Genomic DNA, 121,896 nt, shown 5'->3' on the forward strand with positions numbered 1-121,896 from the left:
AATCTGATTGAGCGTGAGCTACTTTATGCAAAAGAACAAGCAAAAAATCTGTAGCAACTTTGCGAAAGGTGTTAAGCTGGTAAAGACATATCCCAAAAGACTAGCAGCCTGAACTGTAGAGAAAGTTGGTTCTATATCATTTTGGTTAGTGGGAGCTACAGACTCCACCTTTCTGATTTTTAGCTGTTTTAAAATCTAGAAGGTCTATCACTTAAAATCCTAGTGAAATACAAAGAATGTTGTGCTTTATTGTAATTAGAATGAAAAAAGTTCAACGTGTTTCAATGCTTGAGGAAGGTTCAGTAAAGACAAATGCAGCACCAATCAGTTTTTTTGGCTAACATAAAGGCAGAAACAAAGGCAGAAAATCTACATTTGACCAAAGTTCTGACAAGATGATATTTTTGAGAATTACAAATTAATTAACATACGTGATGAGAATGGATTGATTTTCTCTGTCTGAAAAAAGAGAGGAAAGGATTACTGAAAGGCTCACTCTTTTTGACCCTCACTCAACTGACGATGTGATTTTCATTGAAAATAAATGACCTGTCAGCATGTACTGGTAGGCATTGTCAGAGATGGAGAAGATGTGAGGAGGAGCTTCACTCCTCTTCTTGCCCCTGTAGGCAACAACCACCTCTTGGTTGTAGACTGGCAGCCACTTGTAGGGGTTGACAGTCACACAGAACAGCCCAGAGTAGGTCTGAGATAATTTGAAATGGAACATGAAACATTTCTTTCAATGATCTGAATTAGGATTGGTGTATAAAGGAGTGGAAAGCTAGCTTTTTTGTCACTTACGTAGATCATCCACGCTGCGTAACGCTCTTTGAGGTTAAACAGCACAGCTGGCTCATGGAGGAAGGTGAACATCGCCATGTCTTCAATTTTATCAAACTTTGGCGGGTTCTGAGGATGTACGTCACACTCCTTCACTGTGACAGTCTGAAAAAATCAACGTTTTTGTTAACAGGCTGCTTTCACTGGTGGCAAAAAAATAAGCTGCCTTTAAAGCAGCATCACTTCTGCATACTGACCTTCCCTTTCTCTGTCTGAGCAGTGACTTTATCACCGTCACGACTTACGATGGAAGCCTTAACGTATTCCTCATCGGGGTCAGGAACAAAACACTCCTTCTTCATGTCAAACGGACGGGTCTGGGCCTCCAGACGCTCCCTGTCTGACTTCCTCAGGTACGGGGCGGCTGCCCCAAATTCTTTCATGGCAGCATCACCCATCTTTCACCTGGGCAACTAAACAACAATTTATCTTGATGCATCTTTACTGTTTGCGTGTTGCAGGTAAAGTAATTTTCCCTAACATATTTTATTGTTGTAAATTTTCAAATGTTCTTACCTTTTCAACCACTTCCTGAAATACTGAGATGAAGACGACCCTGAGGGAAGAAAAAAACAAATGGTAAGAGATAAGAGCAGTGAGGTTTCCATATCTAGCTAAGCCTGGACTTTTGTCTTCATACCTTACCTTGAGATAGAATGGTGACCTGTTGGGGGCTTCCCTGTGACTTCTCCTTTTAAATAAAACCCCTTTGCCTAATATGGAGGAGAGCTTTAGGGCCAGGAATGTTATTGTGTCTGTGTTTGGTCAGTGGGTTTAAGACGGGAGGGGGTTAATGAGTGGGAGAGCAGTCCAGAAATCAGCGGGTCAGGGTCTTATCAGAGATGGGGGTCCCCAGTGAAGCCATATTAGGCACTGCATGTATTGCAATGATTATTCATAAGTATCCCCAAGCAGCCAGAGACTAGAACTAAACCTTTAAATAGATACAAGGACTGATTCCCCATGTTTATTCCTTCCGAAAAAACTGTTCTGCGTAGAAACATTTATTTATTGATTTATTTATTTCTCAGACGTTATTATGAAAGGTCAGGATACGTATAAAAATGGTTAATATTTAAGAAATGAAATATAGGAAAGGCTAAATGTGTATTTTTACATTGTTTTTCTACTTATTCTAAGTGCCACTCATAAAAACAATACTCTAAGTAAATAAATAAATGTAAAAAGTGTATGTGATAAATAAAGATTTTTTATAGAAAAGTAAATGTTGGTCTATAGTGAACTGTAAGTAACTCAAAATCATTTAAATTGTAAAAATGAATGTGATTAAACATTTTATTTAGCAAGCTTAATTAAGAAATAAAAAATGAATGTAAAAATAAACATTTTAAGAGTTACAGCAGTAGGAAACAGTTTCATTGTTGACATGTGTTGCTATTAGGACAAATAAGTCTGCACATGTTAATTACCGGTATTGTTTTCGAAACACAAAGGAAGATGTACATTGTTTCTGGGGAAATGCTTCAGTGAAATATCTCATCTATTGGTGTCCATTACTCTCAGGGCTTAAGTGGAGTCCCGGTGCAGCATGAGTCACACATTGTCTTTGGTTATTACAGAGTGGATGAACCTCATTTTAACAACAGCAGTCATCACGTAGTGAGTGAGCAGGTCTAAATAAAGAACATTATTCTGAAAGATTAACCAGACGACTAGAGCGATGCGGCACAGACAAAGGTCTGTCACAGGTGGACATGCTTTGGATTTTCTCAAAGGCAATAAATATGTCAAGCAGTGAGGAGCTGGAGCAACACGATGAGCTCCGGTGTCAAAGCAGGAGCCTGTTTGCATTAACGCAGTGAAGCTAGAAAAGCTAGCCTCTTAGTTACAGGCTTGTTGACATAGCATTGTCTCTCTTCGTGGATAAAGATAACCGTGCAAGATTCCCCTGGAGAACCGCAGAGTGTGTAGAACAGTCAGGATCCAGCTTTTGTCTGCATGTAGGATCAGCTGTTTCTCTGGTGTTGGTCTGAAATGGCTTGGAACTGACAACCGAAGCCTCTTCTGATTCAATTCCAACATTTATGGTAACTTATGCGTCATATCATCATGCATTATTTGGGCGTCACAGCACATCTAACTACTTTGAGCCATATCCGCTGCCCCTTCAAAGGTTAAGAGATAAAAGGAGGGTCAACGGCCGCTGACAAGAGCTGAGATAATTTCCACTGTGACAACTTCGCCAGGCCTGCTCCGACAGCTGGCGCCAGAGTGCCAAATGGAAGCGAGAGATTTCATTCAGTTTGCTAAAGAGCAAACAAAAATAACCCCATCGTCACACATCTGATGTCTACCCTTTACATAAGCACAAATTAATTTAAATCAACATGATTTAAATACTTTTTTATGTCACGACAAACATACACTGTCTTCACTTGTGTCTAATTGGATAAAAATACCACAGGGTGGTGTGAGGAGCAGCTTGATTGTGTTTGTCCCGTTCTGTAAACAGATACCTGATCGTCACAAAAGATATTTGTTAATTTAGGATTTCTCTTATTTGTAAAATGGCAAAGAGTTCTGCCATTTAGATGCTATATTAACTTAGTGGAGGCAATAAAAAAAAGTTTACTTATAAAAATATAAAGTCTTTTCATTGTAAGTTTCTGGTTCAGAAAAATATAAAGCTTTCAGTTCAACTCAAAATGTGTTTTAGCTGCAGATACGCCAAACTGTTCTGTCTTGGGTTCCTCCTTTATCAGTGTGAGCTCTGATATCCTGTTAATCTTACTGATAAGCCCTCTACACACACACACACACTCTGTGCTGTTTGTAGTTCACCACTATGAGCAGAGGTGTAAATATGTCTTCATTAGCGGGTAGATACCTGCTTGTCAGCCAGAGGAGTTTAGGAGAGGACATGTAATAGGAGAAGACACAGGGCTTCCTGTGGTTCACGCTTTAGGACCCTGGGGTCTCCTCTCTCACCTCCTCCCACTTTATATCATTGCAAAATTTCCCACTGAAGCATCAGAGAGTCAGACATGAATAATGGCCAGAAAAGAGGCAGGCAGAATTAGCTTTTTAATCAAATAGGAGTCATCTTTGCTTCTATATGCCTCCATATGTTTGTGCTGAAAATTAAAGTGGAGAAGTTGTGCGTTTGGTTGTTAAAATAACCAAATGACTGTATTATCTCAACCATACTGGCCTAAGGTTAATAAGGCTTAATGTATTGTTTCGTTTCTTCATACTTTGCTGTCCCTGCTGACTTATTTCTGGTACCTGGAAATAGATTTTTTTTTGTACTGAATCCAAGAACTCCTGTCCAGTTCTCCATAGGAGCATGCAGATTTTAACCGTGATCCAGTGACCAGCTGCAAGAGATCATGTGTGAATTTATGGTGGATCTACTCATGAGCACTGGTTTATTGTTGACCTCTGCTCAAGCTTTTGGGCTTTAGTTGACTCTAATTTTAGAGTAGGACATTTGCTTTGTCTCTTAACTATATCTGCTCCACAGCTTTTCAGTTTTTAGTTCAGTTTTTCATTTTGCACTAAATACCGTGTCCCTATTTTTTTCCAATTTAAGTCTATACCTTGCCCTCCTGTTGCATCATCTCCAAACCCGATCATCACTAATAAAAAGCTTACATACACACACCATGTACATGAACGTTTTTATTAAATTTGGGCATTTTAGGACACAACTGAACACAGAGAAAATCAACAACAGAAGCTCAAATATATGCAGACACCCAAACAAATATTAATATCAATTTAAATATGTTGGTTTTGGAGGAGGGACCTGGCTTTTATTATTAATCCAAAAACGTCAAGTATGGTAGTGATGTCATCGTGCTGTGAGTGATAATTTTTATATTTATACTTCAAAATAGACTACATATTTGAGGAATTTCTAGACTATGGACAACCAAGGCTATTTCTGTTCTATTCCAACTTATAATTGTGTAAAAGAAAAACTAATTATCCTAGTCTATATTAAGCAGCTTCATACTGAGAGCTTTGTTTGCCATCCCACATATCAATTTCTTATGTCTAATTAAAAATTTGAAAAGTGCTTTCTCATTTCCCTTCAACACATTGTTCAGGATAAGATTAAAAAACACAAGAATGTGTGGACTGCACTTCTTAATGTGGTTTTATTTGGACTACAGGATGTGAACAGTGACAGTGAAGGGGATCTATAATACACGGCAGGCAGAAATATTTCCACAGACTCCAACGATTCACTCCTCATCAAACCCTTTCTGTTGCAGCCCCCAAATTTGGAGAGAGAGAAAAAGAGAAACAGCCATTTAGTATTCAGCTTAGTGTGGCCTCAGCGCACTGTAAGTGTACATAGCACGTGGAAGTTTTTTGATAAAATTTGGATGCTTCCTACCTTGGGGCCAGAGTCACGGCTCTTGACCCGCAACTTGTTGACTTGAGACTCGGCGATGTCAGCTCTCTCTTCAGCCTCGTCCAGCTCATGCTGCAGCTTTCGGAACTTGGAAAGATGAACGTTAGCCTGTTCCTCCTGGTTGAAAATAAAACAGGGAACAGAAATATTCATTGAAGAATTTACATAAATACTTTGACACATCTTCACACTTACAGCCTCCTCCGCAGATCTTTTGTAAGCTTTGACTTTCAGCTGCAGTTTGTCCACCAGGTCTTGCAGTCGGGCGATATTTTTTCGATCTTCCTCAGTCTGCAGATGGATGAGAGAGGATGTTAATATATCAAACTGCTGCTGAATGACCCTTGAATAGCTTTGTTGGATACTGGATATGGAATTCAGCACACCTGATAGGTCAGCTCCTTGATGCGGCGCTCATATTTACGGACTCCTTTCACAGCTTCGCTGCTTTTCTTCTGCTCCATTTCTACTTCGTTTTCTAGCTCCCGCACCTTAAGAACGTTTTGTGCATATTTTCTTGTATTTTGTTTATTTGCAAATATATTATGTATTTTCAGTACATATGTGCAAAAACAGATGTGCTCACCCTTGACTCGAGCTTCTGGATCTGCTTCTTGCCTCCCTTCATGGCGATCTGTTCAGCTTCATCCAGACGGTGCTGCAGATCTTTGATGGTCTGCTCCATGTTCTTCTTCATGCGCTCCAGGTGAGCGCTGGTGTCCTGCTCTTTCTTCAGCTCCTCTGCCATCATGGCAGCATCAGTGATGGCCTTCTTGGCCTTCTCTTCAGCATTTCTGCATTCCTGCAGTGCATCCTCCACTTCAGATTGAAGCTGGACTGTGTCACCCTCCAGCTTCTTCTTCTGGTTTATCAGGCTGGTGTTCTGCATGATATCAAAATGAGATATTTATGAGGTATTAGTTCATGTAGGAAGTATTGTTGCCTTTGAGATGTAGTCTCACCTGTGAGTGCAGTAGCTGCACCCGCTCACTAACATCCAGCAGCTCTTGCTCAGCAAGTTTGCGGCTTCGTTCGGTTTGCTCTAAAGCGCCCCTCAGTTCCTCCAGCTCTGCCTGAAGCAGGTTGTTGCGTCTTTCAACAATGGCCATGTTCTCTTTAAAATCATCGTTGGCCCGAACCGACTCATCCAGCTGAATTTGGCAATCCTTTACAGAATGGCATTAACCGTGAGCACATACATATATTTTCACAGGATCTCTTGAAAGTGAGTTTCTTCTGTTTTAGTTTACCTTCAGATGTGCATGAACCAACTTGAGTTGTTTCTGGGCCTCAGCCGCCTGCCTGTTGGCTTGGCTAAGCTGGATCTCCATCTCGTTGAGGTCTCCCTCCATCTTCTTTTTCAGACGAAGGGCTTCATTCCTGCTGCGGCACTCGGCCTCAAGAGAACTCTGCAGGGTGTCGATTGTCCTCTGCAGGTTCCTCTTGCACTGCTCCATTTCCTCATCTTTCTCAGCCAGTTTACGCTCCATTTCACTCTTAATCTGGTTAAACTCAAGCTGAACTCTCAGTATCTTGCCTTCCTCGTGTTCAAGGGAACCCTTTGACACAGATGCAGTGTCTGGTTTGAAATTTGACTTTTATTTTAAGCTATGTATTAACCTAAGTTGGTTATAATCTCACCTCTGCTTCCTCCAGCGCAGACTGAATCTCCCCTTTTTCCTGCTCCAGCTGCTTTCGAGCTTTTTCCAGCTCATGAACGGTTTTCCCACCTTCACCAAGTTGCTCAGTGAGGTCAGAAATTTCCTCTGTCAATGAAAGTGCATCCCGTCACTTTTACCTTGCCTCTTTTACATTTGTAAGTTTACATTCAGTGATGTATTACCTTGTAGGTTCTTGTTCTCCCTCTTCATGGTCTCCAGATGTTCAAGAGACTCTTCATAAGAGTTTTTAAGTTTGAAGAGTTCAGTGCTCAATGATCTGGCTTCTTTCTGAGAACTCTCCAACTCACACTGAGATTCTTCATATTTCTGCTTCCACTCTGACAAGACCTGGACATTGAGATTCAAATCAGGATGTAAAATCTCATTTGACACTTTACATTTTCTACTAATACTCTTTTTCTTTGGAAAAAAGCATCATTATGTGAAAATATAATGATCATTGTTTTTTATCCAGAAGTTATTTACAGTTTCATCATGTAGCAGTTAAATATATCCAAGTTAAACAATAATGCAGCAACAATAATGTATCGTATTGCTTGCTATACATTTAACCAGAATGTACTGCTCATACCAAACCCTCCCCATTGCTTTCTGATATGCTTGTTCTTCATAAGAGACCCTTCTATGAATGCACGAAAGTTAGCATTGCTACCAAAGATGGCTATTAAAGTTTTACTATAATGTTAAGTTGTTTCTCTGCCATTAACACATTCAGCAGTGAGTACACAAGTGTGATTGGCAGCTGAGAGTCATGACTTGTTCTAGTTTTATAAGCAATCTGGTTTTCTTATGTATTGGTAAAAAAAATTATCACACACTAAATTATGCCATGTGCTTGTGAGTTTTCTCATGCATGTGGTTATTATTTTTATGTCATGGTGGACCAGACTTGTTTGTGTGTGTTTTAAAGAAAATATCCAACATACTTTGTCAAAATTTCTTTGCTTCTTGTCCAGTGTAGCAGCAACAGCATTAGACCTCTCCACATCCACCATGAGATCTTCAATCTCATTCTGCAGCCTGTGTTTGGTCTTCTCCAGAGAGGAGCATTTAGCATTCACTGCTTCAACAGCCTCCTCAGCCTCCTGCAGACGCTGAGCCAGCTTCTTTCTGGATTATAGAAGAATCCAGGATTGGGATTGGCTGCTTTCAAACTTTGTATAGTCACTTAAATTCAAATGTGCTGTACTCACTTAGCTTCCTCCAGTTCTTCAGTTCTCTGGATGGCATCAGTTTCGTACTTGGTTCTCCACTGAGCCACCTCAGAGTTGGCCTTGGACATGCTGCGCTGAAGTTCAGCCTTGGCTTCCTGCTCCTCCTCGTACTGCTCCCTGAGGAGGTCACAGTCATGACGAGCAGACTGCACCGCATGGGCTAGTGCATTCTTGGCCTGAGGTCAAGATAAATTATATATGGCTTAAACTTTTTTTTGTAAAATAAAACAATATATGATTCATTCTGTATTATCCAGAAATGATTTCACACCTTTATCTCTTCTTCCAGTTGTCGTTTTAGGTCTTCAAGCTGTTGATTGTAGGAATTTTTTCCTCTGGTGAGCTGAGAAATAAGTGACTCTTTCTCCTCCATTTGTCTTGAAAGCTCATCTGTAGATGTCAAAACGTTCACATGTACACCCCTCTTTATAGAAAACCATTAATTTTCTAAGTGGGAAAAAAAGACGAACCATTTTCAGCTTGAAGTTTGGCTTTCTGGGTGGTGAAGTCATTGAGAGATCTTTGGTATTCATCACATTTTGTTCTGTATTCATTCGTTTGATCCTCTAAAGTTCTGCAAGTTTTCTCCAGGATAGTCTGAAAAGAAATTGTGCACATATCACAGTCCTTGCATGGTATTTTTTAGTAGAGGTTGTTGTTGTCTAGAAAGCTATCAGATCACCACACATACCTTGGACTTGACAATCTGCTCCATACTGGACACAACATCATCCAGCTCCAGTTTAAGCTCACTCTTCTCCTTCTCCAGCTTCTGCTTGACTCTCTGCAGGTTGTCGATCTGCTCTCCCAGGTCAGCAACAGTGTCGGCTTGTTTCTTCCTGAGTGTGGCAGTGGTGGCTTCATGGTGCAGGGTGGCCTCTTCGAGGTCTCTGCGGAGTTTCTGAAACTCGGCCTCCCTCTTCTTGTTCATCTCTATCTGGGCCGCTGTGGCTCCTCCAGCCTCCTCCAGTCTCTCACTGATCTCCTCTAACTCTCTTGCCAAGTCTGCTCTCTGCTTCTCCACCTTGGCTCGAGCAGCTCGTTCTGCTTCAAGCTCTTCCTCCAGTTCCTCCACACGGGCCTACCATTGGAGTGGTGTAAATTTTTTGCATCAGTACTTTGTGAACTTGTGTAGAACTTTAATAATGATCATGTAATGTCAAGGTTTTACCTGCAGCTCTTTTAACTTCTTCTGAAGTTGGCTGATTATAGCCAGCTCATCTTCCAGTTTGCTGTTCAGCTGACTGATTTCAAAGTCTTTCCTGCAGGATTTTTTCTTGTTAGTTTTAGGCTACAAAAACATCGACCAATAGTGTTTTGTGACTAAACTCATCACATAATCTTATAGTAGGTGTATACTTTTTCAGGCGCTCCTCCAGCTGTTGCTTATCATTTTCAAGATCCATTATGGACTCCTGGCTCAACTTCAAGTCACCCTCCAGCTTCCTCTTTGCCCTCTCAAGATCCATCCTAATCTTCTTTTCTTGCTCAAGAGATCCTTCAAGCTAAAAACAAAGAAATAACTGTTGTTACTGTTTAGCGTTTTACAATACCACTTAGAATAGTGTCATGTTACTGTATTTCGATTCTATTCAATGTCATCTTACGTCGTCCACTTGCTGCTCCAGCTTCGTCTTGGCCTTGGTCAGAGTGTTGACTTTGTCTTCTTCACTCTGCAGGTCATCCAGGGTTTGTTGATGAGCTTCTTGTAAAGCTTTTTTCTCCTTTGTGAGCTTGGCGATGATTTCGTCCAAAGCAGCCATCTCCTCTGTGAGGTTCTTGACCTTTAGGCCAAAAGGTTTTCAGTGTGAACCAAAGCTATTTGACATATTTTGGTTTAATTTGTTAGTCTTTGTGGTACCTTGTTTTCTGTAGCGTGTTTCTCTTTCTCCACCTTTGCCAGAGTTAGCTCTAAGTCGTCAATGTCTTTCTTTAACTCAGAGCATTCATCCTCCAGCTTTCTCTTCTTTGCAGTCAGTTCAGCATTCATCTCCTCCTCATCCTCCAGTCTTTCTGTCAACTCCTTGATTTTTGCTTCCAGTTGGATTTTATTTTTGATCAGGCCCTCACATCGCTCCTCTGCATCGCAGAGATTATCTTGTTCCTGTTCAAGATGAGTTATTAGTGGGGGAGGGGAGACTCAGCAACATCTTCAGAGAAAATTCTGAAATATTGTTATTCTTACAGTTTGGACTTGGAGCTGCAGGTCATTCTTCTCTTGGAGAAGGGAGACCATTTTCTCCTCCAGCTCTTTTCTGCGAGCTTCAGATTTTGCATAGGCCTCCTTCAGTTTCAGGAATTCTTCCTTCATGTTGGCCATCTCCTTTTCTGCTTCAGCTGATTTCAACAGAGGTTTGATCTTGAAGAACAACTTCATCCAGGGCCAATTCTTGACCCCCATGAAGGCGCGGATGTTCCACTGGATTACCAATAGGGCATCTCTATTGAAAAATATATATATTTTAAAACACTTTTATTGAAAATATGACCACAAGTAACCGTAATATAAAAGAACAATGTAAGTTGTATGAAACAAACCTGCGCTCCACCATCCTCTGATACTCTATGCGAGACAAAAGACCACGAGACCTGGCTTGAATTGCAGTAATGATTTTGGAAAGGCGCTCATCTCTCATCTCCTCGAGTAGACCCAGCAGTCCAGCCTTGAAGAACACCTAAATACAATATTTAGTTTTCAAAAGTTATATTTTATTGCCTGTCCATGTTGTAACTCATATCCTTTGTTCCCTTTTATCTTAGAAAACACAGGCGGTACCTTAGTGTGCCCAAACTTGTACTGGTTGTGATCGATATCAAGAGATCCAAGAAGTTTTTCGGCTCCCTTTCTACTGTCAATGAACTGTCCCTCAGGAATGGCAGCAGGATTTAAGATACGATATCTGGGAAATCATATATTTGTTAGCAGGACCTTGTAGAGTACAACTCCTGGGATGTACTAAGATACCCTTTGGATGTACTGAGGCAATACCTCTGCTTGAAGTCTCCATAGAGGATCCTGTTAGGGAAGCCTTTCCTACAGATCCTGATGCCTTCCAGCACGCCGTTACAGCGCAGCTGGTGCATCACCAGAGGATTCTCCATGGCCCCAGGAGTCTTGGTCTCGTTGGGGATGATGCAGCGCACAAAGTGGGGGTGGGTAGACCTCAGGTTGGTCATCAACTTATTCAAGTTCTCCTATAATGGGGATATGCAAAAATATGTAGAATTTGGATTTTTAAGAAATGAAGAAGTTTGTGGAAATACTTTACCCTATGGAGAGCGGACACAGTCTGAAATGATGATCCTTTCTTCTTCTTTTCTTTTTTACCCTCACTGCCTTCAGATATTGCTTTTATAGAATAGAATAGAATTCAACTTTAATGTCATTGCACTGTCACAAGCACAAAGCAACAAAATGTAGTTTGCATCTATCCAGAAGTGTTATACGGGATATAAATATTTATGAACAGGTGTACAAAGATAAGGTGTATAAACAGAGAAAAATGTGAAATTTGTAGAGTTAGTATTTTACGTTTATGTAAGTATGCTTTGCTTATCCATTTTCTACAAAGCAAAATACTAATGGTAGAATACCTGAATCAGCTCCTGCATAATTTGCAAAGAGAGTAGAAAGCAGTTTGAGTGTTGACTTCTGGTAAAGACCAACAACGGTCTCATTCAGAGGATCCTTGTTCTTCACCAGCCAGTTGTTGATGTTATAATCAACAGTTCCAGCATAGTGGACCAGGGCAAAATGGGCCTCTGGTTTGCCTTTGACAATCCTGGGTTTCTGGAAGTTGTTTGATTTTCCGAGATGATTGTCATAAAGCTTAGCTTTAAATGTAGCATCAGAGGCTTTGGGAAACATGCACTCCTCTTCCAGGATGGACATGATACCCATGGGCTGAAAGGGAAATAAAAGTGGTTTGAAACACAAATAACCTTTTACCATTTCCATGTGTTTGATATTCTGATTCTCACCTTTTCAATCAGATCAATACAGGCCTGCAGATCCATGCCAAAGTCAATGAAAGTCCATTCAATCCCCTCTTTCTTGTATTCTTCCTGCTCCAGCACAAACATGTGGTGGTTGAAAAACTGTTGCAGTTTTTCATTGGTGAAGTTGATGCACAGCTGCTCAAAGGTGTTGAACTAAATAAGAAATTTTTTATTTAGTTTTTCCCTTTTGAGTACTTGTTGATCTGGTCATTATTTGCAAATAAGATGACTTACATCAAAGATCTCAAACCCAGCAATGTCCAGCACTCCAATGAAATACTGGCGAGGCTGCTTTGTCTCCAGTGACTGGTTGATTCTCATGACCATCCAGAGGAACATCTTCTCATAAACAGCTTTGGACAAAGCTCCAATAGCATAGTACACCTGGGAGATGGTCAGCCAGCCACATTTAAAAAAGAAAGGTTAAAGTTTAGTTTAGAGCATACTTACCTTGAAGGAAATAAAATGGAGATATTATAGACAAATTCACAGCTTAAACAATTTTAAGGCTGTTTCTTTTCTTTTACCTGGGCAACATTTTGTCCCTTGGTGACCCACTCATTCCCCACTTTGACCCTTGGGTGACAGAGACCTTTGATGAGGTCAGCAGAGTTCAGGCCCATCAGATATGCAACTTTGTCAGCATCTAAGAGAAACACACAAACAGCAATGGTGAATACACATCAAGTTTGTGCATGTTTACAAATTACAGAGGTTTTTTTCTCACCCTCGGTGCCGTCGGCCTCTGCTTGCTCCTCACGAGGCCTCTGCTTAAACCTCATGTTGCCATAATGCATGATGGCGCCGGTGAGCTTGTACACAGAGTTTTTTTCTTCTTGAGTAAAGCCCAACACATCAAAGGCACTCTGAAGAAGAAAACAGTCACAGCTCAGTCAACCATATTGTCACCCATATAAATGTTTCACATTTCCATTTAATTATGTTTCTTTTTCATAAACTAATGTTTAGATGGAGAAACTTACGTCAGTTGCCATCAGTTCCTCTGCGTCATCTATGGAGGCCACTTGAGTTTCCCCCTGAGAGATGAATGCATAATCGTACGGATTGTTTGTGATCAGCAGCATCTCTGGAGGACAAGAAAGAGCAATATAACATCAGGCAAAAAAACATTACAACATAATTAATTGCTTTTTCTACTGTACTGTGCTAACCCAGGATTTCGGGTTTCTTGTTGGAGAGAATCTGGTAGAAAATGTGATAATCTCGCTCAGCCTTGAGTTGGAAGGTCACGCGAGATTTCTCTAGCAGGTCTTCAGACAACCAGAGAGAAGTCGCAAACATGAGAAAAAAAGAGACCGTCCAAATTTGTGGCTGTAAAACCCAAAGGGTGTTTATACTTACATGTCTCGATATCAGCAGAAGCTAATTTTCCTCTGGTATCAAAGTGAATTCGGATAAATTTACCCTGTAAGGACAAAATAAAAAATTATCAATTTGCAAATTTCCTCCCCGCTTTGTGTTGATATAGAATTTTTCTGTCTTTATACAACGGGAGGAAAGATATTGTCTATTACCTAATTTAAAATAAATTAGGGTTTCAGAACTACAAAACAGTCACTGTGTTGAAAACAAACCTCTTACATGATTGGGACACTAAATAAATAACACAAAAATAATCAAGAATGCAAAGTAGGCACTCACAAATCTGGAGGAGTTGTCATTCCTGATGGTCTTAGCATTTCCAAAGGCCTCCAGAGCAGGATTAGCCTGAATGATTTGATCCTCCAGGGTGCCCTGATCAAACAAACACATTACAATTACTGAAAGATCCACCATGAACCTCTTACTACTTCCAATTCAATCAAGTGATGTTGAACTCAAAAAGATTCATTAAATTTCAAGGTTTGCTTACAGTTGCTACTTCAGGGAGAAATGAAGGGTAGCTTTAGTTTATTCCTTTGCTCATATGACTTTTGCTTTGCCAGAAAAATGACTGAGTTTTTATTATTTTGAAAAGCTCGTCACGTACCTTGTCTTTTGCGTTGGGGTCTTTCTTAACACCTCCAGCTGCAATACTTGCAAAGTACTGGATGACTCTCTTGGTGTTCACAGTCTTTCCTGCACCAGATTCTCCTCTGCAGGAACAGAGTTACACAAGCAAAACAAATCTATTGCTGAATGCACAATAAGATATTGATTTTAGATCATATCAAGATGAAGTGTATTTACATACGTGATCAGAATTGACTGGTTTTCACGGTCTGTCAAAAGGTTTTCAATGAACATTTTCATCAGTGAGGACAACAAACCTAATTGAGAATGCTTTCTCTAGGACATTGATTGCCTTTACCTGTCAGCATGTACTGGTAGGCATTGTCAGAGATGGAGAAGATGTGAGGAGGAGCTTCACTCCTCTTCTTGCCCCTGTAGGCAACAACCACCTCTTGGTTGTAGACTGGCAGCCACTTGTAGGGGTTGACAGTCACACAGAACAGCCCAGAGTAGGTCTGAGAGGTCACAGAAAATCACACTGTGTCACCGTGGCTTGGGTGATAGAATTAAAACTTCCTGAGCCATGCACAATTAAAGTTTATTATTTGTTGCCTACTCACATAGATCATCCACGCTGCGTAGCGCTCTTTGAGGTTAAACAGCACCGCTGGCTCATGGAGGAAGGTCAGCATGGCCATGTCCTCGATCTTGTCAAACTTGGGAGGGTTCTGTTGCAGAACGTCTGCCTCTTTGACAGTAACAGTCTGCCGCAATTAAAGTTCAATACATTAGTCCTTTTACTTGTGTTCATACATTGGCTGGAAAATGAACCATACAGAGTCCCTCCGTTTGGTTTGTCTCCTTTATTGAGATCTTAGGGGATAAAGCAAGACAGTATAGAGCATATTTGTGAAAGGATAGTGATGTATTGTTTTGAAAAAAGAAAATGATTAAATAAATCTGAAAAATGTTCCATGCATTTGTATTGGGCCCCACAAATTTACTTATTTTACCACAATTAAGCTGAAAGTCTTTAGCTCAAGCTCTAATTGTTGAAGTGTTTGCGAACATTGATTTTCAAGACTTACACATAGAAACACTTTGTGATTCTGTTACACATAAACTCACAATAAAACACACACATTTTAAAACTAAAAAATGTATAAACGGGCCACCATTCATCTAAACCATCTTTTACCGCCTCATTCTACTTTCGTAGAGCAAAAAGAGAGAGAATGCCTGATGGCAGCAGAGCGACACTAATTTCAATCTCATTCTCTCTACTGCTCACATTTATTTGAGGACATGACATTTCATATCACTCTCACACACACCAATGAGTAAAAGCTAATGCCTTCTTAACAGCCCCAACTTCACCTCATTCCACTTTGGTCAAATATCTCAGAGAACTCACTGACAGCTGGTTTTATTCACCAGCTGAATCATTTATGGTAGAGAATTATTTAATACTATTTATAAAGGTTATGTATGCCTGATGTACTAAAGCACTCACCTTCCCATTCTGTGTGTCCACAGTGACCTTATCTCCCTCCCGGCTGACGACGGTCGCCTTCACGAACTCCTCCACCGGATCCGGGACGAAGCATTCCTTCTTGATGTCGAACGGACGCGTGGAGGCCTCCATTCGCTCCTTCTCCGACTTCCTCAGGTACTGGGCTGCCGCACCATACACAGACATCTCTGCATCCCCCATGGCTGCAGTACTGTGGACACAAACGAAAGACTGAGGAGTACTTGCTCAGCGGCATGTCTTCCACAATAGATTACACTTCTGTAATCTCGTCACGATTACGTCTTTATAAAGGGGATTTATTGACAATTTAGCGTAGTAATGAGAAAATAATCACATGAGATTTTCTATTAAAATGATGTAATTATCATTATAAGCGTGAGAAAGTATAATTTACCTGTGGGCTCAGCTCAGATGAAAGATGAGATCAAGGCTTTCGGCTGAAAGTGACTGAAACACCTGCAGGAAATGCAAACATTTAAACATCTAGGCATGACTTCCTAAATGTATAAAATGATTTGAAATGATTTTACTTTCATCAGCGTCTTGTTCTATCATTATATATGTAATTGGCTAAAATGCATGTTTTTCACTTCGATGAAATATCAAATGAAAACCAACAGAAAGCCTCAGCAGTGGTTCGTACTTACAGAGGGCAGGTGAAGAGGAAGCATCTGCTGAACCTGCAGGAGAGACAGGGATTAAATATATAACCCCAGATAACCCTCCTTACAAGGCCAAGGGCACCACCCTGACCTGATAGCACCACACACACTTGCACACACTCATCGTTATCATCAGGTGCACACTTCAACACATGCCACAGTGCCCCCACACACAGACATGGACACCCTGTGGTAGTCATCATTGTGACAGAGCTCGGCGAGGCTCTGCAGACGTCTGGCTGCCCTCTTTCCGTTCAGTTCTGCCTTCTGTGTCCAAATAATAGGATTTTTCAGGGAATAGCACCAGAAACCTTCTGCTGCATAGCTCGTCCATGACTCACCGCAGCATTCCATCACTATCTGGGATTCGGCCGCACTTTTCCCTGTCGCCTCTGGTCTAAAATACTCTTTTCAAGTGGGGACCGCTCACGAACAGAAACCAGGTTCCATGGCAGCGGGAGACATGCAGGGTTTAAATTTATGTACATTTCCAGGATATCACTCAAATTTATTTTGTAGATTATTTTGACTCTGTGGTTGATGGGTAACTGTGAGGAGGAGTTTGCAGTTTGCAACAATTAGTTTCAAACCAGGACACCTTCTAGTCTCATCTGACCAGATGGTGGTCAGATGCTTGTTGTGCAAAAATGCTTTTTGGAGTGGCAAACTGAATCTGCACACCAGCCTCTTATTTATTGTGAAATTTGGTGATGGCAGCATCATGATGTGGGGAGGCTTTCTTTCTGCAGGAGTGGAAGAGTTTATCAGAGCAAATGAGAAAATGGATGGAGCTGCACATAAGTACAGAGAAATCCTGGAGAAAGCCTATCAGAGGCTGCCAAAGCATTTGAAACTGGCATTGAAATTCATATTCTAATAGAAATACTGCGACACATAAAGAGATACTTTGTCAGCTGAAGCATCAACCAATCATTTTCCTTTTATTGTACAGCTATGGATTAATTTGTGTTGATCTATCGCATGCAGTTCTAAGTAATTACATTAAAGTTGTGGCTTCAATGTCACAAAATGTGAAAAAAATTACTGTTACTTACTGTTTTGTTCATCTTTAATCCTCCTTACCTCACCTGATAATTGATGGTTTCCCAACACGTTTGAGTGTGTCTTCAACTAACTGTCATGCACAGTGCCTTGCTTAAAAGTAACCTTTCCTCAAACATGACTGTGGAGAGCAATATTTAGACAAGCTTCATTTTAGAGACGTTGCATTAGTCATGGTGTGGCCATAATACTGTCTCTGAAACCCACAGTTCTCAGCGGTGAAATCTGTCAAGTGGAGGAAGAAGCGCTTCAAGGATTAGATTGTCTAAATTTCTAGTGTGTGTGAAGATCCTGCCAGGAGGAAGACAGAACACTTCAGAAACCTCTTATAAAGGCTTCTGGAGGTCAAATGAGCTCTAAACATATCTCTGAAATACTCAGTGGGTGAAGCTATAGACCCTTCTTAGATAGAAGGGTTTTCCTCAAGGTTTCACATTAAAACAAGCTACGTTGAGTAAGATCACTTCTTCTCACTGTTAATAAACACCTCAGGAAGGAGGCTGGCTCTGTGTCCCACAGGTGAATCTGTTTTGTTGAGAAATATATGAATCAGCTCCAGAACTAAAGACACTACATTTTCTGACTGAAGCTGTCAGAAAATTACAGTGAAACATTTCCTGCACTGACATGCGACAGGAAAAAAGCCTCTTTGAGTTCAACAAAGAAAGAGACAGATTACAGTTTTGAAATGCACTCAGCTGTCTGATGAGACTACCCTAACTGAACTAACACAAGAGAAGTGCAGCAAAGTTAATATAGACCTAATTTCATTTTCCACATGTACCGGAGCTCATTTGTTTACCCACGAGCATCGCTGTCATCTGCACTGTGGCTCCAGGAGATGAATTTACAGGATGTCGCTTACTGTCACTTTGGGTTGATTGGCTTTCCAATTACTGCTTGATTTACAGGGTTGGCTGTTGGTGTAAGTTAATGTCTCCCTCTGTAACATGTTCATCATTGCCAGGTTTCAAGCCTGTGGTGGTAGATCATACAGTATGGAGCAGGCAATCCATCAGCAACCACTTTAGTGACAGAATTATAATTACCTACTGAATTTCCCCTACTGGAACCAGGACAGTACAACTAAGACAGATGGACACACCTGAGAGAATAAGGTCAGGGTGATGAAAGTTTAAATTTGTCTGCAGCCAGATTCTGCTTACTAAAACAAAAAGTGTAGCAAGCACTTGCTTTGGACACATTTGGAGATAAATGTTTGGCCTCTGGATGGTGACAACTTCAGGGACATGTTTTGTCTCAAACCACTGGCACGCAATTTGTTTTGTTGCTTTATTTTTTCCAATGTGGAACCCCAAGTAGACAAGCCAGTGGATTAAAGTTATATCTGTCAGGTTGATAAAAAGATCTGGAAAAACAGATGATAGACAAAGGATTTATTATCAACTGCCTTTCAAAGCAATGGCTTATGGTTTGACTGAATCCCGCTGGACCCTGAGCTTGGAAAAAATGTTTTCTAAAATTTCCATTTTGTACAACTTTAATTTTTGAGGTGAAAGGTTTAACAATGGTGTAAGACCTAATGTTGTTTCTCCATGTTTGTTAGGCTTCTGTTTAAAATGATGTCTGTCTCATTTACCAAAATAAATTGGATAGGCATCTCTCCAAAGGTTATAAAACATTGTAAGAGAGTCAGATTGAGAGAAAAACATTTTTTTATTCATTACATTTAATTTAAAATGGCACATTAACTTTTTGTTTGGGATCTTGAGTGACCTGACTGCCCTCTGCTGCAGACCGGATTGGCTGGGTTGGTGCTATGTGCTGGCCACCCTATCAGAGGCATTTTCCATCCGACAGCAGCTGAGGAGATAAAAGTTCATTTTTACCACAGCTGATTGGAGCTGGATGCCATCATGGAGAACAGCAAGCCTCATTTGTGTTTAGCAGCACAACTGTTCGCTCCATATTCTCAGTGTTGGATAGAAATGTTGTTTTCAATTATTTCTGGCCCGCCGTAGTTTTTTTATGTGGCTCTCTAGACTCCAAATGACATCAATAAGATAAAAAGATAAAGATAAAAAACTTTATTGTCATTGTCACAGGAACAATGAAATTTAAAAAGTTAGCATAAAAAGTGGAATGAACACAGTCTGCAGTCAGTAAGAAACATATTTATCTGTCTGTTTCAAAGGGAGGAAGCACAAGGCGCTCAGCATGGTCGCCTATATTCGTCCATTCAGGCTTTTTGCTTGGATGATTAGTAGCACAGCAGAGACAGACGGGCCAGCAGCTGTTTGGACTGTCAGGCTAAGTTTTATGGAGGATTAAAGGTTATATCCGACAGCTGACAGTTTCTCTGCCTGGAGGCCACACAGACAGGCCCCGTTATGGAGCTGCCCAAAGAGAGCCAAAAGCAGAGGTGGGTGCGGAGCGCTTCCTGTTTCATTTTAATTGTATAATCAACCTTTCTCCCCCTGAGAATGTTTTTTTTATTGTTTGTTGTTGTATGTTTTGGTCTTTCTCTGTGTGTTGTTTTTTCTGTGCATAAATTTGTCTCTGGATTTGTATATTAAATAAATTATAAACTATCAACATGTTTACTGATAATTATTCCATTCTTTTCATTTTTTCCTATAGGGAAATCCTTGCTCACCCCGAGTCTGGTACTTTTGGAGGTATAACTCGTCTTTCAAGGGAATGATTGTACCAGTAGTGTTTACTGTTCATCTTTATTTGCAAGATATTTTTAATATGAAATATGTTCTAGTTGTTGTTGTAGAGATTAGATATGACGTAAGGCAAAGGAAATTTAACAAAGACAAAGGGTTGTTTGTGGAAGATCATAGTAAGGTTTGAAGTTTGAAATTAACTGTCTGCAAGCAGATATTTAGAATAAATTGTAATACCGCAGTTTCTCCAGGAGGTGGAAGCACTTTGCCGCAGTTGTCCTGGTAGAAAAGGAAATTTAACAAAACAAACAATTACATTTCCAGACGGAAGACATTAGTAAATTATTAATTGAACATTTTAATTACGTTAATATTAATAGTCCAGCTTATGTAAATTAAATTTGTATGATATGCAGATTTTTTCACATTTATATTCACTACTTTCCCTTGTCTCCCATTTTTAACTACAATGTACTTTAATCTGTAAGATTAGTTTTAATTGGATTTTTAAATTTTTTTTATTTATAATAAAGTCCCTTATAATAACATTTATTGGTGCTAAACCAACAAACTGAATTGAGTTGTAGTCCTACCACGATGCCAGCAGATGTCGACAGCAGGACAGGAACCTGTGATGTGTGTATTGTTCTTAATATTGTTAATAAGAACAATAAGACATTGTTCTTATTAAGAAAACAATCTCTCTTAATAAGAGATTGTTCAGGCTGAGAATGAACAAAAAACTAATAGCTCACCTTAAGTCACATTTACTACCCACCAATAATAATCAAAGTGTTTCAGTGCAAATATATTCTTTCTTAAAAGATATTTCAACATGTTCCATGTTTGATTTGACCACATTTCCATGTCTTTTGGCCTGGCAGTTTCCATGCATGGATGTGGCTCATGATCCGTAACTTAGATGCACAGAGAGATACAGTTAATCCCAATTAATATATGAATGTCCGAAGCAAGGCCATTAAAATTTCACAGTTTTACATTTGAGATTTTTCTGTTGTTGTTCTTATTTACTCAAGTCATCTTAGTCTGATATTAAAATTTTGATCAACCGAAACATTCACGCATGACAGAAAGGATTTAAAAGAAAATTGTAAGGAGAAAAATACTTTTTTCAAAGAACTGGAAGTGACTACAGTCAACCTTCACCTCTTCATTACAAAATTTTGCAGATACGTCCTGTAAGAGAAAAACCTTTTTAGAACAGATTTTACCCAGAAAGATGTCGGCTTCTTGTTATAAACATGACACTGAACATGATCTCAGTGGTTCATACTGGAAAGTATCACTTTTAATTCAAACACAGTTGAGTTACAATAAAAAAAGCTGCAAGAGCACACCGTCTATTTATGCACAATGACCAGCTGCTCAAATGCTCAATGCGTAATGAAAGCAATGGCTTTCATTACAGGACTAAGTTAGCATGCTAACGTCCTCAGCATGCTGTCAGGAAACAAGAGAAGGTAGACATTCAGCACGCAGGAAGCTGCTCCACATCTATTCCTGTCCTGGCAGCCAGAAAACAGAAAGTTATAGTCATCATGGTTCAGCTGAGCCACTGGTTTCTCAGCTGTGATGACAAAGAGACACTTGTTGTAATTAGCAGCAGCACATCGAGGGAAACATGCAGCTCTAAAGTGTTGAATTATGTTTTATTAACAGTGCCTTGCATGTGTGTTCATGTTGTCGCAATACGTCTATAATCTTTATTATAGTCGAATATAGAATGTTATGTGAGAAATTAGAAGAAGAGAAAAGATGCCTGGCTGTTAAAATGAAGAAGCTGAGGAGCAGCTGGGAATAAAGTTGCAACACTTGGGTTTAAGGCTGGACTTTGACTTGGCCATTCTGGCACATTGATATGCTGCCCCAGAAGGTTTAGGGTGATTTTTCTGCTGAGCTGTGTTCAGGTTTTCTCTGAGGACTCACATCCTGCATGTGGCTCAATTCATCTTCACCTTCCCCTGTCAGCATGATGCTGCCACCACCTTACTTTGATGTGCGGGTGACGTAGAATATTTAGTTTACTTCTTCTGACGCACATAAAAGAAATAGTTCAGCCTGATTTGGTCTCAGTGGAGCTAAATGCTCGTTGCATTTAGTGGATGAAATGAGGGAGATGGAGACGAGTGGGGGGGAGAAAGGATGATAACAGTGAATCCTGTGCGTGTGATTGACAGAAACCGACTGCTCCAACAGCTGCGCATTAGAGCGGACACAGTGCAAAGGTTACTGCTATTAATACACATAACCACTGTGCATGTAAATTTCCAACATGGGTTTAATAACTTCTTATCATCACTGCATCGCATTATTTCTCCTTAATTCGACATTGTCAGAAATAAACGTGACACATTCGGGACTCCGGGTGTGTGAACATGTCAGACAGAGAAGATGCTGCGAGTGTTTATGTTCAGAGGGCAAAGGTCAGAGTCAGAGAACAGCGGGACGGCTACAGTTACGATTGAAATAGAAAAGTACTCTGAATCCATAAGAGCAGTATGGCTGCCATGAGAACACAGAGGCGTAAGATCAACGCAAACGGGAGAAACCAGGACAAAAAAAAAAAAGGCCAAACGTTCCCAGGCGTTCAGCTGCAGCTGAGGAAGACCGCGTTCAGTCCCCACGGGTGGGTTGAGTTACATCCGAGTCAGCAGTGGGAGGAAGACCACCGAGGGGCCAGCTTTCACATTTGGAGTCGAAGGAATGCTGGAGGCCCAGTTGTCACTTCATTCACGCCACGCGCACGGACGCAGGTTCGCGGCCAAACGGCCAGAGACGCCCACCGTCACTGCTTCCTGTACGCGACCAGCAGCTCTGGGCTTCCGCAGCCAATTTGGGTCCGAGCTGGAGTTGTGAAACAGAGGCTCGCCTGGAGAAACGGATCCTGGTCATGACTCGCTGTCTCTGTTCGCAACAAAGGTAAATCAAAGCTGTTTGACATGCAGCGCGTAGCAGCGTCAGGTGACGCTTCTGCACGTCGATGTTCCCGCTAAAGCCTTTTATTTTTTGATTTAGTTGGTTTTTTTCCCCCGATTTTTCCTTGACAACAATCTTACGATCTCCTGCATTGTGTGTGTGTGTGTGTGTGTGTGTGTGTGTGTGTGTGTGTGTGTGTGTGTGTGTGTGTGTGTGTGTGTGTGTGTGTGTGTGTAACGCGGTGCGTTTAATATGCTCGATCTAAAATCGGCCATATTTTGACATCGCCTCGGCCCGATCACCGCAGCCCGTGGGGTTTCCCCTGACCCGGAAGCACAACGCGGCCTGTTGAATGTCGCCAATCAGAAAGCGCGGTGACGTAAGCACGTAGGGAATCCCAAACAGTTGACATGGCAACTGAGAGTTACGGTGGACATCGGAGGTGATATGTGGAAATGTTTATTATTATATGTAAAGTCATTTTTATACATGTTTATTATATGTTGTGTTTATTCTGTAAAAAAAAAAAAAGTTAACTAAGAAAAAACATGAAATCACAGCTCTTTTTGTTTTGCTATCACTGCTGCTCCTACATCGTCATCGTGTTTTATTATTCTAAACTCACGTTTGGGATGTTGGGGGGTTTTGCTGGATGGGCCCCCGGGGGTCTGGGGGGGCCACTGCTGTATGGAACAAGACTGCTGCCATCAAACGCTGACTCTCCTGTCTTAGTTTGGTCCTGGACTCAGTTGCTGCTGTTGCTTTCAGATGCTCCTCAACACGGTGCTGGTGGTGCTGACAGACCTGGCTGCCAGCTTGCTCGGTAATAAGCTGTTCAGGCAGCATTTCCACCTGCTGCTCTCGGCTGTCCTGGTGTTCGGCCCCGCGCTGAGCCTCTGGGTTTCCCATCACAGCATCTTTGCCAAGAGAAGTTACTTCCTCTACAGGTAGGATCACTTCCTGTTTAGCCTCCCTCTCCCCTCCAGTTGTAATGTTTTTCTTTTTTATTTTCAGTTTTCTCCATTTGTTGTTCTCAGGGTTTTTATATACAGTATTGTTAAATAGTATTGTCCTAAAATAAGTTATTTTTTTGGCCAAAAGTGATGACTTCTTGGACCATCAGTTGAGGGAGGGGACTATTCTTCTTTGCTGAGCAGATCAAAGTCTTGTGCCATAGGCCCAGACTTTGACTATGCTTGATTGACACAAGAGTAAATGGAAAAAATTGACAAACTTCACATCACAGATGCAGGCCTGAACATGTATATAAAGACTCAATTTGTGTTAAATACTATTTAATCAAGAATTCCCCCATATTGTTACAGTTTTTTGTTCTTTCGCTTATTGTAGCTTTTGTGCATATACAAAATAAAAATGACTTGCCAATATATTTTTACTGAACCTACTAACAAATGACAACCTTAATTGCACTTTTTGTTCAACATAAAGCATGTTTTATATATAAAGCTTGAAATGTTTCTAATTAAATATGCATGTTCCAGGTAAAACCCTCCTACAGACGCCGTCTGCTCCTCCCCTCTGTCCTCCAGGTTGTTCCTGCGCTCTGGTTGGGGCTGGACGTCCGTTTTCGTCGGGCCCTTCATCTTCCTCTTCTCCTACTCCATCCGCGGCTCCGTCCTGCACTCGCTCCGTCACCTCAGCAGGCTCGCCGTGGCTGGAGGGCTCTGGCTTTGTTTCTGTAAACTGCTGGACCTCCTGGAGAACACCACAGGAAGCTGCTATGAACCGCTGCCCGCTGGTCCAGAGGTCACCGGTGGGCAGCCTCTGCTGGTGCTCAAAGAGGGGGAGAGCAAGTCCGAGTGCCTGAAAGCTGGGATGGAGTGGCGAGGTTATGAGGTTTCAGAGGACGTCTTCCTGCTGTGTTTGTGCTGCCTGCTGCTGGCAGAGGAAATGTCAGTGTTTGGTCCATATCTGAGGCTTGGGGGCATCTCGGACGCCCCACTGAGGATCCTCTTTTTGCTCTGTGTTCTCCTTCTTGGACTGTGGATCTTCCTGCTGCTCTGTCTCTTAGCCTACTTCCCCCACTTCCCCACTCAGCTGCTGGGAGGGGCGCTAGGCTGCCTCAGCTGGAGGGGACTGTATCAGGGCTGGTACCGCATGGGGCCCAGCTGGTATTGCCCAGGAAGGCCTGGTGAGGGACTGCTCAACATAAAGACCAGCAGCACCGTGGAGGAAGACTCACTAAACCACAATCACTACAATTAACTGATAGTAGATTCAGCGCTTTGAGCTTAAACATTAAAAGTCTTTGAATCTTCAACAAAACTTTGCCTGGAAAGATTCGACATTTTCTTTCACTCTCTATGAGTAAACCTGTCATTATGTTGCATTAATGGTGTTTCAAACATTTTCCTTATATATGTCGCACAATTTAAAGGGAATATATTGTGCAAATGAAAGGTCACTATTTAGGTCACAAGTGCTTCCAAAAAGAACCAACCAAGTCATGTTTTTGGCAGTAAGTTAATATGATTCGGTGTCCAGAAAATGACACCAAATCATTTTCAATCGGAAGGTTTTGAAAACCTTCCGATTGTTAAGTCACAGTCAATAGGCACCGGGCTGTTACCTACCAAACCAAGAAAACCCACCATGTTTGGCCAGCTCGTTTTACTATTGTACAATGGCTGCTGGAAAAGACAATATTTTGCCATTTGTTTAAGAGGATCTATTTCTGCTTTTCAGGGATGAAAGTTTATACAATTGCACATGTGTTTGCAGCCATTTTCATGTGTGAGTGTAAACATTGTTTGGGGGGGGCATGGTCAACAGCAGCAGCTTATTTGGATTTAAAGTGACAGACCCTAAAACAATTCCGGAAGCAGCTCAAACTAGACAAATCAAACTAAAATCTCAATATTAAAGGATTAATTTGTGCAAAATGTAATGAACATATCTGAACCTGTTTAAGTAAAAGATCTATTACTAAGAAGTAAATAAGTATTAGAAGAGAAAAAAAATGTATGTTTAATGTCAAACAATCAAACATTTTGCATAGTAATTTTACAAAAGAAAGAAGATAATGTTGGTGACGTGACTTCGCGTTTACTTTAGGACCCCATTTAAAAAAAATTACATTTATTAAAACAAAAATTAACCACTATGGTATTTAATAGTTTATTGATAAAACATCTTCAGAAAGACAATATATACAAAATATTATTCAACTAAGCAGCAGAAAATAACGGCTACCATCAGTTCAGCTGGTTCTTCACACAAACCTTACAGCTGCGCCGCCTCTAAAACATCTCAGAGATGCACACCATTCATCCATCCCATTCCATCCGGATGCTGAAAACATTTCCTTGTCTTTCGGCAGCTCCATGCTGCCGCCTTCGTCCCACAATCCAGTTTAAAATTCAGCAAACCAACAGAGAGAGGAACATAAGAGTCCTTAAATAAAAACCCAAACAGAACTGACTTCTTATCTGCATAATGATCCGAGGGACGATATAAAACTGAAAGAAACGTTGAGTTTGGTGAACACTGGAACCTGATGTTTGTTCCTCGATATCATTAATAGCCACACAACATCCTCTGAGTGCCAGTCAGCTCCAGCTCTTCTAGTTCTGCTGAACAGAGACCACCTGATCTTCACAGTATTCGTACTTCTTCATCAACTTCCCGTTTGCTACCAAAAGGCTGACAAATCTGATCCACTCAATGTCTGTTTGCAGTGTCTGCAGAGGAAGAACAGTGACTGAATCTACGATCGGCCTCTCTTTGTAAGACGCAGAGCTCTGGCCGCCGTGTTCTAAGATGTGATTGCTGCGACACATTTTGGACGTATAAAAATGACTTACAAAAAGAACTTGAAGTATTGGTTGATGAAAGAGACATCAGGAGAAGGTTGGGATGGGGGAGTCGACAGAGTCCAACGGTTCCCACCGACAGTTCATCAAAGCGTCATAAAGCTCCTCACTGTGCTGCATAAAGTCCTTGTTCCACAGCTCCACGTCGCATTCAGGGATGGGCTCTGGAATAAATCCCATCAAGATCATCAGGAAAAAATGACCCATGCTGCTTCTCCTCCATAAAGGTTTAATAGACAGGTACTGTTTATGAGTTGAATTGTTTCCTGTAGAAATAATGATTATTCAAAAGCAATCGAGGATTTTTACCTTCTGTGCTGTCATCTTCAGCATCTTCAGCTTGCTCCTGGCCCTGCTGGACACAACGAGTAAGACTATTGTCACCATAAAAGAACAACTAAAACTTTCATCAGAATTGTAAAAATACATCAATACTAATTTAAATACATCAAATCTGCAACCAGAAAAACAGATTGTGCTTTTCTTTATTCTGTTAGCATCACTGAGCTAATGCTATTGCTACCTACAGGTATTGTTGACAGTTAGCTCCAAAACATTTATATAACCATATTGTAGGTTCATCAAATTACAGCCTATGTTTTAACATGTTTATCTGTAAAATAGCTTACAGACAAGTGACTGGCACCAGTTGATCTGTTTCTTTTACCTGTACGGCTCCCGTCATGTCGGTGGACATGGGTGGCATCCCCATAGGAGGCGGGGGCATCATGTGACCTGGTGGGGGGTAACCATAAGCCCCATAGTTATAGTTGTAGCCGCTGTTGTAGCTGCTATTGTAGCCGCTGTTGTATCCACTGGTGTAGCCGTAACCACTGCTGTTGTAGCCACTGTACTGGTCATAGCTCCCCCACTGAGGATAGTAACCGCCCTGACTTCCTGCTGCGTGGCTGCCGTAGTAACCCGACTGTGTCGGGTTGTAGCTACTGTAACTCTGAGTCTGGCCTCCTGGGTAGGTTGTCTTTTGGCTGAAAAACAACAACAAAAATGTAGCTTTGAAATATTGCCAATCTACAACCGGCTGAACTGAATTATTCTGTAAAACTTAAAAATGCTGAAGGCCTTGACCTTAAGCTTTATTAGCACTTTTAAGTTTTAGATCAGGTCAGTTCATCCCTTTGTCAGTATGTAGCACTTATTTCAAGCCAATGAATTGCAGTTTTATCTGTGAACAAACTATTTTCTGGTTTAACTATTAATTAATCAATTCAAGGCAAAATATTAAACCCTAAGATTATCATCTGTTTATAATTAACACCCCAGAGTTTTAGCTACTTTCACAAACCTAAAATACATTTGCAAAATTACAATTCAATGTTTTAATTTGATGGTTTTTTTTAAGTCTGACATAAATTTCCAAAATCAATATTGATATTTTTGTTTTTAAAGGATGCTTTTTTTCTCAACAACTCTTCATTTTGTAAGGCAACACTGTCTAATTAAAACTAGTACATCAAAAACAACAATATTTACAATACAGCCTTTAAAATAAGCAGCAAGCGTTGACACAAAATGAAGAGTCTGGTCAACATCTTAAAAAGTACTGATTGTTTTGCACAGCAATAGCTGCAGTTGATCTGATTCACTTCTGATTCCAACAATCTGCAGGAAGGAATAAAAATAAATAAATCTATACACAAAGACCAAACTGATATCATAGGGTTACTACACGTGTATCACTTAGACGTTTCCTGAGCTCCTGTGCCTGCATTTTAAAATATTGCAAGTTCAAGTTAGGAATCTTGAGGAAATATTTCTACCCAGGACCTGCTTTAAATTTGTAATCTGTGACAACAAGAAACTGGAAATAAAATGAGGAGGCCAAAGGACAGAACGAAAAGGTCAACAAGTAGGAAACAAACAAAAAAACGGAGCTAGACATGATGAGGGTTTAAGGCTGGAGGGACGCAAGGAAAAAATGAAAACGCCTCTATAGTAGATAAATAAATTTCTAACTCCTCCTCTAAACTTGCTTTCTGTTTTGTGCTTGCTTGTTGCGTCGTACCTTTTAGCCACAGCGATGCTGAGCCTCAGGGTTTTCCCCCCCAGCATGGTTCCCTGGCACTCCTCTATCGCCGCCTTCTGTTCGCTCTCGTCACCAAACTTGACGAAGCCGTAGCCTCTGAAAAACCAGACCAAAGTTACGCCTCCTCTGCCCACCAGTTCGTGCCACATACTTGCCATGTATTAGCCACTTATGAGAAACAGAATATAATGGGTATTATTATGGTAGAACTGAAACTTGCTGTTTTACTTTTAACATGAGGTAGCATCACTTGAATTGTGAGTTGCTCTTGCTTAGCCTATATGGGGAAAACAATAGTTTTAGCATAAGACGGCAGGAAAACATTTCTTCAGCCTTTTTCGAAAACAGATGAAGATGCTCTGGTGGTCAACGTCCAAAGCACTGCTATCCGAGTAACCAAGTTTAATAATAAAGCACAAAAAAATGAATTAAATTAAAAACGCACAGAGGGGTTCACGTACTTTGAATAGCCGTACTGGTCGGTGACTACTTTGGCTCCTTTGCAGGAAGGGTACTTCTTAAAGACCTGATGCAGCTGAAAGTCGTCCACTTCAGAGGCCAAGTCTCCCACAAACACTGAGAACTCCGGCCTGAAAGAGCAAAAAGGAAAAGAAAAAGATTCAAATGTCTATTTGTGCACACATACTGGTGTGAGGAAGCATAAAGGACTTAGTGATTTGTTCTAAACAATACGGTCAAGTAGCAAAATGTAGCTTCACGTTTGACAAAACTATGAGAATGTTCTTAGTTTTAGAATAGCAGCTAAATGAATAAGGTGAATGGTCTGAATTACCTAAGGGGAAAAAATTTGAAGTTTAACATTTTTTTCTTATTCAATTAAAACTTTCTATTGTTTATTTGGCTTTTAACAGTCACAGTTAAAGACACACCAAGACAGCAAGCAGGAAACTAAGTAGCTAAACTTAATCTTGATCATCCCCAACAGTTGAACAGACCATGAAAAACCATAATCTTTCTCTGATCAGTAAACGCACCACAACTAACATGGTTAAAATTAGATCTTGTAATCTATGTTTATGATGTCATTAGTGCTACTTTGTTTGTGCCCAGCCAACTTGCGCGACATGTGCAAACACTAAGTTTGGACATTGGGGCTATTTTGGGAACGAGGCTCGTCATAAAACCCTGGGAGAAGCTACTGTAACAACTGTGCTACATCTGAAGAAATGTAGAAGTATTATACAGACAGAAGGTGTGAAAGCAACCTCTAAAAGAAGGTAAAAGTAGGATATACATTTCAGATCTTACCCTGCTTCTGGACGTTTCCCGTATGTGGCATAATTTAGCTTAAACTTCCTGGGCTGCAAGTGTGGGGGGAAAAAAAAAGGAACACAGACATTAAGGCAACCTCAAACACCAAAGACGTGTAGTATAGCACTGATATTGCTGGAAACAAAAAGTGGCGTTATTATTGTTATTTAGGTTTACATACCTCCACCACCCAGACCAGCCTTTAGCCCCTTCCTCAGTTAGTTCCTACCAGAGACTCTATGAACAGGGCAGCCCATAGCTTGGCCGGCCCACTGGGCCAACAGTACTTCAAACCAAGCAGTGCCAAGCAGCTCATTGCTCATAATGTCACACACCACATGAAACCGGCATCTTCGGGATGGGAACATTTGTTGCTTTACATCAACAGGCCTTATTGTCCAGCATTTGTCACATAAAGCCACATAAAACTATTAAAATGGCACAAGTACTAGTGGGTTAAACTGACCAGAAATATTCAAATGTTCTACTTCTATGCAGGTGTGTATTCATAACACAAAGTACTTATGAGGCGGACAGAGCTCCACTGTGTACAATAAAAGAGCTAAGCACTGAAAAGGCCCAAGTCTAATGCTGAGAAAAGGAAGATGGCAAGAAACTGTCAATGTATTGATATCAATAGAGAAACATTTATTTCTGATATGAGAGCTACTGAAAAAAAAAAAAGTGAATATTTTTGCTGCTAAATCAAACAGCTTACCGGGTTTGATCCTGGAACCAGTTTTCCGTTGAGTCTTTGTACGCAGCGGTCGACGCTCGCTTCGTCTGCCAGCTCCACAAAACAGTAACCCGCTGAGCCACTGTGGAAAGACAAAGGAAACAAAATGAAAAAGTGAAGCAAAAGAAAGACAAGTAGATAAAGGAAAAAAAAATACTTATTTTTTTTACAGGGGGATGAAGCAGCTATGGGGAAAGGCGCAACGTTAACTTAATATTCATCCAAAAGGTCTAAAAATGTACAATCTCCTTGAAAATGTAAAGGCTTTAACAACAAAATCATATCTGATCAGTCGTGATCTGTATCTCCTACCCTGTTATCCTGTGAGTGATGATCTTGACTCCCAACGGTGACTCTCCCATACCACTGAAGGCCTGCTTGACAAAGTTCTCATCCATATATGGGTCCAACTAGAAATAAATAAAAGAGTTAACTTATGTTCCTATCAAATAAAAACATAGGACTCAGAATAAGGTCGCGTCACATTTAGAAACAATCTTTACCAAATATTACTAAATAAAAACTTTGCGACTTTCGCTGGCTTGATTATTGTACATGTAAACAATTTGTAATCACTTGCATGATTTAAACATGAAGGCAGAGAAAGTTTGACAAAGTTTTGCAAAACTTCAAATCCCTAGTATAGATAACAATGCACTGGCATGTTTTTAACCAAGGAATAAAAACAATTAACGAATAACGCACAGTTAATAAAGTAAGTCATGAAGACAACAAACAGTAAGTTTGTGTAAAAACAGCAAAGACTACTAAAGTTAGTCAGACTACACTCGTGTCATTTTGTTCATGTGCTGCAACTTCTTTTTACGTGAGCATTTCCGCTTGGATAAAAGACGATACTTCCCTCTACTAATAAACTATTTTCGACCCCTCCAGGGTTATGAGGTCTTTAACGCTGTAGGTCTTGTGAGGTCTAGTCTTGTTAACTGTTAGCTTACATTCCGCTAACGTTTCCTGCGGCATGAAAAAAGCGCTTATCCGCAAGTTAAACATATTCACGCTTTTATTAAACCGAACTTTTAGATCATTTAGGCCACCATTTAGTTCTAGAGAGGAGTTTTGAGCCACACACACTGAGCACTTCGGGGGAGGCATGTCTGTTTTCATGGTTCGTCAAAGCTAACCAAGCTAGCTATATGCGCGGCTAAACTAACGTTGGGAAATGAAACCAGAGATTAGGACTTACGTCACCCATCCACAGGCTGTTTTGCCTGTTAAACATCATTGAAAGTAGTACCGACGTAACACTATAGAAGAAACTGTGGAGCGAAAACTGACAAAGTCCTCGCTGCAGAAATTTGCGACCCACACGTCGATTGACTGTTTCCCTTCACTTCCGTCTTAGCAAAGCGGAGAAGAGCGAAGGCTGCGCGGTGCTTCCGGTAGGAAGTTGTAGAACTACATTTCAAAATAAAGTGAAACTCACAAACGTTTTCTTTTTTTAAGAAAAAACAATCAGAGTAGCTATATGGAAAATAGGTACTTTACAGTACAAACCACAAGGTGAAAAGAGAAATATAAATAATTATATCGTTATATATTATTTTTCTACAATGACTCCCTGACCGCCAGTCACTGAAATATGTTACTTACATTTGGACCCACATCCTTAAAAAAGTGATATTTGTTACGAAATCAAATACGCACAAAAATGAGCCATACCGCAGAAAAAAAAGTCAAGATTTGCGTTGCTGCCTGAGCTAACCACTCAGTCTGAGATCTATTTGATAAGAAAGAGTCAAATATTATGTTGAAGATTACTGTCACAGAAAAATTTTATTGTTACTGACATATTTATGGAACGTTAACAGAGAATGTTTGATGAAATATTAAAATAATCCTGGAAACTCAGAAGGTTATCTAGATTTGAGCAGAAACAGGGGAATGAGGTCAGTTTACTTTAGTAGACTGAATTTGATTAATTGTTGAACGTACAAAATCACAATTTTAAAGCAACCTTTGTTATTGGCAAATAAGAAGGTCCCACCGAGATTTGAACTCGGATCGCTGGATTCAGAGTCCAGAGTGCTAACCATTACACCATGGAACCACACGATAGCAGTGGCATGTGCTCCACGTTAGAGTCAAGGATGCGTTCAAGTACTTCTGATGTGGTGGGAATGTGGCTTAGTTTTACGTTGCTTCATATATTCAAACGTTTCCGCGTCGAAAAGCGGCGACCGTACTGAGGATAAGACTACTAACGAGAAAAATTCAGTAAAGAAGAGTAAGAAATCACACTTTGCTTTTACTTTTCCAGAAAGAGGCACAATTTAAAGAGAAAGTAGTAAAATACAATGCTGAAAAAAATGCAGGATATGTCTGTAAAAGTTATGTGGTTCCCCATTTGTTTTGTTTTATTAGTTTTACAAACAAATGTAAAAAAACAAACAAAAAAAAAAACAACTACATCAATAAAAAAAAAAGCATCACCTTCTGTGCGGTAACATATGAACGTCCTTTAATGCAACACCGACTGACGCGGTAACCATGGCAGCTGCCATTCTCGGGATGGCAATGACATCAATACAGGATGAAATATTCAACAGCGTCCTCTCGGGAGACGTGGAAGACTTACAGCAGGTTCTGGAAAGTTATGACCCTACCGAAGAGCCCGAGGAGACCAATTTGTTTGGAAAAGTGGACGAGATGGGAAGAAATGCCCTTTTGGTCGCTTCCATGCTGGGAAAGAGCAGCGTTGTCCGTGAACTGGTGAAACAAGGCGCCAAGATGGACGAGCAAACCGTCAGAGGTGAGAGGGGATGAACTGAGTGACGCACTGGGGTCTATTATTTCACAATACGCTTCAGTTTAGTGCATAATCAGATACCAAAAACACGGGTGCAAGTTTGAATTCTTATGCAGGATTGACCTTTATACATTTAATATAGTACAGTTAAGCCATCACCTTGTTATGCTGCTGAGTTGTTGTATTTTTAGGGTATACGTCACTGCATCTTGCTGCTTGTTGGGGCCATCTGGACACAGTTAAGACCCTGCTTGAACTAGGCGCCGACTTAAAGGCCAAGACCTTCAGAGAGGAGACGCCTCTGGACCTGGCCAAGAGATACTCCCAGACAGATTGCATTGATCATCTCACACAGAGTGGTGTGTGAGGTCTATCTCAGCAATGTAGATTATAATGAGTGGAAATGACTCTAAATTATGTTTGTCCCTGTCCAGAAAAGGAACTGGATGCTCTCATCGCTGCCGCAAATGAACCTCCTGCAGGTATTGCATTTATGTCCAGATTGTGCTTCAGGTTTACAACTTTTTAATGTATTCTAATTTATTATTTTTAACATCTCTTCTATGTTGGCTGTTTTTTTGTTTTGTTTTTTTTTAACAGGCACAACTGAGACAACAAGTCGCTCGACCCCAAGATCAAAGAGTCGGAAAGGCTCAGCTAAACGCTAATTTTGAGAACATTAATTATAAACACTGAAATATATTGGCATCTATCCTTCAGCGTTCTATACCCACTTGTCCCTGCATAGTCACAGTGGGAGCTCCTGGCTCCAGTGGTCAGAGGGTAAGAGGTGGTGTACACCCTGCACAGGCTGTCAGACCATCACAGAGCATTAGAATTATTAATATAGAAACAAGATTTCTACTAAAATATTTGTTTTGAACACAATTCTAAAACAGAAAAGAAAAATGTGATTACATTTAGAGTGCATTTATCCATATTCAAGTTCGTCCCATGTTGTGACAATTTACCCACAAACCTTGTTGTACTTAAAAATACATATGGTTTCTTTTAAAAGAAAATAATCTGGAAAGTGTAGCAAATGTCTACAAACAGCAAACGTCTCAAGCTGATTCATGTGTGAACATGAATGTTTAAGTCTTGATAAGAGACATTTAACTTACAAAAAAAAAAAATCAGAGTAGACAGTTCATCCTTTCATGCACAGTTTATTGGAAATTCACAGAAGCAAAATGAATTACTCATGGAAACTGTACATACCGTTTACCAAATGAGAAACAGAAAATAGAAAGAAAATCAGACCAAAAACTAGTCTTTTTAAAACCATAGGGTGGTCATTCACACTTTGACTTTTTTATTTTAAATTCAGTAACACATTAAAAGCCTGGATGGTTTTTATATCTAGCTTTCATGCTGCTTAAAGGCAAAATAGTCAGCTCAAGCAGATTTGCAGGGTTTTTCTTTGTCATTTCTGTTAATGTAAAATTTGACCATGTTATTTGAGGGAATAGAAGACACTATTGACAAAGATCAATTTAATTTACTTCAGCAGTAACTAAAGGTTTTTCTACTTTAGTTGATCAAAAACCCCCTTCATGTACTCTGAATCGCTTCTATTTTGGCTTTTGCATTCTTTCAATGTGTAAATCACCCGACTTTAAAGAGAGCAAGTGAAACACTGGCAGAGAGGTAGACACAAACATATGATTTTCCTACAAACCCAGTAGCCATGCGAAGAAAAACTGAAAAAGAGCAGCGCTACTAAATCCCCCAAATCACATTAAAAACGACAGAAGTAGCGAACACCAGAAAATGTCTCCAAGATATCCAACTACAACATGACAGAGTCTGGTTGGCATGACTACTTGGAAAAAGACACAGGTACACGTGGTGCACCTTTGAGAAATCCACGCTCACGGCTACAGACGATACACACGTTGTATTTTTGCGTTGTTCTCTGCAACATTGCAACCTAGTAGCAAAATCCCCAACCTTTAACTATGGCGGCTTGATTGGAGGCTTAAACGTGTGCAGCCTTGAGGAAAGCTGAGCAGCAGTCTACGGCGGTCAGGTATTCTACACACGCATCTGTTTTTCCTTCTACATTTATAAATGTATGGATTTGTAAAAAATGACTTTTTTCATGTCTAAAGTGGTACTCCCAAGCACGTCACAACACAGTGATGTGAAAAAGTGTTAAAGTACACATGCATGAGAGTCTTAAAGGGGTGTATCCAAAGTCACACCCCAAACAGTGTCCATGTCATTTTCACAGCAACTGATGGCGGCGAGCGTTGCTGTCTGCATTGCTAATGTAGCTTACAGCGACAACGTGGTTTTGTCCAAGCAAAGGCACTGAAAACATAAAACTGAAACTCAAGCGTAACAGCTCTGACTTCTCCATGTTTTTATGTTATAGCCAACCCGCCCAGATCATTCCTTACATCTATCTCTATTTGTCAAGTCTTGTCAACCGGTGGCAGAGGAAACCGTTTCAATATTTAATTTCTGACCTAGACGGAGTTTAAGCTACACATTAACACAAAAGCGATCAAAATGAACATGAAAAGATCCTTTAACAAATGCATCTTCTTCAGACACTCGCGTGAGATCTCTGCTGGTATTTTTCAACTGAACACAAAGTCAAAAGTGACTCAGATACGACCGACACAGTTCAGAAAGACAAACAGTAGTCAAAGGAAACAGGGATTCGTCAAGAGCAAAAATCCAAACCAGGCATGCACACTTCAGGGCTTTGAAGCCACATGTAGGCAGAAACGAGGAAGGAATAATGTCTTTTTCCAAGTAGGATTTGGTTTCTCTTACTGAAAAATCTTTCTGACTTTTACAAGTCTATTGCGTGGTTTCCACGGTGGTGTCTAAATCGAGAACCATCAAAACAAACAGTTTGGAGTGGAGAAGTGCTGGGGCTAGGTGAAGGACTATGTCACTTCTTTTGCTAAATGAGTTTTGAATAGATAAGTAAAAAGTACCAATTTCAAACATTTATGGTTGCACAAATTCTGGATATTAAAAGTGTTGAGTTATTAAATTCAACATCAAATCCTTTCTTGTGTTCCCACTGCGACTCCAACAACTTTTGTTAGTTATTTTATAAAAGTTTTGAACCGATTTGCTCAATTATCTGTTAAACATGGAAGCCTCAACACAAATCTGGTCGATCAATTTCTCTCTTGGCCACAATTTGAGTTCTCTGCTCATATTTAACTTATTCTCAATTAACCCATCTTGATGTAATGTTAATAAAAGATAAAGGACTTAAATAAAAAATAAAAGGATTTTTTCACCGTAGTAGCCCGTAGATTTAGTCAAAATCCAGAGTTTCATTAGTTGCTGGGATGGGTTAATGTCTGATGCTCTTTGAAACATTTCTTTCTAAATTAGTTATGCTCTTTTGAAATATGACAAAAAAAATAGTAAAAAAAAAACGACATCCACGATGGTGGAAGCAGATGCTGAGCTCCAGAGTTTCTTCTGCAATGTTCATCTGTGCGCTCCAGAGAATTTCACATTAAAGTCCCCCTGTTCTCCTGTGCAGGTGAAAGGAGGAGACATAGAAGGGTCCACTGTTTTCCCACAGTTCCTTGTGAGCATGCGGTTTCACATGAGATGGATGAATGATGCATGTAGATAGCTACATGCAGGAGTACGAATCAAGAACCATTGTGGTAACTATGCTGGTCACAGTCCTGTTCAGTAGGCCAGGTTGGTGTAGAGAGCAAATCCCTGCCCAGCTTGCAAACGAAAAAAAGAAAAAAATAACATGAACGTTTGATGTTTAATCATCTCTTCTTCATGGAAGCCTCGGCACAACAAGCCAGAGCTGGCAATGGTTCTGTGGTTGTCTTTCAGTTCTTTGAAGGGTCCCAGTATGGAAGTTTGGCCAGTATGTCCTTATGATCCACCTCAACACTGGCCACCAGTCCTCCTTTGTTCAAAGGAGTTCCACTGAAGTCGATGTTCTCCCCCTTCAGAGTGGTCATGTGGCCTCCTGTAAAGAAAATGAATGGTTATTAGACAGATAAGTCTAAATGAATTTCACCAATATCAGAATTAAGAGTTAAAAATGAGTTATATCAGCTAATGGGTTTCTGTTCTCTTTGTCAGTGTTCAAAAATATAAGAAACTGGTTCATTTGTAAATTAATTGTGCGCTAGAACAAATTGGGTTCATAAACCAAACACAGGATATTTGACATTAGGTCAGACTTATGATAGATGCAAAGAAGCTAGATAGCTAGTAAAGGTATATTAGCAGCTAGTTAGCGGTAGCCTCAACCATTTCAGAATGCAATGAAGATGTTCGAGTGTGACTCAAACAAGTCCCGCAAGGAAGGGGAACAAACCATAAGATGTAAAAGATAAATAAAGCCTGTAAAGACAACATTCAAATTAAGACTGACATATTAAAGGCCAACTTGCATTAAAAAAATAATTTTAAGACATTTTAAGGCCTTAATACCCTGGATACATTCCCTACTGGGAAGAAATGTGAAACTAGAGCTTTCAGAGGGTTTAAGCACCTCATCCCTCTCATCTGAAGTCTCTGGTAATCATATAAAGAAGGTATAAAAGTTTGTGGAGAAAAAAATAAATCAACAAATAGCTATGTTTTTACCAAGTGCGTTCAGTAGTGCGGCACCAGCGCAGATGTCCCATTTCTTAATGTAGGTGATGTGGATGTAAACATCTGCTTCATCTATAGGCTCTGTTTGGCCTGAATGCATCTTCAACAGCGATAGCACCTTGTATCCTGTTAGACAAAAAACATAACACTGTGGCTGAAATGCCTGGTAGCCTGTCGATTTAAAGAACCTTCTTAACACAAATGGCTGCTGCTTGCTTAAGGATTATAAAGAAAAATGACAATTCAATAACTCTAATCCAATTATTTGAGAAAGGCAGAAACTGCTTACATTGAGAGGAAAGAGACAAATGCTACTGAATCAACACACTGCACTAAGCAATACGTCATTGAGTTGGTGATAGCGGCTCTCAAAAGTCTACACTACCTGTTTAAATCATTTGTTTTTCAAATTTAAAACTCAGAAAATGTTTTTCTTTATTATTTTAGTTTTTACTGGCCGCACTGGCGACACCTGGAGGATATGCTGCGAAACTGCTGATTTTGTGAAAACAATTGTGCGCCTGACATGATGAATAATTCAAGTATCTATGTCTGCAGTTACATGAGAGCTTTTTAAAGCATGCATAAATGATTCATTAGAAGCCCTGGCAATACTTCAAGACCACATTCAATTGTGAAAGGAGCATGAATTTGGAGACTGAAAAACAGCAGCCTCACCAGTTCCAAATGCACTTCTGAATTTGTTTACATTGCGCAATTCAGGTAAACAGTGGACATTAAAAAATGTCACATAAAACATGCAAGTAGTCAATGACGCCTCCTACTTGCACCATATTAGCTTCCTCTTCTTCTCACAAAAACACAAGTTTCCCAAGGCTTATTTACATCTTTTTGCATATTTAAAAGCGTTTCTGCTGATTCCACCTCTGCACTCAATCTTTGGAATCTCCAAAGAAGATGTGCTTGGATACATGCATACTTTTTTTTTCTAATTCAACTAATGCCACTCTTTAATAGACATTCCACACGAATCTTTGAGCAATAGGCTCCTGGTCATCACAACAGCAGGTAATGTGTTTCATGTTCCTGAAATGCCAACATGAAAAGGACCAAGAATTCTCTGCTCACCTGCGCCACCTGCTGGGATTATTGTTGTGCTGTTTCCAAAGGCAGAATGAAGAAAGTTTTTTACTTCCCCAGAATGTGACCGTGATACGATCACTTTTGGCGAGTTGAGGTTGTAGGACGATCTGTGCTCCATGTTTGTTCCCTGACCAACCATCGCCCAGGCTGAGGAGGCAATGATAGAGACAGAAGCAGGGCAGAGAAAGAGAACAAGTTTATATACTTGCATTTTTTTGTAGCATAAAGACACTTTAGATTACAATAAGGCTTTTTTTTTTTTTTTTTAATAACAAAAACACATCCAAAGTTAGGGATAAAACATCTCTTCACAGATGCCCCAACTTACCAGTAAACCCTGTAAATGGCTGGTGTATGACACCAATGACTGGTTTACCCTCTAAAGCAACACACACCATAGTGGTCACATATTTCACCAATTTCTCTGTGGAAAGATAAAGTTACAGGGTAAAACAGAAAACAGGCATTTGTATCCAGGCTGAGTATCTGTTGCTGTAAAACTGGATGCAACATTAGCATTAAAGATGCAGCACTTGGGATAAATGAGCAAACTACTACAAATAAATAATAATAATACATTTGACACATTCTGTGCCGCTCTAAACACAAATAATTAAATGAATAATTAATTAAATAATAAATAACTGGCTATATTCCTTTCTATACATACTTTTCATAAAATCTCCCATAGTAGTGCTAAACAAAATGCTAAACAATTAGAGTGACAGTGTCGGCTGTTCTCAGAGGCTGAAAAGCAGCTTCAGAGAACCAGTTCTACACAAGCATATTGTTCAACACGGCTGAAAGAAAAAAAGGAGCATATGGGGTCATCGGACGACTCCACTGTTTTCCAAAGTTCAAGCGAAACAAGGGAAGATGAGGTAATAACGTTGGACTTGAATGAAATCACAGAAATAGTGATGCCGACCCACCTGTGTATTCTTGAGTAGCATCCAAAGGATCAATCCACACAGTGATGCTATCAGCAGAAACCTCCCTGCCTTTCTCCAGCTTCAGCATGTCATCAGGTATGTTCCTGCTCCAGGACACCGAATCTGGTTGGCTGTCACTTTCCTCGCTGTACACCTAAATACCAAAACATTCGGGTATGACCGCTTGGATATGGATATTTTCGTCTCAACCGCACACAAAATCAAAGCATAGTTTATGATAATACATTTGCTCACAGTGATTTCAGGAAACGTGTTCTTTATTAGGTTGTACATCTTCCGGTGCGACTGCAGGTCCCCCATAGTCAGAAGCTCTTTAGCTCCCTCTTTTGTTTTCCCCTTTGACTTCTCGTTGAGTGTGTCTTCTTCGCGGACTCTTTTCACCTAGACAGAAAGGAGCTATGTGTTCAGCCAGCAGATACAGCATAAAGGGAGAAATCATAACGGAGATTGGCGTCTAGATGTTGGGTTTAGAAAAAAAAAAAAAAAAGAGAGGCCAGTGGCATCAGTGGGAGCAAGCCAGAGTACCTGGAGAGAACCCACAAGTACACAGGAGAAGTCAGTAACTTTTAAACCATTATCATTAATAATATAATTAATATCAGGGCGATATAAACAGTTATTACAGTCTAGCTCCACTTACATATAAAATGTTTCAACACAGTAGTCCATAGACAATATGAAGAAAAGGTTTGCGTTTACCTCTTTCCCACCCAGTTGTGCAGCCTCCACAGAGACAGCTAACAGGTCTCTCAGGTCCACCTTTTTCCTTTGCCTGGAGACGCAAGACGACAGAAGAAAGGTTCATATCGGAATTTTTTTTTTAATCCTGTTTTAAAAGCAGATGATTGAAAATTTAATATTCTGAAGCAGCAACAAAGACATAATCTTTTTAAAATCAGTCCATCTCTCAGTAGTCAGAAAAAAAAAACTGAAACTATTTAAAAGTACAAAACAAAGTCCACATTCACACTTTCCAGGTGCAGAGACACTGTCAATTAGGGTGTGGCACACGGTCCTGTCTACTGAAGTCTCTTCAGCAACTGCAGCAAGTGTCTGAGGAGCAGGACTGCATTCAGACAGACTAAAGTGACTTTGAAATCTTAATCAACCTGGCTCCAAAACTCTTTAAATTAATCCTCTGATCTTTCACTGTCATATAAAAAACTGAAAATCCTGCACATCTGCTGTATGGTTTTATATCTATCAAGCATCCAGACAGGTTTGATTAAGCCAAAAAACACCAGTTTGATCTGTCGAAATCAGAGACATTAGGTAATACCTCAAAGAGAAAAGAAATGGAGAAGTAGGAAGAAGAAAAATGGAAAAAATCAGGTAGGCTCGAGTAGACAGGACAAAATAACATCCAATGGACTTGCAATAAGAATTGCGTCAGATGATATGACTTTCCTATACAGGAAGAAAAAAAAAATCCAACCTGAAATAGGACAGGTGGTTGGAGAAGACCCCGGCATACAGGTGGTAAATGACACCGACTCCCAGCAGGCAAAACACCGCCACACCGAGCGGTGACAGCCGGATACCCATGGGAGCCATGGTCATAGGAGGTCACTCTGACGGGTTTCAGCTGAATAAACGTGGGAACCAAAGAGAACAGATGTTCTCCGAGTTTATCAGTTACTATAGCTGACGTGGTTGACCAGTGCAAACACCGAGACGAACCGAAGAGCTTCGGCTTCACAGCCTCCGTGTGGCTTTGAGGCAAATTTCTCCGGATGCACACAAAGAAATGTCCCAAACACGACAAGGAGAATTCTTCAAAACAAACCCCAGAGCTCTACCACCAACACAGGGTAATGGATACGAGCCGACTAGCCGTTCAGCATCGTCTGACCCTGGAAAAGCGCCGAGCAACACAAAGTCTCCGTTGGAAACGACATTCCGCCTCTGAAGCACTTAAACCGTCGCCGTCAACTGGCAGAAACAAGCCACGACTTCACTGCTGCCGGAGCGGAAAGAGAACAATCACATCTCTGTTCAACCATCTTTTTTTTTTTTTCCTGAGCTACGGTCACATACTCTGACACTTCCTGTTCCGGGTTGCCGTCGTCATACTAACCGGAAACGTGAGGAAAACTACAAAAAAACTACGAAACTACACAACCCAATGAGACGATACCTGCTAGCGGCGTCCAGGCATGTAATATGTAAAACTTATGAATATAAAAATAAAAACAAAATGGAGGATACATACAGCGCCAATAAATACTATTCACTCTTACCTTTTTTAAAAATATATATTTATCTTTCAAAGAATATATAAAAAAAAAACATATAAAACTGATTTCTCACAAAAAAGACAAATGTAATATAAATTTAATAATGTAAATAAATCAAAACTATTCAACAGAGGTCCAGCCATCTGGTGCTAGAGAAAAGGAGATAATCTTGACTGAGTTTACAGTATTCTTGACTACCCTTACAGCAAATTAGAGAAGAAGGTTACAAAAAGTATAAATCAGGGGATGGCTGCAAAAGAAAACCAACTGCTGGGGAAGGAACATCTCGAGCAGTTCAGCTAAATCCATTGTCAAGAAATGGAATAAGTTAAATATTTTTGATTTAGTTGTCATTATTTTGTAAAAAAAAAAAAAAAAAATCAGTTTCAGATTTGGTGTTCCAGATTTTTTAGAAATTTATTTTGTCAATAAAAAGTTGATTATGATTGGTTTGTAAAAGCATAAACATCCAATGCTATATTCTGATATGCCCTGTATATCTGTACCTCCAATTTTTAGAAAAATTAAATAAAGTCAGGTTGTGATTATTTGCAAGTAAGCTTATATTGTTTCAGAGCAGAGTAACAGACTGCTCACACTGAAAGGTAATTGTGTTAATGATAATATAAGAGTTATTAGGAGCTTCACTTTTAATAAAGTATTTTTGTACTGGAATTTCTCATGTATCTTTAACTCTTTGATCTCAAGAGTCTCTTGTACTTCCACTGTCCCAATTTGGCATTTTGAATGCCATTTTTGTACTTTAAGACTTTCTTACCACAAGGGCTTTACTCTTATCGACAAGGCTGCAAACAGATCACTCTGCAAACTGACACAGACAAGACACATAGTTTTAAATGAAATGTCCTGAAACAGTAACTTTGTCTATAAATTTCATTTTATAAAACAGACTCAGTAAAAGAGAGAAACACCTAATAAGTTTGATGCCGTAAGTTCTGATGCGAGTTGAAATGTTCCATCATAGTTCAGTTTTAGCTTTACACTCTGTCCTTTTGGCATGATATTTTTTCAACCCCGAGTGTTCAGATACAGCCGACGCGTCATTTCTCTCTTAAATTCTCTTGACTTTGATGTCCCCGCGGACCAAATGGACATTGTTCAGTCTTCATGTGTCTCTCTGTGTCCCCATCAATGCTTTTATTTCTGATGTGTAGATCAGAAATTTAGGAAACCATCTCCTCAGATGTTGATTTGTCTTTTTCAACGTCTCACTTCCCTTCTCGTCCTCCATCGGTTGGCCATTTGACAGAAATGTGGTACGGCTTCAGCTCCTCCTCTGACACGGAGTCGGGCGCGTGGCTCATGAGGTCGTGACCCCGGAATGACTTCGGGAAGGCAATGACATCACGAATGCTGGAAGCTCCGACCAAAATAGAGACCAAGCGATCCAAACCTATGGGGGCACGGTAAACGAGTCAGCAAACCGGCTGCAAGTTAGCTAAAAAAGACAAAACTCTGCCTGTAAAAATATACAAAAAATTTTTTTGGCAAACAAAACGCTTTCTGAATTTAAACAGTTTCATAAAAAAAAAAAAGCCTTAGCAGCTGTTCTACGCTTGAATTGATCTCCCAATTTAATAAAAATTTGGACTTCGCAAACATACCTTTACTCTGTGTAATTTCTTTTACATTGAGTCCTCCTGACTTCATATTTTATGAATTTCCCTAAAATGACTTTAACATCTCTTACATAATGGGATATTTGTAACATAACAGTTATGACCATGTAAACTGCTAAAAATTGTAATTTTCACCAGAGAGACACATTTATCAAAGTACATGACAAAATTATTAACCTTTGGGAATTGCCATGTTATGTTGAGGTTATGTCATGACCAACTAAAACATCTAATTACTCTGGTATAACATTTTAGACAAGAAAAAAAAGATTTTTTTCTGTCCTTTAGAGTCATTTTAAAGAAAGCTGAACACTTTTTGATTAATATCCAGATCAGAGGGTCTAAAGTGTCTAATTTTAAGGTAAAATTCAGCTTTTCCCATAATTTCTTTTTACTGATTTTATTGTTTGTGCTGCTCAACTCTTGTCCTGCTTTTAGTGTGTTAAACCAGTTGAAGCCATACGATGTTTCAAATGGCGCCCTCTGGTGGCTCTAATGTTAATCTCCAGGCATGAGCTGAGTTACCCAGAGCGATGCCTCCATGAGGTGGCGCTCCAGAGTCTAGAGCCTCCAGCAGATGGGAAAGGAGACCGGGATCCTCCTGTCAAAGGAAAAGTAAACAATTAGTTATGACATATATGAGCCAATATTAATTTCTCTCTTTATTAAGTAAGGAAAGCTAACCTTCAGGATGTTCTTTAAGACATGAAGCTGCTCTGAGGCTTTATGGATCCGGATAGAACCTCCTCCAATCTCACTGCCATTCAGTACCAGGTCATAATGCTGCCCTCGCACCTACAAAGCACCAAAACTCCACACTGATTATGGCCTGTGCAATATATTATTTTCCACAAGGGCAACTATTTTTGAAAAAAGATATAATCACCTTGTGTGGCTCTGTGAAGAGCAACTCTCTGTCCTCCGGTCGGGGAGCAGTGAACGGATGATGAGCGGACTCCAACTCCTCGGGTTTATCTTCTTTTGGTAAGAAAAGAGGGAAGTCCACCACCCACAGGAAGTTGAAAGCATCCGGGTCGCGAACCGAAAAGCCATGAGCCTCTAGGAGCTGTGCTGCCTTAAGGCGAAGGCTGCCGAGCATCGGGCGCTGACAGCAGGGCGAAAGGGAGTTTCAAAGAGCGTTTTTAGCTGTTCAGTTTGTCTTACAGAAAAGACCGTACCACAGCGTGGAGCGAGCCGGCTGCCAGTAGCAGCAGGTCTCCTGGTCCGGCTTCAGTCTTCCTCAGCAGATCCTCTGTGACGGAGACGGGCATCAGCTTCTTCAGGGTAGACTTTAACATGCCGTCTTCTCTGACCAACACCAGACTCAGCTCCTTTATAGGAAATTATATTTAGAAAAAAAAAAGGCCTAATAGATGATTGACTTTAGATGAGGAAGTTGTTGAGTGGAAGGAATAGCTTCTGGTGTTTATCTTGCTAATGATTTGAACAGGAAATGCAGATTTGGAAAAGGTTTTGGGATCTCAAAGACTATCTAGGACTTAGTAACAATTGAAATGTAAACATTAAAAAGCTTTATTTGATAAAAATGAAAGAAAATATGAGCCTACCTGTCCAAATTGACTCTTGGCTGCTTGCTTCAATTCCTCTAAATCTTTCCCAGTGAAAAGTTTCTTTCAGCAGACACAGAACAACCATAAATAAAAGCAAAATCGGCACAAATGACATATCAGCATACACACATTGATATTATAATAAAACAAGTCTTATTTGAATTACATGTTCTGTAATCTTTTCTTTATTGAATTAAATCCTGAACTGTGTAGCACAGAAGAGCATTTTAATCGTATAAATAATATAAATATTCCTACAGCTCCACTGGGGATACGTATGGCCTGAACCGAGCCTTCTGATTGGCTGAGAGCTGATCTGAGGAATTCAATCTGAGTGGAGGAGAAAACATCACTGATGTCTGTCAGCTGGGGAAGAAAGAAGACAGAGAAAAATACATGAGAATAATATAAACACATTCTTAATTGCCTCCATCTTTCGTCTGGTTAAACACAATTTAGGCTTGATTAAGTCACCTGCGCCCCAGATTTTTGATAAATCCGAAATTCTGTAAATATGCAATCTATTGGTAATCCACGTTAAGGTTCATCTAAGCCACAAGCAATCACCCACCTTCATGCCAAATCTAGTGTCCGGTTTGTCCACGCCGTAGTCTCTCATCGCTTCATCATACGTCATCGCCTGGAAAGGGACCTTTAGAGAGCCTTTCTCTGCTGGCCAGGAATACTGCAGCAAACCCTCCACCAACGATAAAATGCCGGCCTGGTCCACAAAAGACATTTCTATGTCCACCTGGAGCGGTCAGCGAGAAGATCCTATAGGTTAGCCGCTCCTTGTTAAATACTGACATATTTCACGTTTTGTCACATTCAAACAACAAATCTTTGGGTTTATTTTCCTAGGATGGCATATGACACACTAACTCAGTGATGTAGAGTAACTTGTAGAAGTTACATTTGTGTGAGACGTTAAAACGAGCAAACATCTGACACCTTCACAGAACAGGCCGAGCATCCTGCTGCTGCATCCCACCTGAGTGAACTCTGGCTGCCGGTCTGGTTTGGAGCCTTCGTCTCTGTAACATCGAGCCACCTGGAAGTACCTAACCACACCAAACAAAGAGTCGACATTTGTATTTAGGAAGTAGGAAACAATTCAAGCACGATGGGATTTTAACTTCACCCATCTTCCCCATTCTGTATTTTTTTTTTTTACCAGATTTAACAAATACAAAAGACATCTGAAGTAAAGAACAAGCAAACAGATTGTGGCTGAATTATAAATGCACAAAAAATAACAAAGCTGCTCATAAAATAAAGTAGCTCAACAATTTCCTATTGTTGGACATCTTTCAGTGAGCATTTTTCTCTTATCTAGCAAAGCAATGACTGATTATTTAAATGTATAATAAGCTACATGTTAATGAGATTTAAATCAAGCTCGACATTTTCCTGTTACAAAACCTTCATGTTGATAAAATGCCTTTGCAGTCAGATTTTTTTTATTTGTTTTTGTTTTTTTACAAGTAATTACAATTATTTTAAAGCAGAAAAAGCATTTACTCAGACCTCCTGTTCTTGATTGATGATTTAAGCTCGATTACATCCGCTGTGTTAGAACAGGGATAAGCTGAAAGCGTATGAACAAACATCAAAGTCAGGGAACAACAATATTCAATTCTCCTTCCATCTGTGATTTTGGTTAAAGTTCTGCTAAATGTTGCACTGCTGCAAATAAAAAGTTTGAGAGCGGGGAGGTTTCCTTCCACATTAAAGGAACAGTGAGCTGGTCACTCACCGGTCCACTCCAGCCACCATCAGCAGCTGCTTAAACTGCTGCGGACTCTGAGGCAGAGAGTAAAACAGGCCCGGCTCCCTGGAGGGAACGATGAACTCTTTGGCGCCCTGAAACAAAAACGCGAGATTCTCATCAGACACGTTTAGATGTTGAGTTTCAAAAAGTGACACACACTTTTGCCACAATAACATTTCAAGCTTTTCTAAATGATTTGTTTTAAAGAAAAATATGCAGTCCAGTTGAACTTTTATAACATTTTGCCAGCAACAAAAATGTCAGTGTATTTAGAGGGATTTTCTGAGCTACTCCAACACAAAGTGTTGTAATTCACTAACAGTGAATTAGTAGGAAAATGATACGATAAGGACCTTCTTACCCCGGGTGTTCTTTTGAATAAAGTAGGTGTTTCAACATCCACAAAACCTACATAAAGGAGAGGGGAAAAAACAATAAAACTACACAGAATTGAGGTCAAATTTGAAAGAGAATAACTAAACAGAAACAAGTGAACTTCACTGTCCGTACCGTGCACATTACAGAGATACTCTCTCATCTTCATCACCAGCTGAGATCTCAGTCTGAGATTCTTCTGCATCTGCGACGACCTCAAGTCCAGGTAGCGGTGCCGCATCCGCAACGACTCAGACTTCTGCACCACCCGACAGACATTTTCAAAAGTCACTCTAGTTTTATGAATAAAAGCTTACTCATTGGTTGAACGAGACACTTACTTTGACAGAGTCTTTTATCTCAAAAGGCAGCTTCTGGCACGTGTTGAAGACTTCCACATTTTCCGCCAGCACCTCTACGTCTCCTGTTGGCATCGCCTGGCGTAAAGGCAACGAGATGAGAAGTCAGGCCCATCTAGAGAAAAATGGCTGCTTTGATGCAGGTTTGCAGGACATATCTGAAAAAACATCTCATGGTCTAACTGTGCTGCTTATGAGCGCTGATTTCCTAAACTTCTTCTGCTTAGGGATTTGTGTGAAACTCACTCTTAGTGCAAACACTCCTGCAGCCATTTGATACATTTGATCGATCTGTTTTTAATGTTTATCTGGAAATCACAGTAAAACAGCGGTGACAGCCAAAGGTGACATCATTCGAGGACTTAAATATTTTTCTTCCTCTCAATCAACTCTCAGCAAAAAATACATAAAAAGTGGTGTAAAGTACATATTTATTCAAAAACATATATTTTTAAAGAATACTCAATTTCCCCATAAAAAATCTTACAAAAAATTAATTTAACAAACAATATAACTTGATAACACGCTCAAACCTTGTTCTCCTGCCCGTCTGGTCTTCTTCTGACTGTTCCTGTAACTTTGATGACTGACTCAACAGAGAGATCACACAGCGCTGCTTTGACGCTGATGGCAGACTAAAATGGGAAAAATAAAATAAAATCTTACGTTTAGGGTGGGGCTTCTAATCATACATTTTCTGTATTATTTGTTTTTCCAGTGACATCAGCAACTTTTGACAGCTGAATTGAATTTCTTACGTCTTCCTGGGGGATTAGAAGTTGAGTCAAACCACTGAAATCTCGCAGGATGACAAACAGATCTTGTCTGTGGTAAGCAGGGAGAAATTATTACATTTTCTTCAAACACTTGATCAGTGAAATTGTCTAAAATAATTGTGTTAGAATAGAAGAACATTATTTATTGTCACTTGAGAAGTTTAATAACGGTTTCTAATTTTAGTTTTGATAGAATTTGTTGACATATAATATTTGGTCTATTTCTGATGTTTGATTTTTTTTGTTACTCTGTTCAGGTAGACATGAAGTGGAGAAAAAAGCAACCAAAAAAAGCGAGGAACACATCAGAATCATGCCCTCACGCCCAAATCTGATCAACATTTTACCACCAAAAGAAAAATGAACAAAAATGTTTCATTGTTTTATTGCTAAAGAAAAGATTAGAGCTTTCTTTATACTTTCACTTCACAATAATGCACCACTTTGTTCTGGAGTACCATATAAAGATCACACAAAAAATGAACTAACGTTAAGGCTGAAAAGGTTAAACAGTAAGAAAACGAAGAGCTGCTGATAGAGAATAAAACCTGAGATATTGGACCCATCCACACAGAGTGACCTTTTCTCCTACATGATGTGACCTCAGCTCTCCACAAGTGTGAGTCCTGAACGACAGGGTGCTGGGACCTGGCGACACGACAGTAAACAAGTTTCAGGCATTACCGTAAATCGACTCAGTCAACACTGTCATTAATGAAGTACCTGTGGAGGCAGAGGGAGGCACGTGGAGTCTGTTGGAGCTGCTCAGCTGTCTGGCCGGTGCTCTACACACCAGGTGTCTTCCACCTGACGCCCGGTGAGCCCACACAGCGCGAGCTCCGAGTCCCGTCAGGACCCTCTGAAGCAGAAACCTGCATTTTGCTGCCATTTCTGACCAACCCAGGGACCTCAAACCATACGGTCACCTGTCAAACTATGGGGATCACTGGCGTCCCGTCGGAGTGTCCGTCTGTTTAAAGCAGGCTGCAAATGTCTTACCCGTTTGCAGACATGCTAACATCACGTGAATAAACGTGACATGAAGAAACGCTGCGCTGCCGCGGACACTTTTCTCTCCTACCCCTAGTTCCGCGTTTCACTCGTCTTCTCTACTCATGTGGACGGGTTTATCTTATCCCAGTCGGTACAGTCCATTCATGTAAGAATGAGGCTTACGTGAACGGAGGTGACGTCACGACGCAAGACTGAACGACTCAATCGACGAAACATTCGATTGAAGTAAAAAAATAATAATAATAATTAAAAAATGTTATGTGTTTATTTATTTATTCATTAAAACGGTTAAATTCTTTATTTTTATTCATTTATTTTAATTTTTTTACTTGATTCAAGAGGTTTGGCATTATTATAAGCGATTCCATAGGGGCATACATATAATATGACACTTGGCCACATATAATGTGACACTTGGCCACCTTTGAAAACTGTAGAAAAAACTGGGAGTTGATGTTACAGATACAGTAATTTACCACAAGTGAGTGCTATGATTAAGTATCATCATACCTACAGTCAGAAAAGTATTTTTTAGAACAACTGGAATTGTGACAAATAAAGTTGGATGAAAATCTTTCTTTTTCTATATTAGAAAAATAAACATTGGTAGAACATGAAATAAAATATAGGGAAAATCTTGACAACAGTAGGTATTATTACATGTATTTAGTTTTGAGTGGTATATTTTTTAAAGAAATGGCAGAAAGTAAAAAAAAAAAGTGAAACTGTAAGGTACAGCAAAATAAACAACAAAAAGCATTGAAGTCAGTTTTTTAAGTGTACCGATGAGGGCGCTGACGTGTCATATCTGAAACTTTTGTCGAAGAAGAAGAAGAAGAAGAAGAGGGCGCTGCCAGAGTTTTTTGTTTGTTGTCTTTTTTTCCTGCAGTCACCTGATCCAGTTTGCAGATCGAGCTGCAGATCGAGCTGCAGGTGAGCCGACATGATGATGAGAGCCATCAGAGTCAGTGAGTTTGGAGCCCCGTCGGTCCTCAGGCTGTGCTCCGACGTCCCTGTCCCTCCACCGGGACACAGACAGGTGAGACACCACGCTCTGAAGGCGAGTCGGGTCAAAGTTCACCCGGCCAGGTGGCCGGACGTCTGGCCGTGGAGGAGCTGCAAAGAGGCTCTTTGTTTTGTTTCTCTGGGTTTTTTTTTTTTTCGTGCAAACGCAAGTCTAACCTCACCGATATTTTTGTGAAACATCCTTTCAGCAGTTTGTCTTTCCTGCTGTGATTAATGATTGATAAGTAATAAACGTAACTAGGTTCACGTCTCTTGGAGGATGGGGTCAAAGTGCAAAACTGAAACAAAATTGTCATCGTCCACTTGTTTGCATCCCGAAGAAAAGTGGGATGATGCCAATATTTCAAAATCAGGCAAGCTATCATACTACATTTCACGATGCTTGTTTAGATTTTCTTGGCAATAGTTTGGATAATCTGACAAATTTCCCATCATGACTTTGCTCAAATCATAATTTATTATCCCGATCTTTGTGAAAACACACAATTAAGTTTCATATTCATTCACACCCCCGGCAGATTAAAGGTTACAGTCTTTTACTATGAATCTGAATTTGTGGAGGAGCTAAAGATTAGGGTCATGGCAAGGAGACCCTCCCCCATCAGATATTCAGAGCTCATCCAAACCATGAATCATCAGTAGAAAGATGCTGGAAGCTGGTCAGTAATCATAAGGAGGGTTTGACTGACGCAATGCCAATAAAGATTTTTTCATTGATTATAAGGGGAAAGTGTGAATCATTTTTGTCATTTCTTCAAATCAATTGTAATTAGACAAACACATGTTTGTTTCCACAATCAATTTGCAGTTGCTTTTTCTTTTTATAGAAGCCTCTCTCATTTTCTATCAGAAACTTCTTGGTTGAATACAAATAACTTTAAATACATCTAGACTTTAACATTAAAGAAAAATGTGTGTAATAGATTTGGGCGGGGGGCGGGAAACAAAAACTTGTATTAATTCCAACTTATTTAGGATCTTTGTGATGCAGGTACTGATCCGTGTCCGTGCCTGTGGAGTGAACCCCGTGGAAACGTACATCCGATCCGGGTCTCACGCCCGGAAGCCCACTCTGCCGTACACACCGGGCTCAGATGTAGCCGGGGTGGTGGACGCAGTCGGAGAGGGAGTCACTGCAGTAAAGGTGGGTCACAGTAAAACACACACTCCTCACAGCACACACAATTAAAGTCATGGAAAATGTAGGATATCCTGCTATACAGCCTGTTCTTTCTTAGAAACCCTAATCTTTTCTTACATTTTCTCTGGGAAAAAATATTTAACAACAGCGTTAGCCTTGTTTTACACTAAACGTGTCAATGATTTGTTTTCTAGATGGAAAAAAAAAAGTTAGCACTTTACATTAATAGATCATTTTACACCCTTAAACATATCCTGTTTCTTCGCTGACAGCGGTCATCTGTTAGACCTTTACCAAATCGGCCCCAGAGATGGTCCACACACATCACGCGATTGTGTTTTCCAGGCAGGCGATCGCGTCTTCACCACCGCCGCTCAGTCCGGAGGTTACGCGGAGTATGCTGTAGCAGCGGACGACTGTGTCCACAAGCTGCCTGATGCGCTGGAGTTCACACAGGGAGCAGCCATAGGCATTCCTTATTTCACCGCCTACAGAGCCCTAGTTCACAAGTAAGACCGTCACAGGAGAGGAATTACTCAGAGTTTAAACCAAAGGTCTGCACATGGTACAGTTATAAACCATCATACAGGGGGACAGAAACTATGAAAGACTTTCCAGAAAACTGTGGAAAACATGGATTATGAAAGCATCTTTAATACTTGTCTCTTTGGGCTCATTTGGCTATGTTCTGTGGAACTGTTTTTGCAGAACCATTTGTTCTTTACATAATGTTGCAAAAAAAGAATAATTCAGATCATAACTTTAAAAAAGAAAGAAAGTGAGATTTCGGGCTACAGCCGTCTGAAAAAGAAGCCAGAAAAACTGAGTTTGGCAAACAGACTGGTACAGCTGTTTCTGCACATGGAGTAACACTTCCCTCTGGTGGAAAGTATCTTTGCAGCATCATTCTGAAACGTCCACCTGCAGAAACTTTCAACATCTTTTCAATTCAGTTTAATTAGATAAGAGCACCAATGCACAACAGATAAACCACAATTCAATCACACATACATCCTGTTCCTAATTTGATTTACTACAACAACCAAAAAGAAAATGATCTAAAATTAGTTAGCCGCACCAATAAAAACTAATGTCATAGAAGTTAATTCAGTAATAAGAGTTGCATGAAAAAATAATATCACATTTGTAGTTTCATCCAACCTTGGGAACATTTTGCAGCACAACATGATGATTTGATGAGAAGGTTAGCTTTAGTTTTTGGTGTTTTGTTGTGTGCTGCAGAGCTCACGCCAAAGCTGGAGAGACGGTCCTCATCCACGGAGCCAGTGGAGGGGTGAGAGCAGCTCCAGGTTTTCGGTGTGAATGCAACTGCGGCTGTCAGTGAGGGCTGTTTGGTTCTGTGACAGAGCTCAAGAAGGTCCAAGAATGCCTGAGACAGACAGAAAGACAACTCAGATTCTGAACTAAGAAGCATCACATCATGTTGCAAAAGTTGTTCATACGGTGAAAAACGAAGCAAAAAAGTATAACTATTATCAGATCAGTAATTTGCTTTGTACCATGTAACAATTTCCATTTTTAAATTTTTAATTGTCAGGAAGGATTACGACAAAATCTAAAAGAAATTTGTCTGCATCTGGGTCAGTTGCCTGTGCCGCATGAATCCTTTTTGAGTTGTGGTCGGGGATCGCACAAAGTCAGTCCAAATGGACCCGGGCCACACTGTAGGTTTTGGGGGGGTTTTCTTCGTTTGAGAAGTGGAATAAATATTACTTGCCCTTATATTAGCCAGCTGTATTTCCTTCCAAGCTTTCAAGAAAAAGAAACCGTCTTCCTGATGTGTTTATTTATTTACTTTTGTGATCAATTAAAAAGAAGCAAAGCAAAACTTACTTTTAGCTTTTGTGCCCATAATCTGCTGACTTCAGCTGTTTGTTCCTATTGTTAACTTTAAGTCAGCATATCACGAAGCATGACCACGGAAACAAACGTGTTTGCGTGTTTCTATTTTTGCTGTTGCCATGCAGGTTGTAATGCGACACTATAATAATGTTTCTAATGCATCCAACAGGTGGGTGTGGCAGCGTGCCAGCTGTCCCGCGCTCTGGGCCTCAGGGTGCTGGGGACGGCGGGGACAGCAGAAGGGATGAAGTTGGCCCTCGGCAACGGCGCGCACTGTGCCTTTAATCATCGAGAGAAGGGATACACAGACAGAATCATGGTACCGACATGAAGCAACGCCGACAGGAACTACTTCCTTGTCTCTTCTGGTTTTGCTTGTTTTGTCCTCACTCCGATTTTTCAGATCATTGAATGTTGTAGTTTCACAAGAGACAGCTGCGGAGACATCGTGTCCCGCTGCTCCGTGTCCTGCTCATTGAGGCCCGATGGACGGTTTTTCAATGTGAAGATTTTGCTGAAGGTTATGCCGCAGCATCTAAATCTAAATCTTCCACAGAGTCAAAATGCAACATTTCTTTTTAGTCGTCTGGGGTTCTCGCTCATTTAAGGCCGTTTTTTCCCTCCGTGTGCTTCTTGATCGTCAATCATTCAAACGTTACTCATAGAGACTTTTCAATCACTTAATTGTATCACAAATAGTTTTACTGTGAAATTTATTAAACAAGCAGGAACATATTTGTGACCTGGGTGAGCTAGCGATGGGTTGTCGATTAATTCTGGTCAGGCAAAGGTTCTCCACTCTTCCATGCATTAGTGGGTAGTGGTCCTTAATGTTCTTACATGTTTTTTTTATTAATTATCATTTACTTCTTGTTAAGTGATATTGTCATTTTTACAGGTCAGGCAATAAGTGGGCCAATAAAATGAATCAAACAAGTGTTTAATTAAAGTTAATTCATAATTTAATAAAAAGATAAATAATATTTTCATACAGAGCGAAGTTGGTTTGTATTTTTTTTTCGTCTTAAGAAATTAAATAATAACTTGAACATTTTTATTTGCTCAGGTTGTTTTTTCCAGATATAAAAATTAGTTTGATGATCTGAACCACCTAAGTGTGGCAAAAAATAATAAAAAAAAAAGTGTTTGAAGGGTCAAATACTTATTTTTCATCTTTCCTGCACTACAAGTGTAACAGAAACATTGGATTGGGTGTTTTGCGCTCCAGGAGGCCACAGACGGTCGAGGCGTGGATGTGATAGTGGAGATGCTTTCCAACGTCAACCTCGGCAAAGACCTCCAGCTGCTGGCGTACGGAGGACGAGTCACGGTCTGTACGACGTCAGTCTTCTTCGTCGGTGTTAAAAAAAAAAAAAAGGTCATTCTCCGATTGCTCTAAATGTGGCCAACTTTACTTTGTGTGTGAGAGTGAGAGTGGCTCTGCTCTTTCTCTCTCCTGGAGGTTGTCGGTTCGAGAGGCTCCATAGAGATCAACCCCAGAGACACCATGGCCAAAGAGAGCAGCATCATAGGAGTGGCCCTTTTCTCCTCCACACCGGTACACAACAACGTCCTTAACTAAAAGCTCCCACCCGCTGTGGCCGCATCTAACAGGCTGCACTTCTCTTAACAACACTGTGTGCTCAGATCAGTAATGCTTCCTCTGTCCGCCGTCAGGAGGAGAAGAGGGAGTGTGCAGCGCTGCTGTTTGCGGGGATGGAGGCCGGCTGGCTGCGGCCGGTCGTCGGCCCCCAGTACCCGCTGGAGAAGGCTGCCCAGGCTCACCATGACATCATCGAGTGCCCCGGGGCATCTGGGAAAATTGTTCTGACGATGTAACATGTTGGACATTGAGTGAGGGGTCGATATTGGAGTTAATTTGGTTAATTAGGATTATAACCGTTCGCAACTAGAGACAATACAACTACATCAGACTAGTAGAAAAAAAACAGTTTTAAAATGGAAATGTGTGTTTAATACAGGCTTAATGGTCAATATAACAAACAAGCCTCATCAAAATTCGTCTTCTACTTTATTGAATGTGACTGTATGTGATTGCAACCTGCCAAAACGTAAAAAAAAATCAAGAAGTTTGAACACCTACAAGACACTGTCCATTTTTATTTCAACTTAAATTACATTTGATTGAGACTTTGATTATTCAAGCTATTTTATCTCGGTTGAAAGCCGTTTTATACACTGTAACTAACAAGTTAATGATAAATTAGACTAATAAGACAAACAGGCTTTCTGCAGATTTGTTCTGAACTTGTCACACACGACTGACGCTCAAATACAAGTCAGCATTCGGTGCAACGTTCAAGACTGAGTCAGACAGGACACCTGTGTTTCTCAGGTGACACGAAGCTCTACTGAGCATGCTCAGACAGTGACCAGGTAACCCAAGATCAACACACCGAACATGGTTAGGAGTTTTAATTCAGCTGTCGTGGAGCAGGATGGGAACGCGGCACGGCGAGCGGTCATCAGCAGGGAGGGAATCTTTGGGTTTTGATTAAAAAGGTAAGGATCTGCAAAAATAACCCAAACACTAATCTTTATTGGCTTTAGTAATGGAGTAGATGGCTCACACACACACACAAACCCCTCTCCCCCTATTTTTTTATATTTATATGTCGTATATAAGAGCAGAAACCGCTTGAGCTTTTTTTTTTTTTAGATATAGTGTTCTTCTTAGTTAAAAAACTGAAATGTTTCATGTTTTTTGGCTGAATTGTTAATGTTGTCACTGAGATCATGTCTGTGTCTCTTTAAATCTGACAACTTGTCGCTAAACTAAACCTAATCAACAAAAACTGTTTTCAGGCTTTCAGAAAGCCTGCTGTGAGCAAAACCTGAACGTTGCATTTGCTTCTAATAAACATGACATAAACGTAAAGATTATTAACTGAGGAGGTTCCAGAACTTGTCTTATTGTTGGAAATTTTAATTCTTGTTTGTAAAGTGGAAAATAACTAATCAGCTAAATAAAATTTGTTTTTATTTGATGAAAGATAGGAAATAAAATACTTCTTGGCTGAGATATGTCATCTAGGTCACCAAAGACCAGTAATTTTTCAATCTGATTTCAAATGTGAATTCACTTCCTGTTTGAGATTTGCTGAAAAAGAAAAGAAGACAAAAAGAACAAAAACAGACAATTCTGCCTCCTGTGAGCTTTTGAAGTGCTTTCAGGCAACATGAAGACAGGAAGTTGATTTTTAGATGCCCCAAAAACCCACAAGACTGAGAGACGCATACAAAGGTCTACATTACAGGAAATGACAAAAATAAAATAACATTTTTAAAAAGTGGCAAAGCTGCAGAACAGCCACCGAGCTCAGCCCAAACCGGCCGTAGATTGCCCACAAATACAAATCCAACCACATATTTGCATACAACTAAACCCCAAATTATTCATATCCTTAGCACATTTCTGAAGATTACTTTCATTCAAACTAAGAAGTTTGTTTCTGATAGTAAAAGATAAGATAAAACAATATGAAAAGATCCATACATTCTGAAAGAAAATAGATCCTGGGTTTATTAACATTTTATAAAATGAAATAAAATAAAAGTTCCTTTCATAATTACTCCTTTCTCAATAACCAATGGGAAAATCTTTAGGCCCACTACAGCAAGCAAACTCTTCTTGCAATTGCTGACCAGCATTTTGCACATTTTCACAGTTTTTTTTAAAGATTTCAACTTTGAAGATGAGCTCTAGTCATTTGAAGCTGGAAGGCCTCCTGGACGTCACCCGAATCTTTTAACTCCTTCCACAGGTTCGAGCAGATTCAGGTTCGGACTCTGGCTCAGAAACTTTGACCGAGGTTTGCTTCAAACACATTAGTCAAATAAACGATTACTCTACAACCTGCTGCTGGAAGGGGTCTGTAGAAATTCGGGCTTAACTTTAAAAGAAGAAAAAAATGGGGTTGTGTGCAGAGGCCAAAAAAGATGATAACTATAACGTTCTTTTAATAAATAAATGCGTCACGAACGTTGCGAGAAAAATCTGGAACATAATCGCCCGATGTATGATTTTCTCTTGTTTCCCTTTTTGAAACTCTTGTCATGTTTTGGCAGCATGCTCTGGATCATCATCATGCTGAGACCAGGCGTCATCCTGTCAGCCTGTGTTTTTGCTCATTCCCAGCTAAATCTTCAACGTGTCCCCTCAACATGTGGTATTTATCATTTTCACAGCTCCTTATACAGTAATCCTACATGTGCACATCATGGTCAGAGCTTTGCATTACAGAGTGCTTTTTATGACCCCCATCTGATGCACGTAAATATATTTTGGACCTATTTTTACCAATTAGACATAATTAACAACAGTTTCTTCCCTCCACCCACCATATTAGAAAATTATAGAGCTCGTAAACAGTTTTCTGAGTTTCTTTGGTATTTCCTCTACATGTGCAGCTGAGGTGCTGACATGCAGATGTGGGCCCAGTCCGCTTTTCAGTTTAATCACCTAATTGTTTGTTTACACTTCCTTGACAGAAATGGGCAGCAGATGAGAATAATAATATGATGGGGCCATTTATTCTTTCAGTAAACTGAGGTAAAACTTGAACTATTTTCTAACTTGATTTTGCATGTTCCTATGATGACTCTTTTTGCAGGAATCTGGATAAACACATTTGAAAATGTTTCTCTAGTCTTCCAGATAAAAAATAAAGAAGATGCGAACACGGGGTCGATGTAAACGTCAACCATCACAAATATTTTGTTTAATTAAAATTCAATTAAATCTGATTCACTTTAGTTCAGCTTCGATTCAAAACCTCTTCATTTGTCCTTAAAGGGAAATTAGATGTCATGACTCATGTCATCCAAGCACCTTTAAATAAGTTGTTAAGGATAGGAGGTAACGCTAGGTAGCAGTCAGTCTCGGGTCAACGTTAAATAGGCCTCTGACTGAAGACTGTTGCTGTCTTTTTGTCATAACAGCACAAAATCCAGGCACCAGAGATGATATCTCACCGTTACATGTCTTTATTGACACTATCTGTTGCAGGCAAGCACTGCTGATCCACGTCGTTTGCTTTGGCTGCTCCTCTTTAAGTCCCTGCTTGGCTGTACGATCAGAAAGTCGGGCAAAGAGACTTTGGAGTCGGGGATGTGTCCCTTAAGCATTGTGTTTGACGGAAGACATGCTTTACATTTTCTCTTTCTCTCTCTGCTCTTCAGTCCATGAAGCCTCCTTGTTTACTCCTCAGGTATCTCAGGTAATATTTGAGCTTCGAGGTTGTAGTCAGCTGCTCCCAGGTTGTAAAAACAGTGCAAATGTTCCCACACTGTTATGCATTACAACTACTGTCTGAAAGGGGGGGGGGAAGGTGATTGTAAAAGGTTCTTCCAGTTGCACAGCATTCAAAACAAAAGAGGGAATAATTATTCAAACCTGCAATGCCTCAACCAAGAAGAAAAAATAAATAAAATTAAGAAAAAAGAACAAATCAGAACTGACGCAGCAGAGCTACTCCAACATGCTGCTGTCATCAGTGCTTCTAGAAAATGAAAATAAATAGACTACAAGTTTTTAACCATTTAGAAGCTCCTTTTGTGATTTTGATCTGGAACATCCAACTGTGTTCAAGTTGTAAACATCTGCATGTATAAGTTCATGTGAAGTTTGAGGATTTGGTCAAATGCAATCTTTATGATTCCACTTGTACCACAGGCATCAAAGCTAACACCATGTTTGGCAGCTGGACATCATGATGTTCCTGTTCCTAATTTTGGTGAAATTGCTCAATTTTTGTTTCCTCTGGTCATAAAGCATTAAATTCAGAAAGCATTTCACCTGGACACACCAACATACTGAGTTTTGAAGTGTGTGTTTTTTTCTCAGTGTATGTTGAGGTGAAACTTCATCGCTGTTCATGGTCATGTTCTCGGTTTTTGATCAATGTGATCCTTGGTGGTTGCTAGATTTTCTTTTTTGTTCAAAATGTATGAATTTTGCTTAAAAGTTAAATTTTGACCAAAAACCAACCAATCTGAATGAAGACCGATCATATTTTAGTCAAAATGATGCCATGATTTTCAACTTGCTCAATAATATTTAATATTAAATGGGCTTATGTCCATATTGGAGACTGAATGTATGCTTTTAAAAATGTGTGGATGAGAAAATTTTTTTTGTTAATTTAAAATTCAAAACATTAACAAAACAAAAAGTATATTAAATAATCTGTTTTATACTCATTCCATTCACTATGAAATCTATGCCAAACAGTGAATCTGCTAACCTCTGACTGACTCTGAGTCAGTAAAGCTGTTCAGGTTTTTATCTGAGGATCAAATACATTTCTTGTGGTGCAAAGATGTTGCTCTGCCATAAAGAAAGCCATCTTTTTTTTTTTCCTGTGGTTGTTCTGATGGCCGATTCCGGTAAGAGTCTGTACTCCAGCCTAACACAAACTTGTTTCATGACAGACGGCTCGAGGGAAATACAGCCCGATGGCAGAAACCCGATAGGCCTCACGCTGCCTCAGTGTTTGGCCGTCAACCATCACTCAGCATCTTGTTTGTCTGCCTAGCAACAAAACAGAAACCTTCTCAGACCATGCGCTCCTGCTTGGATGTTTAAATGCTGGATTTGAATATTCAAATCTTAGTTAGAAATGCATGCACAACTGCAGTGTCACACACAAAACTTAAGGCTACATCATCTTCCAAAGTTTAAGCAAATACTTTGTTGGTTTTAATCCGCTTTCGTCATTGGGTTTATTTTCAAGATATTCTGCTCTCTTACTTGTGCAAAGACGTCATTTTCGGGTTCTCATGATGTGCTTTCAGATTAAACACGATGGCGACAATAACCAAGCTGCATCGGGTGACAGCCACGTGGAAGAGATGCTGCCTCATCATCATGTCGCATCTTCTGTAGCACACCATGACCTGTGAGAACTCGGTTTGCTCGGTGACTGTATTCACAGCAACAGGTCGTGAAGTTCTGCTGAAAACAAAGCAGATTTCTGAATTTGTGTCCAGGTGTTTTGCTGATGTTCCTGCTGCCAGCCATCGAAGCCCAGCGTGTTCCAGTGTGTCCCGTTTCCTGTGCGGTCTGCTCTGAGGACGCAGTCATCTGTCAAAGGCTTGCCAACATCATTCGTACGACTCACGTCGTTTCTTTCGCAAGTGTCCTCCTGTTTCAGAGAAGTGTGTGTCTGCTACCGCTGTGTGTGTGTGTGTGTGTGTGTGTTATTGAGCAGATGCTGCAGACTCGACCCAGGCTCTGCTGCTAACTGAGGGCTCCATCTCTGCGGTCCAGCCGGCCTCGCTGTCTGACCTCAGGAACATCACAGTTATAGGTCAGTACAAAACGCGGATGGGTTGGATGCACAGACATCAGCTTGCAAAAACAGTCATACTCTTGGAGCATGTTTCTTTTACATTTTGTCTCACTGCAATCACAAACTTCAACGTGGAGGGGTTTTACAGAAGCCAAGTAGTGCATAATTATGAAGTGAAGGGAGAAATCATACCTGGTTTGAGATTTTCTTCATTAATAAACAACAGAAAAATGTGGAGGCTTATTGTTGTCGTTTCACTGGAAAAAAAAAAATTCAGATAGAAATATGTTGACAATAGCGATGAAAAGTCCCACCAGCAAAACGTAAGTTATGACTTTAACCTGTGCACCATTTCCCATGCTGACTCACAGATCTGGCAGAATTACGCTTTGGGGAGAAGAGAAGAGCCAGAGGACTTGAAACTTGGAAGATGTTCTTGTGTCCAGCAGGAAGCTGGCACTTAGCATACAACCAAAATCTATTCTTACATTGGAGTGATTCAATCAAAATCCAGATCTTACTCTAACTGAGAATCTGTGCTCATCAAGCCTGACTGAATTTCATTTATATTACAAAGAAGTATAGAAATGACTACTTTCTCTATTTAGTGTTGATCTGTGACACTCAATACTTATGCAGCTCATGCAGCTGAATGCTACACATTATATTTGTGTACATCAGTAATGCCAGATGCGTAAACCTTCACATCCACAGGTCTGAGTAGCAACCACATCTCGGAGCTTAGTGAAAACGCCTTCAGAAATCTGCCTCTCCTCCACACTTTGCTGTTGGACCACAACCTCCTGACCAGCCAGGCTCTGCAGGGTGGAGCGCTGATCAATCTCAGCCAGCTGGAAGTTCTTGCCCTGGGCCACAATCACATCGACATGGTGCGTGTCTTCACGAGGCAAATCAACTATGTTGTTTCATGGCGACTGGAAGCGAAGGCCGCCTTCTCGTTGGCTATAATGACACATTGCAGAGCTAAATCATCAAAGCAGTAATGTGCTCCTCTTGCTGGTGTGCAGATCCAGGCTGGCTGGTTTGCAGGCACAAAGGCTCTGCTCAGCCTGAAGCTGGAGGGAAACCTGGTCACCAGGCTGAACCCTGGATCCTTTCCTCTGAACGACTTCAGGAGTCTGGAGACTCTGGATCTTTCGGATAATTTGATAGATTTTCTAGACAGAAACAGGTAATGTGATTTTTATTGTATTAAAATTGAACCAAGGCTATATCATCTCATATGTCCGACATGTTGTGCTTTCAGCTTCAGAGGCCTGGTTAGCTTGAGGAGCCTGGATCTCTCCAGAAACCGTCTGCGTTCAGCTCCTCCTGAGGCTTTCTCCTATCTTGTGTGGCTGTCGAACCTCAACCTGGACCTAAATTCATGGAACTGCACATGCGAGCTGCTGGAGCTGGCTGCTGTCCTGACGAGCTTCGTTCAGGAGCCGGACAAGGTGCGCTTGTGCGATGTCACCATGTGAACTCATTACCTGCAACAGCAAAGACAGACCACAGGCTTCTTGAAAACCAGCATCTGTACTTCCCGTCGTCCTCAGGCGCTGTATAACGGCCGTCGGATGATGTGTGTGAGTGCAGACAACCCGGCTGTGACCACGGTGCTGGAGCTGACCGAGGCCAACTGCGTGCCGTCCAATCAGAACATCACAGTGCAGATTGAGGCGAGAGGCAGCGTGGCGCCTCAGCAGTACGCCCGAGACCTGGCCATAGCTGCAGTCATCTGCTTCCTAGGTCAGAATATTAATAGGTTCAGCTGGTTCCCCCATTGGTTCTCAGACTGTGGTAAATTGTGGCTGTAAACTTTCATTGTTTCCTGTTGTGTTTCTCTGCAGGTGGAGTCGCTTTGACCCTGCTTGCAGTCCTGATTTGTTACCACGTCTCTCAACGGAAGAAGAAGAAGAAAGAAAGCCAAAGACCGAAGGAGGAAGAGGACAAAGGCAGAACAACTGCTAACCATGTAAATCAACTCAGAGATCAGGAGAGGATGAGGGATTTTTTCTTGCAAGCCAACAGCAGTCAACAATGGAGCAAGGAGTCCATGATGCTGAATGAAAGGATGGATCACCACAGAGATACATTTAAGTCCAGAGCTGAAGAAAATGGCAGCAACGTCCATTGCCCTCATTGCAACACTAATGGGAAAATGCCGAACCAAATGAGAAAGGGTAAGTGGGTAAACGGAGGACCTGAGGCTGAAGATGTCCAGGAGAGAAGGAAATTAAGAATGATGGTGGAAGAGGAGAGAAGGAGAGGAATTATTCAACAACAAGATTACACCTGGAATGTCTCTAACAAGGTTCCTCCCCACATTGCCGACTCACCTTTTCATCTGCTGAGAGAAACGCCAGACAATCTTCCACCCTACAAGGCTGACGGTGACATGGGGAACCACAGGACTGATGATGAATCGAAGAGCAGACGTTATGAGGCTTCACACTGCAGGAACTGCCACCGGACCTCCAGACCTCCAGAGGAGAATATGACACACAGGATGCCTCACTCCAACCAAATGGACATCTATGATTTCAATGGCAAGGAAAGGAGGGAGCCGTTTAGACAGATGAACATAGGACTAAAAAGAGAGACAAAAAACGTAAAGTTTGATCTGACAAGTTCAAGAACTAATCGAGACAAGGAAAGTCTGGAGGAGGAGGAGGCAAATTCCAGAGGCAACGAGAAAAACAGCGAAAGGAGACACAAAGTCCAGTCCAGCCATTTGATGAAGGTCAAATTGAACTTAAATCCCTTGAGAAAAAGCAAAGTCCATCCGAAGAAGAAAAATGAGCACGGCCACACCAAGAGCACAAGTTCCAAGAGGAGTAAAGAGAAAAGACGGCATGGAAAAGGTGAAGGGGAGGAAGGAGAAAAGAAATCTGGTAAGAGAGCTAAGAGTAGCAGAGAGAAGAAGAGAAAGTCCTCCAAAATGGAGAAGGCAGACAAAGGAGAGCAAAAAAGCAGCACATCTAAAAGAGATAAAAGTGCAGAAGGTGACCAGGAAAAGAACCAAAACTTCTCCCAACCGCCTGACGGCACCACTGTCTCTGCACAAAACCATCAGACTCTGCAGTACCAGAGTGATGGGCTGGCATTGAGTGGGGCTCAGCTGGCTTTCCAGCATCCCTTCTCCTTCAGTCCAGCTGACAGGAATCGTACTACCAACCTTTCCTTGCTAAACTCAACTGGCTCACAGCTAACTGGAAGCTCCCTTTCTCTTCAAGCAGGGAAGGCTTTGCTTAACACCATGTCCTCAGGATCCAATCCACTGCTCACCGGTGGCCTGGTTAATCCCACTGCTCCCGGCGTAACACTCAGTGGGCTTAGCATAGCTCCAGGTGGTGCCCCAGAAAGCTTCGCCAGACAACCTGCAGTGTCGACCAGGTCCTCAAATCCTGCTCTTCTAGCCAAGATGATACAAGCCAATCCTTTACAAGCAGGTGGAAACCCCCCGGCTCCATTTCTTACCTCAACATCTGATGGTCCTGTCCTGAGTTTAGCAAACCCAGCTAATAATCCAGCTGCTTTGGGTTACAGCCAGATGCAGGTTGACAGTTCTGCATTTGTAGCAGCACCGAAGCTTGATCCAACTCACAGTCAAGACATTCAGACCGGAAAGGGACCGATTCAATCGACCACTGAGTCACAAGCCCCCTCCACTCAAGACGACCTCCCCAAACAGGATCAAGATGAGACTTCAGGGGATACCTCAGAAACTAGAGTGGAGAAAATGTCTGTCAATATGCCACCTGAGGGTGTGGCTCAAACTGAAGGACCTCAGGCAGGAGGATCAGGAGAAAGTCTGAAGGCAGACAGTATGTCTGTAATGGATCAATCAGCTCCGAGTCTGTCCATACCAGGTGAATCCTCCACAGCTGCTGGAGGGGCGGCTCTCTTGCAGCAGGAGTACCTGTCAGAAGAAGGAGGCTCCTCACCGAGGAGGAAGCTGAGGCTGGTTCTTCCAGAAAAAACATCAAACCGGCCGCCTACAGCTCTAGAGAGAAAAATCCGCTAGCAGCTCAGATCGTTGCTTCCTTTCTAAATTCAGGTGTGTAAAGATCTGAGTAAACAACAGTGAATGGAGGAAGTGCAGTTGATATTGATAAACTGTCCAAAAATATCCAATTGGTTTTGGTGGGGGAAGAGAAACCAAACCTGTGTGGTTAATATTTTCGCCTTACTGGCACTTGTAGAGAAGGTTTGAGATCCTAAAGGGCATGTGCTAAAACGCAGGAAATGTTGGCCTTTGAGTGGAAGGGATAAGACGGAAACGGTTACGGATGGTTGGCTGGTGCGACTCGTCCAGAGCTGCAGCTGTTGTGTGATCTACCTGCAGGGATGGGGCACGTCCAAAAGCAGCTCCAGCTGTTTCTCATCACTTGTTTCTTCAAAATGTCGACAATCGGCAACCTTTGCATGAAAGAAGAGGTTACAATTGTATGTTGATGATTCACGTTTTATTAGTTGTGTTTATGTCTTTATGTTTTCAGTACTCTCTCTCTACATGTATTGTCCGCCTTCTTGAATATTTAAGAGTAGTTTTATCATTGTTATTGCTGTATCCAGTTCAATAAATCATTGTTTTATAACCTGTCTCTACATTAAAGGAATTTTTTTTGAGTCACAAAGCTCTCGGTGTACAGGCGCAGTAAGGTTATGCACAAATACCCAGCTGCAGTTGGATGAAGGTATTGCCAACGGTTCAGCGATAAACAACATGAAACAATGTTTTGAAGTAATGACTGCACATCAGTGCAGCATCGACTTTATTCTCAAACACATTATTAGAATCTAAAAATAAGAAAATCTTCATGGTTGATGCCCAGAGTCCTTTCATCCGCCAAAATAAAACGCATGAATACAAAGAGATACAGAGCAACAGAGAGATGCCTATTTCCATTATCCTCAACACAAAAACAAACCTCAGTTTGATAAAAAAAAAAAAAAAAAAATAGAACATGAAAACACAGCCAACCCGGCAATAGTTACAGTTTTTTTTTTTTTTTAAATAGTCTCTGAGCACAGAGAAATAGAGATGATAAAAGAGACCATGCAAACCAGTCAGCCACTGCGCGGTCTTTTTAACACCTCACACACTCACACTTGCTTGGATCCAAATCCGTATTATCAACAGACATATGCCAGGAGGAGAAGCTGGCTTCGTACAAAGGAGTACTTCTTTTATCAACAGGAAATGTTTAACATTTTATCATTTCAGGGACTAAAATATTTCAGATTTCTTCAAGAGGACAACAAAAGTTATTTCATCTTTGACATTTATTCACATTTAAGAGCCTGGATAAACAAGCAAAGAAATCTTTAAGGGGTTCTTCCGTTTATCTTTAATAAAGCAACATAAACTGGGGTTTTAATCAATGTCTTCCCTTTTCAGTCACCCAAACCTGTGGGAGTTCGGTCAGTCATCATTTAAGCTAAGAGTCGGAGGAGGGGAACACAACTGGAGTAATATTTGGTTTATATCGTCACGTTTTTAATGCTGTGCTCTTTTGGCTTTGACTGCAAAGAAAACACAGCGACTTTCAGCTCAAAGAAAAACAAAAACAACAAAGGCTGGTTTTAAATTTTTCCATTTAACCAATTATTTTACAGCAATTTACACATGATTTACTACAGAACCTCCTGGAGCTGATTATAATCACCGTCCTCAGTAGAAACAAGAAACTGGGTGTGAAAAACTTCTGCGAAGACAGAAAATATTCAAATGTTGGGGTATGTACACCAGTCCGCACGGTTCACTGCACAGGATCTGCCCACCTCTTTTCATTCGCTCTTGTTTTCAGCAGAAATGGGAACAATTACGCAGTGAGTGATACAGCCATCAACAGATGCTTGTGCCACGTTGTAAACACTGCTATACTTTAAAGAGATAGTAGTAATATATACAAACTCATTCGGTTTTCTTCTGGTTGGGGTTTTGCTTTTCTCTTAAGTGCTGAATTCAAGGTTTAGTTCACACTGCGAGTCCATTTGTGTTTGGATATTTGATTGGGCGTTAGGTGAGATCCAGGCCCAACTCAGGGCTGGAGTTCCCGTTGTGGCAGTAGAAGGGTCCATATTTGGTGCCTTTTGTCCCGAGATTAGCTCAGATACAAAGGTTTGTCTCTCTGAAGACTTCTGGAGGAAAACAAAGAGATCAATCATCAGCTAAGAGTCATCTTTCTACCGATAAGGGCTTGCTGGTCTTTTTAAAACTTGAAAATAAGCTTTAGAAATGAATAAACAAAAACTAATCAAACAATTTTGACAAAACTTTCTTTTCAGAACTTTCTTTCTTTCAATTGCCTCCATAAAAGGTCAACATCGGTGAAAATGACAGAAGGGTAAAAACTTTTTCTGCCTATCTGAAGTAAAGAAGTTGGTTTCACTATGAGAGGAAAATGTGACAAAGAGAAGTGTAAACATTGAACAAATGAAGCATGTGGGGTTCTGCTACCTCAAAAACATGAGAAACAGATTAACACAACAGGTCTCTGAGGAGTCAGAAGAAAACTGTAACCATTCTCAAACAACATATAACAAGCCAAAATCTCATTTTTTGCAGATCGTACTCTTGAAATCAGTCAAATTTCGCCCAAGCAGGGGCGTAGCTAGATGGTGGGGTGTGGGTGCCCACTAAAGTTTGCTTTGATTCCCTTTTTTCAGTTGTACATCCATTTTCCCTTTTGCCTCATTAGCTTCAATAAGTATTATTGGCATTATAGTTGAAAATATTTTAAATGAAATTTGGACATTGTAAAAGTTCAGGTTTGAAATGTGCAGTATGCCAATGAGCCTGTGACAAGAGGTAAAATTAAACTTACACAAATCTATATAAAAGATAGAAAGAGGCCTTTTAATGCTATTAAAACTGAGTACATTTTAATATGCTAGACATAGTTTCATACTTGAGACTCTCTGAGGATGAAGGGATGCTAACCCACGCTAAACTGCAGTGTTGATACCAACCCGTTGCCATGGTATTCAGTGCTCCAGTCCAAGGAAGGGTGGTGGTTCGGTGTGTGACGGCCCAGCTGGTGGTAGTCCACTGATGGAGACATCACTGCTCCACTGTTCAGCATTGCTCCACCCATTGACTGGTAGTCAGACTGGAGGGAAGGATGGTAGCCCTGGAATGAAACAGCAAAACAAAACAGGTTGTTTACTTTACTGTGTATAAGTAAACATATGCCCCCACGCAGGAATAAAATGGGAAACAAATTAAAGTACATAGCATAAATATGCAAAAGTATTCACAGTTTTTGCACATTTTATGACGTTAGAATGGCAAATGTCAACATATTTCAAAAGGGATATAATAGTAAAGTGGAAGGGATATAGTTCATAAATGCAACTATGAAAGGATTGGTGTTCATTTGTATTCAGTCCATGTGAATTACCAAATCTTTCCAGTTCCAGCTGTTAAATTATTGGGTATGAATCTTCCAGCTTTGCACATCTGGAAACATATTTTTTTTCCTCATAATTGTGAAAAACTCAAATTAAGATTCAAGCTTTGCAACCGAATGTTCCACAGAATGGTTGTAATATTAAAACTGAGGATGAATTACACACATGGACACTATTTGCAAAGGGGACTTCTAAAGGCAATTTGTTTTCACCAGATTTTATTTAGTTGCATCAGAGTCAACAGAGCTAAACGCAAATGCATGCAATGCTTTTCAGATTTTTTTTTTTTCTGCGTCATTGAGCAGGTGTTCATCATCTTCTGAAGCCTGAATTAGCTCATAGATAGCTGAAGTTTTATATCATCGGTTCTTAAAAAGAGGCTTCCAGACGAACAGGGATGTAGACGCTCGCAACGTAAGCAAAGTGAAAAGAAGTCAAATCAATCACCGGTTCATCAGCGGCAATTACTGAGGATGGAGCATCTTCCATGTGAAGGAGGTGGGCGGAGTAAAAGGGAGGATGAAAATGCAGGAGGTGGAGCAGGAGACGGAGAAGGAGGTGAACATTTCTCCAACCTGAGGTCACTCAGGAGAAACGGGGGACGGAGAAGCGAGGGTGTGCGACGACAACGCGCAGACGTGAGTGTTTGTGCGGGGAGGAGAAGGAGAGAGGAGTGAAAGGGAAGTTAATCTGAGCGTTGTGAGTGAAAGAGGAGAAAGGGGAGGACAGCAGGTGGTTGAGTTCTCCCCCCGCTCTCGTCCCCCTCTCCTCCTCTACCTCACCTATTCATCTATTGTCGAGCAAATTCTTCTCCTTTACTCCTTCACAAAGACCCCATCTGCCTCCTTTGTCTCTCCCTCCCTCCCTTCCCCCATCAGTTCTCACTCTTCGCCCAGAGTAAAAAAAAGAAACATAAAAAAGTTTGGAGCTCGGTCATTGTCTCTTCTCGTTTTCCCCCATGTTTTCTTCCTTTTTTTATTTACTCTTTTTCTAAAACTGAGGAGTGATGGGGGATTATGAGAACCAGGGACTTAAAAGGGAACTATGAAGTTGGTCCAATTGGAAGAAAGATTCAGTGTGTTTCAGTTCTCCGTGTGACGTACGGTAAGGTTATCTCCTTGAAACTGTCTGTATTAGGGAGAAATCTTTTAACGATCCCAAAATAATCACTGATAAGATATCAAAGAAACTGACTGACTTGCAGGGAAATGGGAGAAAATGTTGAAGTCTGAGAAAAAGATCAGATCAAGCGAAACCCAAAGACTGCCACAATCATGTTTTTCTTTTCACTGGCAACACAAAACCGAAGCCAAACGGAGAAAAAAAATGCTAATTGCAAACAACATTAATGCTTCAAGGTCCCAATTACTCCAGTCTAAGCTCAGCCTACAGCCTCCATGACCTTTTAATTTGGCAAACCTGTAAAACTCCAAAGTCAAGGTAATAATTGTGCTTCTGCACTCTTAATACTTACCAAATGGGTAAGATTTTCCAGATCTGTGTTCCTGGCAGTCCTACCTTTCTCACAGTGGAAGGGCTGTGCAAATCCACCGACTGACAAGGAATCGACTGAGGTGATAAAACCACTGGGATGAACAATCCAGTGGCAATAGAACAAAATCCACAATTTGTGTTTTTGTGCTTTGAGATAATATCACCAAACAACTGATCCTTGAAGTTGCTTGTTTTACGCATTTTGTTGCTACTGTTGTAGAACTGTTTTATAAATCCTATGAATCTCCTTCACCATCCTCCTCTAATCCCTAAACATGATGCCAGGCCTTCACTTTAAGAGGCCGACGAGCACATTTTCCATTAGAAGTATAGCCTGATAGCTAACACATTCATTCGGTTAGCAAGTCTATGCAATTTGGAGGTGTGTGCCCTTTTTAAAAGTTGCGAGTACAGAGAAGACGGAGTAGTAGCAGGATAAAATACACATATAGGCAGTTTCTTCAAGAACACAGAATCCTGCCAGTCCACTGAATGCACCATGAGGTTGTAGTCTTGAGCTGATGCCAGGGCGATTTCTCTGACTAAACAATGCAGATGTGTATGCGTGTGGGCCGTGAGTTATGAATGAGGCTACTATGCTCCTCCACACATCACCCAGGACCTGCACAAGTCGCCATCAGAGACCCAGAACTAATGCAGCGCTCTACATTCTAGATGTGTTGATGCATTTTCTTCCATTATTTTGATTCCTGTTTTCTTATGTATCTCCACCAAATGCAAATCAAAGCAACAATTTGTTAATTTTTTCTGTAAGGCAGGACGCATCTCCAGATTTTTTCAAACTAAATCTATTTGCAATTTTCAAGAGTTTTTTGACTATAACAATTTGCTAAGACGTTGGAGCAGGAATGTAACAACACCTGACCTAGAAAAACAAAGTGTTCTCATTGCGGCTGCTGAGTAAAAATGCATCTGTGCCACCGTGTGAACACAGGGCTTCTCTTTAAAGGAACTCCCGTCTCAAAAAGCCTTAATTAAGTAAGAATGATGGAAACAGAGAATGGTGATTGAAAGGAAGATGCTCAGAGTAGTGATGCTTACTTTGGTGGTGGCTCCAACGCCCCCAGCTTTACTGCTACCAAATCACCCTTTATGACTAACGGCAAGTTTTTTTTGTTTTTTTTTTCTCTCTAAGATTAACTTTTACGTCGTTAACGGTTTCAGGACAGCCGTTTGATCTGACCCTCTAAAACCTGCATCTCTGACGATGACGACGCCGCGTAAAACAAGACAAAATGTCCTGCAAGTTTGTGATAAACGATCCAGTCCAGATCTAAACAAAAATTTGGTTATTTCAAGATTATCTTCATGAAAGTATACTTAGTGTCACAAGCCTTTACCTGATTTCTATTAAATTCGTAAAAGTGAATCAAGTTACCAGCTTTTCTTTTGGTGCACTTACACAACAAAAACAGTAGAAGTTTTTAGTTTTCATTAAAAAAGACAAAATAAAATTTTTTCAGGTGCTGATCATGGAGCTGATCGAGTGCAAATTGTCCCACTTTGATCTTTTGCTAATTAATTGGTGTGCCTCTGTGTGAATGCCTGGCCAAAGGGCAGGTTTTTATTGTGCATTTTCACTTCTCGTTCTAGTTTTAATTATGACAGAAACTCGGCACAGTGTTAAATGGGTCATTGTGTGAATATGTCTTAACATGTATGCATAAAAAAAATTTCCACAGCATTTTGCTTTATTGGGTGGGCGAAGAAAACTGAGGTTTTAGTATCAGTGAGGCAGTTAAAAGTAAAGTCAAATGAATCGCAGAGATGCAAGACAATATCTGAAAAAAAAAAGACAATTCTGTCTGTGAGAGAGCAAGACTTAGAGAAAGCCTAACCATTTTAATTTCCTGAATTATGTTTTTTGTATTTCAACCACTATGTGTCACGGGACTTATTGGATTCAAAAATGCACCATCTCCATTTAATTCCTTTTTGATTTGCTTCAAAAACAACGCGGTCACATGGCAGATCATCAGTTCTTGTTTTAGATTTAGCCACAACAGAAACTCTGCATAGTGGTAAACGGGTCATGAAGGGAGTAAGTTTAAGAAGTGTGGTGCACATAGAGGTCTCTACCGTATGCAGGCAACATTTTTAATTTCAGATAGATCTGAAAAATTTGCAGACTGCCAGCGAGTTTTTCCCCCAAACCTCATCAGCTCTGCAAAAACAACCCTTGTCAGTTTTTGACTGATACTATGAACAAGCACAACAAGTGAAATTTAAAGAACAGGATAATTAATTAAACAAAGCGACACTTTCAGTGGGCCTGACCTGTGTGATTGCAGGGGAGTGTGTCATTCCCAGAGAGTGTCCACCGAGATGCTGGTGCTGATGGTGCGGGCTGTGCAGGCCGCCCAGGTGCGCCTGACTGTGGAGGGGGGGGCTGACCTGGAGAGGAGGGGTGGAGGCCGCCGCCACGTTCCCCAGGGACAGGGCTCCCTGGTGGGGGACGCTGGCCCGCGGCACTGTCCCTCTGGAGGACAGAGCCTGAAGTTGGGGATGGATCTGGTGGTGGGGTGGGGGTATATGAGGGCCGAGGCCGGGGCTGGAAGGGTGTGAGGGGTGTGGGTACGACATGTACATGCCTGGGTGCTGGTGGGAAGGGAGAGAGTGGGGGTGGGAGTTGATTGAGCTGGGGGAAGCGTGCGGACCTGGGTGGCCGGGATACACTGAGGGTTTGGGTGTGAACATTGAGGTAGGTGAGGGGGAGGAGTTGGAGGCAGAGTGAGGGGCTTTCATCTCGGAGGGGTCACTGTAACTCTGCAGGAGAGAAAACAGGAAGATCTGTCATACTTGAACAGGGAAGCATGGGTCTGTGGGCTACACAAAACATGTCCATTACATTTTTCACAAAGTCATTCTTAGATAATAAAATTTTAGTTGGCTTATTTTGAGCTCCTATCAGAGTGAACTATTTTAGCACTCTATCACTTTAAATGCAAATGAGCTGCTGCTGGCCACACCCCTCAACTCAATGTTTCCACTCACACATGAAAATGTCTGCACACAAATGCACAATTATACAACTGTCCATCTTTGAAAAGCAGAAGTGGAGCCTCCTGCACAACCAGCAGGAATGCAGCGAATGGTTTCTGTATGGTAAGTGAACAACAAAATGCGATGTTGTTTGGCGCACATAGTGGTAAAACCAGCTGACCAAATGTGCTGCGGCTCCTTGAGTTGCTAGGCAAGAGGCTGGCCTCGGCTGGGGTTGCTAGGCCACGGTGCAGTGCTTGTCAGTTGTGACTTAACAATAAAGAGGTTTATGAAATGGCTCAGATGTATGAAAAACAAAATGGAGACTGGAAATTAGCTGTGAGTGAATGAATGGCTGTATTACCTGTGAGACGAGGCTGGCTCTGTAGGCAGCCAGTTGTTTCAGATATTCTTTCTTAGCCGTTTCTGTCCTCTTCTTGTACACCTGAAGCACAAACATCCACCAGAACCATGAGACCCAGTTCAACACATCAACATCATAAACAGCTTCAACTGAGCTGCAGCTGTACATATCAGAATTACAACTGGATTCATTCACCACAGTAATACATAATACTCTTGTTTAAACATCAAAGGGCTTATTTCGTTAAACTGACATGTTAATAACAGATTACTTTAATTATGCATTCCCAAAACACCCTCTGCAGTTCTTTGATTCTCCACGCTTTCATTTCAGCTGACGTGTCACTTAGAGGAGCTTTGCATGTGCAGCGATGACTGGCAGTCCCACTGGTATTGTTGTAGTTTATGGTTTGTTTTTATTTTTTGTGCAAAACTGTGGATTCCTGTCACAAACATCGTGTCGCTGCTCATTTCCCATCTCACGCAGTCTGCATTTGTTCCCATTTCATGGTTTGACTGAACAGGATAAACATGTTTTCGCTCACATTGCTGCTGGCGGTTGTGTAAGGCACGATGAGGCACAAGAAAAGTATCAAGCAGCTTCAGAAATATTTGAGTAACAGTGCTCCAACAGCATGTGATGGTTGCTAAGAAATCTTTCAAACAGGGATTGGGATATTACCGAAGTTCAAGTTGAAGCTCGAGCGTTTTTGTCCTTTTTTTTAAATAATGGGAGAATAGATATTAATGAACATTTACATGTAAACACGTTTGATCACAGTCGGGTGGCAAACCTCCATCTCCAGTCCCACTGGGAGGTTGACGTTAAAACACAATAATCTATGTTTTGTGTTAATGGAAGATGCTTTAACATCATTTGTATTTTTACAGTTTTATATCGTATCTTAAACTTCAATATCTAGTTTTAGGTTATGTTCATTTAAGATGAGAGCTGAATGACAACTGGCGCTTTCAGAATTTGTTATGAAACTGAACAATAATAACTTGAATTTAGAAATACTTTGAGGTCAATAGAGAATATAAACATTTCAGAAGTAAACAGGCCTAATGAGAGATTTGACCAAAAATAAATAAATAAATAAAATAAGTATTCTGATTAAAATTGTATTGTTAATTATTGCAGTGGCTCTCCAATTCAATTCAAAAATACTTTTTTCCAAAAAGGAAAATTAAATATTGTTGTAATTCAAATTATTCAAAGAATTACTCTAAATGTTGGTGGCTGTTGGCAAGAAAGATCTCCTGCAGCAGTCTGTATTACAGCAAATTTGAAGGGGCCTCTGACTGAAGACATTCCTATAATAAGCTCTTATACCAAACTGGAGCAGAAACTAAAATCAGGCTAACAGAAAACAGAGTTAAAACCAACAAAAAGAAAAAAATAAAGAATAATGGTGTAATTATAAATACATCAATTGAAAGAAAAATCCCCATAAGTGATTCCAGTTCTTTGCTGGGTGGTGAAAAGGTTTAGTCCAGGAGAACAGCTCTACCTGTTTCTGCTCCTCTCCCAGGCCGTCCCACATGGAGGCCACGATCTTTGACACCTCTCCGAAGGTGGCGTTGGGGTTCTGAGCCTTGATGTTGGCCTGGGTGTCCCTGAAGAACAAGGCGTAGGCTGACACTGGCTTCACTGGCTCGTTGGGGTCCTTTCGCTTCTTCTTCTTTGGTGTTTTGGGTTTCTTCGAGATGTCCACTGCAGCAGGTCGCTTTTCCCCCTGCCGACAAGAAACAGACTGATGGTTAGAAAGCAAGTAGACACGCATCGTAATCTGAAGCAGAAATTCACCAGGAAAATGGAACAACAAAATTAAATAAAAATGTAACAAAATAATTCGTAAGCATTTTTTTTTGTCAGCATGACCTTTCCTGTGACCTCTGCTGTACCAGTGTGACGCTGTTAGCAGCAGTGAAGATGAAACAAGGGAAAAATCCCATCTAGTCATTCCATAATTTTGTATAACATAATAAATTTTTTAAATTCTTTTTTTATTATTATTATTTTCGCCACATGGTCTCTGTGAGCATCAGGAATATTTTTGACTTTTTGGGCAGCTAAAATTGAAACCTACATTAGTTTAAAAAAAAACCCTAAAAACTAAAAAAGCTTAATGACATGATGATAGCGTTTGCAACTCAAACAAAACTTTGTAAATCGAGACTGGAGTGTTTTGCCGCTGACATGTGCATTGATTTAGTTCGCAACTAATCAATGTCCTTCTACAGTATCGGGGGATCTACAGTTTCCCATGCGGAGGAAGCTACTGGTGGAAAATGTCACAATAGCGTTTTGATTATAAACGGCTAAACACACAGGAAGCTTCAGCTGCAGAAATCCAGCAGCTTTTCAGGAAACGCTGGATGTACAGGGATCACTTTGTTTTGACTGGGCAGTTTGCCTCTTGGCATCATGGGGTTTGTAGTTTTGCCACGGCTTTAAAATCACTGCAACTGCTCAGCCAAAACTGGAAACCATGGAAAGAACGAACGCTGCCAGTGCACTTCTGTAAAAAAGGAAGGAATTTATTGCAATGTCTGATGTCTTGCAAATTTGCATTTTAAGGCCGAAACCCGGTTTTTACATTATTCATTGTGAATACTCCCCCCGTTTCATTTTGTCATTTCGTTTTGTAATTCATCGCACTCTTTTTCACCCTTAAATTTAAAGCATTTCTGTCACTGCCACATCTTTCATTTCCCAATAAACTAAAATCTTAATGCTGTCGTTAATAACTTCCTCGGCACAAATCATCATTGCAACACCAAACTTTCTGACAGGGCGCCATTGTTGATAAGACAGATAAAAACAGGCTGTTTATCTTCTCTTGTTAATTAGCCAAACAGGCCATTTTAAAGTTCACACCAGAACAGCTTAAGCTTCTGTAAAGTGGCAAAAACACAAGGGACACATTTGTCAATATTTAATAAATGATGGTTAGATTTTATGTGACAGAATAAGTCTTTTGTTAATGAATTCATACAAAATCGTTCAAAATCCACAACTTTCAATATCCTCCAGAAATAATTGTGACTGACTCCATGAATTATCTGTAATTTCAAGAAGCTGTTAGGGAATCAGAAGCAACACTGATCTCATCTTTTTATTTATTTTTTTTTTTAAACATAAAAAATGAGAGCATGCCAGGTCTGATATGGTAAGAATGATGCTTCTGTTTCGAACCCGACTTACGAGTTTCAGGAGCTCGCAAAACACTTGGTAGTTCGTTATACAAGAGTTTCAGCTTTTATTGGACTGAGGTTACGTTACTCATACAGAGTTACCTTTTACAACATGGTATTAGTGTCAGAGTGTCGTGACACTGCGACTTTTCCTCTGAGTCACTCTAACTCTGCATGCATTTAAAAAAATATATACATGATGTGTAAAGAACCTTGAAGTGACCGGAAAAAACCCTGAAATATTCTGTGGGTTAACTAAATTACCCTTAATTTAATTCCTAATTCAATAAATTGTGATTAGTGATGCAGAGGGAAGCTGGCCTCGAGTTTGACACAACATATAGAATGAAGTTTATATTGACTGAAGTTGCAAGAGCTGTGCTAATAAACATGCTAATTGCCAACATACGTTGCTAAAGACAGCAGATGTCAACTACTCTACGTTTTAAAATAGCAAAACTCTGCTTTACTTTGATTATACACACAGTGGGACGTCACCTCTGCTGCAAATAAACAGACTAGATGACGAAGAGTTTTTTTTTTTAAAGGTCAGAAAAATTTATTCCATAAACTGGCTACAGGAGTGTGAAATTTAGCCTCTTTGCAAGCAAACATTATCTTTATAAAAATTTGTGAAAGAAGTCAGTGAACTCCAGTGTTGATGCCACTGAGTGCAGATATTTAAATGTATAGGAGAAGCTGCCTGGGTTTAAGTGTTTAAGAGTTCTTGCTTTTATTTCCCATGAGTCATGAGGTGAGTAACCCTTATTTTATGTTTTTACCATTTTACTGCTCGATATTCTTCAGCAGTACTGGTTTCATTTCTCCAGAATATGAGGAGTCGGTTGGGTGCAGCGAGTTTGTTTCCATGTGAGACAGCGAACAGTAAGGGAGCTGATTTCTATCTAGTTGATATGCAGGCAGAATGAGTCTGTTATGACACATAACATCATAAGTCTCCTCTGCCTACACACACAAACACACACACACACTTACAGCATAATAAAAAATGGTGGTTACATGTCTCACTGCTCACAGCTCAATGAGATATTATGAAATGACTCCCCCAGGCAGTGGTTTCTCTGCTTCTGAGGAGTGTGTGTGAGATTTGTTTTGTGTTTTCTGTTGTTGTTTTTTTTTACCCTGAGTCCATCGTCGTTGTCGTCCTCATGGGCCGAGCTGGGAGGAGACGGGGTGGTAGATTTACTTCCAGGAGGTGAAGGGGAGTTATGGGTAGCAGGGTTCCCATTCATCCCCAGTTGGGATTGGTTGATTGTGGACAGCTGGTTTTGTTGGCTCAGGCCCGATTGGCTCCTGGGTCCAAGCGCCGCTTTGATTGGCTGCTGGCTGCTGGTGAATCGAGAATCTGAGTTCACCATCTGCTGCATCTGCGCAAAGACAGGAAGCGATAATGAGAGTCAATTATTACGTCTACGAGGCCTTGAGAAAGTATTCACAGCTTTTAAGTTAAGTTTCTTAAGTCTTAGAGCATTTTATTAGGTTTTTATGTGACATGCATTTTAACTCACCCTAAAATAAAACAGCAACAAAAAGCATTTCAAAGTCACCTGGTTGGTAAATGGAGTCAAGCTGAGTGGAACTGAAGATGGTTCTCTTATCAGATGACACCAGAACTGAACTATTGTGTCGAGGTGTTGTGGTAAACTAACACTGCAGATCAAGACCGAGATAAACCTCATTATCCCCAAGAACCTATTTGTTTTGTTTGTTTTTTCTTTACCAGCCGAGAGCAAAAGTGAAGAAAATTAGAACACCATCGACAAAAAGTTTCACACAAACACACCGTCCCCACAGTGACTCATGGTGGTGGCAGCATCAGGATGTGGCAAAGAGTTTTCTCGGTAAAGACGTGGAAGTTACTCAGCATTAATAAAAAATAAAAAAAGCCATTAGATTTTTTTATGCCTGTAATCTATTGCAGGGCGTAAAAGATGTGTATTAATAACTGTAAAAAAGGTGAGAGGAAAATAAATAAATAAATTGTGTTACCCTTTTACCCAATTTTTACCATTTATTTAAAACAGTTTTTTTTTAACAAAACAACCTTACCACAACTTTTCTGTTTTAAACAGAGTAAGAGGTAAATACTTATCTAACTTATCTCAATTTAATGAAAATATATCACTTAACTAATTGAAAACATGCGTTATGAATATAGCTTGTTCAATTTACTGTCCCAAAGAGCCAACACATAAATTATATTACATAAAATAAAAAGGATTGCAAATAAGTATTATCTTATTGTTAATATTAGGTTTTATTATAACCAAATAACATATACACATAACTCCAATTAAGAATAAATAAACAGCTAATAATCTTTCAAAGCGTACTAGAATCAAAGAACGAACAAAATGCAAAAAATATTGAAATGCTTTTTGAGACTTTCTCAGTTTTTAATAAAGGCATGAAAGCAAACGAGTCACAGGTTTTCTCTTTGTTTGCAGTCAGTAGAAATCAAAACACAGTAACAGACACAAGTGAATCAAATCCTCCTTTCCTAGTTTGCTTTTAAATCTGGCCCGAGTCTTGGATTCTGTGCCGCGCTGAAAGAGAGTCAGAGGTGCATAACACGCTCATCATGTAACAGAGCTAACTCTGAACCAGTCCGCCTCTGTGCAGCCAACCAGGATCCACTAATAATGAAATCTGATAGTAACCGTGGCAACAGGAAATACAGGTCTGAGGTAAAGGCAGGACGAGAAGTCATTTAAAACATCAATTCCCATTTTCCCACTCATGTGTAAGTACATCAATAGAGCTCTTTAAACCCCATTTGCCACACTCCACAGAAGTGGCGACGTGTCTGCAGGAGACGCCGAGTCCACAGGTGCAGACCCAACAAATACGGACAAGTTTATTCTCCGCGCCCCCGAGGCCGAGGTAATTTATCAGAAAGATGTTTACTGCGGGATGTAAAGTAACCAGACAGCCCGGTTCTCACTTTTACTGTCACACCTGTGTCATGAATGCATAATGTTTTATTGGCTTTTAAAACCAAAGGCTTCAACAAAATTGAACGGCACCTTAAATAAATCTTGCGAAAAAGAAAAAGCAACAGGCTTGAGCTGATTTATATACCTGCAGAACTATAAATAAACCTCTTGGAATAATTTCGAATAAGATGAAGGTCATAATTCGGTCATACAATTTACACATTGCGGTCGTTTTGCTAGATAAAATGCACCAAGGCCATAAAATCAACACTGGAGTTAAACATATATGAGGTTTGACGTCACCACAAAGATATGAGGAATTATGGGAAATGGTCCTCTTAAAAACAATACATGTTAGGTTTTCCCTGATGGTAAACAAAAGCACAACAATGACAACGTTTGAGTTAACAGCTGCAGCACATAATACTGGATTTCTTGCTAAATTATACAATTAAGTCAATGAGTGAACTGCTCTACAGCTGCTGTGGGTGAAATTATTTCATTTTTCTAGTTATGAATTCATCTAGTGTTATCAAAATTCATAAATGAAAAAACATCTGATTATGCATCAGTTTTACAGCATAATATTTTACTGATTCCAAAAGGTTACAAGCTAAAATCAGAAGTCGTAAATAAGCATAGTAACCAAAGTTCATACCTTTAGTTGCAAAAGTACTTTATTATTTAACTTTTCCATATTTGACATCAGATCGACTTGTGTGTAATTTAATGTAAATGCGGCTGCAATATGAATGTTGTGGAGATGTAGAAGCGAGGTTAGGATGTAAAAACTTTTATATCTTGTAAAGATGGAGGTAAAAACCGTCTATGTGTGCAGATTGGTAGAGTTATACCCAGTGTAATTGGAATAATGGTTCTAAGATGTATAAACAGGTTTTCATAAACCTGTATAATTTTTGATGCTCTTGGTCTATTACATCTAATGTGTAAAATAACGGTCAACCAAAACATAAACTATAATTACAGTCTTCTTCAGACCTTTGACTGATTTCTCATTATATTGTAAAGCACAAACCGGTCAAATGGAAAACACGCTTCACCGTGAACTTTGACTAGAATCCGTTCACCCTTCTGTTCAGTTTTAAATAGCATTCTGTGAACAATCTCAGTTTGAGTCAGTCTAGCGAGACTCTGTCCACTTCTCAGGAAAACAAAAGTTAACGCCGTCAGCCTCGGTGTGGTAGCATTCATCATCACAAATAATGGATGATGGTGTGTATTTCGAGTTTCCCTTCAGCATAAGCACTGAATAATAACGGATGTGGCGCGCTGTGCCCCCTCTCGGGAACACGGCACCTGAACTCGGTTACTGGCAGCGGCCGCTGAACGCTGCGGTATTTAGATGGAACGCAGGGTGACATTTCTCGAACATGGGATGAGGTTTTAGGCTGCTGCAAACGCTGATGGAAATAGTACAGAGTAGTATCTGTGGTTTGGCCTCTTCGAGAGAAACATTTATTTGTCACATGGGTTGAACTATTGAGAAAGGAAATGTCAAAAATATTGACAACAGGAACAAAATATTCACATATTTACTGAAGTCGCAGGACATTTGCTACAGTGGCTAAAATCACTTCTAAAGTGTATTTTTGTGGCTACATATATTATCGATTTGAACAAAAACGCAGGGTGAAATGACTCCTGGGAGGCTAAAAAATACATACAGAATTTAACCATCTCTGTTGACCTAAAGAAATAATGGATGGAAAAACCTGCTAGATTTCCCCTTTGAGGAGACCGGCGGGTTGGGGAGGTGAGGGGGGAACCCCTGATGGGTAATGACTGAGTCATGTTGGGGTAAAAGCTCTGGGAGCAAACGGTGGCCACACATCGTCACAGCATGTGTGGTTTGAGAAAGAATTTCAATACGAGAACGTGTTCTTGCTTTCACTGAAAAAGTCCTGATTGTGTCACATGTGGACGCACGAGAACAGAAGCAGATATTCTAAACTCAATGTGAGTTAAAAAATAGCACGATTTGAACGTATTCGGTGAAACGAGAAGCGCAGCTCAAATGATTCAGCAGTGGAACGGTCGGCATTACCAAGGGCGGGTTCGACTATATAAAAATCGGCTAAATATGCGATTAAAAATAAGAGTGATAATAATAAAAACAAATCACTTTTAACAATGGATTTTATAGTTTTTGTTTTCGTTTTTATGTAAATCTGGACTTTGAGTCCGTGTAATAAAATCGATCTAATTTTGCAATATAATCAATAACTAAGAGGAGGAAAAATAATGCAATGAAACTACGATAGGTAAACATTTCACAGATTGTCCACATGCCATTCCACATTGTGAGAATATTTAATATTATATATTTTGTAGTTATTAAAAATATTTAAAATGGTGACACATGAGCCTGACACAATAATCAATCAATCAATCAATCAATCAATTAATCGCATGGAAAATTAAAATGAGCTCAATTTCTATTTGGACAATAGTTGATAATATTGAAAAGTCGGCATTTTGAGAAACATTTGCCATGCAGTACGAAGTTAGTTTGCACTTCCTGCCACTTCGGCCCTTTTTTCCTATCTAAACTGACTGATTATAATCCTTTTAAATGAAATTTTGATTGCACATTATTGTTTTGTGAGTTTATTTTGGATATTTAAAATGGTTTCCAGTTCCAGTGGTTAATATTCCTTGAAACTTAAAAGATTTTTCTTTGACATGCTGCACTATTTACATGCATTTATTACATAAAATGGTTTCAAGATGTTATTGATTATTGCAATAACTTCTGGGACAATTTATCGGCCAGCAAATTTTGCTGTCGTGACAGACCCAGTGACATGTAATACCATTAGTATCTTGTGGCAGAGGATTAATGTTTAATGCTTCAGCGAGGCAAGAAACCATTATTATGTGGAAATCCTCATTGAACTGCGGTATTACATATATAATTATTAGTAGTAGTATTTTTATTTTCTTCAGAGATATGACCCATTTTGTTTATTTATGTTATATTTCACAACTTACACATTTATATTTCCATTTCAACATTTTTTTTCCAAGCAGATGAAGAAGTAATGAAGCCACATGTGACCTAAAAGGGTTTTCTTTGGTGTTTTTTATTTATTTATATATATTTTTTTGTGACTTAGGAAAATATCCGAGTCAGAAGCTATAAACTAGGTTTTATTACATCAAACTTGCCAGGACAAAACGACAGAAAGCTGTGAAGTAATCATTTCTGCAGCGGCAAAATAATAAAAACAAGTGAAGTCTACATTTCTGTATTAACTACATCTGAATACGCACACACACACACACACGCACACACACACACACACACACACACACACACACGCACACACACACACACACACACTCTTTGATTCGGCTCTTTCTACCCACACCGATTAGGCTGAGCTCGGCATGGCTGCTAGGCAACAATAATTCATGGGCTGGCAGTAAATGTATGAAAATATAACAGTGGGGTCTGGAGACCGAAGCAGACAGAGAGAAAGTAGGACTGAGAATGTAAAATGAGACTTTCCTCTCAAATAATCAACTCCACTGCAAGACGAGCTGATGAAATCCAAAGAGCAGAAATGTCTAAAGTGTCATTTTAAAAACTGTTTTTGTGTTTCGCAGCCGCTCTAACGCCAACTTCTTGTGTTTTTCAAGCCGAGTCCCAATATTGCAGCAGCCACATTCAATATAGAGATCAAGGAAACAGAGTCAAGAACTGAAAGATCACGAGTGGGAGGTGAGAAGTTTCATTCTTCATAAAAACAGGAGCGATCTTTATTACTGACTTTGTAAACCTGAGAATCTGATCTGAGCAGAGTTTCAATGGCAGGGAAGTCTCAGGCGTAGCTTTTATTTCTTTACTGTATGACAAAGACTGTCACAGCCTGAATGTCACCACTAAAAGCAAGATTTTCACTTTACTGTGAAACGAAGACTTAAAATACGAAGCAAATGTCAGATGGAGCGGCTGCTGTCATCGGCTTTCAAACAGAACAGCGCTCCCCCCAGGCTGCATGCCGCTACGCTGAATTAGAAGGAAAAAAGGGTAAAAAGAATACAGTTTAGCATCGCCGGAGGCCGTCGGCTTAAATCTGACGACTCGCTGGGATTCTCATTGAGCTTTTAATGAGTGGAGTTAAAGGACGTTTGACCAAAAAACAGAGCGATCGCCGTCTCTAATGTGTCTGTTGTGTGTTAAAGCGTGTTAGAGGAGCAGCAGGTGGCCAGTCTGAGTCGATCACAGAGTGAAATTGTTTCAGAGATAGATAAGAGAAACAAGGTCACAATCTCAAACTTTTTGTTTTACTACTGGTTCTCAGCTTGAGTGGAAGGCACAGATGATCACAGACTTTGGATGAAAGGAGGAGATTCTCCTCAAAAATATATAAATAATACAACAATTCATCCAAATCTGGTCATGGACGGTTCTAAACGGCTAAACGTTTCATTTTAAAAAGAGAAAATCCTGCTCCTTATTAACACGAAAACCTACATCTGAGGCCCGTCTTCGCTTCGGTAGACATCCTAGAAATATGCAGGATATGTAAAGTATGCAGCCAATTAGGAAACCATCTGCAGAAGAATATAGAAAATATGTCTTTATTCTAAAAAAACCCCGGCAAAATAGAAAGTACAATTGCTTTTACTAGTTGAACAGAGAAGTTTCACTTATTTTAGACACGACTGGCTTTAAACTAGAGGTTTACTCAGAAGAAAATTTTACCAGATCTTTTATTTAACACACACTTGAGCATTAAACAATTGTTTGTTTTTTAAAGAACATTTAGTTCAGCACAAAGTGAATGTAAATATTGTTTATTATTCAGCAGTTGCTCTCCTGTTCCCTCCCACTGCAACCATCAGGAGGAAACCAAACTGCATGACTGAGCGGCAAACATCCTTCAAAACGCTGAGTAACGTTTTCAATATGTGCAGCTGACATAACCGGTGTTATTTCTTATTCCCATTTTAAGTGGGAATAAATTACAATGTTTTATAACAACTGACAGAAGCAATAAAATATCTGAAAGTATATTAGAAATTGTTTTGACTGGCACAAATTTCACTCCAGAGTGACTAGGAGTTCGGAAAATACGATACATTACTTTTACTTTTGTCAAAACTGCTTCTATGTATGCAGTCATACACAGGAATGCATATGCGTGCATGTTACTTTAATTTTAGTGTTTTCACTATTTATTGCATGACCTTTGATGCTGTTGGATTTGTATCCCCAAATATCTATAAATATATATTCAACAGATTTAAATATGATCCAATGAGTATCTTTTGAAAATAACATTTATGCAGCTATTAACATATCTTTCAATAACCCCACAATTCTGTATCAAGACATTTTTTTTTATTAGTGTGATGCAATGTTATAACCTTAAATGTCATTTTTCCAAAAGGTGCAGCCAGATAATCATCAGAATTACTGAAATGACTGAACCCAGTGAAAGAAACAAATCCATTCACTGAACTTGACTGTATGTCAAATTATATTAGAAAAACACACAGCTAGGGTCTCCTATTTTTGATTTTTTAAATTACTGTTGTGCTTTTAATCTTTTTTCCATCATTTTTATTGCTACTGTAAAAAAGAAAGTTTCCATGTTGCTCGTCAACAGAGTAAAACTCTGTGTGGATGAGGTTCTACTCACCACAGAAAGCGTGCTGGTCATGGGCCCGCCGTCCGGGCTGAACGTCTCGCCGTCTTGGCTGAGCCCGGCGGCTCCATCCTGGCCGACGGGCATGCCGGCCAGGTTGGCGCCCGGCAGCTGGTAGTGCCCTGCGGCCGAGCTGGGCGGCGGCTCCATGGGCTGGTACGGTCTGGTGGACGCGTCGTGAGGAAGGTGAGGGGGCAGCATGTGGTCCGGCAGGGTCGGCGGAGTGATGGGTGGGATGTTGAAATCCTCGTCACCGAAGCCGTTCATCGAATAGGACTGTAGAGGGAAAAAAAACACACAAAAAAAACAAGACAGCTACAGTCAGAGAGACGAGTAACTCGGACGTTTGTTTGTGAATCTTTGCCGATCTGGGGCAAAAAGTCTAACTCAGAGCTTGGCTGGATGGGCGATGTTGCCTTCAGCAGAGTGACAACTTGGGAGAAAAATCAATGGGAATTACAGAGAGGACCATAAGAGACAGAAGTGTCATGAAACATTACTGTCAGAGATAATGGATAAGAGAGATTGTAAAAACTGCCCATTATAATTACCTCCGGGAGTTTGAATTCAGCCTGAACTACTCTGCGCTCTTTCATCTAGTCGCTCCTCTTCAGCCTGAGCTCCGTTCACACGCTAATCATCACTAATCACTTCTAATGACATATCCCGTCTTGGAAAAAAGGAGAAAAAAAAAACAACCTGATTCTCGCTCCGCTGCAGGAAAACTCGGTTATTTATACGCACCGGCCAGTTTTGAACAGGAGAACAAAAAGAGAAGAGAAAAAAAGGGCGGGCCCTTGTTTAAAAAAGAAACATCAGAGATAATGTGACAAGCAGAAAGAAGAGCAGGAACGGTCGTGTATGCGATTTAGAGCGAGAGAGAAGGAAATGGAGTGAGAGAATCATGCAAGAGTAGAGGGAAGAAACAGTAGAGAAAGGAGAAAGAGAAGCCTTCTCATACTAATCTGACAGAGGAGATGGTTTATAGAGACTGACAGCCTTTTCTGCTTGGCTGGCCACACCAGTCTCTCCATCTCGCTTTCTTTTTGCCCCTCATCCCTCACCATCCTTCTACTTGAACCCCTCTTCTAATCTCATCCTCAGTTTCTCCATCATGCCTCACTCTTTCCTTCTCCACGACTCTTTGCCGCTCTGTGTCAAACCCCACATGCAGCGCTCGCTTGTAATTTGTGCGACTTGTGAGCTGGCTGATGAGTTAAGGATTGAATGACGTGCGCGCGCAAACAGCTCGTAATTCATAGCTGCTGAGCTGAAGATCTTCTCAGACGTCGACAAAAGTGCAAAACGTGAACCGTTACATTTCTTTTCAAGTAACAGCCAAAGTAGTGTTTGCCGGGTATCGTAAATTAAATTTCTTACACGTTGCAGTTGCAAAGTGTAAGGAAACCGAAACTTGTTTCTTTTAGTTAGTCAAAAAAAAAAAAACAGGTGAAAAATCTGAGAAGTGCGGCATGCATCAGTATCGAGTTCCCCTGATTCAACACCTTCCATCTCCGCCTACAGACATCTAGCTCTAGCGACGTCTGCCTTTCCAGCTTTACATTTTCAGTTTTTCCACTGATTCTCAGTTGAATTTGACTGTTCCACTCTTAGACATGAACATGTCGTAATCTAAGACATTGCACTGAACCTTTGGTTGCATATTTAGGGTCACTGATGGAGTGGAAGATGAACCTCAGCCTTAGTCTTAAGTCTTTTGCAACCCTGAAATGTCACATTATTACATGTTATGAAATTATTACATGATCTAATTAAATCTGGATCTGAACATGCAACAATACGACCGAATGTTTGGAGTGCTCAGAGATTTAAATATATCTGACATGAAACATGATCATATTCATTAATACAAACACTGGTTTGTAATCGATGATCGCATGATGCGCCATTATTGTATTAAAGACTAACCATCACATTTTGTTATAATCAGTGGAAAGTGTAATTTTATTACACACTTCTCTGATTTATGGTCTTTTCCTTTATTTCCTGGACTTGTTTTCTCTGAAGAAAAACTTCCAAGGCTTAAATTATAGACCCGACAAGGTTCAGATTAATTTCTGTAAACATAAATAAAGGACACTACTTAACTTAAAATCTATCACGTAGAAAACCCCACTATAAGTCAGGGATTGTAGTGAGGATGTGACCAAATGTGACAATAATTTTGAGTAAAATAATCATTAATGTGCAGTTTTATTACTCACTGGATAAATACAGTAAATTTAAAAGTCTGTTTTTATTTATAGTATGAAATAACGCTTATGCAGTGAAAAGTTAATTGATTTTATCTAACAAATGGCTCCATAAATGTGGAGCAGAGGGTCTGAATCGAAACGCGGTATATATTTCTATTCGACGTCTTCAAATAGCTATAAATATGTTACAATTAAACATTGCGGGGAAGTGCTGGCTTTGACGTCCCTATTTAATGTTTCACTTTGCTTCTGAAATCAGGTAATCAGCTAAATGTGATTCTAAGCCTGAAAGTCGACAATAGACCTAAAGACCATCCTGATCTACGAACAAGTAAATCTTTCATACAGACCCCTGACTGAGCTCTACATAAATTATACTGGCTGTCTGTTTTCTGTCTGCCTCTTGCTCACCCTCCCTCTCCTTCTATCATTTCTTCAACTTCTGCATAAATTACTCCTCTTCCTCGCTCTCTCTCCGCTCCTCCATTCAAATCGGCACAAAAGCCTTTACTTGTGCACCAGGAGCCTCTAGAAAGGCTAATGTAGTCGGGATTAAGTCCTTTCACACATGTTGTGTTCGCATTAAAACTGAACTTCTCACACCTCCGTGTTCACTCGGCGCAATATGGGGAAGCACATATAGATATGAGTAATCAGACATGCCGGCTTTGAGACAAAGAGGGTGATTTACATGTGTCTGCAGAGGGAATATGAGTCATCGCTTAAATGCATGCAACTGCTGGTCATTAAGTTATGCCTGATCAGAACTGCTTAAAATGGAAATTATAGTGTTTCTTAATACTGTAATTTCAGATGCATTAACATAATTTTTTGTGCGTTTCAAAAGAAGAGATGTTTGCTTGTATTTTAAACGCTTTGGAACAAATTTCTAAACTCCCAACAGAATATAAAACTTTTTCTTTAAGTATAAATTTGCGAAGGGATTTAAATGAAAACCTCTGCTGAATTTATAATTTTCACAGAGCGCAATAGTAAACAGTAATCCACCCATCTCGAAACTGGACAATGATCTGACAGAAATTCAGATACAACAGTTTCACTGATGCACATCCACATCGATCAATTCTGAGAGAATCTCAAATGTTTTCTTTCATTTCATCAGAGAGTAAACAAAGACTCAGTTTTGCAGAAGAGCATTCTGGGAGAAGGACAATCAGTTATGAAACCAAACTAATGAATCAAATAATAAAACACTATTTTTCAGGGATCAGATCCAAAGCATCATCAGATCGGAGCCTTTTGGAAAAATGTTCAGAGTTGATGAATAAATTTCACTATGAAGTTGTTGGTGTGCTTGTCTGTGACTTTATTTTAGACGGCCCACATGCAGCGCAGCGCTAGACATATTTTTAATTCAGAGCCCATCTACAGGTGCATAATAATGAGGTTTTTTTAAGTGTGTCACACCTTGTGTCACACCTTGTACAATGATAGTCACAGTCAGAGAGGGAGATCGTATTGGCTGCTTCCCTTCGTGTGTTAGAGCTGCGCAGAGAGGAGCTGAAACACTACTCGCGAACTATTACAACATTCAAAGGCAAACACTGAAGCATTTTCTGTGAGAAAATATGAATCGAATGACAGAAACGAATTGTCAACGAGTCATTTTGAAATGGAGAGAACATGCTAATGTTAGAAAACCATTTCAGCACCGTTTTCAACCAGACCAAAGCCGAGGCTGTACGTGTTGAGTCAGATATAACTTCTTTACACACGAGAACTATTAAACCAACGCAGTGCAGCAGAAACGCATTGCTGCCATTTTCAAAGAAACCTCATCAGAATGCATGGCATCATCAACTCTTTACAGCACAAGAACATTTTCAATGAACACCTGGTGACTTCTGCCAGAAAACCGAAAACGGGTTGCCAAATGGGCAGCATAATGGTCCAAAACATGTGGTCAAATGAGATCAGAAAAGGTTCGACAGGCACCAAATCCACCGTCTTCAATGATAATTACCTCTCACAGACCTCAAGTTTTATAATAGGAGGGGAATCTGTGGGGTGAGATGAAGAAAAAACTGAAAAAAAGGTCCAGAAGAATGTGAAAAGAGGAAAACTCAAAGATCCCTCTCACTTCATGGTCCAACCTTGTAAAATGGTTAATACTGTACAAACCATTAACAGGAAGGGTACAAACACTTCTACCGATCCTTATTTAAGCAATAAATGTTGCTTAAAAGTTGTAACATTTTTTAAAAAATAAATTTTTCTCACATGTTCAATGTGAAATATTACCACGCCTAGTTTAGCGGGAGTTCCAACAACTATGTTTGCATCTCTAATTGAACACCAGGACGAGTGTCTGCGTTTGTGCCGCTGAGCGCAAGATCTGAGCTACGAAAGAGCGCAGCTTCATAACATGGAAAACAACAGCAGACACAGCAGTATGTGAGCTGCGGAGCTTTACGGACTCAGTCTGTCACTTTCGTCTCCTGAAGGCAGAGTACAAAATGTTACCACTTTAACACTTCTGTCACCTGCAGGCAAACAATGTTAAAGTGGAACTTTTTTTTTTTTCCTCTCCCTCTTAACCCCGACGGCTCTCTTCCTGCTAAGCTACAGTCATTAATGCTGCTCCAAGTCGAGAGGATGAATACATCTACGCAGAAATAATATTTAACTGATGGCTGCAAAATATTTTATTTACTGCATTTCTTAGCCTTCCATTTTTAGAGCGAAATTTAAATCTATTCGGCAGGGAGATGGCACAGGATGAAATTTGAGGTGCAACAAAGCTTGCTGCTCAGTCTAGACTGTGCAGACTGTGTAAAAGGCTTTTGTCTTCAAAGTGACGCCTACATAAAATCTAAAACTTTACCCAAGCTGGAGCCAGATAAAAGTTAACTGTGACTGCCACTGAACAAAATGTAGGTGAGAGGAAAGTTTCTTGAAAGTCTACCTGATTTCCTGTGCAGCCGCATTGTGGATAACGCAGGTTTCGACATAATATAAAACAAAAAATAAAGATTATATCTGCATTTTCGCAGTATTTTCATGACTAATCTCCATCTGCAACCTCCTCAGAAACAGAATCACGCGCCAGATGCAGACGTAATGCTGGTGATGCAATCAATCTTCCATTAAGTCCTAAACTTTTGCTGCTTTATCTTTTTATTCCCCCAAATTGGTCGCAGTTTGATGAAATCTGCAGGTTCCAGCTGTGCCTGTGTTTTCATGTTCGTGTGTGTGTGTGTGGGCATTCACCCAGTGCAGACGGTGGCTGTCGGCCATGTGCAGGTCCCTCCTCCACTGCTGCGCTGCCGGGTTCGGCGGCGTCGCCTTGCCGATCGGGTGAGGGGGCTGCGGCACACGAAACTGTAAGAAGAATCACAAAGACAAACAAAGACCCAAGAGGGCCCAGGGTCAGGGGAGAGACCGAGGGTCAAACACAAAGGTCATGAAGGGGAGTAAAGAGACACATTTCGCATGCGAAGCGCACACACACACACACCGAGACACACACAGTTTCCTATTAAAAGATGGATAATATCGGGCTTAAATCTGCTCTGAGTCTCATTCAGTCAGAGGATGTAAACAAGCTACGCAGCTAATCCCTGAATAATATTACATACAGATACAGAAAGAGAAAACAGAAACAAGACCACAACAAACCAATCACTCACTGAGGTTGTGTTGTGATCTCTGTGCTTTGTCACAATCCTAGTACTGCACACCACTTCCTTTGATGCCGCTGATGATTTCCTATTTGATGCAATCAAACGAGCGAATGTACCTGATCCGTCTGCAGTTTAGTTTTAAAATGAGACGTATTCTGCCGCTCTACAGCATTCGTGCCTCTACACTTATTTAGATTTGCTCACTTTACGACGACTCATGTTAAATGTCTCTGTCAAAGAAATTTAACATGATAGACAAACACAAAGCAGTGCATTTTTCTGAATAGAAATCTATAAAGTGTGGCAAGCATTTATATTCAGTAACTTATTATTCTGCTATATTGCAATCCAGCTGCCTTCAGAAGTCACTTTGTCAGTAAACAGAGTCCACCTTTGTGTAATTTAATCTCCTCTAATCTCATATAAATCCCGCTGTTTTGAGAAGGTCTCACTGGACATCACTACATGCGGCAGCAGCATTTTACCGCGGGAAAAGTGTGTCTGTAGCAGAGGAAATATATAAGAGGCTTCAAAAGACATGAGACTTGAGCAGAAGTGGCCTAGTCAAATTCCAGACCTGTATCCAATTAAGAATCAGGAAGCTATATATTATTTTCTTTTCATTTCCCAATTGTGCATCACTTTGTGTTGATTTCTACGATGAAATGCCACTAAAAGACATTGATGCTTGTGGCTGTAAAGCTATAAAATGTGAAAAAGGCTCTATGTTGAAAAGCCCTGGGCTGATTAATGCTTTCCAAATGTCATTACAGTCAGTGATGTTCAGTACAACAAATCTTTTGATTTTTACTAAATTGCAAACAGATGCTTTAAAAAAAAGAAAAAAAAAAGGCAGAACTGGAAATCTATAAATTACGATGCGTTGGGTTCCCCCATATACTCTGATTTAGAGATTTTAATCTTTACTCATAACCAAGTCAAGTTTTATTTGGAAAGCAGATTTAAGCAAGAAGGCACTCCTCTTCAATCAGAAGTTTCAGTTTCTCGTTTTCGAGGCATCCACTTTTAGGAAACCTGATTTCAATACTGAAACATTATCCGTTAGTAGTTCAGCATCAGAATGGAGAAAATGGTGGAAAATATGAAATTGGGCCATAATGATGTGTACAATGACTAAGATGTAAAGGTCAAGGTGACTGATCATCTTTCTTTCCTTCGAAAAGGTTCACGATTAGCATCTGTGTCAGGAACCACAGGAACACCCCTGCACACGTGCAGCAAGTCATTTACAGATCCTGTTTCCCACCTCACTTTACCTACAGAGTAACATGTCACTTTAGCGGAAAAAACGTCTTAAATTGTTAATAGAGAAGAATAAAAATACTTTAAAAACTATACTATGTTTTAGTATACTGTTAGCATAAATGAAGATTTAGTTTAATAATTTTAACTGCATGTAGGTTTAAAATCGGAGTGGTCGAACCACTGCACTGCTGTGCAATGGTTGCACAGCAGCAAATGTTGCAGGAAGACAATATTTAGATTTTGCTGTTTTTACAGAATTCTCTGCATCTTTGGTACTTTAAAAAAAACAACAATAATCTAAAAACACACGATATGGTAAGACTAAACTAAATGATCATAAAAAAGGAATGAAACTGGACTAAAATAACTCATTGTTCCCCTCTCTGTTTTTCTTTTTTGACAGTGGCTGTCCTCTTTCTGTCTGCAGCCTCCGTATTTCAGCTTTGACACAGTTGCATCTCTCCTTGCTGCATTAACGGGTAATAAAATGACAAACACTGGGCTCAGGCCGGACTCAAATCGAGCTCATTCTTCGTAACAACCTCTGACTTTATGGAAGAAACGGTACTTCAGTAATAAAGCCATAAATTCTCATTCCCCTCACTGCTCCCCATCTTCTTACAGAACAACACTATGAATAAAACATCAAATCATTCGGTTCTGTGCCGCACAATATTCTCTATATGCTTCTCTATGAATAATGTAGTGGCGGGGCTTATTAATATGGGCTTTTCCTCAGCGGTGAGGTAATTCTGCGCTAACAAACAAACGTCGTATGAGCTCTGATGTTTGGCCGCTGGAAGCTGGAATGTGAGCGCAGGTTACATTTGACTGAGAGCGGCTCGCTGCACGGTGCAGCTCAGGGCTGTTGCCATGTAATCTAACGGCAGCTGAGCTTTTCCGTGTCTGTCATCCCACGACAACTGCGACAACAGCAGCATAGATCTACAACGGCCTGCGCACTTATTGCCACTCCTGGTAAAGACGTGCAAGAAAAAACACCTTAAAATGTCCATGTTGGGTCGCAGTAGCATCGTCTCATAATGAGGAAATCTGCAGCAGATCTTGAACTGAGGGATTTCCTGACTGCGCATGATGAATGCAAGACAGACACGAGTCCTCATCCACATGTGCTTGGTGTTATTACAATTGTTTAAAATCTTTGCAGTATTATTGTTATTATGAGTGAGTCGCTGCCATCTTGTAGCAGCTTTTAAGAGTAGTAAAGAGATAGTTTAGAGTCTAGTTTTGGGAAGTTGTGCAGCTTGAGAAATTTTTACTCTTCCTTTCAGACGGTTGTTATGATGCAAAGCCATGGTAATGTCTCAAAGACTCGAATAATGTCTGAACTACGACCCCGAATCATGTAGGAGTTGAAAAGAAGGAGTCGTGGACGCAGAGAGGAAGTTCATGTTAGGTTGGGCATTCACTGCACTGCTAACCATTTATCATGACAAGAATTTTGATTCATCGTAGTGTTTATTAATTTCAATCAATAACGTTTAAAAAAAAAAACTGTCATCTGAAATTATATTTTTACTATTTCAAGTCCATTTTAAACAGGAATGTTTTAACAATAATTCTGTTGGTGTGTTTTTTTATTTTTTTTGTCATCATTTTTATTTTTTAATCACAATATATCACAAATATCGCAAAATAAATTCTAAGTCCATCTCCTCCGTCCCTAGTTTATATATTAATGAGAACAAAGGCTCTCTGCCCGGCTTTCTAACTATAAGGCCAGACAGGTTTAAAGACAAGCGGCAAAAACAAATGAGGCGGATTAGCAGTGCTGACCAACACCGGTCATCCAGAACATGTCAGATAGCGACAATGTCTTCAGTCAAAGTTCAGTCAGAGGCTGATATGAGTGACAACAATATTTAGTAATATATTCTTGACTTGAACTAAAGACCAAAACACATCTGGAAATGTGAATTGCATGTGCTCTTGTCTTTCCCATTTTCAAAAGTGGCTAAAAAATAATATCTCATTGAATCTTGTTTCTGCCAAATGGAAATATGAAGCTTGAATGAAAAATTATTTTGCCACATTTATTTAGGCCTGATAGAAAGGCCCATACTGATTAACAAAGGTATGTATATGTGTTGCAATAGTAGATTAATATATTCAGGGTTTTTCTTTTTTTATTACCCTGAGTGCAGCAAAATGTGGATGCTGCTGTAGCTCTGTGCCATGAAGGCTGCATTTTTCTAATGGAAATTTCCATCCATCTTCCTTGAGCAGTTCTTTATCATAAATTTCACAATATATCTGATAGAGGGGCTTATAGCAGCTGCTGTTACTAGCTCAATTTATCATTTGATTAATTTTCAGAGTAGTTTGTCATGCAATTTTGTTTACAGAGTTTTTGACAGTGAATTTTTTTTTTGCACTGATTTACTCTCAAAAGCTACTTTGTTTTCTAAGATATCAGAGAAAAGAAAAACAAGCATTTGACAGAGAATCTCACTCTTGAGGGAGAGACGTGCACACATTCATAAATTCAATTGGGCTTATAGTGTGTTTGGCAATTAACCCTTAATAATCTAATAAAAATAAATACTTCTAAGCCTCAGCTGAGGTGATAATTTTAACTTTTGTGGCGACGACAGATTGTGGTTTCTCGACTCGCGATACAGATACCGTTTCTTTCATGTGGAAACAGACTTTTTTTGCACTCCGCTTTTAAAAGAATACTAGTCTTACCATGTGCTGCATTCAACCAAAGCGTGATGCATTTTAAATCTAGATTGTGCGCCACCCGTTCAAATTCGCCCCGATCCTGCGGGTTCAGAGGTGCAGCACAAAACTGAGCTATTCCAAAACTGCGTGTTTGGTCAATCAGCAGAATCTACGGCTCAGAACGCACTGATGAACCGCTTCAGTGATTCAGTCATATCCAAACTTAAACAAAGACATCACTCCTCATCTACATCTGTGGAAGAGCCCTTATTCAGGGTTTTAAAGGTATCTAACATACGAAGCATCTTTTAAAAGTCTAAATTTTAGCCATTTCACACGGCAGCGCAGCAGCTCGCGCTCAGTGAAAGAAACGAGGGAGGTTAGAAATCGAAGCACACCGCTTTGCTTCAGGTGCCTCTGCCCGGGTGGAGTAAGTGATATTGATTCACACCGCAGAACGGGGAGGAAGTTTGTTTATTGTAACTGGAAATAAGACCGAAAATAGCTGGAAGGGGAACTCTTAGGAGAAAGGACGCCTCATCAAACGCTCTTCAAGAAACAAAACTTGCAGATTATTCCACATCAAGATGTGGAATAATCCGATAATGAATATTTAAACAAATGCTCTTGAAGTGTTTTTTTTATTATTTTATTTTAAACAGGTTCAATCTGCACACTGTTCTGTAAAGAGGACAGCGTCAGTAATCAGGGCGTGTGTGATTGTTCCGAGAAGGAAGGCAAATACAAATACAAATACTTTAAAATTTAACAGCATGAAATGATGGCAAAGGACAGAAACTGAGCTAAGTTTCTGGCAAAGCAAACTGTTTTATGTTGATCTGAATGTCCTTTTTATGGCTTATAATTTATTACTAGTTATTGTCGAAGATGTCTACTGGCTTTTGTTGTAGAAGCAATCTTGATCTCCGAGATCTTCTATTAAAATAAAAAATGGGAACAAAAACGTGGCGAGGCGTCATTTTCATATCAAAACGCTCGAGATGAAAACTTTATCTTATATTAATATCCGGAGTTGTTTTTTTTACACTTTCAAAAAGACTTTGCATTAATTCTTTCCTTCTTTTTTCATTTTTTTTTTGCTAGAAGGATTTTAAAACGTATTCCTTTAAGAAATTAATTACATGTTTAATGTTGTTTACCTCATTTTTATTAATGTTTTGTTTTTGTTGCCTCCTGTTTTTATCTTATGCAAATCGTCCGGCGTTGCCCTTGTGTGTGAAAAGAGTCCGAAGACTCATTGATTCAGTGAGAATATCTGCAGGGGATTCTTTGTCTCTCCAACTGGATTCTAAGACTTAAAAATTTCCATGACTTACTGACAATTTTATTTTTTTTCCCCATTCTGCACAAACTGAAGCGGAGAAACTAATTTACAAATTGTTGGTTCTTCTATAACTCTCTGATGCGATTAAAGAAAGTAAACCAAGTATGTGCTTTTAATAAAATATTACAAAATCATTAAATATTAATTTTGTGCAAACCTGCTTTAAATTTGGGGATTAATACAGTTTAAAGAACAAAGCTACTATTTCTTAGGCCATGAATCTGCTCATAGGATGATGGGATACATATTTAATTTCAGTTTCAAACCTCAGATCAACTACAAATTAGGTCTGTTTGAAAAATATTTCATCATATAAGCGTACATACTCTAGATCTGATGCTCTGTTTAAGGCTGAAATTTTTTTTAAGGAAACTGTATTTTGTATCGTTTTATTTCTTTGTATTTTAACAGTCGACTAAAACACAAGTATTCAAAAATCATAGTGTGATGCGTTTGGTTTCATCAGCACTGGGGACAATGTCACATCTCACTTCAGTGCTTTCTGGTTCCAAGTTAGGGAAACCAGTGGGATTTGCTAATAGATGTGGTGCTAATTACTGGAAGCAATGTGAGCCAATAATGTAATTATTACCTTTTTCTAAATTCAGAAACCAAAAGGGAAAACAGTCATAAAGACGATGCTGGTCTGTTTGTGCTGCTGTCAGAAATGGTTATAAACACATAAGATTTGCAACTTTTACGACAATCCTAGTTGAGTTCTGACTTCAAGGGGCATTGCTGCTCAAAAGCTGCTGTTAAATTTTGACTGGAAGCTCAGAAAATCTCGTTTTGGGTTATGATGCAGGCCTGAAACAGTTACTGCAACATTTTGGGTAATTTCTTTTCTACAGATTGAAAAAAAAAAAGAGAGGAAATCCACTAAAATTGTTTCGGAAAAACTAGTTTGATGCAGAAAAGGTTTCATGTGTATTTAACCACCAATCTGTTGTAATCCGTATGTGTACGATAAACCTGTGTGGCAAAAACCCGGTCTAAACAAGCGGCCCCTCCGAAATCCAGACCTGCAGGGGGATGCTTTAAAAATTCCCACCAGTAACTCAGGAAAGATTCGGACTCAGCTTAAACCAGACGCTTTTTGGAGCGCACACCTTCCTGGGGTCGCGCTTTCAAACAACCACACGCAGCGTCACAGACACCATCTCACCTGATTGGTGAAGTCGAAGCCGGCCTCTGGCATACCCAGGAACATGGTGTCCCCGTCCAGCTGGAGAGAACAAAAGCAAGAGAAACAATGTCAACAAACTGAAAAATCAAACACAGCGAACAGAAAGCAGCCAGCCTCCAGTGAGATGGAGGTAACAGATTAACCATTTTCTGTCCGTACTTCTTGTAGTCCGTGTGTGTGTGTTGAAAAAGGTTTATTTCATAAAATAGATTTCACTTTTCAAATAAATTTGACTGATAAACAAAACCCCATAAAGGAGAGCAAAGCAGTACATGAAGTGCTCAATAAATTGTACATCTAGTTGGATGTTTACCAAAAATCAAACAAAAGGTTTCACACCAGTCCTAGTTCTTTGATTCTCAAAAATGTTTCTTAGTCTGAACGACAGCATCTGGTTTAAAGGAGACAGCATCAAGTCAACTAGATGATCATGTATAGTAAAATATCTTTATTTTCCAATAATTCAAACATAAAAGCATATTTGTTGTAACTTACACAGGACATTGTTCTTAGTATAGAGCATGACCTTTACCAAACTTCCTCTATTACCAGAACCACACTTCTTCCTTCCTCTCCATTTGTTTTAAGCTATTAATGTCACGTGTTATAAGGAACCAACACACATTTAATGCTACTCAGCCCATTAAGAGGTGTTAATGAACACAGTAGAAGAGTTTTAAACTAGAGATTCATTTCAGCTTTTCTTTTTTTTTTTTACCTCGTGTAATTCAACTGATTTCATGCCAGCCATGCATCAACTCCATCATTTTTCATAACCATTTTGACATGTTATAGTAATTTTCAATCCGCTGCAAGGAAATTTAGTTCTATGCATCCAAGTAACAATATTTACCACCAGGAAGCCACTTAAGACTTGCTTTAAATTGATTAGGAGTCAAAATCTGTCAGATTTCATGAGTCAGTTGGTCTAAATGGAAATCAGAATCACTATTGATGAAAATATGCACTTATAGTATCCACCTAGTTAAATTAAATGAGATGGACTGGAGTTCAGGATGTATTCTGCTTTTCCTCCAGTAAAAGCTGGAGCGCAGTCTGGATGGATGTGAAATGTCCCATTTATTCACATCATTTATGAAAATGCTAAGAAAATGATATGCATACAATTGTTTCAATAGACGGGTAAGAAATTGTTTGTTTATGGGTTTCCGTTTATGTAAAAATAGACAAAAGTACAAAATGAATACTTATTTCTGCCATTTTAAAAACAGTAATATAATGGCACAAAGAGGTCAATAAATATATAGAAAAGGCAGGTTTGGCATTCTTATTTATGAGAATATAAAACCTTTTCACTGTTCTGCTCTTCATACAGTGACAGCAGCATAACAAGCTGATTTTAGATTAGCAATTCGATGTTCACCAGCAGCAGTTTCAAACCATTGTTATCTTAATATAAAGTATCCACACCATGACTCGCTTGAGTTTTTCCCCACCAGAAATATTTCTGTCTTTTTCAGAAGTGGTCAGAAGGGGCGGAGCTGCACTTTGATGCTTCGTGCTTCAAACAGAGAAGGCTTTATTCACTTCTTCATGTCGGAAAACTACAGGAGTTTCTGAAAGTTTTCTGAACCAGCAACCTGACGGTGCTTGTTCAAAATATAAAGCAAGAGGTCAAAGTCTCTACAGTCATTTAGGACAGCGGATGTTAAATAAAGGTAACCAGTTTCCACAATCACTCACAATCTTGAGTGATGGGAAAGCAGTGACTTTAAAAAGGCTCCAAATGCCACAATCTCTAAACAGCAGTATTACATTTATTGATCTTTTTTTTTTCTCTTGAAGCTCAACTTCCAACCCAAAGAGGGCCAAACAAATCCATATTTGCATGGCGAGTCAAATTCAAATAATTCGTGGAATCCTGGGCACATAATCATTGTTTCAGTTGACAAACACAAGAGGAACATTTGAACAGGTGGGCAGAAGCAAAGCACTGACTTGTGTACACACACACACACACACACACACACACACACACACACACACACACACACACACACACACACACACACACACACACACACATTAAGGTGGACAGACAGGTGTAGCTGCCTATCCATTCGCCAGCTGTTGGGTATTATGCAAACGAGGTGTCGAATTACAGAGCAAACAGAAAGCCAAAAGGAACAAACAGACACTGTGATGGACAGGATGTTGGTTTGGAGCATTTACAGTTAAATTTTAGCGCTCTACGCAGAACAGTTTCACATATCAATACAATAACAACAATAAGAGGAACACGCACATTTTCCATCCCTCTGAATCATTCTGCTCTCAGCGTGAACATCTACACAGAGAGGGGAGGAGGAGAGCGTCTGACCTCAGTGCTGAATAACTTTCCTCCATTCACTACACTTTCAGCAGAACCAGTCACACAAGACTTCCAGCAGAAGATCTCACAAACCTTGTGGAAAAATAAAAACACCAAGAAATCATGAGTAAATAAAGACTCCTTCCAATGAAATGTATGTATGTACATTCTTTCAGAAATACCGATAAAGACCAATTCTTCTAAATCCCAATTCACACCACTTTCAACTCCAAAAGGTTCCAGTTGTTTGGAGCTTTTATTTACATTCTACGTTACAGTATGACAATATTTCTGATGTTTTCAAAACGACAGACAAAAAGAGAATTAATGTCTGGCAATATTGGATTTCAGTTTGTGCTGCTGCTCTCTTTCTTTCTTTCGCTTTGCTGCATGCAGAAAAAAACTTACAGAAAATGGTTCAAAAACAAACAAGAAATAGTTCATGGGTGAATGTTAGATTGAGATTTAAAGCTGTGCGACTGCAGCAAAGCAATTCTCCAACTTGACCAAGCTGCTGCTTTTTTCTGAAACAAAAAACTAAACACATAGCTGCCGACGTTACAATACTCTCCTCTCCATTTGCCATTATAAATACCAAATGCTGAGCTTTTAAGGATTATTCTGATATTTTGTCTATATTATCTAAAATTGAACAATACTTTCAGTAAATCACTACTTTTATATTTTTTTAAATGGCCATGATTATACTCTGCTTCTCATATTTTTATATTTCATCTTGCATTGTGTTTATCTAACACTAAAAATATTATGAAGAACGACTGACTGCAGATCTCCTCGGTTAATTTTAAGTACCATAAACTAATCCCAGTCATATATTTGGTGAGACTTGTTGCTGTTAAAGTCAAACAGTTTTCAGAAGCATCCAAAATAGTTTAGTTTTTTTGTTATCTTTTTTTCCCAGTATCTGCATCAAATACTCACTCACTTTATGAATCCAAAGCAGGAAGATAGAAACACTGCGCAGAATTTGTTTTATTTGTATTATCATCCCGGTTCGCCCTCATTTCACCGCAGGTTTTCCTGATATCATGCAGTTTTACTGTGGACACATCTCTGACTCCTATAAATGCTGTGTTGACGTTTTCCTTTAATAGGCCAAGATGGACTCATCATACACTATCGTACTTTACAGTATTACAGTATTTAATGACAAACTTTGAACAAAAAAGACTATTACATGACTCCTTATTGAGTAATGACAAGCAGGTGTAGATTGTTAAATCTGCTCCCAGTTATAGTTTTAAAGTGGTATTAATAAAGTGACGGTGGATTTATCATCACAAAGGAAACAAGACGTAGATTTCTTTCATCGGGAGAATGCCTGGAAATGTTTGGGGTTTTTTCAATTTTTTTTCCGGTTTTGAAACAAGTTTTGAAACTTGCATGCCTCGACACCAGTAAGCGGCTCATGTCTGATCATTTCAGATTCAGTTTTTTTCCTCCTGCCTCATTTCCTGTGTAAGAATGTTACAGAGCTGGTAACAGAATGTGCTCAGAAAGAACCTTCAGTCCAGTAAGACCAGCAAGAGCACATGCCCAAAGCGTCTTCAGAACCAGTTAAACCTGCTTCTGATCAGGGCCAAAGGTCAACCTGGTAAACAAGGACAAGAAATCTGTCTGGTAGTCAGAATATGTTCACTTTTTGGGGACACACTAAACCAGAATCAGGCAGCGGCGGCAAACATACGTGAAGCTCTTGCAATAAACGTTAAAAGGCCAGATATGGCTCTGAGCAGAAAACATGAACAACAAGCAGCATTTACTTCTTCCTTTCAAACAACACAGACGGAGGGAAACTCGTGAACTTGAACTATACACTTAATCACATTCAATTATGTAATTTCCCTAAATGTATTGGTAAAGAAAAATAGAAGCAGCGTCAGAGTCCCTTAATCAGATTGTATCAGGGTGCAATTAGAGTCATTTGCAGAGAGTAAACGAAATGGAAATGTGTTTGTGTAATCCCAGGGACAAATATAGGTCTCAACTCACAGTATGAACCATCAGAGGAGAGGAGAGCAGAAAGAATGGGGACAGAGGGGGAAAAAAAAAAAAAGCCAGAAGAGGGAAATAGTGATGATTTCTTTTCAGCGAGCGCTCAGTGAGTGGAACCTATTACGATCCTCATTAACTCAGAGGGACACGAGGACAAAGATGGATCTCAGTCGCTGTCACTTCCTGTAACTTTACATCTGCCCGCTTGACACTTTAGTTCAAATGACGAATCTAAAACCAGTACCGGTTTAAATATTAAAAGCTTCTTAATGCTGAAGCCTCACTGCTGTGTCTTCTGTCATATCACTTGAGCAAATGTTTTTCTCAAAGCACATAGTTGGAAGTTCTGGCACCAGTACTGCTTTAAAAAAAAAAGGCAAAATGCTATTTTAATAAAGTGTAGGCATTGCTCATTTTGGAATCTATATTTTTTATTGTTTTATGTTTATGTGTAATGGGATTAGACAAGATGAGTTAAACATACTGCCCATAAAAGACATTGCCAGACGGACTGTTTGGAGAAGTGAATCAACTCTGTTTTACATTAACATGACATCCACTGATATCTGTGATGCATCAAGACTTCAAAAATAACAGCAGTTGTGTTGAGTAGATGCAAGGTTTTGACTTTAAACACAATAAAACAAAACTACAACGGTTCCCTGAACATTTGTGGATGTTTCTGTGGAACATGACTCCAAATTATTTGAGAAAAATTCATGGATTTTTGAAAATATTCAGTAGCAAACGCAGCTTGGGAGACTGAAACATCTAGTCCCAATGCTACATGGCAGGCTACAGGCAAAGCATTCAATCCTAAACTAATATTAAGTGCTAGCTGCACCCTATTCAGATTATTGTAATTTTCTTTTCTACTAGCTAAGATATGAATTTCTAGTTATTTAGAGGAGATGCTAATATCCCTAAACCTCCTTCCCTCGCAGCTTTCCCTCGAAACTGAAAGCTGGGTTTCTGACAAACTCATTAATCCCATTTGTCACCTAAACTTACTCATATCCACAGTCACAGCAACGATCAAAAAGTTTAAAATAACTAAAGCTGTGACAATCAACCCTGGACACAAACACAAAGTTCACTTCAGCAAGCAGAGAAGACCTGGTACCACAAACCAAAAAAGAAAAAAATAAAATAAATAATTCCACGTCGGCTTCCTCCAACGTTTTGCACAAAATGGTGCAATTGTGCAGTAGCTTAGCTCTGGTCCAGTGAATAGTAGGAAATGTCTTTATGTGTCATTTGTGCAACAAAACCCTTTGCATGGAAACATGATGTTGTTTTAAAATCCTATGCAAATATACTATCAACAGTGATGCAAAATCGTAACCTTTAGGCCTCTGTGGGCAAATGGAGCACACGGACATTTCCCAGCCAGACGATGTTTTACTTTATTTTACATTTAAAACGAGGCAGCAGGTCAGAACTGAAGCAGCATTTTAGCTTGATGTTGAGCATGCTGCGGTTTTTCCCCAATAAAAACACGTGGCTTTGGGTGACTTTCATTGTATGTATGACTCAAAAATGTACTTTGCATCCTTTAATTATTCATGAAAGAGCAACATTTTTATCAGCACTTACTTTGTATCAAATCTTTGAGCAAGAGGACTAAAAAAAGATTGCCCGTGTTTTGTAGTAAACCCGAATTACCTCTCCGCTCTCCCTCCCCATGCCTATCTCGTTCTCCCTCTCATATCTCTGCAGCTCACTCTCCATTTCTGTGTGTGTACGTCTGTATTTGTGTGGGTAAAGCAAAGGTTTGAATAACAAGCAGCCCGCTAAGTGGGTCAGGGTCGGAGGAAGGGGGAGAAAAAGGGGGAGAGAGACTATTAGGATGACAGACAAGGACAAAGGGGGCGGGGGGGAGAGGAATACTGCATATCAAGGAAAAGAGGAGAGAGAGAGCGCAGAGAAAGGAGGAGCCGCTGAGAAATGGAATGTGCAGTGAGTGAGAGATGGAGAAAGAGGTAAAGGGCGACTTTATGTGAGCAGAGTGATACAGAGTGAGACGATAGGATAAAAATGGAAAGTGTGCGATTTTACTCCATTTCCCAGAAACAAGACTGCGGTCTGGTTACCTCTTGAGCTAAATCAGGGTACTCAGAAAAGCTTTTAGAAAGAAGAAGAAGGAGGGAAAAAAAACTAATTAACTGACATATTATTCCATCTGAACATGTTTCGATTGAGTCATACAATCTGAAAGGAGAGGTAAGAAGTGGAATTTCGATGTGGCTTCGCAGCTGAAAGCGTCTTCTTTAAAAGCACAAAAACAGACAATTAGAAGTTTGAAATCAATAAAGTTGTTAAATGACTTTGCAACACGTCAATCATGATAAAGTGTCTTATCGCAGGACAATATTGGCAGCACTTAATTTCCTTTTGTACCAGAGGGACAACTATGACATATCCCCAAATGTGTCCGAAATGCCTTGTTACTTTCAGCACTTTAAAGGTTTGGGTTATTGTGGGACCGGGATCGGTGGATTTCCTCTGACTGAGTCGACTGAGGGGGAAATAAATCAACTCGGAAGACTGTGCATTGAGAAATAGATGGAGGGAAGCAGAGAGTCATGAGTGGCTTTGTGAGAGTGGAAAAGGCAGATTCACCCAGCTGTGGTAGTTCAGTTCAGCAACTGTTTATCCGTCTTATCTGTGTCACCCTGACAACAATATAAACATGGTTTTACTGGCTAAATGTATCCACCCTGGCTGTAAATCTAGATTGGATGTGCATGGGCAAACACTTTTCTGTATGTGCAGACGAGGGGGGAAAAAAGGAGACGATATTTCTTAAAACGGAGCTTTAATCGTGATTTTAATTATTTTTGAGCTAACGAAGTGGTTCACATTTCAACAGTATGTTTACAGTGAAGCCCAGTCTAATTTAGTTTCTGCTTCTTGTCTCTGTGATTTCCTCCCAACCCCCAGCCGTGTAAATTAAAGCATAATGTTTATTATGACTGATAAAGGTTTGACAGCTTAAAGATCTTCTCTTATGCCACAATAAATCATCTACTCAGATGACCACAAATATGTTCAAATGGAAAACACACTCATACTGCTACTCAAGACAGTATTTTACCAATATACGTCATACTGTTTGCATCTATCAAGAGGACAAAGACTGTAATCTCTTGGCAAAAGATTAAAGATTGTTGCTTATGTTTGCTTATTTGTGGCTGTTTTATTTGCTGGGGATGGGGCAGCTGCAATCCGGTATTGTTTTTGGACATGGACATTCTTGGACTGCATGTCAGGCTGGTGGCACTGATCCAGTCTCGGTGGCTCTGTGTTACTCCAAGTGACCTAAAGCCAAAAAAAAAAAATAAAATATGGCATCTGTCCCAAGAAAATGGCCTGAGCCTTTATTGGCTGTTTTTCAGCTTATCAGATACAGAACAATACAATCCTTATCGCATCAGAGATAAGCATCCTGGGCACTAGCAGGAAATGCTCTTAGGTGTGGATGCTGTTACTGAAAAAAGGGGTTACTTTTAGTACCCAGATGAGCTTAAAATGAAGTAGGACCAGCAAGTGAGAAAAAAAAAATCATTTTTGAGAAAATGTGGTTCATTCAGAGCACGACCTTTCGTTATTTAACAGGAAGGATGAGCATATATAACTGGGTAATGCTGGAGCGTATCTTTTCGCCTCTGACTTGGAAAATGCAGAATTTGGGAATCTCAGTGGCACACAGAAAAAAAAAAATACCTCCCAGCTATCAACTTATAAAGCCCCCCATCTTGCAATGTGCGCTCAAGCCCCCCATGAATGTGTGTTCATCAAACCTGTTGAGCTGTGGGGATCCAGATGTGCATTTCACCCTCACAGTTAAGGTCAGGATTCACATTCACAACAGAACAAACCTGAAGCAGCTGTTCAGGTGCTAGCCTCGCCAACCATGCTAATCGCTAAAATAAGATGCGAGAGATGGCTTGAAGTATCAAATCTGTTTATTTTATCTCAAAATGCTACAGTCACAGCACTGTAACTACAGGACTTGCCTCATGTCTTCAATTAGAGTTCATGAAAAGTAATTGGAATCAACCAAAATCAGAACAAAAAGCCTGAGATGAGACACAAGCTACAAAATAAACAGAAAACACTCAATACTCTATGTGGTATATAAACAATATTTCAAAAATGTTTTTTATTCATTTTGACAGATTTACCAGGTTACTATTGTTGTGTGTGTGGACCATGCAGACAATACCTGCTGCAGAGGTGAGGAGTCTCTGCATGATCTCCTTTGGGTATAGTTTAGTGTTCAGATAAAGATTCAATCTGCTATCTATGTTGCAAATATTTTGCACTTATAAAGTTGTTCCTGTAGGTTGCTTTACTTTTTTTATTGAAGCTTTAAACTTGTAAGAGAAATATATCAAATTTGGAGATGTTGGCAGCTTGTTGGAAGGCTTTGACTCACCAAGAGGCTCTAAAAAAATAAATAAAAAAAAAGCACACACAAAAGATGCAAAAAGAGCCAGATGGAGGATTCGATCTTCGAAGATCACACAACATCCGTATTTTCAAAATAACTCACCTAGACGTCCTACCTATTGTCAAGATACCAGCTATATCAATGGATATGTATGCTGTCAAAATTCCTAATTTATGGCTATGAATACACAAAATGTGCATTTTATCATAAAATGTATTAAGTCATTCTCTCTCGCATGACACAGTAGGAGCGATAGTCAAGGCAGAGAAAGTGAGACAGCAATGGACAGAGAAAATATTTTTTTTTTTAAAGTATCATAACTATAGCATGTCATATAACAATATTCATTCTTTTTATTACTGGCCTTATTGAACAATCTTGCAATTCCCACACCCAGGCCATATAAAAAATGGCCTCTGGCAGAAGGTGAATAGATATGATCATCCAGTAATTTTGTTTTAGCTATTTTACCAACATTTTCACCCCCAATGAAATCCTACTTACAGTCTGATTTTCCATCCTGACAGACTGCAGCTCAGATTTAGCAACTCTACAACTAAGACGGACGTGAACAGGCAGAAAGCTTAATTTGCAACTACTGTAAGCACATATGGTTTCACATTATCAGGATCAGGTTAGAATCCCAGTAAACGGGATCAGAGAAAATCTAATGCTAATTTTAGAAGGATTTGTCCTGTGCAAAACACAGTTAAGTTATTGTTTTGCACAAAACAAAGAAAACATTGGGACGGATCATCTTAACAGGAAAACTTCCACTCCAATGAAATGCCCATTTAACTGATATGGTATCATTATTTGAACAAGATAAGCTAACCTGATGTCTTCTGGGTAGATTTTGCTCATCATATCTTTTTGAAAACAAAAAGTAAAGGTCAGCTTATTCCTCAAAGTAGGCTTTGTGTTCTTCGAGTAGTTTGTCACTTGAAATATGTAAGTTCAAAGAACGTTCATGCTCTCACAAGAGCATGAAGTTTAAGACTAAAAACAAAATTGAAAACATTTATTTTTTGAGGCATATTGTGTTTGATTGTCCCAGAGAACAAGCAGATAAATCAAAGAAGTGTGAAGGATAGTGTAAAGGGCAAAAGGGAACCGGGAAAGAGGCACAACTTTACAAACTCAAACTGTGACAATGTTGTTTCAATCTATCCACAGCAATTAGCACTTTGCTACAACAGCTACGATGGCATGACTGAGAACAAAAGCCGAGTGCTAGAGGAAAACGGGCTCCAACTATTTCAGAATAACGTTGCTGGAACTGATCCAATCTTGTCCGCCACAAGTTAATTGAGCCAAGTCATTGTCACAAATACGGCGCACACAAACACCGAACAATGCGGAGATGATTGCAGCATGTGATTTGATTGCAATATGTTTGTTTTGGAACCAAAATCCTGATAATTAGTCTCTTCTGGCAGCGCACTGTCTCCGCCCATCTGTTCCATTTGGCTCCCCTCCACCAACAAGGAGTCCCTCATCGCTCCGTCCCCGAGACTTAACCAAATGAAACGCTTTCACACAAACCGGCACACAAGCAGCAGCTCTGAAGCTCTGAAAGCAAACCAATCATCAGCAAGCCGAAACGGGTGAGGGACGGGGAGATGAGTCGGGTGCGATGATTTATTTTCGGTGGGAGAGACTGCCAACATGGACAGACGGACGGACAGATTGACTGGTTGTGTTCTGACAGATAATTAGATAAAATGCCGGCACTCTGGCTGGATGAAAACTTAAGGAGGGTACAGTAGAAACATGCTGGGCGAGGGCCACAGCAATGATAGCTGTAGGCGTACAGTACAACTTCTACAATAGATTCAGCTGAACAAATAAAAATATGACACCAGAAGCATTACGGCAGAAGAGCCAACATGAAAACACCAATTACACAACACATTTACATATTAGTGTCTGGTGCACAGCATTTTAAAATCACTGACAAATCCATGTTAATTCGTTTTTTTTTATAATCCTGACTGACAAAGATTGTTCCTTAAAAATGGTAATGCTTCCTTTCAGGTTTGGTGAGGAGTGCATTATTTTTTTCATTGCACAGGGGATTATCCTGTTTATGCCAAGGCTGCATGCCAGCAATCACAATATACAGTAAGTTAAGTCAGCCAACTCATGTGGAGGCAGATTTATTATTACATGAAAACACAGTGTGCTCCCCGCAGGTAAACACGAGGCGCGAGGAGAAATGGGTGTGATGACGATAACGTTCTGACACTGCCAAGGTGACTTTTGCTGGATCGACACAAATTCTGCCTGTTTCAGTCTGAAGAAGTGCTCCAGTTGGGCTGACAGTCGAATTGATACAATTTCCCAAATCCCTTTCGATTACCTTATAATTCATTATAGCTACATTCTGCTGTGTGTGTGTCTTTTCTGTGTTGCCCTGTGATGATCTGGGGACCTGTCCGGAGTGTAACCCCCCTTTCACCAAATGATTGTTGGACATAAAATTGGTGTAGACCGTTTACTTGCATTTTAAAACAGAGAAAATGATGCTAGAGTTCACCTTTTAAACTCTCTTTAATATCTTATATCAGCAATTGATAAGGCAGAAGTAGAACTTTAAACCAAAGCTTCAGACTGTTTTGTAGACATTTACCTGAGTTCAGAAATTCACAAAAAGCCTGAAAACATTTAAAATTCAACATGGTCCATAATAGAGCTTTTTATCCTTCCTGTTATCTGTTGAAAGTGTCACTCTCTCTCTCTTACAGCCTTAATGAACCACGTAGACGTCTCAACATAGTAGTGATATTTTTATTTCTAGGATCATCATTTGACATTTGTCTGGTAGCACATAAATACAGTTTTTTTTAAATATTAAAAACAATTTCTGATCAATTTTTAAATAAAGTGCACCTATTGTTTGGTAATAAGTATCTGAGGATGTTGTCACACCTGAATGTCTGGTAGACTGAGTTAGATTGAAAAATTTGTTACATTTGTCACACTGCTCTGCGTCTAACAATCCAAACTCTTTGAAAAATCAGTTCACCTCCTCCCCTGTGGTGGCGCTGCACCAACAACTACTGAGGGGAAACCTCCAAAGAAGACATGAGCGAAACTTCCTTCTTCACAAAATGTAAACAAAAATTTAGTTGCGTCAGATTTGAATGGTTAGAGGATTTTTCTTGTCATTAGAAACAAACCATGAGTCATTTCTCCCTCTGGCGGTAGCCTCTCATGTTTGTTTTAGTTGGATTTACCCAGAATGCCCTGCACTATAGTTTACTTCCCGCTTTGCCAGTATTTGTCTCTGGTCCACTTGGTATTCACATATGCATTTGAACCCTAATGCCTCCGAATAAAGGATTGATAAAAAAAAATGCTTTCCATCGATTAAAATTAAAATTTGTTAAATCACAGAAATGTTAAGTAACGTAAATTGGTGTGAAATTCCTCAGATGACATTAAAAATAATTTTAAAATGTTTCTACAGCCCACATTTAATCCACAAAATACAAGTTCCTCGATTCTTGTGGGGCGAGTTTTTCTTCTCCCCAACATTTGATCGTAAGGAGGAACAAGACTCCACGTTTCACTCTGAAAACACAATCACATCCAAAAGACAAGTAGCAGAAGATGGAAAAAATGTTCTGTTGTTGCTAAACTCTGAAGTGTTTTTAATAACATAAACTATAGCTCAGTTCTTTGAAATGATTATATAAACTATGGAACAGTGACACAGAAGAGCATAAACAACATCTGGACCCAGAAATCAAAGCTGCTTACAGGAATTTTCGGCATGATTCAGTTCAGAGCTATTTAGACCTTTTAAAGTGCCTATTCAATACATCTACGCTTTGCTGTCATTGCAACAACTACCTCCCACTGTTTTTCTTGTAAAATAACTAAAGTCTGTTTGTGTAAACTGGAAAAATAGACAGAAAGCTCCACATGTTGAGCAGATTGTCTTCCTTGACCGTCCCGCTCTGCGTTCAGTTGAACATTAAAGCCTCGCCAGACACCGACACAGCAGAGGAACTAAAACGGTAATTTGCATGATTTCAAAACACCCTTTGTCTTCGGCGATGGTCATATGAAAGACCTGTGTATTTGAGTTTCGCGTGACTGTTGACCCACTCTAATTCAGACACTCTCGTTTCTATTGCTGCTGCGCCACTTCTCTTACACCTCAAGATTTTGTAGAAATGTTTTCGGACCCGTCTGTTCAGTTCGGATGGCCTGTTCTTTCCTCAGTGTTCGCTCCTGTTCTGTATTTGCTTTAGAAATACCTCACCCAGCTTTCACAATCATTATGTTTACATTAGGCCCTCGACTTCTGCCTGTCCCTCTTCACTTCTTTTCCTGCTTTCTGGGATTCCTTCTTCTTTTACTTTTATTTCCCTCCACGAGTTAAGGGCAGCTACATGTTTACATGGCTCCACTGTTTATAGACATGACCTAATGAAAATGTTTATATCAACTCGTGATATAGCAAATGTAAAATCCATGTGTGGATTAAATACAAGGCTTGTATGAATCATATTCAAGATTCAATGCAGACAGTGAGTGTCAAAGCCTATTTCTTTATGTACATATTTATTTTGTGTAAACTTTTCCAAAGTTAAACAATGACCAGAAATACCCAGGTGACTCAAGACCTCAGAAAACAAACAAAAAAAAAAAAGTCAGATTTGTGTGAAGGATACATAGAAGAATACAATCTGTCTACTGCACACAACATGATAATGTGTATTGAAATTTGTCAATAAACATCAACTGGTTTCAACTATGACTACCTGCTAAACAAATTATGCAAACAAGACTAAGGAAATAAGTTGGAGTGCGCCCTGACTGGAAACGTTCCACCACATTATCCATACTAAAAGGTATAGAGACCATTATTACCATCACACATTCTCATCACTGTCTGTGCAGGTCATTACTGTTGGGCAACTGGGCTGTAAAATGTAACGCAGATTGATTCAGTGTCCGCTGTGCTAAAATCCATTTTAAATGTATTTGCTCGCTGTTACGCTTCATGAACGCAGTATTTGCATCTTAAAAATATTCAACCTGTTGGATGAGTCTGACTGCAGTAGGTGCCACAAATGGTGCTAAAGGTCACAGAAAGAGCTTGAACTATCATAAGGTGGAGGGCAAGATGTGAAAAAAAGTGTGTTCAACAATAATATTGCAATTACAGGATTGTCCAACAGCAAGCAGCTCACTGGGCTGCAGATTTAATTTTCCACTCATCTGTAGAAATACTAATAGTAATTGGTATTACAGTGAGTCTAGAATTGCATAGCCCCCAACTTCTGACTGGATTTTATTCATCGTTTTCAAAATGTGCACATGACCTCGTGATTCAACTACAGAATGATGAGCGATTCCTGAGCTCAAGTTTTAGATTTGACTGACAGTTTTCTCAGGACTTTTTATTGCACCTACTTTTGGTTCTATTCACTATCTGGGCCAGTCAAGATTGAAAAATGAAACAAATGATCAAATCAAAATGGCTCTGAGTCACATCCTGCTTGGAGATTAGTTTAATTTGAGTTTACACAAAGATGCTCATGCTATTTAAATAAAAAAAAAAAAACCTGTAAACGGTTCAAGATAATATAGCTTATAATAATTTAAAATTATAAAAAGTTTTGAGTTCTAAACAAGCAGCAAGATGTTTCAAAGGACAGAAGTTCAACAATAAATTTGTTTCAACCGAGCTGCTGGCTGCACTGCATCATGGTCCCAGTAGTGTTGCAATCAGGACATAACCCTTCAGTTATCAAGATCTACAACATCAAGAACGAATGAATACCAATTTCATTTGTGGCCTATTCTGTGAGACGTGGACATATTTAAGACGCATTGACGCCTGAAACTGAGTTACAGACTTTTAATGAGTTTTCAGACCCAGCAGTCGGCCTGAAAGTCCAAACACTGCAAAGTGAAATGTTTATTCTGTACAGGGAGGAAGGGTTGAGCAGCAGCACCAACAGGGAAAGAAAGGCTGCTTCAGGGTTTGAGGCTGAATTGCTGCACATCATCTTCATAACCAAATATATCTGTGGAGAATTAACTGTTAAAGTGGTTCTCGCTAATCCTTTTCATCGGTATACATCGTGATGACATTTTGCCTGTTCAGTCGTAACAGTGCATTGACTCTTTCCCTTTTTTTTCCCACCTCTGCTTTCACCTCTTCACATTAAACATCTGTCTCCACAGCTCTCTAATTTAATGCTTCTTTTCTTCTTTCCTCTCATTTTGTTTCTCCTCCGCTTCCTATTTTCCTCTCTCACTTCCTGCCTTTCTTCCTTTTCTGCCTTATCTCCTTCTTTCTGTCCATGCGTTCAGCCACAGAGTAATTTGATCTCGTCTATCAGGCCGACATTGCCGTGAATCAAAAGACACACAGAGAGAAATATAGTACAAACCTTGGTGGCCCCACCCCCCACTGCACACACACATGCACATATTCTCTCTCTCTCCGTCTCTCTTTCCCTCTCATCTACAACATCCCTACCCCCAACAACCCTCCGTATCTCTCTTCAGTCCCTACCCCCAACCACACCACACCGCTCGCATACTCCACATCCCCAGCATCTACCGTCTACATCTCTGCTTCCCGTGTTCTGATACAAAAGTAGGTTTTCTAGCAGAAACACCTAACAAGAGTATAGCATCTTTTTTTTTTACTCTTATGAAAACAAAACGCAACAAAATTGTTAATCAGTACGCTATGGTGCTGTTTTAATTCCTACCTGACCGACATAAACATAAGAAATGTCAGGAAAGTGATTATCCCAACCTGTTGTGCACAGAGATGCTGTTTGAGGGTAACCGGATGAACAAACCTCCCAATCACAATCTGTCACGGCTTAAACCAAGCACACCCTGTTAGCAAAGACACAGTCAGAAGAGCAGGAGTAGTTTTTTTGTTTTGTTTTGTTTTTTTCTGCAGAGAAGAGCCTCCAGCAATGTCTGAGCACAAATGCTGAGCCAACGTTTGGCGACTTTTACACCTGAAAACTAATCACGCCAAAGGAACGGCATCACTAAAAAGAGCTAAAGTTGCAGCAAGTTACTTTTTTGATGCTTTAATTGGAATTGTGCACTTTTACACGTCAACATAATTGTATCGGTATTACTACAAACAGCTTTACAACTGATTCAACTCCCTTTTTCATCTTTTACTTCAAGTAAAAATATACTTGTAAGCTGGTAAAGCATCGGATTTGGTTGGTTTGAATGACAGCCAACCTGCAGACTCACTTAAAACGTCAATAAAATAAAACTGTGATATTATGACATGAATATGAAGAGAGAGCCTGAGATTCATTTTCTGAACATGACATTGAAAACCAGAACATAACATTTACTGATGGAGAATAAAAAGTGCATCTGGAGTCTGAAAGAAAAAAATACAAATGTCACTCATCAAGGATGCTCCTTGTTTTCAGTGTGCCTTTAAAGCCGGTACAGACTTTTAGCACCTGTAAAGTGTCTGAGGTAAAGTTTCTTCTAAGGTGAGTGGAGAGAAATCTGCATGACGATGACTGGATGGAGGAGCGCTCACAGGGTTCATCAGCTGACAGCCAATCAACCACAGGCAGACGGGTTGTTATTCTATCATGTCCATTTAGTCTAAAAAACATGAACTGATTCATATATAAACACTAGTTTGTGACAGAAGGCCACTGATTTAAGCCAGAAGTGTCATTAAAGGTAGATTTCCTAAGAAATGTCACCTAAGAAAGGTTGCCTGGTTGACAACCAGGCAACCTTCATCCAATACATTTCAATAAACTGTAGACATGTAATCTCTAAAAGCATCTTTTCACTTCAACTATTTTCCCTGATCTTTCTTTTTACCCTCTTCTTTTCCTAAATAACTGATAAAAAAATTAATAATCTCCTGGGCAGAGATTTATTCCAGAGACAAATACCACAATAAGGAGGCACTTTTCCCCTTTACCAGAAACTTTTTGATAAAGTCTGAGTCACATTAGCTTAAAACACTCTAAAGCTTTAGCAATATTAGCTGTGATTTAAAAATATTTAAAACAATCAAACTATCTTCACAGCCATCTGCAGTGAAAGGCTAAATCCTTCATTCGAAGCCACCTTTTAGATTTTTCAATTTCTGCTATTTTGATTTGCAGATTAAAAAAAACATCTCAGGCTTTAGTCATTAAATGTTTGTGAAATGATCCAACTTTTCTCTAAATATGAAACGATTATAATACAGTTTTGCAGTGTAAACGCTGCGAAAGGATTCAAGTCTGAAGTTAGAATGCCAGGTTTCAGAAATGTGTTCAGCATTTGTTCACTAAGTGACTCTTTAAAAGTTATAAACGTAGTTGCTGTGACAGAATAATCGGCTATAGTTTGCTGAAGAACCACAGGCCTCTCTTCAGTAGACTCTTCTATGGTGGCAGGAGGAACCTGCTCAGAGGCAACATCCCTGTTCAACAGTGGAAAACTCACAAAAACTGGTTAGTTCTGGCGAAAACATGTTATCACCAAAGCTGAGGCACTCCGCTCGTCTTCTAGCCAACAGAGACTTCAGGCGCTGCATCAAAATTGCAAAAACAGGAACGTTCGATCTCACTAATAAGTTTCCAGTTTTATTTTTCAACTTAATGTCTCTCCAACATAAGTTTTTATTTGTATTCCCACATTCTCTTTTTCTTGCAGTTTCATTTGAATTTGTACCTTATGGTTCAGTTGTGCTTATTCATTTTGACTTCAATATGTAATATCCACCATTTTGATCTAAGGTTATAATCCATATGAGTCAAGTGGAAATGGCGCATACAGTTAAATGAAATCATGTACAACATTTGAGCATGTCAAGTCAATTTAACTTCATAATTCATAAAAGAAATATTGAACAACGGAGCAAAAATATACCGATGTGCAAAGGTTAAAGTGCAGGGGGAAAGAAAAGTTTTGTTAACGTGTGCAAAACGGCAAAACGGGAACAAAAACACAATTTCTCTGGACTAGTTTAAGGCTATGACAGAAAAAAAAGATCCAATTAATTCGCTGGCTCAGCTCATCAAGCTAAAACTAATCCAATAATCAAGCCATTCATTATTGTCAAATAAACATGGCATTTCCCAGACACTAAGAAACCATCGAGAGAAGCATTTCTCGATACACACTCAAAACTAATATGAGATGGAGCTGGCGTGTGCTGTGGGTCTGACACTGACCTTTGGCTCCTCTGTAGAGGGAAGTAGACAACAGAGTCTACACCGAGCGCAAATCACCATGCTGCCATTTCCAGCATACATCACCACTTTTGAATTCAGCTCAAAGATTATAGGACACGGCCTTTCAAATCTTCTCACTTCTGCTTCTTACTATGCAGCACATTCTTATAATTACATCTGGTCTTTGTGGTAAACAAATTATGGATCTATTTTGAAGGTAGTTATGTGAAATAATTACTCGATTTGGGGATGGGGGGGTAGACAAAAAACAATATCTGAGAGAGGACTGGTGTAAATGTAGTTACATTCAGTGGCTGCATTAACTAAGAGGGGTCCCCAAAAAGCAATTAATTACCACTTAATTAAGAGAGGAGGACACACTAGAGAGGAGGGGGTTGGGGATGGAGGGTGACAGAAGGAAAGGTTTTATTTCCCCCATAAAAATAAACCAAAAAGAAGCACAAACCTTGTTGGTCCCAAAAGCCGGGTCAGGGTAGGAGAGCTGCCCCAGCCTGGAGTGCTCTGAAGCGGACAGAGGCTGAGGAGGAGGCGGGTAAACTGTTACATCCATGACTTAAAAATACATCCACGTCTCCTTCTCGTCTGCTCTTCCACTTTCTGCTGTTTATTGCCAGTTACGAACACAACTTGGAAAAGAGAAAATGAATGGGGGTGGGAGGGGTGGTTTAGTCCACTAGAAAGCGTCTGTGATGCTGCTGCAGTCTTCAGGTTCTAGTCAGGAAAATAAAAGGAGGTTTTGTAAAGTTTAGGCTGGATGCGCTCCTCTCTGCACGCCGGCTCTCCAGCTCCAGTTGGCTGCGCCTCGGAGGACCAAAGTTCTCGGTGAAAAGCGCTTCAAAAAGCAAATCGCTTCCAATGATAGAAAAAAAAAAAGAAAGAAAGAAAGGAGCGCAGTTAGTTTATCCCTCCTTTTGTGAGGGTCCGGGTCCTGCCGCGGTGCGCGTCGGGGACGAAGGACGTCGGTGAACCTGCCTGTCCCTGGCTGGGACTCTGTTGGTCAATGTTGCTCTGCTGCTGCGGACCAGTCATACAAAGAGCTCTCAGAGCAAGCTGCGCGCGTTGCGCACGGACAAAATGAACTGCGTTTGTTACCAAAATAAAAGGCGAGGTTTTGTTTCGACGAAAGGCCCGATGTTAAAAGTGACGAAGTGGCTTTTATTTGCTGGAAATGCAATTGATACACCGACGAGGCCAAATAACTCCTCTGACTTTTCCCATTTGCTGGAAAACTCAGCGTCAGGAAGAGGGACTTTATTTTGGTAATCTCACGGTTTTCCTTTTGACTCCATCTTGACACCAGGAGTCTGGAGTAAACGGTAGCAGCTGCTCCCTCTAGAGGTAAAAGAGTGTAAAATCAATCTAGAGGCACAAACTCATACATTTTTTGTTTCTACTTTGGCTTGTTGGCTCAGTGCGTTTTAAATATATACGTTTTATTTATATGCAGCTGCATGTATTCACAGTAAATCCATTAACTTTGTGAAAATGTGCAACTCTTTTATGTATACACACAATTTAAATGAAAGGAAAGCAGTTTCTTAATCTGGCTGCAATTACCCACTTTTGGTAAAATGGAGTGCTGATACAGGATGATTAAAATGTAAATATGTAACAATTTAAGTTGAGTGGCCAACCCTATTCCTATCATGGGAGACGAAGTGGAGGTAAGCAGGGACACGGCAGGCTTCACTTTGACAAGCTGTCTGCAGACTTCACTTCTTGAGGAAGCTCCAGCTCTTTAGTGTTTGTGTTGCATGTGTTCTTTTAGTTTGTTGCAGAGAGATTTATCTATTCTGCCGTCAATTGCTGGGGCAGAACTGGGGACTTAAAACCACCAACAACTCAATGAAGCAGGTTGGTTCTGTTCTGGGGACGACTGTGGAAACTCCAGAGACGATGGAGCAAAGAATGATCCTTCATAAAATCAAGAAAATTTAAATTATGGACAACCTTTACCATCCTCTTCTTCAGACTGTCATACAACAACAGAGAGTCTTAAGTCAGAGAGTTTTTTTGTCTGTTTCCACTATAAAACAGGTTGCTACAGGAGAGGCTTCCTGCGTCAGCGTCTGCAACTATACTTTGAAGAACCTTGGAGAAGGAAAGCTTCCACAACATTTAATTTCCCTTTGGGAATAATAAAAGTATTTTTCTAAATAATTGAATTCAGATGTAATTAGAAAAAAATATAAAAAAATTCTAGGTTCAAATTGAAGCCTGTTTTTTTATTTTGCATGTTTTCTTGTTCTAGACGTGTTCTACAGTTTTAAATTGTCCTTTGCATTGAATGCGTACATGAGGATGTGTATGTAGGGAGTATCATGGTTTGTGTCAAATATGTAAAGATATTTTTGAGAATAAATAAATGAAAGCTGCAAGGTGAGCAAATAATTTGGCAATTAGCTCCCATCACAGTTTATGCACTCGGCACTAAAATTGGATTAGAAGTTTAGCGCAACAAAGTAAATTAGAATACAGCAGAAGTTATCACAAGAAAATACTTTTTTTTATTATTCTAAAACTTAAAACTTAGGGAGTCCAACATGTGTTTAGAAATTAAATAGAAAGACAATCCTTTAAAACGATACATGATGAATAAAATTCAATCGACTTGTCTCATGAAGGACTGTGCCATTTGGTTCTAACTACAACAAACTCAATGTATGTATTTTAAAACAGACCAATGTTTCCTTTAACTTCTAAACATGTCATAATGTGGATGAACATCTGGATGTCGGTTTCAGAAAGTCACTCAGTAACTCTCATTACCTAACACTGAAAGCTCTAAGTGGGAGGTGTGACATGCAAAACTCCCACCATCTACTGTAACCTGTAGTTTAGACAGACGTTTATTGTGGTTGCTTAGTGAAACCTCATTGCTTGTGATCTTTCCGCTCAGACCATAAAATAATAAGATCCTGCAGAAAAGAATTTTCCCAGGAGAAAATCTGCAGCCAAATTTAAACAGCAGATCTAACCTGAACGCTATAGGTTAGCATTTTTTAAATTATTATTATTTCTATGCGTTTCAATTTCACTGACTATATATACCAATTATAATGAAAAGGAGGTTTTTGCATCTATGTAGGAGTTATGAAAAAATGTTCCAACTAACTTGAAGAAGTTGGGAAGAGGTCATCTTTTGCGAACAAACCGTTCTCTTTTGGAGACAGAATATTCAGTTCAAACCTCACACAGGCAGTCTGTTGTTTTTCCTTTGGCTGGGAAATCTTTAAATGCATTATGTACAAAAATATACGTTCATAGACGTATAGAAACAAAGAGACCCACTGCTGCCCACCCACGTCAGTATATACATAGACTATATAGTACACTTAGACAGATGGTCATGAAAGCATGAGAAGTAATAAAAAAAACATCTCGATTCAAATACATAAAGTACATGCCTTCCCATTTCTAATTACACTCTTAATGGTGTCTCATGTGTCCGCATATGCAAATATATAAGTATATATATGTGGGAAACACAGATGGAAAAACATAAAAATACATGGAACACACTGAAGGGTTTAAAATCTCACAGCTCGGTGTCATAAACTGCGCTTTCTGCTTTACAGCGCACTCACACACACCCATATACATACGTACACACTACCGACGAGCCAACACATACTTAGTGAACATACAGTCACCCATCCCCCCCCCAAATACGCACATACATATATGCGCCCCTCCCCTCTGAAAAAGGCATAATTCACTTCCACATTCTCCTCCCCCACACAGTTCCTCTCCATAAAACTCCATGAATACACACACACACACACACACACACTTCAAATACACATGAAACCACATTCACATGTGCACTAAACCCATCCAATGCATACATGTTAAATATACGCTCGCTTAAACATGCACACAGTCACACACATAGAAACAGTGAAACGAGCGCAGATGCCTGCACACAACTGTAAACATACAAACGCTATTTCAAGCAAACACCCCAAAAACGCATAAAGATATAAAAACAGCAAACACACACGCATGCGCACGCACGCAGACACACACGCACACGCATCCTGCTTCTTGCTCTTTCTTTACCTCATACACTTCTCAGATTCCCATCCAGGAACTTTCCATCATATCTTAAGGGTGGAAATTGTAATGTGCTGTAGCATTTGAATGATGTGTGACTCTTCATGTTGGGGGATTACATTATAGATTCATAGCACAGCAATCCACCCTTGAGTGAAAACAGCCAGCCCTTCAGATTTTACAGCTTTCCTGGATGAAAGAGGGGATGCAAGAGATGGAAGGAAATCACCAGAAAGGAGTTCATTGGGAAAAGTGCTTGGAAGGAAAATGCATTATATTTAGGAAATAGAATGAGGTGGTCCTGAAATGGTGTGACCAGAGGCATCGTCTCTACAACAAGAAAACTTAGATTAAGGACCATCTTGGCTTCTTTAAACTTCTAAATGCACTGCGGTGTGTTCCGACTGTCTCTTCGTCTTTTAAAATTAGATTCGTATTTACCCTCCGTCTTTTCTCCCAATATCTTGACTCAGACTTGTTCTAATTAACAGATTCTCCTCGTTTTGGTCATCCTCTCATGCAGCCCGAGATATTTAAAGCCCAGATTTTCATTTCAACCTAAAGAGTAACATTCAGTTTATTTAACCAACCAATTTAAATCCAACATACATCTTCATTCTTACTGCATTGATATGGCCTTGATTTCTCTCCCCACATTACAACCACAAACTTTGATGCATTTTATTTACTGGGATTTTATGTGAAGGGCCGACACAAAGTAGTACAAAATTGTGAAGTTGTAGGAAAGTTCTTTAAAATCAAAATGGGACAGATACGAGTGAATAAAATTATATTGATTACTTTCTAGGAATTTTTTGGCACTAATGGCCTTTATTAAGCTAAAAATTGACAGAAAATTGGGTGAAGACATGCAGCAAATGGCTCAAACCAGGACAACAATGCTGAAGACTTAAGCCAACTAACCCATGATTTTTTTTAACATCTTTTCTCTTTTTATGTAACTCACACATGTTAAGATGGACAGGTTTGTCCCATTTCTGAAGAATGCTTAGTCCACTGAATTCATTTGCACATTTTTAGCTGAGGCTTGATGCATCATTCAGAGCCATTTTATTCCTCCACCCAGTTTTACACCAAATCTCATTATTATTTCATATTGGACTACTTTATTATGCAATGCATTGGTCAGATTGAAGCACCAGCTTCTTCTTATCAGTAAAATATTGATGCCTGCATTTGATACAAGTTCAGACCATGGATTTTGAGCTCAATTGTGATGATGCGCCGCCATGCCGAACCAACAGATAAAATCAAGGAGTCATGATTTCAAGACAATCTTTCTGGAAAACGTTCTTACAAAACTGCCTTGTCAAGATGGTGTGACCATGTCTAAATCCCATTTCTGTACATCTGGATTTCATTTTTCATTTGAGCAAATATCTCCAAGGTTATGGTTTATTTTATATGAATCTGAATTCTAGCAGACCGTATTACTTTAACGTGATCTGTTGTTTACAGCTGGCATTTGTCCCTAATTGCTCTAATTCAAACATTGCTGTTGCACCTTATAGCTTTAGTTCATTTGTTTTAGCATTATGCTGCAATTTACATCTACGTATATGTCTCAGTTAAAGCCATCACTTCTGGACCACTGGCTGAATAAGTTTCTTTTCTTTCGAGGTAAATTTATGGTGAATTATTTGTTTTGTTTTTCTTGTTTACTCACCACAGTTTGTTCCTTTCAGATGAAACAGATGAGCAGGTGGGAGGGGCCGACCCAGCATTTCCTGTTAAAACGGCTGGATGACGTCGCTGATTGCATCACCGGGATTGGAGGGCTTTCTGTTTAATGTTGCATTGTTTGTTTTTCTTTAAACTAACCTGTACAACATGTTTTATTTTGCAGACCATTTAATTATGCAGATTAGTGTGTAAAGTAAGATTTATAATCCTGCTCCTGTTTCTCTGTTCAGATTTTATTGTTTAGTTTCTTCTGTTATATTGTGGTACGACCTGATGAAGTGCAGGTGTGGTACCAATTTGATATCAGTCCAGAAAGAGGATAAACGCTCAGGATGGATGTCAGAG

General features: G+C 39.9%; 10 protein-coding genes and 1 non-coding gene across 19 annotated transcripts in view; 4 read left to right on the forward strand and 7 right to left on the reverse strand.

Moving 5' to 3' along the window:
* LOC129362122 (myosin-7) overlaps positions 1-1,509 on the reverse strand; it is a 12,927-nt gene extending 11,418 nt beyond the window's left edge. For both annotated transcript variants that reach the window (XM_055033474.1, XM_055033473.1), the window contains exons 1-6: positions 1,489-1,509; positions 1,360-1,399; positions 1,041-1,256; positions 805-948; positions 550-706; positions 432-459 (exon numbers count right to left, since the gene is read on the reverse strand). In XM_055033474.1, coding sequence (XP_054889449.1) covers positions 432-459; positions 550-706; positions 805-948; positions 1,041-1,241 — 530 coding nt within the window. In that variant the 5' untranslated portion in view covers positions 1,242-1,256; positions 1,360-1,399; positions 1,489-1,509. The remainder of the gene's footprint in view (positions 1-431; positions 460-549; positions 707-804; positions 949-1,040; positions 1,257-1,359; positions 1,400-1,488) is intronic.
* Positions 1,510-4,470: 2,961 nt separating this feature from the next.
* LOC129362124 (myosin-7-like) lies at positions 4,471-16,275 on the reverse strand. Its single transcript, XM_055033477.1, has 39 exons — positions 16,257-16,275; positions 16,004-16,065; positions 15,589-15,799; positions 14,696-14,839; positions 14,434-14,590; positions 14,317-14,344; positions 14,113-14,218; positions 13,785-13,877; positions 13,485-13,548; positions 13,295-13,393; positions 13,106-13,209; positions 12,850-12,988; positions 12,650-12,768; positions 12,357-12,506; positions 12,105-12,275; positions 11,718-12,027; positions 11,393-11,472; positions 11,113-11,318; positions 10,900-11,023; positions 10,662-10,798; positions 10,309-10,564; positions 9,985-10,227; positions 9,731-9,907; positions 9,483-9,628; positions 9,295-9,385; positions 8,815-9,204; positions 8,594-8,720; positions 8,395-8,513; positions 8,103-8,299; positions 7,836-8,019; positions 7,071-7,236; positions 6,869-6,993; positions 6,478-6,786; positions 6,190-6,393; positions 5,814-6,110; positions 5,614-5,718; positions 5,423-5,518; positions 5,210-5,344; positions 4,471-5,075 (listed from the first exon to the last, which is right to left on the reverse strand). The coding sequence occupies exons 3-39, from the start codon at positions 15,787-15,789 to the stop codon at positions 5,055-5,057; spliced, it is 5,820 nt and encodes a 1,939-aa protein (XP_054889452.1). The 5' UTR covers positions 15,790-15,799; positions 16,004-16,065; positions 16,257-16,275; the 3' UTR covers positions 4,471-5,054.
* A 6,306-nt stretch (positions 16,276-22,581) lies between these two features.
* fitm1l (fat storage inducing transmembrane protein 1, like) lies at positions 22,582-25,189 on the forward strand. 2 transcript variants are annotated; one of them, XM_055033251.1, is made up of 3 exons: positions 22,582-22,906; positions 23,672-23,850; positions 24,454-25,189. In XM_055033251.1, the coding sequence occupies exons 2-3, from the start codon at positions 23,672-23,674 to the stop codon at positions 25,127-25,129; spliced, it is 855 nt and encodes a 284-aa protein (XP_054889226.1). In that variant the 5' UTR covers positions 22,582-22,906; the 3' UTR covers positions 25,130-25,189. The 2 variants fall into 2 exon arrangements, with proteins under 2 accessions (XP_054889226.1, XP_054889227.1); XM_055033252.1 differs by lacking the exon at positions 22,582-22,906 and adding an exon at positions 23,274-23,345.
* A 676-nt stretch (positions 25,190-25,865) lies between these two features.
* trnau1apb (tRNA selenocysteine 1 associated protein 1b) lies at positions 25,866-32,155 on the reverse strand. 2 transcript variants are annotated; one of them, XM_055033250.1, is made up of 9 exons: positions 31,993-32,155; positions 31,101-31,198; positions 30,771-30,870; positions 30,050-30,102; positions 29,242-29,370; positions 28,760-28,876; positions 27,404-27,722; positions 27,046-27,088; positions 25,866-26,900 (listed from the first exon to the last, which is right to left on the reverse strand). In XM_055033250.1, exons 1-9 carry the CDS (start codon positions 32,029-32,031, stop codon positions 26,764-26,766), a joined length of 1,035 nt encoding a protein of 344 aa, XP_054889225.1. In that variant the 5' UTR covers positions 32,032-32,155; the 3' UTR covers positions 25,866-26,763. The 2 variants fall into 2 exon arrangements, with proteins under 2 accessions (XP_054889225.1, XP_054889224.1); XM_055033249.1 differs by having other exon boundaries at positions 27,046-27,091.
* A 629-nt stretch (positions 32,156-32,784) lies between these two features.
* Positions 32,785-32,856, reverse strand: trnaq-cug (transfer RNA glutamine (anticodon CUG)). The gene has a single exon. It is a non-coding gene; the product is annotated as a tRNA-Gln (tRNA).
* Positions 32,857-33,300: 444 nt separating this feature from the next.
* On the forward strand, positions 33,301-34,560 carry LOC129362191 (ankyrin repeat domain-containing protein 45-like). Its single transcript, XM_055033595.1, has 4 exons — positions 33,301-33,558; positions 33,747-33,914; positions 33,990-34,037; positions 34,156-34,560. Exons 1-4 carry the CDS (start codon positions 33,318-33,320, stop codon positions 34,221-34,223), a joined length of 525 nt encoding a protein of 174 aa, XP_054889570.1. The 5' UTR covers positions 33,301-33,317; the 3' UTR covers positions 34,224-34,560.
* A 144-nt stretch (positions 34,561-34,704) lies between these two features.
* Positions 34,705-42,231, reverse strand: bpnt2 (3'(2'), 5'-bisphosphate nucleotidase 2). The gene is made up of 8 exons (XM_055033594.1): positions 41,656-42,231; positions 40,920-40,992; positions 40,455-40,601; positions 40,200-40,353; positions 39,596-39,691; positions 39,253-39,414; positions 38,155-38,289; positions 34,705-37,528 (listed from the first exon to the last, which is right to left on the reverse strand). Exons 1-8 carry the CDS (start codon positions 41,778-41,780, stop codon positions 37,386-37,388), a joined length of 1,035 nt encoding a protein of 344 aa, XP_054889569.1. The 5' UTR covers positions 41,781-42,231; the 3' UTR covers positions 34,705-37,385.
* A 367-nt stretch (positions 42,232-42,598) lies between these two features.
* dars2 (aspartyl-tRNA synthetase 2, mitochondrial) lies at positions 42,599-50,178 on the reverse strand. Its single transcript, XM_055033600.1, has 17 exons — positions 49,673-50,178; positions 49,498-49,597; positions 48,932-48,998; positions 48,707-48,808; positions 48,156-48,251; positions 47,950-48,073; positions 47,801-47,847; positions 47,425-47,531; positions 46,660-46,729; positions 46,240-46,419; positions 45,927-46,034; positions 45,666-45,728; positions 45,276-45,428; positions 44,984-45,202; positions 44,782-44,892; positions 44,623-44,698; positions 42,599-43,871 (listed from the first exon to the last, which is right to left on the reverse strand). Exons 1-17 carry the CDS (start codon positions 49,836-49,838, stop codon positions 43,687-43,689), a joined length of 1,974 nt encoding a protein of 657 aa, XP_054889575.1. The 5' UTR covers positions 49,839-50,178; the 3' UTR covers positions 42,599-43,686.
* On the forward strand, positions 49,684-56,099 carry cryz (crystallin, zeta (quinone reductase)). 2 transcript variants are annotated; one of them, XM_055033605.1, is made up of 9 exons: positions 49,684-49,766; positions 50,853-51,002; positions 51,981-52,133; positions 52,476-52,639; positions 53,373-53,424; positions 54,163-54,312; positions 55,222-55,323; positions 55,456-55,551; positions 55,671-56,099. In XM_055033605.1, the coding sequence occupies exons 2-9, from the start codon at positions 50,907-50,909 to the stop codon at positions 55,830-55,832; spliced, it is 975 nt and encodes a 324-aa protein (XP_054889580.1). In that variant the 5' UTR covers positions 49,684-49,766; positions 50,853-50,906; the 3' UTR covers positions 55,833-56,099. The 2 variants fall into 2 exon arrangements, with proteins under 2 accessions (XP_054889580.1, XP_054889579.1); XM_055033604.1 differs by lacking the exon at positions 49,684-49,766 and having other exon boundaries at positions 50,773-51,002.
* Positions 56,100-56,201: 102 nt separating this feature from the next.
* On the forward strand, positions 56,202-65,967 carry lrrc53 (leucine rich repeat containing 53). Of its 4 annotated transcripts, XM_055033596.1 has the most exons (11): positions 56,202-56,516; positions 58,083-58,183; positions 59,196-59,233; positions 60,810-60,913; positions 60,985-61,124; positions 61,226-61,324; positions 62,021-62,196; positions 62,335-62,498; positions 62,574-62,763; positions 62,866-63,058; positions 63,160-65,967. In XM_055033596.1, the coding sequence occupies exons 2-11, from the start codon at positions 58,084-58,086 to the stop codon at positions 65,334-65,336; spliced, it is 3,381 nt and encodes a 1,126-aa protein (XP_054889571.1). In that variant the 5' UTR covers positions 56,202-56,516; position 58,083; the 3' UTR covers positions 65,337-65,967. The 4 variants fall into 4 exon arrangements, with proteins under 4 accessions (XP_054889571.1, XP_054889572.1, XP_054889573.1 ...); XM_055033597.1 differs by lacking the exons at positions 58,083-58,183; positions 59,196-59,233 and having other exon boundaries at positions 63,160-65,965; XM_055033598.1 differs by lacking the exons at positions 56,202-56,516; positions 59,196-59,233 and having other exon boundaries at positions 58,105-58,183; positions 63,160-65,965.
* Positions 65,968-66,009: 42 nt separating this feature from the next.
* Positions 66,010-121,608, reverse strand: tox (thymocyte selection-associated high mobility group box). 2 transcript variants are annotated; one of them, XM_055033602.1, is made up of 10 exons: positions 116,237-116,788; positions 97,746-97,805; positions 90,872-90,982; positions 85,419-85,700; positions 77,932-78,177; positions 75,103-75,327; positions 73,590-73,670; positions 72,521-73,009; positions 68,288-68,448; positions 66,010-67,456 (listed from the first exon to the last, which is right to left on the reverse strand). In XM_055033602.1, the coding sequence occupies exons 1-10, from the start codon at positions 116,339-116,341 to the stop codon at positions 67,420-67,422; spliced, it is 1,797 nt and encodes a 598-aa protein (XP_054889577.1). In that variant the 5' UTR covers positions 116,342-116,788; the 3' UTR covers positions 66,010-67,419. The 2 variants fall into 2 exon arrangements, with proteins under 2 accessions (XP_054889577.1, XP_054889578.1); XM_055033603.1 differs by lacking the exon at positions 116,237-116,788 and adding an exon at positions 121,535-121,608 and having other exon boundaries at positions 66,012-67,456.
* Between the last annotated feature and the right edge of the window lie 288 nt (positions 121,609-121,896).

The sequence above is a fragment of the Poeciliopsis prolifica genome, unplaced genomic scaffold, assembly GCF_027474105.1.
Source record: "Poeciliopsis prolifica strain line A6 unplaced genomic scaffold, Auburn_PproV2 SCAFFOLD008, whole genome shotgun sequence".
NCBI lineage: Eukaryota > Metazoa > Chordata > Actinopteri > Cyprinodontiformes > Poeciliidae > Poeciliopsis > Poeciliopsis prolifica.

Bases quoted from the DNA above. Each gene is read 5' to 3' on its own strand.
- LOC129362124 (XM_055033477.1), bottom strand. From the start codon at position 15,789: ATGGGGGATGCAGAGATGTCTGTGTATGGTGCGGCAGCCCAGTACCTG. The intron at 10,228-10,308 runs GTAAGAATAACA...CATCTTGAACAG, and splicing joins TGCAGCTCCAAGTCCAAACT to GAACAAGATAATCTCTGCGA. The intron at 5,719-5,813 runs GTGAGCACATCT...AACGTTCTTAAG, and splicing joins TCCAGAAGCTCGAGTCAAGG to GTGCGGGAGCTAGAAAACGA.
- fitm1l (XM_055033251.1), top strand. From the start codon at position 23,672: ATGCTCCTCAACACGGTGCTGGTGGTGCTGACAGACCTGGCTGCCAGC. The intron at 23,851-24,453 runs GTAGGATCACTT...TCTGTCCTCCAG, and splicing joins AGAAGTTACTTCCTCTACAG to GTTGTTCCTGCGCTCTGGTT.
- trnau1apb (XM_055033249.1), bottom strand. From the start codon at position 32,031: ATGATGTTTAACAGGCAAAACAGCCTGTGGATGGGTGAC. The intron at 30,871-31,100 runs GTAGGAGATACA...GTCTTTCCACAG, and splicing joins ATCACTCACAGGATAACAGG to TGGCTCAGCGGGTTACTGTT. The intron at 29,371-30,049 runs GTAAGATCTGAA...TTGCTCTTTCAG, and splicing joins GGGAAACGTCCAGAAGCAGG to GCCGGAGTTCTCAGTGTTTG.
- LOC129362191 (XM_055033595.1), top strand. From the start codon at position 33,318: ATGGCAATGACATCAATACAGGATGAAATATTCAACAGCGTCCTCTCG. The intron at 33,915-33,989 runs GTGTGTGAGGTC...GTCCCTGTCCAG, and splicing joins TGATCATCTCACACAGAGTG to AAAAGGAACTGGATGCTCTC. The intron at 34,038-34,155 runs GTATTGCATTTA...TTTTTTTAACAG, and splicing joins CGCAAATGAACCTCCTGCAG to GCACAACTGAGACAACAAGT.
- bpnt2 (XM_055033594.1), bottom strand. From the start codon at position 41,780: ATGACCATGGCTCCCATGGGTATCCGGCTGTCACCGCTCGGTGTGGCG. The intron at 40,993-41,655 runs GTTGGATTTTTT...TTGCGTCTCCAG, and splicing joins AACCACCTGTCCTATTTCAG to GCAAAGGAAAAAGGTGGACC. The intron at 40,602-40,919 runs GTAAACGCAAAC...CTTTCTGTCTAG, and splicing joins CACAACTGGGTGGGAAAGAG to GTGAAAAGAGTCCGCGAAGA.
- dars2 (XM_055033600.1), bottom strand. From the start codon at position 49,838: ATGGCAGCAAAATGCAGGTTTCTGCTTCAGAGGGTCCTGACGGGACTC. The intron at 46,730-47,424 runs GTGAGTGACCAG...TGGTGTGGTTAG, and splicing joins ATGGTGGCTGGAGTGGACCG to GTACTTCCAGGTGGCTCGAT. The intron at 46,035-46,239 runs GTGGGTGATTGC...TTTCTTCCCCAG, and splicing joins ACACTAGATTTGGCATGAAG to CTGACAGACATCAGTGATGT.
- cryz (XM_055033605.1), top strand. From the start codon at position 50,907: ATGATGATGAGAGCCATCAGAGTCAGTGAGTTTGGAGCCCCGTCGGTC. The intron at 52,134-52,475 runs GTGGGTCACAGT...TGTGTTTTCCAG, and splicing joins AGGGAGTCACTGCAGTAAAG to GCAGGCGATCGCGTCTTCAC. The intron at 55,324-55,455 runs GTCTGTACGACG...TCTCTCCTGGAG, and splicing joins CGTACGGAGGACGAGTCACG to GTTGTCGGTTCGAGAGGCTC.
- lrrc53 (XM_055033596.1), top strand. From the start codon at position 58,084: ATGCTCTGGATCATCATCATGCTGAGACCAGGCGTCATCCTGTCAGCC. The intron at 62,499-62,573 runs GTAATGTGATTT...TTGTGCTTTCAG, and splicing joins GATTTTCTAGACAGAAACAG to CTTCAGAGGCCTGGTTAGCT. The intron at 63,059-63,159 runs GTCAGAATATTA...GTTTCTCTGCAG, and splicing joins TGCAGTCATCTGCTTCCTAG to GTGGAGTCGCTTTGACCCTG.
- tox (XM_055033602.1), bottom strand. From the start codon at position 116,341: ATGGATGTAACAGTTTACCCGCCTCCTCCTCAGCCTCTGTCCGCTTCA. The intron at 78,178-85,418 runs GTGAGTAGAACC...GTCTTTGCGCAG, and splicing joins TGACCAGCACGCTTTCTGTG to ATGCAGCAGATGGTGAACTC. The intron at 67,457-68,287 runs GTTGGTATCAAC...GTTTTCCTCCAG, and splicing joins ACTGAATACCATGGCAACGG to AAGTCTTCAGAGAGACAAAC.